Below are 140404 nucleotides of genomic sequence, written 5' to 3'. Positions count from 1 at the left end.
AGGTTTTTTGCAAACAGAGCTAATGTGAAGCTTTGCTGGGACTGTGCAGGAATTCTACAAGGCTGTATTTAAAGCCAGATCATGATCTCGCACTAACTCCAACCACATACAATAGTTTTGATACCAAATTGATACCAAAACCTAGGCAAAGAGAAAAAAACAGTTTATTCATTCTTTACTAAATTTGTATTTGTTTTGTGTACTACAGCATTTGCTCAGGCACTCTGAAATTATGTGTACCCATGGCTTTAGAATGACATAAAACAACAAGGTGAAATAAATTTAGATTATCCATATCTGTGGTCTTTTAAAAGCTGAAATGGAAACTTTTCACTCCGGTGTATTAGGATGCTTTCATTGCTCTACTTTCTGCACTCTCTGCACAGCAGCGACCAGCTATCAAACAAAATATAGTGACAACAGTGGAACAAAGTGATGAATAATAGCCAGATTTTCTAACAGGAATCAGTGCCAACCAAAAGCCGAGCTAAAAACTGACCACCCCCAGTGAATAGATTTGGCAATAATTACTACTATTCACACTAAAAACAGCCACTTGCTGTTCGATGAAAATTACACCATAAGATCAGTGAGATTAAAGAATAAATCAACATAATAAAATTCTTTATTAGAACAATAAGAGACTCGGAGGAACTGAAGTGTTGTGAGTTATTCCTCATAAGGACATGGGCAACCACTTCCACAGACATATTAATGTAATATATTGTAAAATTTAAATCTGGATATATTGGTTACAGCTGTTTTAAACCTAAAATAATTAATTTAGTTTTTCTAATGCTGCTGCTGCTTAACAATGAAACAATGAAATGAAACTGTGTGCAAATGTAGGTCGAGGTAATCGGAGGAGTGACACACTGAGAGAGATCAGAGGTGTCTCCATGTCATGACTTCCAAGAGGGTATAAAGGGTCATCTGAGTCACAACAGAGGAAGAGAGGGACTCTAACCTGGAATATGTTTGGTTGTGACTGTTCCTGGGGGAACAATAAACTGTCCTTTCTCATCTTGACAGATCTAAGATGACATTTATCTGAGAGCGCTCTATACTCTGCATGTGGATGGAGAAATGGCTGAAATGCTCAGTGTTACAAAAGGAATAAGGGCTGATTGTCAACAACAGTAAATAAATGTTGAGGAATTTAAGCATGACCATCTCACAGTTTTTATTAGTACTAGAAGGTCTTGTGAAATCACTTTTATTCATGATATAACATCCTTGCTCCTCATAACCTCCTTTCGTTCTCTTTTGTTTTAGTTTTTTTGCACTCTGTGACACACTAACCCATTTTATGGTTTAATAACACCCTATCCATATCTTCTGTTCTCAACAATATTTACCTAATGCTCTCTAATGGGGTTTAATGCTTCATAATCAAACTTAACTTCCTCTTTAGTTGCCTTGAACTCAGTCAGGATAATTAGTGTCTGGAATGCTCAGTGTTCATATGAGGAAATTCCGAGAGACGAGATTTAGCCTTTTGGAAATGATTTTTTTTGATCTGGGCAGAGATTTTATTGGTTAAAATGGAATTGTCAAGCTTATAAATGTCTGCGTCTCTCTTAACACCATAATCATGTCGTGATTACTCAGCAAATACCCCACCCACCCCACACATACACATGTGCACACTTAGTATGTGTGAGTTTAAGGGCTGCAATATGTTCAAACATTTAATTTCTTCCCTTCTCACTGAACTCTCTAACAAATAAACACATCCTTCCTGTATGAGTGTTGTGTATTTTGATTTTCTGTGTACAGGGTGTGTGTCCGAAGTATTTGCACAGCGGCCCTCTGGCAGCTGCAAGACCCACAAAATACTGGTCCCATGATGCAGAGTTCTGGCTGATATTAAGAGGATCAGAATCTGGGTCTGGACTTACACAACAGAAGCATTATACAAATAACACAACTAATACAAAGAAGAAAACAATACCTCTGTGTGTGGCGTGATCCTTCTTGTCCTCCCTCTCAAGATGCCTGAATCCTGTTACGGCTGTACAGGCTATTTTTCCTTCTCTGGTCCCACGTCATGCGTGCAGCAGTGTGAATATATTTGTCATCAGCTTTAAACCTAATGAATTAATTTCAGGTCAGGGGATTCATTGTGTCCAGGATATTGCATAGTTGCTTGTTTTTGCACATGTCAATAAACAATGTATCTACTCAAACACGCAAAAGTTGACACAGCGACATTCAGTGGAACTGCAAATTGTACATAGAATACTCAGCAGAAATATCCTTACAAACACTGGAATGTCAATGAATTAAACCATAAACATGAGCCTCAGCTTATTTTTGAGTTATTTAATAGTAACTATTACGAAATGAAGGACGTCAACCATTACACTAAGAAAACACATGGATTCCTCTGTAGGTCTCTGACGCATGGCCCATTCAGTCCTCCTGCAGATGTACAGGAAACACCATTAACTATGCCTCTGTTCCATTCGAAGTTCATAACTCTCCCAACACACTTGGAAAAGGATGGTGACACAGGGGACATTCAGCTTGTTGCAATCTGCAACTTTGCCACTTGATGCCACTAAATCTGATACTATGGGCATTTGAAGAGCAATTGAATATGCACCAAAACTCTTTTTTTGATGTGGTTACATGTGCTTAAGTTCACAATGAGAAGTGAATCATTGCTTTAACTTGATACATTGAGAGTTACTCTGGAAAATAGTTCCATCTCTATGGGGCCATCAACTGCCCTGGGTCGTCCCAAGCCGAGTTTTTTCTTTTACAGACTTCTGACTGGACACATTTGATCCTCCTAAAGCAGAAGGAATGCTGTAGCATAAAACCTTTTGCTTTGAACTGTACATAACTAACAAAGTCTGCTCAACAAGTGCTTCTGCATAGATAAATCTTCCAGATAAAAAAAATCTTTTTTGTTAACCTGACTTCAAATGTTTTATTATTCAAGTGAACCTCCTGATGTCAGTGCAGTGCTGAGGCATGCATTTCTAGCTATTTATGAAGATAATATCACATTTTCCCTGTATGACATGGTAAGGGAATAGGTTGAATTTACAGCATTCACTGTCTTTAACACCTCTTAATCTTAGCTGGAATTATATGGAATTATATGCTGGAACCACAGAAACAATGCCAATGGAAATGAGTCACTGTTGCTGTGTTAAAACCAGATTCTCAGGTGGACACATTGATGGTGGCAGAGCAGCATAGATACAAGATCTAAAACAATGTGATCCTGGATGTGTCTCAAAACTCACTATATTGTGAGTTTGGTATTTTGAAGAGCTGTCTGAATGTAGAGCGAGACATTCTTATTCTTGGACTCAAAGTATCCCACAGTGTACAATGAATAGATGAGGAGAACTGATGTTTACTAACCCAGCAGCTGTATACCATAATGCATTGTGCCAGGGGGAAGGATGGCTTACAATCAAGTCATCCTTGCAGCGCCAAAACCTGTCATACATGTGCAAGTAATAATCATAGATATTTTCAAGCCAGATTTATTAGTTTCCAAACAATATAATGAATTGATGTCACTGTTTTATATCATATGAGTAAGATGTTTCTTGTATCAAATAAGATATTGAGTTTAGGTATAAGACAAATACATGACCTTGGTGCAAATATGTGACATAAGTGAGATGATTAATGTGAATACATAAGAAAATCACAACACAAGTGACGAGATTAATTTTGCAATAATTCATTTAAATAATAAAATTTGGATTATACATATCAAGTAAAATTCAAGTAAAATAGTTTAAATATACTCAGTACATCACAAAAAACCCTCCCGATATTGGCATGACATGTTAAATTTTGTATTGAGAAAATAAAATATAAGCTTTCTTTAGTTTAAGCCCTTTTCACACATGAAATACAAACAATAATGGCTTTATCATTCTGTTAAAGTGAAGGCCTGAGTCATTAGTCATTCGAACATCTTTCACATTTCTGTTACAGTTCCTCAAGCTCCATTCAGACGTGCAAGTGAACCTGACAGGTAGAACAATAGTGCAGAGAGATGTGAGAGATTTAACAGAAAACAAAGTACGATGTAACATTACAGTCTTCACGGAGTAACAATGTTCTCACAACATATCTCCACAACCGCTCATATTAGAGTGACAATCATGCAGTGGTTGTGTGAAACACGGCTGCAGTGTATGGAAGAGACTAAAAATATCCCTTTTGTACATGTTTAAGTTTGTTGAGCAGTCAGTATTATACACATTAGTTTCTAACGGTAACCTGCTACAACCAGTTCAAGAAAAATCTGATGTTTACTTCAGCTGATGACACTGTCTCTGTGCAGTTTCTGGTGTTTGTCAGAATATAAGATTCAGTACCACACTTAATCTGGAAAGACCTCCCAAAGTTACAGTTTTCTCATAACAACATGTTGTTCCACCACAAAAATGAACACACATCATTGTGATAAACAAAACTGTGGTGGATGAAAGCATGTGGAGATATGGATAATAGGTCAGACAGAGCAAAATCTAAAAAAATATAATTTTCTTCTTCATTTCACTTCATTTAAGTTAAGAAAAAACACCCTGTGCTTCTGTAGGTTAAACTCTGGAAGAAGAAAGTTTAAACAGTGATGCCAAGTATTGCTCTCTCTCTATATATAGATATAGATATATCTATATATATATATATTTTTTAATATCATGCCTGTCGAATACTTCTGAACAGCTGATCATTTTACCCACAACATCAGAGTGTCCATCTGCTGCAGTTTATACATGTGCCATGCTGAAAATGATACCTATATACTACTAGAACTGAGTTTTTCCATTTCCATCTCAGAATGTTATGGAAAAACACCAGAGTAGTAATTCACAATTGACATCTGCAAATTCAGTTGCCACCACCAATTTCCTTCTGTGTCACTAGCAAAATAGAAATGTTTTCACAATATTTATGTGATAACAGGCTGTACATGAGACACGGCTCAAACTTTAGGTCCATCCTTTAGTCCTGTGTGCTGCCCATCACTACAAGAAAATTGACAGCTGCTCCCAATACATTCCTTGCATTAAAAACTGGTATTTTAGTGTAGTAGAACACAAGATAACATGGAGCATGTTGGGAGTTATTTTGCATGACAAAAAAAGAAAAAAACACTGCCAAAGGTGATACAGAATGTATGTTACTGTTCACGTGAACTCATTCATAAACAGATTTAATATTTTCTATTAATTTTGAACTGAACAAAGCTGTTTTAAGCGTTGAACATGAGTGCCATTCTCTTTCATGACACTGAATAATGTTCCTTTCATTAATTGATAATATTGTGATACTTTTTGCCTAACAGCCAGTCTAGTTTATCCAATTCGCCTGCATAGCGACAAACGAGCCACAAGATGAAGCAGCATGCCTTTTCACCCCGCTTTTGAAGAGTTAAAGCCAACGGTTGTACACTGCCTGAATGGTAGACTCTCCCGTAAAACATTTGTGTTGGCCGCATGTCAAGCAAACTGGCATTGCACGGTCAATGTTTAGTGTTTCTGAATAATCACTGGTGTGGAAAACATTCCATCTCTGAGCCTATCAACTTCATCCGCTTTTCTGGAGCTCGAGTAAGCTAGTTGCTATTTTCTAGCCGTCAATCAATATCATGCATGATGAGCTCTGCATGCACCAAACAGATTATTATCCACTGGAAGCCCCTGAAACAGAAACTTTTTTGAATCTGAATTTAGCGAAGAACATCAAATGCTGACCTACAGAGTGAGGATGAACTAGTTCTAGTCTCAGTTTGTGCGACTTTTGGCAGCACATTTGTGCACATACCCTGCTCTCTAATGTCACAGATAAATCCATTCATGCAGGCTAGTTCCTGATTTTTCTTATTTCTTACATTGCATCTAATGCATAACATTTTCAAATGTCTCTTAAATGACAGATATCAGTGTGATAAATCTCACATATTAGAATAATGTCATCATGCAGCATGATTTAGTTTTTTTGTTGCCCACTGCTGGCCCTGTGACAAATTCTTTTATATTATTCATATGTTGTTGAAAGATGAATCACATAGAAGAATGTCCCGGTGTTGTTAACATGTGTCTTACAAGTCAGACCCATTAAAATAAATTATTATGGCTGGTTTGAACTGACAAACTAAAGCCAGTCCTGGAAAGCTGTGATCATATTTGCAGCGACACTGTGTTGATGCCAAGTGTTAACAGCCTCCTCAAAACTGTGTTGCTATAGGCTACATGAAGCTCCATGTATGGTGCAACAGGGCTTTGGTGCAACAAAGGCCTGCTGGTTTAGTTTAGTTGGATATGTTTCTTTTTAAGAGTAGAAGCATAACATGGGGAAATAAAAAGAGAGGGGAAAACATGGCTGCTTCTTGACTTGTACAAACTAAGTGCTTGGTATGTGAGAGCTGTGCAAAATTATCTCTGAAGTTCAGAAATGTACAACAGTAAAGGAAATCATGTTGTTTTATTGTCCCACTATGTAACTGTGCATTGTCACTCAAATCTGTGTCATGTAGGAATTGCTGGAAAATAGAAAAATGAATGTAAGCAGCGAACCACTCACCCAGCTGCTTGTTGCATCTTTGACACAATAATACAAAGATTTGTACAGTCAGTGCATAGGTTCATGTAGGTCAGAGACATTACTCACATCTGTGATTATTTTTTTCTTTTTCCCACAAAATAACAAGAATCAAAGTCTTTTTCCTTGTTGTCTTGGAGTTATAGTAAGTTGAACCTCTGAGCAACTACTTCTTTCCTTCATTGAAAAGGATTTTCTTTGTTTTTATTTACCCTAGCTGGGACACGGTGAAATGAACGCAAGATTGTTTGATCTTGTTTTCTATCTCTGCAGAAGTGAACCAGTTCGCTTTGTTGAAAGAGCCCAACTCTCCGGTGACAGCTGAGGTTCATTACATGCAGAAGACCTAAGATGACTGACATTTAAAAATCTTTTTAGATGCAGGGCGGCAGGTCAGACTGTGGAGCTAGACTCATTTCCCAGAAACCTCATGTGGGGTCAGTACACTCATCGAGTATGACAGAGTAAAGCATAGCAGCCAGGTTAGGAAGCTAGAGGGTCATTTTGGTAGAAGGAAGACGTTGTCAGGTGAAGTAAATTTCTGTAGGTTGGGAAAGAGTTCATTATGTTAGGGGGTGAATATATCTTATCTCCTCATAAAACAGACAGGGAATCACAAGTGTGACACTCATTTGTCAGTATAATCCTGTGTACTTCTTATGTATGTGCAGTATCGTGTCATGAAAGGTGAATTAACTCTCAAACACACTGTAAAGTCATAAATACTCAGCTTTAAATTGGGTAAAAGATGCTAGCTGATGGTTGTGTGGTTAGAAATTCTTCATTGACTCTTTTAAAAGGGACCTAAAGACATTTCCTTTTAGCAAAACATATGGCCCCCCCTCTTAGATGTCTGCCAAATTCTTTTTACTTTTATACTGAACTGCTTACTTGTTTTTATTTCTTCTTTTTAAACTGTAGCCCTATGAGATCTTGCGATGTAAAGGGCACTACAAATAAAATGTATTATCATTATTATTCCTAACTATATGTGCCTTTATCTAATGTGTTGCTGTACTTGTGTCAGCAGTATTAGCATCCAGGTATTCAAAGAAATGTTTCACCAGGTCAGCATTCACCCACCCTCTTATCGATTCCAAACAATTTCTAGACATTAGATTTGATGCTGCATTGAAAACATAGTCAGCGTAGGATGATAATGATGAGTATATTTATACATTTGTTTAATGCTGCTATCACTGCTCGATCTGAGTGGGGCATCTGGTGGGTGGGCTGGTTGATATGCTGTTGAAACGGCGCACAGAATCTGTGCATTTGGCTCAGTGCCAGGGTTCCCTAGCATAGTCCACTCGGATGTTGACTATGACATTAATGCTGACATCTCGCCTTGTCTCTTGCTTTGGAACTGCAGCAAAACCTTAGAAAATCAGATTTTAAAAGCAAAATTGGATCATGGACCAGTTTATGTGACATTTTATTCAATCCAGGGGTCCAATTACCAATGTAGTTATATCCTCAACATTAAAAATGATTGATGTATCTTTACCAACCTAATTATAGTACATCCAAGGACTACCTTGTTTATGAGGATTTGTTTGATTCCATCAAACAAAAAAAATGTTTAGGCATTATACTTGTTCTCTAACAGTTTTAAACTATTAAAAAGAGTCCACAGCCGCATACTGCAGCTGAGTAGACACACTGACGTCATTAACATATCATTGTCTTGCATGTTTATCATGTTCCCACATCTTAATTTAGAATGCTGCAAAGATTTGCCATAAGGCTTTTATGTTATTCACACACTGACTTGTCAGGAACAGGAAAACACAAAATGACATCACGCTCCGTTGTTTGTTCTCCATGTTGTCATGCAGGTGGCCATGCAGTTCAGCAGATTCTGTACATGTCCTGTCAGTTAGTGGTTGTGACATGTCCTTCCTTCTATGCCACCAACTGTACTCTACATGCAGTCATGTAAATGTTATACCTGTACGAGGGCTGCAGTGTTGTGCAAGTATCAGGCAGCATAAGAGCAAACAAACACACTCAGAACTATGTAAGAGCCACACAGTGTAAACTGTGTGGTGCATAAAGACAGACAAATCCACATGCAGTGCTTCTGTAATAACCAAACAAACAGAAAATGCAGTAGTTTTTGTTTCAGAGGGAAAGAAATAACAGCTTCTCTTTTAAATATCAGGAGGTGTTTTTTTCAGTGCTACATCAGTGGTTTTATAAAGCTAAATAAAATTATTTTGTTTTGGCCTTTTCAGTTTCTTACAATGAAGGCGATTTTTTTCATATACCCTGATAAGTGTCCAATATTGGGTAAAACTGAACTTGATCCTATGAATGTTATTATGTCCTAATTGTATTATTAATATTCAGGGGGTGGACCTTCCTTCAATTTATTAACAGTCTTGACAATGAGCTCTACACATGCAAGCTGCACTGCAACTGATGATGAACTGTCCATGTGCTGAAGTGATCAGAAACATCTGCCAGACAGACAAGTTGGAAATGCAGACTCAAAGCACCGCTGAAGAACAAAACCCATAAACACTGAGGAAGAGACAAACATTTCCCAATGCACAACAACAAAACAGAGTATGAAACCAGTACTCAAAACACTGACATTTCAGATAATACACAACCAAAACAGACAAAACAACAGGAATTCACTCAATACAACATTTCAGAAAACACAACATCAGAGAATTGTTGTTTTGTCAATTGACTTGTTTTCTGAAATGCTGTTGTGTTTTTGGATTTGTTGATGTCTTTTGTGCATGAGTGTCACTTTTAAAGATTTAATTTAATTTAATTTATTTTCTAATTACAAAAATAGAGTTACATAAAACATCTATTTGTCAAAAATGTAACTGCTGGAGAGGTTTGTCATTGATATCTTACTAAAGTGTTGTACAAAAACTATTAATGACCCAGAACTAGGGCAGATTTTCATAAATCAACCATTGTGGGTTGCTGATATTCAAAGTATGCAAGGGAGTGTTTGTCTCAGGGAATTGGATTGAATGTATTATTGGGGCTTTACTGGTCATGCTGGTATACTTTTATTAGATGTACTGTTCTACCAAGCGACAACCTGAAAAGTGGAGCCAACGTGGATGTGCCAATACCTCATTTTTATGAAAAACATTTAGAAGTTTGCTACTTAGAGTGTTGATTTTTAGAAATAAAGCATAACCCTTCCATAACCCCTATATTAAAATGTCCATGTTTACAGCCTTTTATCTCTATAGCCAACTTCCCCTCTTGGCAATCGTACAAGGGGTAGTTATTTACATTTGTCACATGTTTGAAATTGTAAAATGTGGACATACATAGTCTTCTCAGGTCAGATCCATCTCTTGTACATCACTTTTAGCTACAAAAACATAAACAGTTAAACCAAACTATAACTTGCTATCATGAGTGTGCGTGTGTGTGTGTGTGTGTGTTCCTGTTACTTTGGTTATGTAAAAAAAACAAAATCTGGCAGTGGCAATAAGTAGAGGCTAACACAAGTAAGCTGCTCTGGGATATGGAATTGCCCCAGATTAACCAGTTCAACAACATTCCAGCAATAATGTCACAGATTCTAGGACAGCAGACATACAATTAGCTGATCTGTTCTAAAAATGTCTACATAATCTCCATTTAAACCTAAAAGTAATGTTTGAAGGGCGTATGATTAATGAACAGAGACAAGTCATTGCTGTAAAGAACATTTAAAGATCTTATTTTCTGTGTCCTAATTGAGGATATTTGGTGCAGCAGTGTTCATGGAGTCTGAATGCAGCTCTCTCTTTTAGCCTTTTCTGTCAATTAAATATTTAACTACAGATGTGGCATTGAAGAAAAAACAACTTTAGGGGTTGCCTGTTTGTAAAAAGAAGGTGGAATCAAACAGCCCTCACTGATGTTATTTACAGACACAACTGAAAATGTCTGAGAACAGGATTTCTAAATGATAATTTGCTGTTGGTCATAATACCACGAAGGAGAAGGCCAGTAAGCACTACTGTAAGCACTCCCCAAGCAGACATGAAGGAAATGAACTCATCAGAAGCATTTATGGTGATTTCCTTTCAGACAAAGGGCAGATATAAGTGCTTAAACTCTTTCTTTAGGAATGAAAAATAGCAGTCGTTCAAGTTTCAAGTCATGTTTCTATGTCTCAATTTCTGTACTTCAGATTTAAATTAATTGCTTGTGGGATCAAAAAGCTCCTGTCTTGTTGCATTTCATCCTGTGGAGACATACGTTTGATCCCAGAGATCCAACATAACATGAGAGAGGGAGAGACAGACACCTTATGACTAACAATACTACCTTTGTGATCCATCTGAACTTTTTAAGGTGCAGGCTTGTTATCCTGGTAATTAACACAGCTACTGAAAGATGGATACAAGTTGACCACAAAACAGCAGCATTGTTTTGGGTGAGCAGGTGTGGGAACACTACAGAGACACAACTACAGGTGCTTTAAGAGGCATGTGATAACAGCCATCACAGTTTTAGTGATGGCAACAACATGAAGGTCAAAAGCCTTTTGAGATGATTGATGCCACGGTCACAGAAAACAGTGATTATGACACTGACAGCAGACTGATGCAAAATGTAAAGGTGAAGCGGATAGTGTGTATTCTGGAGCTTAACCCATGCGTCATTATGTGAGAGGTGGACACTGAAGCACACAGAAATGCCCCAGTCAGGATTTTACAAGGATCCCTCTTGCTGTGAGATGACGGTACTAACAACAACACCATCATGCAGCCCGCATAAGGAATCAGTGACAGTTTTCAGTCACTCCTGTAATTCCTGTGGGCTGGAACGACCCTCTGTACCGTTCTTTGTTGCAGCAGGGATGAAGAAGCCTCTGATTGGACACTATTTGTTGTTTGGTCACTGTGTTATGTGGAGGATGTGCAGTGCTGTCCATTGCTCTGGATGCTCCCCCAACAAATGGCTGCAGAGCAGATTGCACCCTGTAACACAGACAACAAACACAGCACTGAAGCATCTAAAGAGCAGGGTCTGCTCTTCCCCTTCTTGTAGCCTCATTGTCACATTACCAGTTCAGTATGTAGTCCAGGATGTAGTCCGATTGTCTGATTATGATTTGTGATTATGACAAATACACAAGTTTCAGATATTCCATTCATGTCTTGTATACATGAGTATAATCTGATTGGTGACTCACACCCATCTGACATTTCCATACCCTAACGTGAAATCTTTACCCATAAAGTCTTAATCCCATTCATATCATTCAAAACGCTGAGGTCTTTGCACAACAAGCCTGTATTTTCCATGTGATATTATCACATCCTAACAGATAAAGAAAATATCACATGATGTCAATAATTTCTGCACACTCACTCAATGTAGCTTTCATAATTAAAGTATTCACTTCGTTTATCAGCACAAAACACTATAAAAACACTAAAAAAAGTAAAGCAAACCAGGGCATGAAATCTAAAGACAAGATGTGACAGGTTGCTGCAGAACAGCTTGGAATAGGAATTGGTAGGCATACTGATAACAAGACAAAGTCAAATGCAAAAAAATTAGACAGTATTGATTTTGTTTTTGAAATCTAATCAATAGCTATTATTTTCCTCTTGTTTAATGTCAGTTGAAGCTGTGAAGAAAATGTGACATAACCAGTGGTATATACACGTCTGCTGTAGATGACGGATTAAAAAACGCAGAAGACTTTTACTGTAGTTTCTCTGTCGCCCCAAACGTGTGTTCTTGAACTCGTGCTGTATTTTGCATGGATATCCGTGCAGGGCAAAATTAGCATGTGTTGATATCCCCACTCACTGAATGAGGAAAAAGAGGTATATCAGTCTATCATAATATCAGAGTCATATTCAGAGCCATTATAAAAGAGTTTCTTTCTTGGCATTTCTATCCATGACAGTGGTGTCCTAACAGCAAAAAAAAATGCTCTGTGATCTATAATCTGACTTTTACACTGTGCTCCAAAGTATAGTGTTGCGCATCATCTCATATGAGTTGCTCTCTCTCCTCATTTCATCATAAATACTCTCCTATCTGATAGTTAAGGGGGTTAAAACACTCTTGGTGGCACAGTTCTGGAGGCTGATTGTCATTTTTCTTTTCCAAAATGTTTTTGGCATGAAAGATGCATCACAAATTGAAAATTCCTGAAAATCAATTATTCCTTGAGTGATTTCTTAAGTCTTCTACATGAGGTTGTCCTGATTTACCCTGTGCAAATCATATCTGGTAATAAAATACCAATGTGAAAACGAAAAATTATGTTCACCTTATGGAAAATGAAAGAAATTTTACATATTGGCACAAAAATTGGATCCTTTTTGAAAAAGAGCCCATGAATTAAAGACACACTCAAATAAATGACATAAAATGTACACTTTGTGCACCCTTACATTTAACAAAAATACAAATCTGAGCGTATTGGTGCTTTCAAGTGTGCTTTTGGTTGACAGTGGGTGACTTTATATGAGGTGCTAGCGATAGTGAATTGTGGCCGACGCAAACATTGCAGACAGTGTATTATCTTCGGGGAATGCCGAACACTTTGCTTTTTTTCTTTATAATACTATAAAATTGCATTGTCATGAAGGTGAAAAGAAAGAAGATGAAACCTCAAGGACACACAAAAAAATTACCTCAAAGACATAATTTCTTTTCCAACACATTTATTCTTGTACTACATTGTTTTTTCTAATATAAGAATAAAAACTTTATCACACTGCAGTATAGAGTTCAACCAATCAAGGGAAAATAGCACGATCACAGAGGTGTTTTCTAACTGGTACTGCCAGAAGAGTCCTGATTGCAGCCGCCCTGCTCTTGCAAGGTTCTAATATCATGTGGTATGGGGATGCATGATAAAGACCGTCACGCAACGCGTCAAATAAGTGCTTCTCAGCATCAAGCCAAACGCACCTTTTTATTAGAACATTCCAGGAGGAGCCTGTCTTGTTTAATCTGCTGACATCCAAGGTAATCTTTTTTTTACATGAAATTGAAGTGTGTGGTGTCATTGTTCCAAGATCAAAGTTGGTTTAGTTTTCAAACTATGCCCAATTTGTGACAGGCAGACCCAATGATAAGTTTCTCAAGAGCAGAACATCTGATGGAAACAGAACACTCTAACAGCCACAAAACTCCATCAGAGGATTGTCAGGTAATGTTAATGTGCGGATCAGCAGCTGTTAATGAGAAAGTATCCAGGTCTACAATCAGAAAGAGATAAGACCAATGTGGTCTGCGTAGGACACGTGCCAGGAAGAAATCTCTGCTGATACTTGTGTAGCCAGGTGGGAAATAAATAACTAGACGGTTACACCACTAGATGGCGCTGTCTCAATTAAGGAGTCCCACCATGCGCTGTGGTATTTGGTTTACAGTCCCGAAGAAGAACCGGATGTGAGACGCCATATTGATTAGAACAACAGGACATGTGGGTTTGGTTCTGGATGGAGTGAGCTGTTGTTTAAGGTAAAATATGTTTCTAAGTACAACAAGTGGCCAGTTAGAAATAACTCATGACCACGTTTTTGTAAAATGTCTCTGTATTTCGGTGATGCATAGCGGATTCACGGGTCTGTTTCCGTAATGGCGGAGAGACTCGTCTCTGCAGTGTCTGCTGTTGCGGACATATAACCATGTCAGTACATTCACAAATGCAATGATTGTTTGTTAATGTCTGTAAATGTAAGATGTTTTGCTGGGAATTTGTGTGCTGTTGGTGTTACAGACATCAGCCATTATAGTTATTTCTGCACTCTTGTTACATTTTGTTTGTACTTGTATACTGACTTCTGTTGCCAGAACTTGCGATCAATCACCAGTTAAGTGTTGATGAAACCTTTGCTTTGCCAAAGAGCAAGTATATAGAGGAGAGTCCTCTGAAAGTATTTAATTTTGTTTTGTTTTCTGTGGTAAGGATTATACCAGATATTATTGAAAACAACTGTGAGTTGTATTTTATTCTGCTCAGAATAAAGACCCCAAAAGAATATTTCTGTGTCCTGAGCCCATTTAGCCAGGCTACACTTGATTATGGTATTAACCTGTATTTGTTTGTTTCCTCTTCTGGTTTATCAGTGTGATCTAAAACACCGTGGAACCCAGCGACTGGTCAGAGGTCTCCAATGGATTTAGGATTGAATATCACTTCCTTTGTTTAAATATTAAGCGTTAGGAAGTAGTTGCGACACTCTACAGCGTTCTAAATGTCATGTTTGTAGGCAGTGTCTTCATCTTATGTGTTAATAATGAGACCCAGGATAGCTGTGTTCTCAGAAAAACTTACACATGAACTTGTTGGCACTGCTGCATGTTAATTTTTTCTTATTCTTGGTTGAATATTACTGGGGAACTGAGGTCCTGTCCAACCTATTCAGCTGAGCACGGTTTGTCAGGAGCTGTTGTCTCTCTGTATAATTTTGACCAAAACATGAGACAGACATTTCTTTAAGACTCAAGTAAATTGTGTCAGCTTGTGAAAAAAGAAATATATATAACATTAATGTTATATAGGAATAACACAAGGCTCAAGGATGTCAAACAGTCTAACAAAGGTCTCAAGATTGTCCTGGTGTTCAGACATCCTGGTGCCTTTTTATGAGTTTTACTATGGTAGGTTTAGGGTCTTGTACTTTCATCGCAAGCGTAGGTCTAAGCTGCTGTAGTCACATTACCAGCTACAGTAAGTGGTGGACTTATGTGATATCTGATCAGATGTTGAGAGGAATCTGACAGATTGAGTTTTTAAATTAAAATAAAAATCCCAGTGCTGTCCAAACTTTTCTACTGCATGGTTTTCACTACAATAATTAACTGCAGCACCTAATGGTTTTTCCACAGTATATGAGCCAAAGCAACGACCTAAATGTGGCTTGGAGGACCCAAATGTGGAAAGCAGCAGTCCAGAGGCAATGAATGAATCACTAAAGTCTTCATTGAAAAACAAACAAAAAATGCAGCTGAGCTGGAAAACCAAGAACTAAACTTAGAACACAAAAACAACCTGACAAAGGACAAATCCCAGTGCAACTGGGGAACCAGAAATCACCAATATAATCAGCAAGGATCTGACAATGGTTGAACAAAACCAGGGAGCTTAAATACAGGGAAGACTGATGAGAAAAGTGAGTGAAGCTGTGACTGATTAACTATACGTGAGAGTGGAAGGGAACTAGGGGGAAAAGACAACTGAGGAAAACTAGGGCTAATGACAAGATCTAAACACAGATAACACATGATAAATTAAAGAACTAAGAACTAAAAAAAAATGTAGAAAAGACTTGAAAGCTATGGATCGTGACATTAAAACCATTTGAGCTACATACCCATTTTTTCAGCTTCTCCCATCTACCATTGTTTTGTGTGCAAAATACAGTATTCCTATCAGGTTGATATGAATTTTTATGGCAAAATATCATCTTATCATGGCATAACTATAGCTTAACCGTACATGGACTTACAAAGTTTTCGTTTGAGCTGCTCCATTTAGTCTCACATACAGAGCTGTGCAGGTAGAGTCCTCAGAGGATATTATGATAACATAACAATGCAATTAATTACAAATATGATGTTATTGTAAGTGGAATTCAAGGAATATGACGCCAATCAGAGTGTTTATATTGCTGACTTTTTAATGAACTTGAACATACAGATAAGGGTTCTGCTTCTGTCCACTGTTGCAGTTTTACACAACCACTGCGCATTTAGGGTGTGTGATTTGTGATGTTGATTGGACATGTGAAAACACTGTGAGTCTAAAAACAACTTGACCATCTGATCCCATGCAAGACAAATGTCCATATGCCCTGTGGCCCTCTCTGTCAGTCTTGAAGGCATGTTTGAACAAAGCGTGAACAACATGACTGAAACACTTTAACCAATTTATCAAACCATTAATGCTACATCCGTCGTGTCTAAAAAGGTCTCAAGTGTGAAATCGGTGACTGAATCTTCTTTGCCTGTCTGTTGTTTGTATTCGAACCAGTAGGAATATCCAGTGGCTGCTGGCCATAAACCAGTGGTGATTTACTCATCATAAGCTTTTATATATCCTTCATCATGACTGCGGTCAAAGTAAGATTTCCTGAACCGTTGTCCTCCTTTGAACAGAATGACTCAGGTTTAACTGTGTTAATTGTTCTTTTCCATTTGTGATAGTAAGGTGTGGGAGTGGATGGACCCCTGGGAAATGGGGCAAGGGGCAGGTGTTAATTCAAAGTCACATTTCTTAAATAGAAAAGCAGACACCATCTGGACCTGTGGCCTTGTTGACAATGTTTTGCTTGAGGGTCATGCTGACAGATTTAGTCAATCTTTAGCCTATAGACATCATTAACAAAAGTATAAATAATCACCATGTCAGATATTGTTTTAGCCACTGTTTTCTTCAAGTTGTTGTACAAAACTTAAATCCTAAATTTGCTTTATCCCTCGTGTAACAAAGATGACATTTTTTATTTCTGACCTAGTGAATGACAGTTCAGTGGAAGAGGATAGAGACATGAGGCCCACCATGAGGATGAGTTTACGACTTGTTTTGACAGATCAAGTGAAAATGGAGGAGCTGAATTTTGTATACAAACTCATGAATGTGACTGATGTGACGGAGCACGGCAGCTGAGTGATGCTTTATTCGCAGGTGAATTGAATTAGTTCAGTCTTATCTGGATTGTTCCCTTTCTTTTGAAGATTTTTTTTTCTTTTTTTCTATGACACATGGGGAAGCAAAGTCGGAGCCAATAAGATATCAAATGCTGGAATCGAGACAAAGTACCCTTGAGGCTGAAAAACAAACTCACATAAGCTGTGCAGTTCAGACTACAAGACATCCTGTTTCACCAGCAGGAATGAAGGAAAGGGAAAGCTTGGTAACACTCACTCATTTTTTTTCAAATGAAATGTTTGGGGAAATTCTTAATTTTGAAATAGAATTAAATAGGATAATTTGGTGGGTTACTATGTCACATTTGCTCTTAAAATCACTGGGTGCAAGTTCATCTGACTATGTGCCCTTCAAGGAGCTGTAAATCTTAGTCTTACTAGATCAGCACTCTAGTCTTATCTCTAGTTATAGGAGCCTTCTATTACACAACTCACAACACTTCTGAGAGCTTAGTGTAATATTCTAGATATTTAGTTATGGACTGTCCTTGCTTGATTGTTCAACTGACTACAGCACAGACATCCAGTTCATTTAATCATCAGTTTCATCAAAAGGTAGGTAAATCCACGCACATCTGCTCCCGCTGGAAATGCTTTGATAACACATCAGTCTTTCTTCAGAAATTGACAGCCTCTTCTGACTTGTAAATGGTAAATGAACTGTACTTGTACAGCACTTTTCTAGTCTAGTTGACTAATCAAAGTTCCCTAACACTACGTGCCACATTCACCCATTCCCTCACATCTTAACCAGTGCTTTTATTCTATGCATTCATTTACCGATGGATGCATCGGTAGGCAAAATGGGGTTCAGTGTCTTGCCCAAGGACTCTTCAACATGCGGCCCAGGGAAGCCAGGAGTTGAACCACTGACCTTCCCATTGGTAGGCTTGTCACATGTCACATCCAGGCCTGACTGGAAAGATTGGTTGACCGTTAACTAGAAAGTTGCATCACATGAAAGTTGCATTACACCCATGTATTGTTTATTATCATTTTTGTGACAAAGCACTGATACTGTATAAAAAAGATAACTACTCCACCCTCAGGTTCTCCTCCCTTAACTCTGCAGTCAACAAATTCTATTTGAAAGGTTAAAAAGCCCAGGATTAAACTGACCAAACTTCGTAAACCTAAAAATATGGTGGTTTAGACACTGCAGGTTTATTTAATTAATTCTTATGTTAAATTTAGAGCTGATTCCTCATATCATACCAGGCATATACGTAGAACAAAATCATGACAAGATAATATAAATCATATGCTAAGACTGCCCACCATGATTGGTACATACAACTCGCCCTATGCCCTTCACTGTATTATATCTGTTTGTTTGTTCCTGTGTTTAATTGTTATATTGTTAAGTGTCTTATTTTTATTTATTTGCAAAAAAGGTAAAAGATAATAAAAAGGTTTTCTTGTGATACATTCTGTCTCCTTAGATAAACCAAACGAGTCCAGTGGACAGCTTTTACAGCCTAGCGTCCAATATCCACTGTACAAAATGGTGAAGCAATTAAAAAGCAAAAAAAGAAAAGCCTTAAAGATTTACCCAAGCAACCTAACGTGACAATGTGGTTAAATGCTTTAATTTATTCCTCTCAGCACTACAAATATGTCCCTACACACATCTTTGAGTAATTAATTCAGAAGCACATTCTTAAAACTTGACCTTCATAAATGTGGCGAGTATTATAAACATCACAGAAAAAGGGATGGATGGGTGGAAAGGACAAGATTGTCAGGTACAGGTGAGATTTAAGGAGGTGAGATTAAGGGAGGACTGCCAGAAGAAGATTGATGAGGTTAAAATCACCTGAATCCTACTGAGGTCTCTGAGCTTGTCAACAGGAGCAACGGAAGGGATTAGGAGAACCAGGGATTACCCACAGAATGGCAAGATGGGATCTCTGTTTTATCATATTTAACATTAATCCAGGGCACAACTGCACCGTGACATCAGCGCGGTAACATCCATTCTAGAGTAAGTTTTGCTTTTACCACATGAAAAAAAAAATCCTGTCATTCATTGTCTGAAATGCACATAAAGAAGAACAGTGGAGTTTTCATAAAGAGTGAGAAAGAAGAGGTGGAGGACGACACACAAAGGAGGCAAAAGGAAAAAAGGAGTGCATAGCTTAAATAATGACAGTGTCTGTAAAACTGCCCACCTGTGGTAAAGATTTTCCCTATTTAAGGACTGCTCTGTTTTCACCTTCACATGAAGCAGCAGTTCTAACTTTACAGCTCATGTTTTAATTTACAATTTAATTAAAAATGTAATTATTGGTTTTGAGATATCAGTCTTATTCAAAGGAATGCTATTCGATAGCTTTGTTTCCTGCATTCTGATCAGACACTTGATGACAGTCAACCTCACATTCTGAGATCCTGAACAGTGTCACCTGTTATCAAAGTGAAAGAACAAAAAACAAATGCTGGCACTCTCCACTTTGATTTTTCTCTCCAGCCTAAAGCAAATTGTTCTTTTTAATGGTTTTACAAACCTTTTTATTTTCAAGAAAATAATGAAAACATTTGGGCAAAGGCAACAAAACTTGAAGGTTTAATCACTCAGCAAGATTTCTTTATTTTGTGTTACTCATTTCTTCAGAGGCTTGGAAGTTTTAGGTTTTCTAGATAATTCTCAGGTTTTAGAGAACTGTTTTAATCAAAGTCTCAGGTCTGAACGGGTTAAAGTGGTATCTATAAAACAACCAAAAATTATTCTTACATTCATTCTGGAGGTATATTACTTCACTAAAGAAAATGCATTGTGTAGCCTCCTAATTTCTTTGAATCTTGTTGTCAGCTAAAGGATGTGTTTTAGACCAACCTCATGTATCAATAAGAGTGGTGAAAATATGAAACCCTCATTTCTATTTTCCCCACAGTCAGTGCCAGCACAAACTATTTTGGCTCCTATCTGTGAGGACAGTCACCACTGTGGTTGTAGTTTGTGTAATTGCTCTTACTGAAGTATAAAAACTTCAAAGATCCCCAAAGAGTTTAGAGAAAATGGGAGTATCTCATATCACAAAAAGACAATTACCATATCACTTGCCCCTGTGTGGAAAGCTTAAGAAGAGAGCTGAAGACGTTAAATTGCTCAACACAGAAGCACTATTTCATTCAAAAGCTGGAGTAAAAACACATAGAGTAGTATAGATTGAATGTGGACTTTTAGTAAATGCAAATTCTTTGAACACTCTTTAAAAAAATTGTTTAAACTTAAAGCTTAAACGTTTTCTGTATTTCTGAAAGAAATGTAGAACTTTTCTTTACTTCTTCACGGCTCAGTGCATGTTTAGATTCCATTTTCAATCTGAATGTAGTAAAGATGTAGAAAATGTAAAAGGTATATATGTTCAGCTGAGTGGAGCGATGGAGGCAGACTTTACTCATACGACTTAATATACATATAAGAAGTGTTTGGATTGATGAGACAGTAACGTTTCTCAAATGAATACATGAATTAGCATAAATGCATTAAAGGGAAAAGGCATGAATAAAAGTAAATTCTCGGGACAAGCACACTTTGATCACTTAAGTCCTTCTGTTATCGGCTTTATTTTCAATGACTGTGTTCTTGTTAATAAATTCAAGGTAAGGTTAAAGGAAGATTAGACGTCACTCTTTGTGTGTTTAGATTGAATGGTAAGTTTTTTTAGATGGCGGTCTCTTTACAAACCGGATAAATGCAAATAGTGGACTCACAGAAACTGATTTTCTGTAGGTGGCATTAACTGAGGCGAAGATGCATCCATATGCGACAAAAAAAATTATAGTGCACACTTTGAGTCCTGAACATCATAAATATATTATTATATTTATAAATATATATATAAGTATAAATATTTTAATATTTCATTACATTTGAGCATTTCTGCAAAAACATTTATCAAGATCAGGCTGAAGAATATTTCTCTTCCTTCGTTGTGGTACTTTATTCCACAGATTGGGACTTTTCAAGCACACTGTAAAGCATTTCAGTGTTTGTTGAAGCATCAGTGTTAGCTGAAGTGGGCACTTTATGGTGAACTGTACAGGAAATCAATGAAATTAGCATAAAATGACAAAATAGTTCTAAGTATACTGTAAAGTGTAATATCGCTTGTAAATAACATAATGCCCACAGCTCAGCTGAATCTGTAGCTATTACTGTTATGATAATGATAAAAAAAGACGAGTAGATCCAGACAGATAGATCTGGACAGAGTTCAACTGATCACTACAAACACCATGTAATTGTGAAGCCCTTTAAGTACACAAAAAGTATTAAGAATGGCAAGCAGCAAGACACCCTGGGAGAGGCAATCTGAAGTACTGAAAGATTGCGAGCGAACGGAAAATGCACAAGCAAAGGCAGTATTATAAAAGCTGATTGCAGTCATCATTGTAACGTTTGACTGAAATCAGTTATTATCTTAGATGATTCTAGCTCAAGATTAAATTTTCATGTGTCACTTTTAGTTGTTTTGAGATGATCAGTCTTGTTTTCTTTATAAAAGGGTTATCAAATCCTCATTGAGATGTAAAATACAGTTGTGAAGTTCTAAAATAAAGACTGACTATAGTTTTGGTGCACTAGTCAGGATTAGAATGATAACTGACCTTAGCTCTTATAGTTCTTCCTCCTCCTCAGTAGTTGTCAGTGTCAGTACATACATTTCCAAATTTAACCAAGCAGCTTCATGTCAGAAACCAGAGGAAAGCTGCCCTGGTGAATCAGAAGATGTTCCTCTTTGAGCATCCCAAATCGTGATTTCATGATATGTGGTATTCATCCAACAGGTTGTTTTAGTGAAAACTGGAGTCCAAACCTTAACATTTCACTCAAAGCAGTCAGATTTTTCTGGCCATTTGTTTTGAGCCAAAACACACGGTGGACTCAGATATTCTACCAAAAAAGTTGTCATTTTACACCTAACAGACACAACGGGAATACTCCTGGATGTCTTTATGACATTGAGGTCATTTGCTATCAGTTGCTACTATAACGTTCTGAGCAAAACAGCAGAATGTTAGTGACATCCCACGAGTAACGTTTTCTTCTTTCAATCATGGAGGGGGAAAACTGGACTTTTCTAGAGTGCATTAGACATACGTTGTTTTTGTGTATTTTCACATTTACATCCATAAAACCCCTCAGCGTAGTGATGTCTTTTCCGTAAAAGTGTGTTGGTTATCAGTGACAAAATGTACGTGCTTCACTCTGATGCTTCACTCTGACCTGAGGACCAGGTCTGATTCTCTGTCACACTTCGGTTCTCATGATTTGGCTGGATGCTAACATCTAATTTTCAGATTTTTGTCGGATATTTGTCATTCATCGTTAGAACAGAGTTTTTCCAGTTCATACATCTTGAATCCTCTTTAAGACTTCACAGCAAAACAACACATGACTTTTTTCGAACGGTGTACTTACATGCTGGCTGCTCATTTGAACAAACACACCAATGCGAGGGAGGACTTATAAGTGAACACCTGGCCTATCTGCTTAACCTGTATTAAGCTTTTATTACAGATGGAGAGGATCCATGACTAAATACTGAGTCAAGGTATAAATCAATGGTCTTGTTTGCTGCAGGTAAGCTATTAGAACTGACATAACTTCTTAAAGTCGGCAATTATAAGAGATTGTCCAGTTCTCACTTACCTGCTTTTCTCAAGCCACTCAAATGTTATTCCTAAAGACATCATCCCTGTTTGCCGTCTGACATTTGGATGCCCTCTGTGTATGCTGGCATGTCTCTCTGATAATCTTAGGAAGAAACCCTGGTGTTTTCCCATGATTAGAAAATACTTAACTGCTTATCTTAACAAATTGAGCTTTGTCATCTCAAGATATTGAACTCATTAACCCAACATCTCAAGATAACAGCAATGAAGCATAAATTCAGTGTTGGACAGTCTCACATGCAAGTCTAAAACACCGTCACACTGGATATACAGAGCAATGTTATTGCTTTAGTTATATTATCAGGTTGAGGCGCACACACTAGGAGGCAAACGAAGCAGATGAGTGGCAGGCAATAGAGTTGAATCCAAAACAATCAAAGTTGTCAAAAATCCAGGAATATAACAGGGAGTATAGATACACAAAAAGAAAGATGCCAAACTGAACACATGTGGGTAATCAACTAATTGAAAACAGAAGCGGAACAAAAAGGCAGAAAGCCAATTCAACAGGAAGCGACAAAGATTAATGGAAACCGAACCCCATGATCCTTATCATCTATGGCAGAGGTGGGCAACATTTTTTCTTTGAAGGGGGTTGTGTAGACTTGGATAAAGCAATGAAAGGGCCATACTTTGAATTAGATTTAAACATAGACAGACTATGCTACCCCCCCAGAAAAAAAGCTTGTTTTGCTTCACATGTATGTAGATATTTGGCAAACTTTCATTGCTGATATTTGGATGATTGAAACCACTCCCCCTGGCAGCCATGTTGAAGGACTGTTTCAGGGCTTTCCCCTCCTTTCCTGATGATGACATTTAGCATATTTGGTTAAAAAATGTCTCCCGATGTTGCAGTCCTTGGACACGGTGACACTTGTCATATCAGAGATACTGTCTTTAAACTGTCTGGTGTTGGTTAAAAATTGCAACATTATACACATTAACATTCTTCGGTAGAAAAAAACTTGAGGCCTATCTTAGTCTAGAATGTAGGCAGCAGGCTATGCTTGAATAAAATACATGGCAGTAAATATTTAGCTTTCACTTGCCTAACGATTCATTAAGAAAATGCAGGGTTGTTTTGTTTGTTTTGCCCATATGTGACCTACGGTCATCATATTTTTTTGCATAGCTTGTCTGATGTCTTGTATTTAATGCTTCAGATTGGTTATCCTGTTGGTTATCTTTGCCTGGAAAAGTGAACACTTTCAGTCAGAATATGTACTTATTGATTAATTGATTAGCCCCACCTTAGGCTGCAACTATTAGAAAATACATTGGAAAAAAATTTACAAATAAATTAAGCCCCTTCAAATACTACACTGGACTGAGCTCAGCTGTAGAACTGATCACCAGCCTTGCTATCAAGCTTAACTGCTGTTAACATTGCACAACATGCAGCACTTTATAGTTCTAAAGCAAACCACGCTCACCCCAAAACAGCTTAATCATTACTCATTTGCTGAAAACATGATTGCGATTTTTTAGCACTGCAGTGCGTAGCTGAGGTTAGTGTACAGTGAGAAAACTGCATTATTGATGACTGCCCTCTCATCAAATAATTTTCTACTTCTGTCAAGATGTGTTGATGATGCACTTACTGAGAAAAATGATGCTTGCCTCTCACAAACAAGAAAAACAGTTTGGATTAAAATGGCACACAAGAGATTAAAATGGCATAGTAGGTGAAGTGATTACATGTGGCTGGCAGATGAGATGAAAAAGGGCATCTCTAAACCGACAAACAGCAAACTTAATTCTTTCTGTGCATGTATGTGTGTACGACGGGAAGAATTAGAGAGACTGAACAACTACTGGGTTTGAGGTAGATTTGGCCAAAAGACTTTGTTCCTAGCTGAACCCTAAATTGAATGATTTTGAGGGTAGTAAAGATTGTTAGAGAGCACCAAAGTGGAGCTGAAATGGATTGACAGCACAGCCTCCTCTAAATGTAACTGTTTCTGTGACTGCCTGGAGAGATGGACATTCAGTTCAGTGTTAAATAGGGAGCCTTTTATTATTAATGCAAAAGTAAGCTAACTCATACATGTAGTATCTTTTTTCAGTAACCAGATGGGAAGAGGACGGAAGCAGAAAACAAACAAGGCTTCACAGTCATTCTTTTGACAAAGTAGTAGTTGGTTTGTTTGGGGGGGGGGTATTGTGTTTTTTACTCTGGGAAAGTATTTTGTACCTCATTGTTCTAAACCTAACCAAATGTTGAAGACCGAGCGATTAAAAAAAAATGTTCAGAATAACATGTAAAAGGTGGAAAACTTCTACTCCAGTAATAGAACCTTAACTTCACTCTCTGACCCCTAAAACCTCCAAACACTGAGCTTATAGATCCTTAAAGGTCCTTACCTGACAAAATTTAGATTTACATCAATATCATTGAAAAATTATGCAAAAGATGTGTCTTGTGCTAAATGTATGTTAGAATATGACACTAAGAGGCTCCTTGTATGTCAAGTATGGCAAGAGAATGTCTTGGACAGGCATGGCAAGCCTTTAGAGAAGCTAAAGAATCTCTCAGAATGTTCCCGTGGGCCAATCAGACCACTAACATCAACTAGTTAGACTGATGAGTCAGTTAAAAATGTCAAAGATAACACAGAATTTGGTTAATAGGTCTACTAGGGGGAATAGGGAGCTCACTGAGATAACACTCTATCTTTTAGGAGAAAATATTGCATTGAGACAGATAAATCTGGTTATAAGCTGCAATGCTAACATCTTCATGTGAACAACTTTTGGGCCACCATGGTCCACATTAAACCAATCCTTTATGTGTTGACTGCATGCTACTCACGCACACATGCACAATCTAAATGGTGCCCTGTTGTTCATCCAATTAATACTATGTCATGGGGGACAGGGATGAGGGTACTTCAGCTGGTCAGCAAAGATGAATGGAAAATGGAAGCACTGAGGAGGAGAGATAAATCTCACTTGTGAAATAAGCATCAGAATAAGCATCAGTCATTCAGATAAAGATACTGTCTTAGAGCACCAAACTGCCTACAGCACCCACATTTCCATCTTGCTGTCACTCCTTAACAAAAGCTGGAGATAGCAGCTCGGAAGGTTTAACAATGAAAATTTGTGGTCATATTTTCAGTATAAATGCCAATTATGTTTGATTTTTCTGATAGACACAGTTTACAGCTGTCAACATCAGTAAATTGTGTATTTATTTGGCAATAAAAGACAGAGACCAAATGTGGCAAACTCCAAGAAATGATTCTCATTCATTTCTTCTCAGAAGAAGTAAATCCCACCCAAAGAACATGACAAAATGACAAGGGCCAAACAGGCCTCAGGGGCAAAGGTTAACTGAGTAACTTAAATGGAATTAAATTTTTTCCAAACTGATCCTTTTGCATTGCAATTAGTTGTTTACATTTAACCTCAGGGCTGTCATGGCTGCTGTGTATTCAGTCTGTAACTACAACTCCTGCTACAAAAAACTTGGAAGCTGTGAAAAATGTTAATTAAAAACAGTAGCCTTGACTTGCAAATGTCATAAACCAATATTTGATTTACGAAAAAAGAAAACAAATTGATTGTTGAAAATGCTGAGTCTCTGCCTCTCTAAGGTGTTCTCTAAAGTGTATAAGCTCTATACAGGCCCAGTTATGTTACTGACCTTTTGCTCGTTAATTGTGCTGCAACATGTTCCTCCAGCTCCCTTTCAGTACAACTTCAGACATCTGTTGACCTTTTTAAGACAAGCTGTTACCATCAAAGTTAATACTTTTCATTAAGAAGCTGAATTTCTTACTTTCACTGTTTGATATATTTTCTATGTTCTATTGTGGATGAAATATCGATTTATGAACTCTGCTAATTTTTGCAAATTATTACCTGTGTATACAGCATCCAAACTTTTTTGAATGCAGTAGATTGATTCTAAAACTATGTTTTCTTTGTCTGACTTTGAGAGATCTTATTTAGTATGACGGAAGCTCCTGGCATGCGAACATTCACTTTCTCTCCACCCTCTCTCACAAAGAAAATGTTTTCAGTGGCATAGATGTGAAAAAAGTAAATATTGATGTCCCTTTTCTTGGCTGGAAACAGCTTTTTAGACAGTAAAGAACTAAAATATGAAGCAGAACAAATTTCCCTCTGGACTGGTACATAAAAAGCTTGTAATGTTGTCTCCATGCATTTTCTCATGGTGATAATGTCTTTGCTACCATTTTTGTGCAAAAATCCAAGCTAATTGCATGATGATGTAAACATGTAAAAATACTGTAGCTTTATTATTGTGATAGGTCCAGACAGAATCAGCTGTAAGATCAAAACTGAGGTAGGCGCATCTTATTGTTAGTTGTTAATTGGCTTTTCAGTGATGACAAAAGGAGCCAGCAGTAAACTGACAGGCAACTGAGCTGATGAAGAGTTATTTTTTTCTTCTCATTGTTACCTGAATAGTTTAAATAAAATACAGACTTGTGATCCTGCGTAAACTGTATTTAATAAATCACAATACTGTATGTTGAAACACCAATTACTTATATATAGAACAAATTATCTCCAAATTCTGTGCTCTCTTGCATCTCTACAATATTTTTAAATAATTCATACAGTTTATACAAAAGTATACAATTCAACAGCTTGATCTATTCCTTCAAATTAATGTTTTTTAAATTTTTTATTATGACAAATATATAAACTTTCAATTTTGAATAGGAATGGAAAGATGCACATTTCAGGTCACTACCAACGACTTCATATTTAAACCCTGCAAGACCATTCATTTGGGATTTTTTCATTGTTATTGACATTTCACAAAAAGTATCACTTACAACAAATAATTTGGTGTATACTATATGTGACTCCACACTGCAAGGAATGAAAATTGTTAGAAAGCAGAATAACTGTTCTCAGCTGTCAGATGAAAGTGTCACTCGCCCCTGGCAGCTTCAATACAATGAGCACACTGAATTAGAAAGCTTCAAAAACAAAGCCATGATTGTAAGATAGCATGGTCAGGATTGATTGATTGATGCCAAATGAAAAAAAAAATAATCACCTGTTGTGAAAACATGATGTTTAGGGCAAAAGTATGATAAGCTACAGTCATCTATATATCCATCCATTGTTTATACCCACTTAGTCCAAATCAGGGTCGCAGGTGGGCTGGAGCCTAACCCAGCTGCCACCCAGAGGGTACACACTGGACAGATCGCCAGTCCATCACAGGGCCGCACAGAGACAAATGAGACAAACAACCATCCACACTCACACCTCCTAGGGACAATTTTAGTTTTAGATTATCAATCATCGAGCATGCATGTTTTTGGACGATGGAATGAAGCCAGAGTAGCGGGAGAGAATCCACACATTCATAGTGAGAACATGCAATCCACAAAGAAAGGCACCAGCTGGGAGTCAAACTAGGAACTCTTGCTTTAAGGCACCAGTACCACCACACTACCATGCAGCCCTGGTACAGTTATTGAACTAAAAAAAACAAACAAGGCTGGGATAAGAGTAAAAACAACAACAAAAACAACAGTTATGGTGAAATACAGGTCATAGATAAATATATGAAAAAAAGATGACAAAATGTATGAATACTGCTATTGGAAGAACAGGTCAAAGTTAAATGCAGTCTGAACTGAACTGGAGCTCAGAGCACAACATGGCAGGTTCTTAAATTCTACTGTATGAAGTAAATGAAGCAAGTGAAAGAAACCCGAGTGTCTGTCACATCTCAGGCTAACAAATGACAGCTCTGGTGTAGCTGCAGTTCACTGTATTATAATTGTGGAAATAACTACTATAATTAAAGGTGTTGGGATTGAAAATCAGTATGCTGAATCTTCTGAGTGTTACCTGATCTGTTGGTTGATATTGTCTGATAATAAGTAGCCATTTATTTTCTTCAAATAACATTTCAATCCATGGCTTCACTATATTGTTAATGAAATGTCCTCAGGCTAAGACTGCTACATGAGTGACAGGGAACAGTTAAGCCACCTGATCTTGAAGGATGAAGAAGAGACAGATATTGAAGAAATTGAAGGGAATGACAGAGAGGATTTTTGAAAGGGAAAAGTACATGAGCTCAGATTTGTAGACAAATAGAGAGGACTTTAAATGGACTGAAAAGAGCCAAAGAATCAGAGAGATTTCTTCAAGAATGACTGCAGAGGATGCAAAGAGCATGTGTGAACAAATGAGAAGTGAGTGTAGAGGCAGATTGCAGGAATTAAGTATAACAAAAAAGCCAGTGCTGTAATATTGATTAGCAGCCCTTCAGTTATCACTGTCACCTGTGATGCCTGTTTTTTCCATCAAAACAAATGTCAGAAGAGTGGGAGGAAGGATGATGATGGCAAACAGATGTGAAAGTGAGACATGACGGATCAAGGGTCGTAAGCTGTGAACAAAGAAGGAGATGCTTCATTTCTGTGGCATATGGATGATGTTAGAATCAAAAACATCATCTTGTGATTGATTACAGGTTAACATCCAACTTGGGGCTGTTAATACAAGTGTGTAACACTTGCATCACACAAATCCTGAGAGGACTCAGCAAGTTGCTGAGGGCTGAAATCAAAAGCAACAACTGTGATGACAACGACTGCAGTGATTAGTACTTGTCGTGTATCACACTGTTATCATCCCCATGTTTTGTTTTGTTTTATTTTTTTCCCCAGCAGTAGTTCTGTCTTTATCAGAAAACAACAACAAAAGACATACCCTTGCACTGGCATTCCAGATGGACTACTGAAAAAAATGTCATCAAAACTCTTGAAAGGGACTTTTGATTTTTGTTTTATAGAAAATAACACTTGTGTTCTGGTGAGTGTGTTTGTTTGGCTTTCTTCGCGAGGAGGGGTTTGAATTTTAGAGTTCTTTTGGAAAAGTGTGAGTATTTTTGCCAGTCCTGTCTTTTTGATGCACCTTCAAAGTGCCGTGAAAGTCAAGTCCTCATTTTAGCCTTCAAGCTTGAATTCAGATTAGGGTAAGGAGCTTGGGAGTGCTCTATGTCATTGAGGGTCTTCAGAAAGAAACCAAAACAGATGTGTGAGTGCAAACATGTTTAACTTTAGTGTGAAAATTAGCAGCAGCCTTTGAAATAAAGTCACTATGACAGATAAACACAGCTCTCAGTGAAGACAATTTATTTATATCCCTTGCACCAGATGAAATAGGACTGCATCTTATATCTCTGAACAGGAAAACTATAAAAATCAAAATCTTGCCTTATTCATTACAAGTGCAGTTTTATACAGTACATGAAACTATAACTACCCAGTTTTCCACTTGAAATTTGAAATGCATTCCTAACCATAGATAAAGCGTAGGTTTGAAAATTATTCAAGATTTTAAATAAAATTTTCAATTTATGAGTTATAGATGGGATATTTTATTCATATATTGGCTAAAAGCTAGCTTAAGTCAAGACCGGACGATAACAACCGACTTCATATCAAGACAAAGCGCCAAAAACTAGAAAAATAACAATAAAGCAGACTCAGAAACAGGTGAAATTGGTAGTAAAGCTTTATTTACAGATTTTAAAGACTCACTCAAACAAGGACGTCTCTGGAGCATTGGAGACTGAATGTGACAGGAAAACGGGGCAGGTTTGGTTTTCTCTGAAATTCAAAATGCAGTGATGAGAAATGGCACCAGATCAATGGCAAAGAGAAAACAAAGTAAACTCAGTAGAGACAAGAGATACAGGACTTATAATCCTGGCCCAGATGTTTTAAACAAATATGATCTATGATGAAAAGTCATGGACAAGCCAGGGTAGATGCTGTCAGTGGTGATGAGATGGTGAACTGCACATGTGCTTATACATATGTTTTTAGAGTTAGTTTTTTTAATTAATATTTCATTAAAACATACTTTTTCTCATCGTCAAATCTTGAAGGTCTTATAGCCTCCCATGCAAAGTCTGTGTTATGGAACCTCATTTGATAAACTATGTAATTTTTTAATCAAAGCTTCAGGAGTACCACCATCAGTGCTTCTAATGATTTTTTACACCTCTCAAGAGCAACATCAAGAATTACATGTGGAGCCATTCTGACTGCTTCTTAAATTGAGGCTTTTTTTTTTAATTGAAAAGAGACATAATACAAATGAGAAATAGCCAAGTGTCAGACTGGGAGGAAAGCAGAAGAGGGAGCTGAATATAGTGACCCTGACTTTAACTCACATAATCTTATGATGCCCTAAAGCTCTGCAGAAAAAACATGACAGTACATTATGTATTTAAGAGGGAAAATGTGAACTTTTATTTACCCATTCAGACATCATATTCAAATAAAAACAATAATGCTTACAGAGCAGCTATTGTTGGCAAATACATTATTGAACATGTGTAGCGCTAAAATGTAGACTAATTAAAATGTTTCTGTAAATCTGTTGCCTACTTCTTCAAATTGGTGTGACTCAAAGTCAAGCTGAAGCATCCTAACAGCACTGTAATGCAGTCAGACCAATGCCTCCACAGCCCTAATAGCAACAACAAAGAGACCATTGGGTTGATTCAAGCTTTCACTGATACTACCTCACATAGCTGCATTATATTACTAAAACTGTTGTCAGGATTACTCAAAATATACATTCGTATATATTTTCTTCAATGCAGTCAATGCAGTGTCCTCGAATCCTGAATCCCTGAATTATAATGGTGGGTTAATAAGATTTTTTTTAAATAGCAAAAAATGGTTGCATTCTCGTTTTAGTAATGAATGGATGAATGAATGAGGGAGAGACTGAAAAACTTGATCACGTGTAAGAGGCTTATGGTTAGAGGGCAGGGTTGCTATGGTAACGGTGCTGCCAGAAGCATACATAGGTATTGCATCTCCAGTTTTTTGCTCCATGATATTCATTCAGAACTATTATCTCTGCATATGTGAAAGTAAAGGGGAGGTGGTCACGTGTCTGGGGGAAACGGGATCATTGTAAGACTGAGTCATAAGGCAGCTTCCTTGAAGAAAGAACTCCATGTTCAAATTTACTCTATAAAGTTTAAGAGCGAGGGAGGGGGCACCCTGGCAAAAAATAGAATAGCCTAATAAATAAAAGAACAGCAGAGGAGTTTTACAGGGAGGAAGAAGTCACGCTTGGTGGACACGGATGTGTAGGTGGTAAAAATAACCCCAAAGTTTCTATTTCTCTCCACTGTCGTCTTCCCCTGCTCCTCTCCCTCCTCCGCTGGGACGCTATTTTTAGCTCACGATGATTCTCTGACGGAGAGCGTGATCGTCTGTCTCCCACCGCTCCGCACGTGAGTCCACCGCACGTGAGATCCTCCACACATCCGACAGGAAGCTTGGGCGTCAGACACGACCCGCACCACCACCAGCTCTGCCGCAAGAGCAACATCAGGAGCAACGATGGAACGATGCAGAGGAGGGGAAACGGAGACAATGAGGAGGATAAAGAAACGCTTTCTTTCATCAGTGAAAGCAAATTCATGAACGCTGGTATGACTCAGATTTTTAAAGAAGTGAGAAGTTAGAAATGAACCACAAGACAGTAAATGGTTCATTCATAAGTATCTAATTAATATTCACTGGGACTATGGTGGATGACAACAACTATTTTAAAAAGAATGTATGATAGATATTCATTACTTTCAAGTCATTTTAAAACAGATGATACAGTAGGTATTTAAAAGTGAGGAACTACAGATGAATAAATATTGGGAGGGTTGATGAGTTGAGTGACAGCAGGTAAGTGATTGACAGGAAACAGGTGTGCTTGAGACAAGAAACAAGGCCAAGATAATGTTGGACATGTAGGGGTAGTGACAAAAATAAGGTAACTTACAAAGGGTAATGTACCTTAAACCAATTACTGAAAGTAACTTAAGACTAAATCAACCATACACAGAATACAAACTCGAGAGAAACATGAACATGCTTACAAACAGAATTAAAGCAACACCAGAGAAGATTGTGAACCTTAAAAATGTCTGATTCTGGCTTGTTTTAGAGAACACTGTTATGCACATTCTCGAACCTGAAACTACCCATGAGTGCCCAGGGGCCCTTTTCTAGCTCTGCACCACACATCTCTACAATTTCATATGTATGGATGCACATACTCAAAGATTTGTTATTATGACAGTAGTCTTGTGTAGGGGGGAGCCAAAGAGCAAACAGAAAAAGCAAAATATTCTGATGTTACTTTAAACAGATTACTACACTAAACTAAGCACTTGGGAAACAAAGGCAAAAAACTAAACAGGAAACAAACAGAAAACAAACTCTTATGACAAGAGCAAGAATACAAAATAATCTAACAGAGGACTGAAGACTATCACACAATAAATGCAGAACAAAGCTCTAACACCATAGTAGAACTCAAACAGGAACTGAACCAAAACACAGAGCAGAGACTAAACCAGCAAGACACCAAGAAAAACCAAACCAGAGTATAAACCAAAAACCAAAGTAGCGATGATAAATCAGATAACTAAAGTGAAGATAACATGGGAAACTAAGAGACTAAAAGGCAAAATAATAACCTAGAATACCAAAAAAAGTAGCAAAACTAGCAAACCCTGAAAATATCTTCATCTGTACAGTGTAATTTTTCAATCAAAGCACTGTTCCTTCTATCATACAAATATTCACACCCATGAACGCAATAAAGACATGTGGACTGTGGATATCAGGGACTGGACCTCCAACCTTCCAAATTACAGACGACTGCTCCACTCCTTGAGCCACAGCTCATGTTGTTATGACATACAAACTTCAGTAAATGCACCTACTATTCACTCGTGAGAACTTCTTGTCTTAAGATGAAATATTTCATGTTAAAGTGATATAGGTAATATTGTTGTATTGCCATAAAATTTGAATGAGCTGGCCAAGAATAAACTTCTCTAGACTGTATTCTTTAGCCAAGAACATAGTCTTCTGAAACTATTCGTTTGCGTACAGAGGATGCCTGTGGCCAGTAGAGGCAGTGTAGCGGCAAATGTTACCAGATATCCATAGTCCTTTATTTATGGTCCTTAAATATAATCTTCAACACAGTTGTTGTTTTTCTGCTGTGATCTTATTTTAGCCAAGTACTCCTTCTTTACTCCCCTTATCCCATGTTCCAATTTGAGCACACTCTATTCCTCCCGCGGTTCCTCTCCTCACGTCTCAGTCCCGCCCACCAGAGATGCGAGCAGAGAAGTCGAGAACAGACACGAGGAGAGAGGAGATGAGGTGACAGACATTTAACAAACTGATATGTCCTTACTTCTGAGCCATCATTTCAAACCAATGTCAATTAAATATGACACATGGCACAGCTGCATCATCAAACCACATTTATATCGCAGGTCACTGCTGTGTTTAATTATTTATATAACACTAAATATATTTGTGAGAAGGTATACGTTTACTTTTAATACATTTTATAAAGTGGAACTTATTCAGACCGTAAACGAGCTCACAAATACGTAAAGACATTTGCACAGAATACACAGGTGTACCCTCAGTTAATGCTCCCTCAGCAAACCTTCTTTCTCCTCTGGGTGCATTTAGGATTTCAGTTACTGTCAAAACATTTGACTGTGAATGATTTCTGAGTGACCAGCAGAAAGACAGAGTAGAAAACAGATGAGGAGGCACAAATTAACCAAATGAGATGCGCCTGCTGTGTCCATGTTCACTCTTTACATTCTGCTTATCTGGGATATATATATATCGGAGTTTGCTGATGTTCCCCCTATTGGAATCACGTGGTAACAGGTGTAATACAACAGCAAGAACGTGAACACTTAAAGAGTCAGTTGCCTTCATGAAAGTGAGGTTAAAAAGCAATCAAATTCTTGGCCAAAATGGCGTGCAGAGAGAAAAAACTAATTACAGAGTATAGCTCATGATTTAATTAGGTTCTGCTTAATGGTTTCTGCTTGGGCTGAGACATGGCAAGATTCTGCTACTTACTGAGCACCGTGGATAAATTGATGTATTTGTGTACTCCAAAGAAGGATTTTTAAATGCATGGAAAGTCATCTCACGTCACCGCTTCCGCTTATCAGCAGAGCTTCCTGAGCCCTTTCTTAAATTAGTTAGAAGTGATGCAACCTCCAGGGGGTTGGACCCACTCTCTGTATTTTGAAATCTCATGTAGCATACAAAGAATCATCACAATATCACCCACATTGCTCAGTATCAGCCAAATCTCAATATATCACAGTCAAAAGCTTAAAATGTAGATAAACCATATCCTTTGATTTATCCTCCCTCTGCTTCCTGACATGTATTGAGATTGTTCTCAAGTTGCTAAATGTTCTTATTCTAAATTTGTAACCACATAGATGATGTCACACTCCTCATTGATCCAGTATAAAGAACAAGCAATTATTTTTCCCCACTTGACAGAAAGCCTGCTACTGGCTTTTTTCTTCAGTGGGAAAGGGTAAGATCGGTTTTGAGTCATGGGTCAAATGGCTCTGCAAAACTTACATGCATTTATGCACCTTCAATAGCTGGGGTAAGTCGTTCATTTTTGATTAGCGTTCTTTGCTGAGGGGCTGCAAGAGTGAGCACAACCTTGAAAAAAACTTGTAAACTTTCCTGGTCCTATACCATTTTATAAAAAAACATTCAAAGGAATGTTTTGAATGCTAGTATGCATCATATGTTTTTTGCCCGTCAGCGTGGGCCACTGCCCGAGCTCCATCATGGTGGACAGAGAGCCGTGCAGTTGAGAGCCACTCTTTCTGTGATGAGTTGTCCTAAAGACTAACCAAGTTCCCCAGAAAGATGACTCCTCCTCCACCAGCTCAGGCTCAGTTACTCTTGGCAACATGGTGGCTTGAGGGCATGTCCTGGAGCCTTGCTTCCTGTTGGAGGATCTCTGAGCAGCTCCAGGTTTAGCATCAACAGGTAGACATCATTTTTAGCCAACTCCTGGTTGAAAAACTCAAACAGAGTGATGTACTCCCCTGCTACATCCATCTTTTCGTCAGATCCTTTTGTCAGTACTAAATGAATACCCAGTTGCAGGAAATGTGCTGACAGGGGAGGATGTACGGAGACCAGTTAACTTTTAATTAAACTACACAAAAGGCCCTGCACAGGCAGGGAATACATAGAACTTTAATCCAAGGTGTTAAACATAGCATTACAAATAGCTTTAAGTATACACCTGCAGCATATTAATTTAATCAAATACAAAATCTGATTTATTTTCCTTTTTTTTTAATCAGCTTTACTTCCTGCTTTGGCTGCTGCAGCTGTGTCACTTAGTCTCCTAGAAATATATGAGTATGATTGGTCATCTGATGCCAGCTCCATCTGTTTCACATGAGCACACTATTAGCCAGAGTTAAAAAAAAAGAAAAACTGGCATTGACTTACTGAGTTGATAACCTGCATGACAGTACCACTTAGTGAGATCTCCACTGTTAGGGTTAAAAAAGTCAGATCACCTGAAGATATCCTGGATATGTTGAACTTGCTTTGTAGTACAGGCCCCTGGTCTTTTTCATCAGTTGGGTCGCTGCTCTGGGCCGAATGAGTCAATCATGCCTTTCACAGTCCCACACTTTTGGAAGCCCTTATTGTAAAATTATTTTTAGAAGGACCACCACCAGTGGTGAATTTAGCTAATGATATCGAAAAGCTGTGGAAAAATATTACCAACATTATTCAATAAGAGAAACTGAGGCTTTTTGAAAATAGTTCTGTTGGTGTTTTGCTGCTTCCTGCTTCTCCTCTGTAGTTTACAATGAAGCAACAAAGCCCCCAGCAGCTGTTTTCCTGTCTTTAGGGTGTCAGTGGACCACACATGTCTCTCTGGATTACAGGATCTAGATTTTGTTCCTGTATTACCAACATGTTTTGATTTGGGTTCTCCGTCTTAGTCTCAGATTCGTGCAGCTCATTCATTTTTGAAAGGGATTCTCTGTTTTGAGAAATTGCCCATCTGGAGTTTGCACTATATGATCCAGGATCAGCTGGTGTTCTTTTAACCTCCACAGGAGTCCAGATCACAAGCTGGCAGTGACATGTTATTGTATTAGTTGTTGTCTGCTTTTGTGCCCCTGGATTCTGTTCTCAGGCACTTCCCATCAGGAGGTGAGCTATGTTACCCCACACATCACGCAGGAGAGCTTTTACAGTAACATATATAAGTTGACAGCGAGAAGTATGCGCCTTTTGTGGCAAAATCCATACAATTATTCACCCAGCAGCTCGGCTTGAGTGAAAGCAGTTTCTGCCAGTCCCAATCATTCCACCACCTGAGTCCAGTCTGAAATATCTCAAAGGTTTATGGATGGATTGTCATGAAATATTGTGCAAGGATTTGTGTTCTCCAAAGGACAAATCCCTCTGACTTTGGGGATCCTCTGACTTTTTTTTTCTGGTGCCAGAGGCTGATATTTTTGTCTGTCAGTGAAATATCTTGTTAACTGCTGTTAGCAACTAACTCAAAGCACCTGTGTACCAATAAAATCAGCCTTACCCCTTACAAGGCTAAAAGCTATGTGCTTGTTAAAGCTGTCATTTTGCTTAAATTAGGAAGCATAGTTCATTCTTACTCTCACACTACCACATAACTACGTTCTGTCTTGACTTTCCAGGTCACCCTGCACTCAGAAGTAGAATGTTGTTGATTACCTTCACCTTTTCGAGACTGGTTGTGGTTGTAAAATTTTACCACATTTTGGCAGGGGTGTAGGTGTTTGTATTGTTCATGCAGTTCCATTATAAATCAGCATGATGTAACGAATCTTGGGGTAGTGAGTGTGCACATGTGAAAGCGTTTATCATCATGAATGATGTCATGAGCTCTATGTCATGTAATCTCATCTGCACTTGGAAAGCTGACCGCAATTTTGTTTTATTGCAGAATTTAGTTTTAATGGATCAAGACGATTTCTTGCACTTGGCTTTTTTTTCCACAACATTTGAACTCTCTCATCCAGTGTGCTTATCAGTTCTGACAAGTCCGGATTCTGTCCAGAGTTTTTTGTTGAAAGGGTGAATAGTTTGCAATGCAGTTTCTTCCAGTGTGATGTGTTTCCTTCTGAAAAGGCAGTTTGTACTCAGTAAGTGAATAATCTATGTTATCTTTGTTGACCCACTTCCTTTCAATACATGCTTTGTGAGACATTACTGCACTATCTTTCCCCTGCACCACCACAATCAAAGTTAGCTTTTGTGCCAGTCTAATTTTCAGTGACATATTTCTTCAACTATATAAAGATGTTAATTATGTTCTGGCATATTTTCTGATAACTTTGGTTAAAGGTGTAATAAGCCATCTTAGGAAACCACAGGGTGTCACACTAAAGCAGCAGAATCTTGGTTGAAAACAAAAGAAATCGGAACCAGTATGGAAATAACTGGAGTATTGCAGTTATTTCCATGCTAGAGCATGGCAGGATTTTTGCCATTTGCACCCATATAAACTGACTGCATGCTGCACTCACTGTGTATTTACATGGAAATTTAAAGTGCAATTTTTGCACTTCTTTTAATCTATGATACTCTACAGAGAGCAGCTAAACTGTTTTTCATTGTTCTTGCAACAATAAAGATATATTCTATTCTATTATAAAATGGGGGTGGGGACAATTCTGTGTGGGCTGTTAACCATTGCTAGTCTTTCTAAAGCAAAATAAATAACTTTTTTTCATGGGCCACTCTTGTGGTCCAACATTACTTTGCCAACCTGACAACAAACTTTAAACATGAAACACTTGTAATATGAAGCATGCAGATACACTGCTGGAACTGTAGCATGTCAGCTAGTAGTATTTTTAAGGCTTCCACTAATCAATATGCTGAAGAAGCTCAGTTGGTGATAAGGTAATGAGTTAGATTTCATTGAAAAAAACTAGCCCGACTCAAAAACAGCACAGCATATGTGCAGCTTATTAATGATGTCACCAATTTTGTCAGCTTATTAATATCAATCATCATGAAACCCGATATGTTCATATTAATTGCATCTGAGCAGCATCAGGATAAATGCTCTGGTGATAAAGCTTCAGTTTTCAGATTAAGTTTTATTTCAAAGTCAGAGATTTATATGAAGAGATTCATTTATTTGGTGTGAAAAACACTGTTTAACTGATTTTTCTTCTTTCTAACCTAAAGCAGTACTTCAGCTGTGATGGGTTTTTTTTCTTAACAGATTTGTATTGACATGAATTGTCAATTTATCACCAAATTATTTGGTTGTTAGGAATTTAAGATGGAAGATATTGATTATATATTGCAATAAAATCCATTTCAGTGGTGCTCCTAAAATGTTTGAGAGAGCATCAGTGAGTTGATCTTTTCACTTCTGCTAGTTTTATTTAATTATATTTATTCAGAATTCAGCACTGACAAACTTACTTTATGTACAGGTGGTACTTTTTTCTCAGCTGAAAAAGAGTTTTGCAGGTTGTCCTGATATGTTGTTTTTATTTTATTTTAGCTGTGCTGTGCTTGTTTTAGTACCAAACTAATGCGAATGACATTTGTATGAAACATTCACAAGAGAAGTGACTGTGAATGTTTCACAGTCACTTCTCTTGACAACAGCTCATTATTCATTTCAAGAATTGCTCTTACTTACTATTCTGGTTGGAATTAGTGACACATGTTGTGATTTACTCAGCGCTGTGTATGTTAAATGTTCACTCACGTCCTAAGTGATCTTCATATCTTCCTGGACAAAAAATGTGTAGGTCATTAATACCTCATTATGGAAACATATGCATTTGTTAGTGTGTATTTCAAAAACAGAAATTACATCAAAATTAGCTAAACTTTACACATACGCTGAGTGAATCTGCATCATAATTTTCAGTGTTGACCTTCAGCCCACATGAATCACCTTCAGTGTGCTGAAGCAATACCAGTGGACCGCAGATCACAGAATGGTTGCACTCTTTGCATTTTAACAAGTGTCATTTTACTGCAACCACACGCATCTTGAAGAGGTGAGCGTACAGAACCAATATAAATTACTGCACAACATCCTCACCACAAATTCGGGGCACCCAGCTAACAGACAAACATAAACACACACAAACATCAACAGTCAGATACGCACACATGAAAGGAGCATCAAATACAGTCTCTGTGTACCAGAAAGTGTATGTAAAAGTTAAAAGCTATTGATCCATCACCATTTCTCTGCTCTGCTTTGCAGGGATTCCTGTCTCCTATCTTCTGTTTATTCAACAAAAGCTTTGTCAAACTTTTAATTGTGTCCTTGACGTACAAGACCGACTTTGACAAGAAAAGGCTGTCTAGATTGGTGGGAAGTATATGTTTGTGAGGGTGTTTATGAGTGTAGACAGTGTGTCAGGTACTCAGTGATTAAAAGAGAGTGACTTCACTGTACTATAAGGGTGCATAAGGCAGACCAGTGTGTCACTGCTTACATCTAGTGGTAGATGAGTGCGCTGCAGGTTTATGGGAAAAGGCAACACAAAACCTGTTTTGTTCTGCATGTCTTTTCCTTTCTTAAAACACTGGTCGGTTAGTGATCTGCAAAACCTGTAAAACGACAGGTTGCCAATAATCACACGTAAACAGTTCTACAAATCTGCATCTTCAGTACTGCTGTAATTTTCCTGAAACTAATTACCCAACTTTGTCCCAAGCTATTAGAAACAACTAGAATAAAAGTACTTTTCAAAGTTTTTTTCAAAATAAACTTTCAAAGTATGAAGCAGATTCCACTAATGTTCAGTAAAGAGAGATCAGTCGTAGGAAAAAAAAACTTACTGAACATACGAGGTAAGAGGGCCATTTGGCCAGAATAGTGATGACAGAATTAAGAATGAGGTGAATATGAATGTAAAAGTTTCTCACCTCCATTCTCTGAGCTTCTCCTCAAACTGTTGGGAAGCCTGTAAAGGCCATTGGACATTTATTACTGAACATGAAATACAGTGTATATTTTAGCTGCTTCATGTCATTAATGTTTTCCCAACAACTTAACATAATTGCAGGAGTTCAGTGGATGATGAAGTGTGAACCTTTTGATAAGTACAGTGGTGTAATACTGCTTTTTGCATTTAAAAAGGTTACCTTGCAAACATGTCTCCTTGCCTCCATTACTTGCTTTGTTTTTCTTGTATCTTAGCCCCTCGTGGCATTAATGTTAAACATGGTGGAGGAAGATGCCTCATGTTTCCCTATGTTTGTGTAAAGCAACGGTAAAGTGTGTGTTACATGTAGAGATGTGAGTTATACACTTGATGTAAGACTTCCGTGTCGACTAAACTTGTGTTTGCTTGCTCTGACCTCCTCTGGAAGCATCTTATCAGAGGATCCATGACTGAGGAGACACAGCTGTATCCTTTGTGGACATTTTGAACTGCATGTAATGAATGAAAGGGGTATTTTAAAATTGAATTAACCTGCTAACAGATAAGCTGTTGAACACTGTCATGCTCATCTGGCAGAGATTAAACAGCAAATCAGTCAGATATACCAAAATAATGGACAAACTGTTCCACTTTGTCAATTGTTTAAATTACCAATCATTTTAATTACAGTCTGTTTAGAATAATGGCTCCAAAGTAAGGATGTCTCATTTCATAAAAAGCATGTTGCCTAGACTACTCTCTTTAATTAAGGTAATCTCAATTTATTTTCCTTTGGTACAATACGCTGCTTGAGATGTCTGTTTATTTTTATCCAAATGGTTGGAACCAAGGAATGTAATATTTTCAGGCCTAATTGTGCCCGACAGAGATGAATTTTGTTAATTTAACGTGGTGCAGATTTTTCTTTATGATGATGAGCAAATCTGTCTGGTCTGCCTTACTTAATTTAATATTAAATCAACAATATCCTACAATATGCAGTTGATTTATTTCCTATTGCTTGAAGATTCTGGGAGCAGACTATATTTGAGAGGAAGTTTCTCACAAATGACGATGCAGACATGTTTTGGTGGTTACGCCCCCTGTGGGAGTGCATTGGTAATAACTTTATTGCAAAAATACAGGTTCCCTCTTTTCCCAAGCAACACCACCCCAAAACTGACACACACTCAGTCTACACACACCCACAAAAAAAGCCCTATCTTCATCAGTTATTCACCCTTCTCTGTCTCTGACCATCGCGTCATTCACACACTCTTTGAGTTTTACATTCATTCGCACTGGTTCTCCCTCTTTCTCTCCACCACTGTGTTGCTCTCTTTATGCATTCCATTGGCTGAAACATAGCAGTAGATGCAGAACAACAAAGTTCACGAGCAGCATTAAACATGAGATCTCCTCATCATCATCATCATCCTCCTCCTCCTCGTCTCCTTGTCTCTGCCAGTCTATGGGAGGGCCCGTGGGTGGGTGTGTCTGCCTCCTAACTGTCTCTGATACAGGATCGTGAGGGAAGGTTGATTTGCATAGCGGACTCATGCGCTACAGTTGGCTACATTCTCCCACATCCAGAACCAAAAAAACAAACAATCAACAACAAATTATGAACCTAAATGAAAAATAATAGTAACAAGTTGAGTTAAGTGCCAACCTTTGGTTTAGTTACATCAATCAACATCAGTAAACTCTTGAAAAACTTTACACTGGCCAGCTGTTTTATAAGGGCTTTGTTAATTCATATAGAATAAAGCATATACTAAATGTACTCAAAGTCAGAATGCTACTCATTTACAGGGGGAGTGAATTAAGTCATAAATGTATAACAACTGTTTATACAACTGAGGTGAGATCTGAGGTTGACATCTCTGAAGATAGTTCACTCGCTGAAAATATACCTCTAATCTGTATTTATCATATAAAGCATATTAATATTAGACATGTCTGTGTTTCAGGATAAAGGTAAGCATTTTTCTTTACATCTGGGTCTCAAAACCAGCTTCAGTGGGATAAAGAAATCATAAAACTGTGAATTTATAAGTGCCACTGAAGTTCACCTGAGGCCTTGAAGTAAAACAAACGCCACTGACTTCTCTCCACCTTCTCAGTCAAATAGCCTTCGGAAAGTGCACTTCTGCCGAGCAGCCCTGCCAAGTGCACTTGAGTCACCTGCTTTCATTTTTAAGAGCCTAAGAGACGGGTTTCCTAACCTACATTCTCTCATTCCTTCTCAACTTTCCTCCCGTTTGTGGTGCTACTGTTTCCCGTTTGGAGCAAAGAAAGCAAGCAAGAATAAAAGACAGCTAGAAAGAAAAGACAGAGGAAAAGAAGCAGAGAAAAAGGAAGCGCTTTTCTTGTTTAATCTCCCGGTAGAAACGGGAGAGCTGTCATTAGGTCGGCGAGCGGTTTGGGGGTGGAAACTCCAGCTAGACACTTGTGAAGTGCACTCCACTCCTATTTGAAATGCAGACATGAGGAAGTACCACTTTTAGTTTATCAATATTTGTTAATTATCATTATCAACATTCCATAAGGTCTTATTAATTAACATACAGGTTTCATACATGAGTTTTTCTGTACATGACTTTTAGTTATTAGAGTTCAGTCTCAGTGAATTTACTGAGTGCACACACAGAAGAAAAACCACAACGAAACCCAAAAAACAGAAAGAGAAAAATATGGCTGTCCATCTGAAACAGACTGAGTTCAGCTACATGTGCGTCCAACAGGAAATGCCCATGAAGAAACAGGAAGAGGCGTGGCTACTTGGTAAGAGTCTCCCCCTAAGCTGAGGGACCTGTGGGGTGGAGAACAAGTTTTCTGGTCCCAGCTAGACAAAGCCGACTACACAGGAAAACCCTTGGAAAACCCAGGGGGAGACGAGAAACAACAGTCCCAGGAAGTTAGGGGGAAAGTAGGGCTGAGGTTGTAGTTGGGGGGGTCAGAGTGACTGCATAGACAGAATAGTAGGTCAAAGGGGGAGGAGGGAAGGAGGAAGGCAAGGAGGGGCTAAGCAGGGTGCTGCAGGCGCTGAGGGAGGCTCTACGTCGGTGCTGATGTGCGTGCATGTGTTTGCGTGTGTAGTAGGAGGAGCAGGAACAGGACAGGTGTCATGTTAATCCTTCCAAACCAGTTCCAGGTCCATCAAGATGAGTGTTGAGGACCCCGGCGCTGCCAGCCCATGTAAAGGTGGACAGAATGAGACATCAGTGAAGCAGAGCAGGACTCTGGTCCGAGGACAGTTTGACCCCCGTCAGACACAGCCAGAAACTCCCCGCACTGCCGGGCAGCTCCTGGACAAGAAACCAGAGAACAGGGTGAAAATCCGGTCAGATATCACTTTAAGCTACCAACACATAGTTGCACGATGCAGACATGAGCCTCTCTGACCAGCTACAGCCTGCAAACAGACACACAACATCTAAACATCTTTACACACAAACTTACTGTAAGAACATGCAACAAACTATAAGATGGAACCTTTATAATGAATTTGAACATATTGTCACACACTCTACTATTTGATCAAATAAACCGATCCAATTTTTCAGAAAAAATTCTGCTTCAAGACTCTCTAAAGCCTCTTCTCCTAGCACATTTTCACTTTGGGAGCATAAAGGCTGAGATGCTTTGAGAAAAGCTTTTATCTTTACCAGTATCTAGTCTTAACTGCAAGTTCAAATTCTCAGAAAACATCCAAATTCGAAGAATTGTCTTAGGATTTCATCATTATGACCATGCCCCCGATGATAACTTGGATAGCAATGTTTGAAGAAGGCAGATAAAAAATGGCTGAAAACATATGGAGAATAAAATGTGGTGTATTAGAAAGAGGTTATGTTACCTGCACCACTTCAGAACTTAAACGGCAGCGATGAGCAGATACACTGCAGTTTGACATGCTACATATGTCATATACTCTAAAACAACATTCTTGTTGTCAGTGCAGTTTAAGATTAAAAGCTGAAGAAGTCACCTAAAGATATCTAAGTGCTATCTTTAAAACAAGCACTTAAAGTCAGTTATATGCTGTCATTTCAGTTAAAATAGAGGAATTATTGCAATAGATGGAAAGTTAAAGGCCTCTCGTGCCCTTAATTTGTCTCAAAAGCTGAACATGTAAAAATGAAGCACATACACAAGACATGAGTGCAAACAAGGCACAGGCAGAAAACTGTCCTCACAAGGGATCATTTCTGCTCTGTTTGGAGAAATGGGATCTCACTAGTGTTAGGCTGTGACAAGCATGTGCTTAAACCTTCGAACATGCTTGCAGCTGTCAAAAACAAGCACCCTCTTCAATTTGAGGATGAGGATGATGTCTGATGTCTCCCCTCCTTTGATTAGTCATTGTTGGATAAGTTCATGTAAGGATCATTAAAAGCATAATCTATTTTCAGTAAAATACTTTTCAGACAAGCTGTGTTTCCTTCCCATTGCTGTGAAAACAGGAAGTGGTATGATTGTGTTGATGTCAGAAAAAAAATCTCAAAGAAACAACCAATATCACTAACATGATTTCCATTTGTGATAAGCTTCCCTTTAACCACTGCCGCTGCTATTACAGCCGCTACTTCAGCTAACAATGCTAATTTGTATTTGTTCATTCACCACCACTCACCTCTATTATTACAGGTTTTATTACTATTGTTAATGAGCACTGTAACAAATACTGACCAAAATAGTTCTGCAGCTACCACTACAAGGGAGTATATTGCAGTTGCACATGCAGGACTCCAGGGACACTATTTGTGCACAGAAATGGTCCCCTGCGAACACGCTATTCCACTAACGGATCATCTGAGCACTCAAACCCTGTGAAAGCACCCAGGGTGCTTGGCTTTTGAGACTAATCAAATACCACAGTTATGCTGCTAGAGACAATATTGTTATGTGATATATACAACAACATCACAAGAGAATACTTTGGTTCGATTTGCATCAGCCCCAGCTCCCAAAGCAAAGTCGGTGCAAAAACCTGAAGTGACACCGCAGCTTATCAGACTGGTTTTTAAAAGAAGAAGAGATTCAGAAGTTGGAAATTAGCTGCACTGTTTCTGCAAGTGACCACAACAAGGACTAAACTTTTTGTGATTGTCATGGTTTATCTGTTTTTATTATCTTGTTGTTTTCTATGTGAACTTTGAACTTGTATTCAGGAACAGATGTCAGCTGGTTTTGCTTTCTCTGTTTGTTGCTTCCCACCAGTGTCCCGTTTCTTTAATTGCTCCTCACTTATTTTCAGAGGTTATTACCCCCTGTGCTTTTATACTCCCCTGCTTTTTCAGTTAGTTGCCAGTTCCATGCTGTCAGTTTCAGCAGTCTGGTCTCAGTCAGTTCAGCTCTGTTCTGCTCAGCTGATTCTTGTATCATGGATTTATGTTTTGGATTGTGTCTGAATTCCTACTGTACAGCTATTTTTGTTGATTTGTTCTTTATTGAAATTGTTGCTTATTATAACCATCATTCTACCAATGTTTTCATTTTGATCTATCTTTTACATGACAATGATGATGAGTGATGGACTAATAACAGTAAAGAGGGGTGATTGGTGTTTTTTCATAATCCTTAATTGAGGCTACACTGCAATCTTAATGTTCATTTATCCTCTAGGGTAGGAAGAATTTTCAATTTTAACACAGATTAAATACAAGGAAGAATATCACCTCTGGCTCTTCATAGTTATTTGAAATCAGTGAACATTCCTGGGATGCAGCTATGTGCAAACTGATATTTTGCCTACTTTTGTGCCAGATGAGTCTAGTTTGGCCTAATTTTGAAATTTCTCCCAAATGCACTTATCTGGCACACAAAGCAGCAAAACTAAAACTCCGGTGAGTTTGCTGCAGATGCAATTTAACGGTATTTTCCTCTAACAAAAACTTACTGCGACGTTAGCTCAGCGCAATGTTTACCTGTGAAGCAGTGAAGGGAAGTGGTGATGAGAAGGTGCTGGTGATGAAGAGGATGGAGGAGGTGATAGTGGTGGAATAGCAACAGGGACTCAGAAGAGAGGAAGTAAGCAAGGAGAGGCACTGACATCAGCCTGCTTCACCTTTGAAAGAGACAGAGGAGAGAAAAGGAAGAGAAGCAGGGAGCAGGGGCGCAGATTGGAAACAGAAAAGCAGGACAAAAGGAAGAAATGAGACAAATGACGGGGGAGAAGAGAACAGGGAAAAGCAATGTGTAAAATGCGACCATGGGACATCAGGCAGATGCAAATAAATACCACGGCCACATGGCGGCAGCAGAACACAGGAAGTTGTACTCACAAAGCTGCGAGTTGCAGTCAGGCGGCTGCGGCGCGAGGTCACCACCGTGCCGCTCAGGCTGCGTCCTATTCGCCTCTGGTTCTCCCCATCATTAGGCTCCACCCCAAAACGCAGATCCTGCAACATCATTGGCTGCAGAGGGAGAAAATGTCTGTCATATGCCTGGAAATGGATCCAACACGTGAGGGTATCCTATTAAAATTATTATGTAGGTGTTGCCTTGTTGAGGTAGGTGGGGGTGTTGGTGCAGTCTGCCCCGTACACACTCCTCTCCATGTCTGCATTTGGGGTCTTGGAGCGAGCCTGCCCTCCCACCCTGGATATAAGTCTCTCTGATGGGCTGCAGCCTTGGAACACACAGATGGTGAAAATATGAACATACTGTAGCTTGTTCTGCAAAACATCCCATAAGTTAAAACCCCTTTTCCCCATGCTCCTCATTTACATCTAAGAAATTTATAAACTAAACAAAAAAACCTCACTAAATACACGAATACGAATACATTTTAAAATTAATGCCAAAAATATATCAAGAAAATCTTTTCATTGTTAAAACAAAAATGTTTCATTAAAATCTCTGCTATAGTCTTTCATTTTTGTTTCAAAATTCACAAAGTACTGCTTTTCTGAGGTGAAAAGGGCATAGATTAAATTTTTTTATGGTTTTATTAACATTATTTTTTAATTTTGAGACAGAATTTTGTCACAAGCAGTTTGTATGTTCTGTCTGTGCATGGGTTCCTCCCAATGCCAAAAATTTGCATGTCAGGTTTTTCGTTGATTCTAAAGAGACCATAGGAGGGAGTGTGAGCGTGCATGGTTGTTTGTCTAACTGTCTGATTTGTCTCTGTGTTGGCCCTGCGATGGTTTAGCAACCTTTCCAGGGTCTACCCCACCTTTGAGGACATCTACAGAAAAGACAATATTCTGAGGCCACATCTAATTTATTTACAAGAAATAAAAGCGAACACAGAGGTGCAGCTTTTTAATCTGACACCACCATGTCGACTGATGGAGACTCGGTGCCTCTTAATATGAATACGCTTCCATGAACATGATTTGCAGATTTTAGGTTTTATGGATAATATGCTGTTCTTATATTGTTGCCATTTCTGTGTTCCCTTTAGGGGTGGGGTCAATAAATTATTCATAGGTTAATAAGGTTAGAATTAAGAGTGAAGGGAATTAATTATGTCAGTGCTGGGACCTCATTGAAACAAGCCCACTTGTGTGTGTGTACATGTTTTTGTCATGATGGGGACCATAAACTGACAAAACACCATTTTTATGGGGACTTCCTGTTAACATGCGAACCAAATTGTGGTTCTTGGGAGTACCAAGTGAATTTTGAGAGTTAAGACTTAATTCTGGAGAAGAATTAGGAATTAGGTTTATTTGGGATTAAGGGAAGAGTTAGAGTTAGGCTTTCAGTTGTGACAATTAAGGTTAGGGTAGGGGCTATGGAATGCATTGTGCCAAGGTAGTATCTCCATAGAGACACAGAAACAAATATGTGTGTATGGGAGTATACCTGTCTTCCCAGCCAGCAGACTGGCCTGGTAAAGGGAGTCAAGCTCAGACAGCTCAGCCTCCTCACTGTCACAGCAGGGGTCACTCTGCAGCCCTGGCGCATGCTGGGAGCTGAAGTGCCCTGGAGAAGACTGGCAACTGTAGCTGTGGTTCTGACTGTACATCTGCGGTCTGATGGGAACACAGCGGTCTGGGGGCGTGTCATATGGCGTCACCACGGCATCGGGGCGATCCAAACTCCAGGAGGACCAATGACGTGTGCTGCTATCTGCGGTGGCTCCGTGTTGCTGCCAATGGTGAGGTGGGTCAGGGGAGTGAGGTTGGGGTGGCTGCCAAAGCGGTGTGATAGGTTTTCTTTGCCCAGAAGTTTCCAGAGGAGGTGGGGGGGGAGGAGTAGAGGGAGGAGGTGGAGCCTGTGCAGGTTCAAGGTGTGTAGGCTCTGAGGTTTGTGTGATGTGTGTATCCCAGAGACGCAGAGGAAGCGAGGGTAATGAAATGGCTAAGTGCTTCCCCAGGGGTCTGACACTCACCCCTCCTGCCTGCAGCAACTCACACAGCCTCACCCCTGTCCCCTCCCTCCCACCCTCACCTTCCTCCCCTCTCCTCCCCAAATGCCCATCCTCTTCACCCCCTTGGCGGGAAGGGCCGCATGGGTGAGGGATACTGAGGGTGAGCGTGGGACGAGGGAGAGTAGGTCTGTAGGGGGGAGGGGGCAGTTCTTGGTCCAGAGCAGCGTCCTGGCTGGGCGTTGCCTGGTCCTCTTCCTCCTCCTGATTGGATGTCAGCAATACTTGGACCGAGCCAGGCTGTTCACTGGAGGACACAAGAGAGGGTGGGTGTCAAAAAGAAAAAAACAAACCAAAAAACTGAGCTGCTCTGATGCCAGGTGAGTTACTGCATTGAGGGAAGGTCTCAACAGCATACCAGTATATACAAACAGATAAACACACTTACAGAACAGGTAACACACTATGATGCAGCCTTGTGCAAGCGTTGCTCTGTGTATGGCAGCCATGCTGTTTATGAGTCAAGCACAAACTCAGTTGCATTGTCTGAAGTATCGCAAACTTGACTGACTGATCTGAGCGTCTCAATCAATCAAAAATGTTACTTTAGTCATAATTTCAAAGCAGGAATCTCTACTTTGCAGCACCAAACTCCGCCACAGGGTTTCAACACTTAAAAAAATCTGGCTTCTATGACATGGAGAGATTTCGTCACACTAGGTCAATATATCATTTTATTGATTCACATTGACTGTTATGTGGGTGATATGATAAATGATGTACATTAGTGCACCCTCTGTGCAGACATTTGGCACATGTTCTGTGCTCTATCAGTGCTGCAATGTATGTGTTGGCATGTGTGAATAAAACTCTGTAAATGTGTCTATTTTGTGTGGTGTCCACAGTTGTATGTGTCTACGTAAGTGCCAGCCTACATCCCCCTCATAAACTCTCCTGTCTCTTTTCAGCCTTAGTAATTACCCAGAAGGCTTTGCAGCTTTGAGCTATAAATCAGATTCTTATGTTGATCAATAAAGGAGAGGAGGAAAGTAATAAAAGAAGCTGAGTGCTGTGAGCTTTACCTCCACCTACTCTTTCCCTTCAGTTCCTCTGTTAACAGTTGGATTAACTTTTTCTGTTAAAGTTCTGTGTTCTAATGAAACACAGATTAAAATCAATATAAACAAGTTCACACATCCAGTCATTGTCTCCACCTGTGTATTTACAAAAAGTTGGTTTACAGCACAAAAGTAAAGCTCCCCTTAAGATGTAATGGAAGAAGGTTATAAAGCAAATTTTTATGACCACCTTTAGGACAGCTATGCACTTCTTTGTTATTATGGATGTCAGTCAGATTAGCTTGCATGAAAGTAAATTTTAAGCATGTATGTTAACATATATGTTTACTTTCCTGCAGTAAACCCTACAATTAGCCAACCCTAAGAATACTATGTGAAATATCTTTGGTTAATCACACCCTTCTTTAAAAAATGTTTACAGTTGCTAGACATATTTTAGCATGACTCACTTTTACTCCTAAACCAATATGGACTTCCAGCAATGACTCTGACTTGGTCACACGAAATCTGTGCTTTCACTTCACTGAGAATAGGCTATTGATATCTTTAGGGAAAATTGTAGACTCAAAACAGTGAAAACTAGTAAAGTAATACTTAATATGCAGATGCTTGACAACATTTATTACCTGAAAACCTGAAAAAAATCACATATAGGGACAGCAGTAAATGTGTCCCTATGTTTGCAGCGTTGTGCTTGAATTTTGTGTGAGTATGCTTTTATTTGCATTTTGGAACATGAAATGAAGGAATGAGAAATTAGATATTCCTTCTCTGATTCACAAGTTTGTGCTGCCCCTGAGAAATTTGGGCATTTTTCTTGTATTCTGATTGGTTTTAAAGGCTGTTTTCTCTTATCTGTCCATGAAGTAATAGTCTCCTCTTTTTGCACAATATTCTTTAATCAATAGTTCTTATTCTAACCTGTGAGAAAGTAAACACGTGACTTGAGAAAAGTTGCTGCAGCCAATTGCTACTGTCAATATTCAGGTAGGAAAAGGCAGGGAGAAACAGGCTGGTCAAACAGACTTAAATGAAACATATTTTGCAGTCTATTGAAGAAATAGTTTAAAATTTAACCCTGAATCACAAAATCAGAAGAAGTGTTTGGGTTTAAAGTTGCATTGCTCTGAATTGGACATAATCATACTACTGATGTACACTGATTTCGATAACATCTGATGTTTTCATTTCAATTTATTTATTCACATTTATGCAGTTTTACCAGCTAAAACAGCCAAGATGTTATTGTTTTGAACTCCTTAGTTTATTGTCTGTCTGTTATTACTGCAAGATGTGCTCATCGTGACACGAAGTAAAGCAAGAATTATCCCAGAAGGCGGTTTTTAGTATTTTGTCACGTTTGTCTTATTTCAGAATTAGTCAATGTGATGATGTCTCAAATCATATTCATGTCACTGTGCTTTACAGGATTTTAACTGGAGTCAAAATTAAGGTAGTTTGAATGTGTGTGGTGTAGCCCTTGGTCAATGAGTGAAAGGCTGCAAATAGTAAATGGCCCCTTCCACTTTTCTCCTATTTTCTGTAAGCATTTGTAACAATTTGTACAAATATTCAGCTTAGGCTTCAAAATATCCATTAGGTAAAATCTGTTGCTTAAAAGTTTATCTCAGATCAAAAAATTGTAATCCATTAACTTTTTGAAGACAAAGATATTATGTCCATTTAATAGAACACCTTCTGATCACTCTATGTGCCTTTGGTTGATTAATGATTTATTATCATCATTTAATTTAATTTCACTGATTCCATAACTCAGATTCTAAATGCATTATTTTACTTGTTCTAACTTTTACACACAATGTTCCAGAGTGCTAAAATTAGCACATTACATTAAAAACAGCTTGACTTACAGTAACACAAACACAGCAGCAAAGAGCAAGAAAAAAACACAGCAGAAGATCTGCGACTGCAGTCACACAGCAGCACACAGGACAGAAGCATAGTGACGGACTGCAGATTTACAGTGCACAGGAGGATAGATCAGCAGCACACAAAGAGCAGAGGGAAGCCTTGGCAGCACACAGCTACAAAGAGAAGCACAACAACAATGAAGGGAAGCAGTGAAGCAAAAAGAAGCTGAGAGCAACTCTTGCCTCTCTCTTTTTATTCTCAATGGCAACACAGCAAAGCAGGTTTTTACTGCATTGCAACAAACACATGAAGGGGACAAGAGGTAACTTTTTAGTTAAAGGTGTGCGTTTGAGAACACACATTCAGACACACGTACAGCAGGATGTGCTACAGGGTCACAAAAACAAGGGTTCTGGGATATTTGGCCAGCCAGCACTGAAGACACACACATGAGGGGTGTAGAGGCATTTTCAGACAACCAGCACCCAGAGGACACACACAGAGGAGTCCTGAGGTGAGTTTGAGGACGGTGAGCTCAGGACACACACGAAGTGAGTGAGGGGAAAGCGAGGAGAGGGGGGAATCTGAAGTGATTTTGATACAGCCACCGCTGCAGACACATAAGGGAGGACAGTGGTGGTACCTGCGAGGCCCCTGTGGGCGGGCGTTTCCTGTCTCCCGTTCCATTTCTTGTTCCTGCCTGCGTTTGACTGGACCCCCAGTGCTCCTCATGCACGCGGCTACAGCCAATCCGCTATGAGCGTTAGCCTCATGCAGGGGTCTGAGCACAGCTGAGGATGTTAACAACAGAGCGGGAGATAAAAGAGATAAAGAGATATAACGACAGAGTGGCAGCGAGAGAAACAGAAAGGGAGCAGAGCAGGAAACAAAACAAGAGAAGGGATGAGAGTAAAAGATCAGGACAGAGACACAACATGTGGACAAAAGAACAAGTGAGACAAACAGAGACAGAGAAGAGAGAAGCAGAGCAGAAGGAGTGGTTATGGGGGAGGGAGCCTGCATGCATTTAACTCCTCTACCATAAGTTAATACGTGTGTATTTTATATATGTGCAGAATTGCAAAGTGGGACACTTAGTTTTGAGTTTCTTCTAAATTTTTCGTACAGAAACTGCCTCAACTAACTTCAAAGCACTGGTTAAATCATCAAACCAAAAATAAGTAGGAGCAAAGCCACAAGCCTGTGTACATTAATGTACTGAGACAATTTAACAAAAACTCAGCAACATCCACTTAGTGAGTTTAAAATTCTGCTGTCTCTGGCAATAACAGCGAGTGCTTCTTATCATGCTTTGTAAAAACCTGATGAAACATTCAGCAGCTGCTCTGATTTGGGTAATTTCAAACTAATTCAGCAGCTGCAGTGCAATATTTTATTCTAAATTACTACTTCAAATCTGCTTCAGCTCTTATTATTTTCCAGAACTGTGCAAAAGTGTTGAGCCAAACCGTACTTGTGAAACAGTGAACTGTGAAACAGATGCAGCGGTTTATTGAAACTTGGAAACTTAAATGTAAACACAGTATAAAGATCCAAATACAGAGTTTGTACAGTTTTAATAAGCTTGAAAGTCAATGTTTGGTCTGAGCACTTTTACTCTTCAATACAGTCTGAACACTCTTAAACACGCTTTCTTGTATTTTCTCTAAGTAGTCTTCAGGAATAATTCTCCAGTCTCCTTGAAGGACATCCCAAAGCTCTTCTTTGGGTGTTGGCTGCCTTTTGTTCTGTTCTCTGTCAGGATGATCAACATAGCCTCAGTCATGTTGAGGTCCAGGCTCTGGGGAGGATTCATCATTTTCAGTCCAGGTCTTGTGTCATTTGGCATATCTCAGCCTTTTCTCCCTGTTTCCCTTCCTTAAGAAGACCATTTCTGATGAGGCTTTGGCCAACAGTAGATGAATCAACTGAAGGTCTAGATGCATCTCTCAGGTCCTGTGTCAGGTCCTTGTTGGATTTTTCTCCTATTTATTTACGACATCACTTTCACATTTTGTTTATCTGCTGTAGATTTATTTTATGCCTGCCAGTTCTTCTTTTGCCCTCCATTGGTCTGACTTCCTAAAATTTTTATGGACACACTGGACACCATGCTTAGATATGCCAAGTTTTAGGCTAATAGCTTTCTAGGAAGTCCCTTGTTGGTGCAAAAAAATCATTTTTGTCTGTCAAAATCTTTCATCTTTATAATTTTCCAAAGATGAGAAACACAAATGGGAACTGGGAACACATTATGTAACACAATTCCTAAATATACAATTTAACACTGGTTCTTCGCCAAGTTGTCGGTTATGTGTAGACACAAAACTGGTTATTCCCTTGAGTTAGGTGCCCTTTGAAGATTAACTGCTTTAGTCCGTGTTAAGTAGCTCAGGTTCTCAGGTACAAGGACTTGACTGAATATGAGTGAAAAAGCAGCCAATGTCCAAAGAAAAGCTTTTAAAAATCTTCAGAAAGCCTGGAAAACTATTTTTCAAAACCATTACGGTTAAGATTTAAGATTAAATCTGACTGCTTGGAAGCAAATTATTAAGAAAATAGAGACTAATAGATCAAGACTTTTGCACTATACTGCATAACTAGTGAATTTATAGGTTTTGCAGCATTTAGAGCAACCTACCGTAGCAAACTGGTGTATACATGCTCATTAATATGGATGTTTTTATCATATCCTGTAACATGATAATTCTGGTCATCACATTAGTAAAGATTTGTTACCCTCTCAGCTAATTTTCACCATCGGAGAATCTTCAGAATTGTGAATAAGGTGTTCACATTAGAATTCTCCAGATTTATATAAAAAGAGTGATACCTTATCTTTTTTTTTCAAATAAAGATGTTTACATGTATAATGCCTGGATACCACAAAAGTAAATGCACTCATAAAGGATAGCAGAAAAATACCTTCAGACCGACTAATATCTTTTCCCACTTTGCAACTCTGTTGTGACCGCATCAGTCTGCACAGTTACATGCACAGCTGAGTCGAGCCACGGTTACAGCTTGACTGGGCCATTGTGCTGGACCACTGTCCTTGTCCCAATGAACAAACATGGGGAGCAGAAATGCGTTATTAACTGAAGTATGTCCAATGCCACGACGCTGTGGATCATCATGGATCGTCATTTATGTAAGTATAGCCAAATTCACTGCACATATGTTGACAAGTAGTCTTAATGGGACTATTTTCAGTCATAATTTCTGACAAAAGAAACAGAGAGTTTTGTTGGGAATTAAGCTTTATTAATATACACCTAAGCGTCACAGCTTTTACAAAAAATAGAGCATAAAGTTTTTATAAACTTTTGAGCACATGTGACGCACATTTAAGTCATTTAAGTAATTTAAGTCTAGTAGAGCAAATACATGCCGGAGTGATTTGATCCCCAAACCGATTATCAGCGTGTCGTTAGTCCAGTTTAGAGAAGCTCTGTTTTGGTTGAACTAACATGTTCACATGCATTTTATTTTCTAAAAGTAGATGTAAAAGTAAACATTAGATAAGAGATGAGATAAACTGAGGCTACGTTCATGAAGCCACAAACACCAAAGACAAGAGTCAAAAGATTTTCTTTGAAACATTATTTTTCTTTCCTTGAGAAAGCTTTCTTTGGTGTGTAGCCTTGTGAACGTGCCCTGCAAGGTGTTAGTTGGGTATAAAAAAGATGCATAAGAGACATCATCCATCTTGGCTTGTGTTTACAGACTGAAAGAATGATAGAGGCAGAATAAAGGAAGGTTGATGGCAGCTCTGTTGCTGTTGTTGGCTGTAGCGTCCTCTAAAACACTGAGGCAGATTATTTAGAGTCTGGCTGAATCCATCGATACGGATGTGGGAACTCAAATTCTGTTACATAATCACACTGATAGTGATGCCATCTGTTCGTTCACAAGTCGTCCTTTCACTTGATCAAGGTTGAGTCTACTCTCATTGGAGTGTGTGCATGTGTGTCAGGTATGTGAGGCTGAACATACTGAACACACACACACACACACACACACACACATACAGTTGAACAGATAGGACATGACACAATAATCCCTGATGTAGATTTAGTTGGTGCTAAGTCAAAGAGTAAAACCTACACACATGCAGCTTATGTAAATACCACATACACTCAGATTTCTGTAACACAGAAAATCACAAACGCAACATGTAATTTGTGGATGCGTGAACAAAATGCACATAATAACATACACTCACATATATACCACTAATATTCCAAAGACACAAATTAAGCTGTCTGTTGAGTGTTATCTGACATTATGTTTGAAGTAATTTAAAGTCATGTCCAAGTCAGCTCACAAGTCTGCAAGTTAATATGCATGTCTGTCATCTGAATGTCTCTTAGTATGTATAAATAAACTGTAAACTACATTTAACGACCAGTTTGAAACATTATACACGTAAAATACAAAAGTAAGAGTATAAAGTAGCAAAATAAAGCGACAGCTGAGCTGACTTAGCAATGTAAATCAAATAGTTTAAAGTTGATGTTTGATGGGAAAGGCTTACACAGCAAAACCACAGCTGAGATTATGTTCATAATGATGGTTTTGCTTTATTCTATTAAAAAACTAAAAATATATTGCGCTGAGATTACACGTGCAGTAGAAATCTCAGCTTTAACTGCGATTCAAGCGTGTGCACGTGAATGAGCTTGAGCCTTGCACCTCTTGTTTGCACAGTGCCCCGCCGTTTATCTTCTTCATTTATCTTCAAAATCTACTTCACTTTGAGAACCAACAGTGGCGTTAAAAGCAACAAAACACGCCTGACTGGACAGTTTGATTTGTGGTTGAGTTGTTAATGCCCACTCAGTCTGAGGTAATAAAGACAGTCAAAATTTGCACTTGTCAGTCACACACATTGTGGGAACTTTGAGCGCTGACCTTTACATGCAGTTTTCCACTTGTTTTTTCAACCAATTCCTTGTGTCTTTGTGCAACTTGTTTCTTTTCTAAACATACCCAAATCTACACAACATGCAAACTTAAGGGTTTTTGAAGGGTTACAATGTTAGACGTCAAGCCAAAAAAGCATTTTGTAAATAACAATAATAATAATAAATAATAATAAGTGACCTCTTTGACCGCCAAATTTGTATTAATTCATGTTTTATTCCAAGTGTATGTCTGTGCCAAATCTCCTCCAGTCTTTCTTGAATTATCATGTTCAAAAGTTATTGTGCAGAAAACAAGGGCATAACTGCTGTGTTTTCAACCACTGGCTACGGATTCCAGTTCTAAAGACTTAAGTTTCTAATCCTTGCCATCACTATTTAATTTTTTTTAAGAGTTCGACAAGAATCTGCTTAACTTCAGGAGTGAGATGGTTTGTTTTAGAGAAACCTCTTGCAAGTCTTCCACATAGAACAGGAGAGACACAAAATACTGAGCAGGTGATTACAATCACAAATTAACTCAAGACAATCAGATTAACCAGGCAGAACCTCTAAGAGCTGCCATTTATGATTGTGGTCATACCTAAAATCAGTCCGCAAAGTATTGGATGCTGATTCATCTATACTTTTGTGTTATAGTCACAAATTGATAGCCTTCAAAGACAGATTCTCTTATTAATGTTGGTATTCTTGCAGAATCCAGAAGCTTTATAAGGTCAGGATCTGCTGAACTCCTTGAAACTAAGTAGACTTGAAACCATAAACCCACCAGTAAAATGTTAACTGATAATCAAAACAAGTGATAAGACTTCTAAAGAAGAGATCACAGTTACTTTCAGCAATTTACCAGCTAAATCTACCAACTTCATGCTGAAGTGGAAGTTTGTGGCTAAACTGAGGAAATTCCCTTCAATTATTTAGGAAATGTGCTCACAATAATGGGAGAGACGGACAACCTGAAAACATGATGCCTACAGCCACAGCTGTAGCAGTCACTGGTGCAGAAACATTGCCAGTGAAACACTTTCAAACATCTATTGTTGGTCCATGCCCCCAGTTTGTTATAATATACAACTTTGTAGCCCCGAAATACAAAAGAATAATGCGCACAAGCTGAAGGTTGAGTGAGTGAAGGTTGCAATGGACATAACCTTCAACGCCACCAAGGAAATGATAGAACTGTTGTTACAGGCAATATACTAATCCTTACTGACTGGGTATGAATTGCTTTAAATGTGTTCAGTTAGTGGAGTGCCCCTCAAAGTGTGATGGAGTCTAGTCTCAAGTGTAAGGCTATGAGACACGCAATCTCATGGTCACATGAAGACAGACAGGTAAATATATGATATGTCAATATGTATGGAATATGTACATAGAAACACACACAAGATAAACACAAACTCTGGAGGATTGCCACGACACGAGGGCTCTGAATTTGAACTGGCTTTAAATGGGAATCATCCAAAAAGATTTTTCCCTTTATAGCTGGACTGTGAATGTCTCACAGGAGTTTTCAAGTTAATCAAAACTGACATGATGGCAGTGATTCGTTCTCCACTCTGTCCAGCGAACACAGCTGGAACTGTTAGACACACTCTTACTTTGACATAAAAAGCACTGAACTAGCTGACACATTGAAAAAAAAAAAGAACACCAGTGAAAAGAGACAGATGGAGAGACCGACCAACAGATGGGAACGAGGACATAGACGAGGTCAGACAGAAGCGTGGACACACAAGTCACTGTGTCTGCTAACTAGACAACAGGCGATAATGTGACCTTAAAGCTGTAATGCAGCTGTAAGATTTCAGCTTAAAAATCTGATCATATTACAAAGGTTTATACATGAGTGCTTCTTTGCTGTTTCTAAATAGAAAGCTGGTGCAGCTTTAATTTTCACCCTTGTCAAAAGCGAAAAAGCATTGTTGATGCAGTATTAGTGTGGGCGCTGAAGTGTCAAGCACATACACCTGAAAACGTAGGTAAATAAAGCTACTAAATAACACTAAAGGCAAGTAAGGCAGTAAGTATTCTGATATTTAGTTCTTTAACTTGCCGCTCTTATTGGAAACATCTCAAACATTGTCTTTCTCCCCCAGAACCCACTTCTACCCTTCTTTCTTTTTCTTTTTTCATCCATACCCTGGTGCTGGAGTTGGTCCAGGTCCATGAATTTGCTGGGTTTGGGGTTGAATCCCATGGCCGCCTCCCGCTCCGCCTCCTTCCGCTTCTGCTGCTCCTGCTGGCGGGCTCTCCTTGCCACCTCCTCCTGCAGTTCATCCAGCTCACTGCGCCCTGAGCCTGAAAACACACATGATGAAAAATTAAAAGGTTAATCAAATTAAATTAACTTTACTTACTGTACTTTAAGCAAACACATGTAGAAATACATACCTATTTTAATGCTGCCGCCCCAGCTGGGTGAAGGCAGCTCCTGCAGGATGGCACTGCTGCTCTTTGACTTGGGCACCGAACGCCATGATGGTCCTGACATCAGCACCCGTTTTTGTTGCCCTACTTCCCTGTGGAAAGATACAGACAGGGGAAGACACCAAGATAAACAAACAGGCAAAAGGGGAAAATGTTGATAATTCAGACAATACAGTCAGTGTACACTGCTTAATCTGTTGTTATTAAGCACTTGTATTGGACCATTTGTTCTTGTTAATGTCCAGTTTGTGTTTCATGCCGATAAAGTGAAGAGGAACAGAATAACAAGAGAAACTAACAGGAGGGAAACATAATGAACAACAAAAACTGAGTGCAAGAGACAGTAATTCTTATTTGTGAGTGTCCTACCTGTCAGGGCTGCTGCTATTTCTCTCACTGCTTTCGTAGCCACTTTCCATCCTCTGGATCAGACGTGGCTGGTGCTCCACCCCTCTTAGAGGTGGAGGAGCAGGGGGACCCATTGTCCGCCCGCTGCCCAGAGACCTCGGCTGCCCGACCAGCCCGAAGCCAACCTCCAAGTCACTGATTTCTCTCCCTTCCACTTCTTGCAGTCCCGACTGTGGAATATGTCCCTCCAAGGGGAAGGAATCCTGCGGGTTTGGAGGGAGAGGGGGGCCAGGTACAGTGTTGTAGCCCAAACAGGTGTCTCTTTGTCGTGTGAAGATACTGTCAATGTTCAGGGCCTCTCTCCTTGGCCTCCAGGTTGGCCGGTAACGACTTCCAGAAGAGCTACAGACCAAGAGAAAGGTATTTTAAAAATAATGCTGTAATAACAATTCAGAATGTGTGGATTGAGAAGAAACGTTGTAAAAGATAGTTGAATAATTTATTCTAAAAGGTCTTCAAAAACAAAAATGCATACAGAGGTAATAAATATTAATTTCAGTAGTACTGTTATAAGCACTTATGCAACTCTGCTCTGTTGATGTGATATTAAAAAAATAAGAGGACACAAATCAAATTTATAACACTTAGGGAACATATAGTGAAAGAGAGATTCAAAGTTTACATTGATATTCAGAATCTCAATGCTAATACAGGAGTGGGCAAGAAGAAGGCAGTTATTATCCTGGAAATAGGTAACTTTGGAGTAGCAAAGTTGCAGGTATTCTGGTTGTATTCATATAATGTTGGATTTTAAATGGATATCTGACAATAAATTCAGAACCTGGATTTGCAGAGGGCTCTATGCCCTAAACTGTTTGCAACAAGCATTTCTTAGTTGCTAATTTTCCATTCTGAATGGAAATAATAATTAAAGTAATTCAGGACATAAGATGTAAATTTCAAGTTGCAAACCTCAGAGTCATTTTGGGCATATCCAATTACAGCTCTTTCAATTTTCTTGTAAACTAACTCTTTTCATCCTTACTTAAATGATTTTGCATTTTGTAATAAATTAAATGCACTGCAGTACTCCATAGAGGTTTGAGAGCCCCAGGTATCCCAGGAGCTATGTTGTCATTGGCAGCTCCCCCCCTTATAGGGTCTCCCTTGTCAAATTGGTCCGGATTTTGTTGGGCTGACTTGGTTGACACGCCTGTGCAGCTTTGCAGAGAAGTCTGGGTTAGTGCCTGTGGACTGCCAGACCAGGATGTTTGCCCCTGCTTAAGAAAAAAAAAAGGTCCCACGGGTCAGTTCCGATTATAAGGGGTCACACTTCTCAGCCTCTCCAGTAACGTCTGTGCTAGGCTGCTGCAGAGAACAATTTGGCAGGTAGTTGAACCTCAGATTCAAGACTACTGGGGTTTTCACCCTGCTCATGGAACACTGTACCAGCTCTTTACCCTCACAGGTATATCGGTTTGCATATTAGTTTGCATTGCCTGAAGTAAGTCAGACCAACTTTTGGCACGTGTTAGGCTTCACAAGGTCTGCCTTTTGTCACAAATTCTGTTTGTAACTTTATGGACAGAATTCTAGGTGCAGTCAGGGGCTGGAGAGTTTCCAGTTCTGTCAGCTTAGGATTCATCTTTGCTTTTTGCAGATGATGTGGTCCTGTTGGCTTCATTGAGCAGAGAGCTCCAGAAAGCACTGCAGGAAGTCGAAGCTGCCAATTTACCGGTTGATCTATGTTCCAACCCTCACATATTGTATGGACATGAGCTGTGGAAACAGACCAAAGGAATGATATCGCAAATACAAGAGAAACAAGCTTCCTCCACAAGGGTGGCTGGGCTCACCCTGAGGGATAGGTTCTGCCATCTGGGAGGGGCTTAGAGTAGACTGGCTGCTCCTCCTCATTGTAAGGAGCATGTTGAGGTGGTTCCAGCATCTGGAGACACTGCGTGCCTTCCAGACATCTGCCTTGGGGCAGACCCAGGACCCGCTGGAGAGATCATATCTGTCGGCTGGCTTGGAAGCAACTCGTGTCCCCTTGGAAGAGCTGATGGAGGTGGCAAGGGAGATGAGGGTGTGGGGATCTCTGAGGCGCTGAGAGTGTTGCCCCGGTGACCCGGTGCCGGATAAGTGCCAGACAATGGATGCATTGCGCTTCTGAATATCAGACCAGTGTAATAATAAAATAATTCACATAAAAGTACGGAATGCAGATCTGCATTTCCTTCTTGTCTACACCAGTATTCATCTCAGAAACCACCAGATTTATCTTGTAACTTTTTTTAGCCTATGTTTTTGAGCCCCAAAATTCGAATAGATGACTTTCAGTGAGCTATTTAGATTTGCAGTAGAAACATACATCAAGGATATCCAGCTACCTCTGTTTGTATCTCTGTAAAACTTCAATTTCAGATTATGCTTTGTTTCCTATACCTCAAAAGTGGGAAGTTGTCTTTTGCTTTTACTTCATGGTTTGCTATTAACATGAAATCTCATCAGAAGTTATATAGTTTGCTTAACTGAAGAACTAATTATGCTATACTGGTACTTTTTTATGTTTTATATCCCAACAAGGACTTCTAACTGGTGTTCTTTATTTTTTTACGAGTCAGCGATATGAAATTCGGATTTCCCATTTCTCACTGAATGCACCATTGGTAAAGTTAATGCTGCCATTACAAAAACAAACAATGTTGAAATTTTAATCATATAACACACTTCTAAAAACACTTCTTGATGTTAGCTGCTTAAAACCTAAAAAAAACCACAAAAGAATTCAACTAAAATTAAGTCCAGAGTTTACGGAGCTGATTTGTGATGGAGGAATTATGACGTTAGATCTCAATAGTGTTATGAACTGGCCAAGGGTCCTTGTGTTCTGCTTTAACAACATGGGCCATTTAACATATGACCTGTGACAAGATCATGTCCAAAAGAGAAATCAGCAGCTTACCAGCTGTCCAAGGATGAGTAAGTGTCTGAGAATAAAATTGCATTTTGTTTTGTGATCAGAGTTCTCAGTCTGCTTACTGTATGCTCTCTCATACTGTAACAATGTGCTCCAAGAGTTGTTAAGTATTACAGACCTCAAACGCTGACCCTGAAGAAGAGAGGCAGAGTGCAGTTGAGTGGGTCACTCCACTCCGTAAAATGATACTTAGAATTTAGAATTGTAAATCCATGGATGAAAAGGGAGCTTTTACATGCCATGACATTTCATTAAGACCTCAGTAAGTTGCATCAGCTTGTGAAAAAAAGAGCATAATAGTTCTCTTTCAAAAGGGATTTTCAATATTTCAAATATATCTTTCCTTGATAGAAAATACTATTTTACTTAGGATGAGGAAGATATATCAGCATTCAGTGTGGATGATACAGAAGAAAAGTGCTACTTAAATCAAGGTTAACTTTATTACTAATCAATAAAACATGTTCACCAGGCTTGAATGTGAATTCAGTGGCAGGATGTCTAAAGCGGGATGTGAATCAATGGTGCAGTACCTGGACTTGCTCTCACTGCTCGTGCTTTCATCCTCCCAATGGGGCCCTCCGACCCCGCCCTCACAGCCCCCAACTCCTGATGAAGAGGAGGAGGATAGGGGACGAGAGGAAGAGGAGGAGGAGGTGAGAGGCCTGCGGGAGGAGAGGAGGAAGACGGCCGTCTCCTTATACTCCTGCAGGGGAGGAGAGGGAGGGTGGGGAGGACCCTCCACTGCTGACTCTAAAAGTGAGAGAAAGGGGAAGGAGTGGAGGAGCAAGTAAATCCAACATTTTTATTTATCCCACAGGGAGCAATTATGTAGGCAAGTGCAAATAAATGTGAAAATAACCACTAATGAGGTACATAACCTGAAGAGTCTGCAGTGATGAGGCACAGCAAAAAAAGAATTCATTCCCACAGAAACTTGAAAACTGACTTATGCTTCTACTTATGTCTATCAATAAGATAACAAGTATTCTTGTTTAGTAAACTCTCTTATTCCCTGAAAACACTTCAAGGTGTGGTGCTGCTAAGAGAGAGATAACTTTGCTTATGGATTTGTAGCATTACCTCCAGCGTCAGCACCAAGCGGTGGGGTGTCGATGTCGTAATTGCAGACTACTGTGGTCTGGGACTCGCTGGAGAGATGGCTGCCTGTTGACTGGTGCAGGGGTCGGCTGCGAGAAGTGCGGTGACTGGAGCTGTCAGTCGAAGAGTCAGTACGAGTATCACTGGATATAGATGGCTCCCGACCTAAGAGAGACAGGATAGATGACCCTTTAGGTAATCCTGCATATTCATGGTCTGTTTACAGTCAAAGGCCGTAAAATAAGCTCAGGCTTTGCAGTATACAGAAACAGAGGTTGGATTATAGGGTTAAAGGTCAAAACTTTGAAGCTGAATCCTCTCATACAACCAGCCGATAAAGACAAAGTAATCTCATCTGATGTGTAGCAGAGTGCTCATCTTTGCTGTACCTGAGTCTTCACTGTCGTAACCAGCTTTACTGCTGCAGTGCTGGAGTTCCAGCTGCGGGTTGGAGCTGGTACAAGGGTTGGGGCTCTCCTGCAGTATCACCGGCGTCCCACGGGGGTCAGCATAGAGCAACAGCAGGGGCTGATAGTGGCCTTTGATACAGCGAGACACTACGTCCTTCCACTTTGGGCCAATCTGGAGGTGCAGCACAGAGCAGACAGAGACACACAAAACTAAGCACACACATATATAGAAAAAATACATCTCCCTGTATAAGGTCATAACAATGTATATATTCCACCAAAAGTAGAAGGTCAAATGCATTTGTTCTGCTGTGTGCGCTAACTGATTTAACTATATCATTACACTTCATCATTAGCTCAGCCATCTAATATAATTCAGAGAGTGAAGTGTTACTAATAGGAGAGTCAAGGACATGTACATGTACATTAGTTCCTGTTCTGTTGCCTTAAGACGCAAAACTCAAGCTTCCGTCTCTCACACAAACACAAAGACTTACATAAGGCCAGGAATCAAACCTTAAACACAGCAGTCGCCACTGCTGCATAAAGCCTGACCGTGCAGCACTTAAAATAACATTCAGCACAGTTCCTGCCTTTCCTGCTCTTCTAGGCACAGCTGAGGATGCAGCAGATGCTGTACAATACATCCTCCTCATACTGCAGCATGCAAGCTCCAAAAACTGTGTCTCACCTCTTTGACATGGGCGTCGTCGAAGTACATCCACTTGCGTATCTTGGTCTGGAAGAAGAAGGTGGAGTAGTGCTTGCCGTAGTAGCACACCATGCCCACCAAGTAGAGCTCCGCCTGGCGAGCCCTCTCCTCTGTCACACGGTAGAACAACTACACAGAGAGATAGCGGAGGGAGGGCGAGAGGGAGGGGGAGGAGACAGGAAGGGAGGGGGGACATGCAGGGGAGAGGTGAGCAGTGTACAGGGGGGGCAGAGACAGAGGAGTTAATGTGAATACAAGCACATTTTTGCTCACCTAGTATACGTGCTGTATGCAGTAAGACTTCACATACTGCTGTTTCACAGAGTCTTTACTTTACTCGGCTTGTGCGGACAAATTTCACAGTGCTGCACGCCCTCTGCAGCTTTTCATGCAGAAATCTCACAATGGCATTTCAAAGGTCACTTGCTGCAGATAATACCACCACTTGTAAATTTCATATTCCAGTGTGCATATAACATAATCCTCTTTTTCATTTAATCCTGTCTGATTGTGCTTTGGTGTCACCTGTATTCACCTGCTCCTGCAAAGACCCAACTAACAATTAGTCATTAGTCTTCAAAATGTCAGAAAAAACGTTTTAAAGCCCAAGGTGACATCAAAATCCCTTTTTTTGTACTACGAAAGCCTCAGAACCAAGACTTTCATTTTACAAGGAAGTGCAGCACAGAAAGGCAGCAAATCCTTTTTAAATGTGTCTTGATAAATGCCTTTCAAGTAATAATAGATAATCAAAATCCATTTGTCGTAACGGATTCTTTGTTGCAGCACTAAAATGATCTAATCTAGAGAGAAAAAGGACAGAAAAGAGTAACAGTCTAGCAAAAAAGAGTGGAAGCAGATGCAGAAGACAAACTGGAAGTATGAGCTGCTGCAGTAAAGGAGACGGGATACGGGAGGCAGATGGATTCGCTTTTAACAGCTATACAAAAGAAAGAGCTGTAATAGATTATTTCTCAGATTCGTTTCTAACAGTTAGTTTCATCCTACAACAGCAGGGTGAAAACCACAGACAGGGCAGCAGGCAGAGACAGAAGATAGAGGGGAAAAACTTGACTCACTATAACATATTCATATTCACTAATCCATTATTCATGGATATCACTTCAGGATGCGGCTGGAGATGTTACAGCGGCATTAAAATGCATCAACATTGCTCAGTTATGACATAGAGAATCAGAGGTCGCACATATGTTTCTGTGTGAGTGTGTGAGTGTGTGTGTGTGTGTCTGCCCATAAAACAAGTGGAACAGTTGATTCTGTTGTGTGTGCCATCACTTGTAGTCTTTCAGAATGACCATTCACATGTTTAAATGGTATAGATGTATCTACTTGGTAGGCTAGCACTGGGCTACAGCACCAATTTAAAGGGCATTCACTTCCATATGAAGAGCCAACACAGTATATTCTAACAACATCTCACCTGCTGCAAACAAGCCACGTGAAATGATGAGTAGGCAAACTTCGAAGATGTAACACAAACATAGATAAAGTCATGTGAAAAGGAAAGTACATCTTCTTTTAATTCTAAGCTTCTATCTATGAGGACATAAGAAAAAAAAATCATCTGGTTTACCAGGTATCAAAATTAGGTAAATACAACCTCAAACGAACAACAACACATAATATTTTGTTTTTATGTATTTGACAAAATACTGGCCAAAACATAGAAGGTGTGTGGAAAAACCAAGTAAACTCCCTGATTCAATATCTTGTAGAACTACCTTAGCAGCAGTAACTTGGCACAATAATTTTCTTTGACAGTATGAGTCTCTCACATTATCATGGAGGAATTTTGGCCAACTCATTTTAATAAGGCTACTTCAGTTCATTGAGGTTGTGGATATCCATTCATACACAGTTCTTTTATGTCCCACCAAAGCATTTTAATGAGGTTGAGGTCTGGACTTTGACCGGACCATTTCAACATCTTGATTCATTTTTAGCCTGTTCTAAATCTTCTGTTGAAGATTTCTTGCTGTGTTTGGGATCATTGTCCTGTGTCATGACAGTAATTAATCATGTAGATGAAGTATTGTACTTAATCATGTAGAGGACTTCATGATCAACTCAATGACTGCAAGGTGCCAAACATCTTCACTTTGGTATCATCTGTCTTACAAACCGAAGCTCTGTCATGCTCTCCTTAGACAAAGGAAGCTTTCTTTTGGCAACCCAACTGAAGTCCAGACATCCTGGAGTATTTTTTGTTAAGCTATAAATTACTGTTCTGGTGTTAACAAAAATGTAAACTTCCTACTTATAATACTAATAATACTTTCAATACATTTTAATCATTTGTGTACTCTTTATTTCTTTACCTGTGGAATACAGGTGACACTAAATCATGAACCTGACTTTGAAAACACAACAATTTGGGGGTGTAAAAGGTAATGAGTGGTTTTTAAACCAGTATTGTCATTGCTTCTCTACTAAAGGCATGCCGAGGAATACGTTCGACAGGCAGCTGCCACCACACACTGACTTAGCCTTTGTACAGCATATGTGCAAAAGGGAAGGGGATGCTCAGCGCTCACACAGCGCCTGCGTTATTGTGGATAAACCTCTCGAATTTAAGCCTGAGGATCACTGTGGCTACATTTAAATATATACACAACTAACTAACGAACTCTAAAAAAAAGTATATTTAGTTGTGTGAAAATACACTTCCTACCTCAAATATTTTAAACAATGGCACTGTTTTATACAAAACTTAAAGTGAAGTTCACAAGTTTCAAGCTGTAAATCACACTTTTTCACCCTCTAACTTGCATAGAAATCTTAGTTTGTCCAGAGAAGATTTATATTTGATCACAACATATGTCTGTATAACCATATCACTATTGTTTTTTTTAAACACAAATGTCATTGTCATTCTAAAGTATTCTATTCTGCCAAGGCTTCAGATTTACAATACAGATAGAACCACCGGTTGACTTGCACACACTGTACAAAGGGCTCTTTTCACCAACAAATTGTCTTTGTATTTTGTCTTTGTATATGTCAGTTTCAGCTTACTTGCTTGGCCGCTCACACAGGTATACATGTTAATATTTTTATAAACACCATAAAATGCGTGCAGTGTTGGATCCTCTTACGTCTCCCAGACGCAGGCAGGTTCCCAGGCTATGTATGACATCCTCTGCTAGGTCAGAGTGGTCTGAATCCCACACCAGCCCGATGGACACAATCTCCGGTGAGTTCATCAGCACCCGGCGTATACGCAACACCTCCCCACAGTTACTCTGTGACGAAGAAAAGAAGGGGTAAAAAACATGGAGTGTGTGTGATTGAACAGTTTTAGTCATTATGTGTTACAAAGTACAAAGTGTGCACATTGCTAAAAAACCTTTCCTTTATTTGTCTGGTATAAAAACAATAATGCACGCAGAAATGCATACAAATAAAGTGAACAGTAAGAGAATGAGGGGCAGAGATAAAAGGAAAGAAAAAAGAGATGATGAAAGGATTTTGTTAAAGAGAACGACAGAAGAAGAAGAAGTGCTGTGCTGAGTTGTATTTGTCCCTCGGGCCTTCTGTTGAGTTCAGAACCGTGTGTTCTGAACCTTCCTTTGAGTCATGACCCACCGCAGAGCTGGTACGCACACACAACAACCACACATGCACACACGCGAACATGCACACAGTGCTGGCAGAGCAGGCTCGGAAACAGCCTGAGAACACCCCGGCAACCAGACACTTTGCCAAACACAACACTCACACACACATTATGCACAATCACACACAGAACTCTCCCTTTGTGGGCAGCGCGCCGTCTTGCACTGGCACCAGAGATGGCAGGAAGGTATTTTGCCAGGGTCTGCTCCTCAGTTCTCAGAAAGGGACACAAACACAGGCCAGGGAGCAGCAGCCAAACAGCCCAGCACTGAGACAGGGGCTTTCTGTTTGCTCAGGACACACGGTCGGGATGCACAGCCTCGGTCAGCCCTCTGTGCTGTCTCACTGCTGAGAACAGCCACTGACAACATCATTCATCAAATTACTGTACAAACAGATTTGCTCTGCTTCACAGCACAACATTGATCGCTGCAGTCTCATCTCTGAATTATACATGCAAAGATTTTTTTCCCCCTATTTTTTTCCTTTTTTCTCTTTGCAGACCTTTCCTCGAGACTGTGTGTTATATAATAGGGCTGCCGGTCAAATGACACGGTAGGCTTGCAGAATGCTGATTGTGGTATTCTTCAAAGAAAAATTAAACAACTTGAGGAAATTGTTGATGCTATGCTTCCTGACAACGCAGAAAAATCCAACTTTTTTATCAAAGCAGGGACAGCTGAGGAGACCGTCAACAGAAAAATAAACCAAACATCAACACAGAGGTGGAAAAGTTACTGCATGCATACTCTTAGTAGACAATCCAAGCTTGTCACAGTTTGGGTCTTATCTTTGTTTAGATCTCAATATTATTTTGCCGGTCACGTCAATCAGTCAAGACTGCTGCAGTCTGTGAATGGAAAATAAGCAAAATATCATATATTTGAGGCAGGAAAAACTGCAGCCCGGTGGATAAGAAAGGTTGTAAGCAAGCCAGCAGTTTTGAATCTAGCTAAACTGTTGGCAAGACGCAGCCTGCAAACGCCATTTCCATGTATTTCTTATTTCACACTTAAATCTTTCTCCTGATATGCTGTTACAGATGTGATTCTTACAGAGCTTGTATGCTCATGCGAGGTCAGTCGCAATTAAATACAGTTTTGAAATGTTCTAAACTGATCTCTAACCTTAGTCCTCATAATGTTCCTTTGAACAATAACAGTTATTTCAGGTAAAATAAAACCTGCATTAATGGAATATGGGATGAGGAAAAAAATTGTGAGTTGCACATTTGATGTATGATTTATTTTAAATGATAAAAACAAATTACATAGATATATTCCCTCTTTGGGATTAATAAAGTATTTTTCAATTAATTTAAGTTTATTTCAGGTCAGTTCAACTATCCAGATCCAAAAACTATCCTGTCTTTAATCTGACCTCCCTTACCTCCCAATACCATCACTTTGTTTGAGTAAAGCCAAAGATGGTGCTAACAACAGCTCAGCGCTGCAAGTGATGGGAGATAAAAAGAAGCAGGTTGCATGTCTCCAAAAGGGCGGCGAGCGCCATGTTAACCTTTAGGCTGTGAACGGTGTGTGTTAGTGTGCTTGCGGTACTGGAGGTGGAAGTGCATGTAGAGATGGGCAGCTGCTTGAGATGGGGCTCTTTGTGTGGACACTTTGGCAGAAAGGGGTGGGTGAGTGGAGCCAAGCTCGAACTATTCAACAGCAGCACTTTCCCATGAGGCAACACAACAGTCCACCTTCCTCACCACCCAAACATCTCCGGATCTGTTTCTGTCACTGTACTGTGATTGCTCTAAAGCACAAAGCATTTACTGTTCCTCTGACTCAAAAATACTGTATATTAGGTATGTCATTTGAAACCGCTCCTCACCTGAGCACTTAAACATGATATCCTGCTGCCAGGAGATTATGATGATAATTATGGGTTACTGTGAAGGAGGTCGACGAGGACAAATGCTTGCGATAATAGAAAGTGAGGAAGAAAATGGAAGAAAATGCAAATGAGCTGCTGATTATGTAACACAGACCCGCCAAGAAAGAAGGGGGAAAATACAGAGAAAACGACCACAGTGGCACAGTGCACATTTAATGTTCACCCTGTTTTCAGATTCGCTGAGTACATTCAGCCTTCATCGTCTGATACAAGAGAAAGAAAAACTGGTCAGTGCATAAGCACAACCCAGGTTCTTAGAGTTTTCTTTATGAAATAGCCACCTCAATAAAACTTCATCATCAGTGTCCCTTATCAAAGAGCACCCTCCAAGTAGTTTGGATGCTTTTTTTCATGAGACACAAGGATTTTCTTGGCTACAAATGGACATCCTAAAAACATGCAGTGCAAACAAACACTGCACAAACCCCCATCTAGGGTAAAACCACCCACTGAGTAATACACAAGATGTCAGCCTGCTAATGCTACGTCCAAAAACGTTCTCCCCTGTGTATAGCTCAGTAAATATAAAACAAATACAAATCGGTCAATATTCAGCATAAGTACTGCACACCCCTGCATTTAACGTAGTAAAGTCAAGAGGATTCACAGCATTATTTTTCTGTATCACAAAATAATCAAATATTATGTTTAAATATTAATCGCATGTACCTGTTAATAAACCTTAATGCAGTTGGATGCCAGATACACAGTAAACAAGTAGATTTATCTGCATAAAATCCAACCAGTTGTCACCTACTTGTCTGCAGTTGTGGCAACGTATGAGAAATTCCAGATTCATAGATATAAATTATTGTGCATAGTCTGCCATGCTGAGGTGTATTGTGTTTGTTCTTTTATTTTTTTCATGTTCAGCTGCTCAGATTTAGTTTTATTTAACTGCATGGAACACAGTAAAAAATATAGATATTGAGTCAACACTTTGGTGTGACTATTAAGCTTCAAACTTGAGTGGAAGTAATCTAAGCAACTGTTTAAAGACAAATTAATTTATCTTAAACATTAAATTGCTCAGTGGGGCACCATTCATACCCCACTGAGAAACAAAGTAAAAAATATCAATCAGCAGAGTTAACTTTATGCACGCTGAAATGTGTCTTATACGTATGCTCTTACTGGGCAATTGCGCAGGTCTCCCATGTTGCTGGCATTACGGAGCAGTTCTCCAAACATGTCCGGAGTGGGTTTCTCTCTGCACTCCAGCATCCGTACTGCCTGGTTACTGCAGCATTGGACAAAAACACACACACACAGAACAAGGTCATGCAATCAATGAGTCAGTGCCTCCCAGAACTAGATTTTAAGCTTTTGCGAACCTAAAAACAAAATGAATTGCCCCACAAAAATCTAACGTTGTCTGTGCATTTGTCCTGCTTTTAATATCTGGTGCTGGTAGTGAATACAAAGTAGAATTTAAAGGTTTTCAACTAATTTTCAGCAAGACATAAATGTCTGCTAAGGTATTACAGGCAGAGATTAAAAAAAACATGTGTGTTGATTATAAATCAGGTCCATCAGGTTTTTTTCTAATTTGCTTTCATAAAAAAATATACAAACCAAAATAGAAAGAAGAGAAGGATATAAATAACTTAGGTTATGAAGCCAGAAATTATTAGGTTAAAACATGGGTTCACTGCAGGGATATCAACAAACCAGTATGATTGTTATGGAAGGATAATTTCCTCTAAATGAGAATAATTTCATTAAAAAACTTAACTTGTGAAATAAAACAGTATGTTTCAAGACAATCTCATTCAACAAGGCTTAAAGCAATAATACTTTAATGCTAAGCTGCGTTGATCCTTTTTAAGTACAACAGTCCTTGGAAGGACAAACTCCAACATACGTTCTCATTCTCTGTGAATACCAAACAAAAATGTGTGTTTCAGGCTCAGCACCACAGATGGGATTTTGTGTGGAGTGAATCAGCGTTGTTATTTTTCTGAAGAACTCTTCTTTTAAAAACCATCTAAATCTCTTCTCTTCTCTTCTCCAACTTCCCCCCTCCACTAGCCTGAAATGAACCTCCCCTCTGCACTCTCTCGCTCAATTTCAAGAAAGCAGAGATGCTTTGAGAAAAGCTGGGAACATGCTTTTATTTCAGTTTACTTATGACTGAGCTGCACTTGAATCAGACATTTGTTCTGGGTTTTTTTTTTCCCTTTGTTGCCCCATGATTACCTTATTCGTGTTGACTTTTGCTTTTGCATCCTCAGTAAGGGTAAAAATAGCTCAGCTGTGCTAACAGCCACAAACAGAGCGATGGCACCTCTGCGCCTCAAAACTATCTTGAAATTATATTTATTTGTTTTTTTGCCCCCCATTCATCCCTCGATTTCCTGTATTGTGTTTATTCACAAAAGGGATATGGCGGAATGTATTCCCTTATTTTCTTCTCATTTGCTCATTCTGGCCCACTGTTCCACTTATAGATTTATTCCACCCTGTGGGTGTACTCAATCAAACACCTAATTGATTACTCCCCCTGTTCCTTATTTCATTAACGGTGTGCAATTTTTATAACAACTCTGATTGTGCACACATGTGACCCTGTGGATTTACCTGTGTTTGCTAATGTCTACCTTTACATGTGGGACACATTATGCATACCCTCACCCGCTCTTGCATATGCATTACCATGCATGTATGTGTTTATGATGTATGTGTTCACATGTTTGGCCAGGACTCGTGTCGAGAAGCAGAGAACACACTGTACCTTCCTTTATTGCCACCCATCCACAGCTTGCTGCCAGATTTACTGCAGTATGTGTGTGTGTGCGTGCATGTTTGTGTATACCTTTATGTCTGGTCTTACCAGAGGGATGTCGTGGAGATGTAATGAACCATCTGAATGAAGGGCAGGGGGTCCGATGTGGCCCCACAGCTGTTACACACACACTGCAAACAAAAAGACATCCAGAGATTCAACACGGACAATCATGCTTATTTTCTATGATGATTTTTTTAATTAAGACCGCAAACAGTGAACCATGTAAAAGCTCTTTGGAACAACAGAAGGTGTGAACAATCTCCTACCTGTTCGAACAGAGTCATAGCAAACTTTTGATGTGGTATGCAGTGTTTTGCCGTGCAGATGTCCTCTCTGCTCTCTGCACTGATGTGGAAGTGGATACGCATCAGGAGATTCTCCTGAGAAACAAATGGCAAAGACAAAGCCAACATTTCTGAAATGTGTGGTTGTTTCTGTGCATAAGTACAGTATGTGTGCTTGTGTGTCTGTGTGTGCTTTTGATCGTTCCTCTCTGTTGGTGCTCTTGTTAATCTGACCGTGGGAGCAGCATCTATATTTCATAAGAGGCCGACGGATTCCCTGACTGAACACATTTACTACCAATCGATCAGACAGCGCCTCCCGGGCACACACATAAAACACACACATACGCAAACACAGACATTGTGTGGGTTGGTAAAACAAAAAGATAAGAGGCGGAGAAAGAGAATGAAAGTGGCGTTGAGGAACCAAGGGGAACAGATATAAAGTAGGATGTGTAGATGTTATAACAATAAAACCTGTACATTTTTGTCTTTCAAAGGAGTGCAACCAGAATACATTTGCATCTGCTCAACATAAAACTCAAATATTTTATCAAATTTCTCCATCAAATGTTATGCTTTTAGATTTTTTTAATATAACATCGTTAGACATGTTCAAACCTGATCAACGGACCATTAACGTCTTTAAGCCTCTTTTAAACAATTACTGTAGTTGTTTGTGAGGTAAAATCCCAATGTGAGAATGCTAACTGAGCTCTACAATATATATAGTCAACAAAGCCACAAGTAAGCCTTGAATTTAGAGATTTTCTCAGAGTCAAGGATGGGCCCTGTCCAGTTATGTTCTTGTTCTAGTCCTTTGTATTTAAAAAACACCAATAATTGCATCATATTCACAGAACAGTTAAAAAATGTACATTGGTGTTAATGATCTGTTAGTAATAGCTGGCTACCAAACAGCCATTTGTATTAATATTTTAAACATAAGCAAAGGCTTTTGAGTGTTTTGGGAATGCTGAGAATTCACAAAATGAAAGACTAAATCTTTTGAAGAATCCTTGACATTTGTATGATCCGATAGGCTGGTACTAATCGTCTGAACAACTGGCAATTTTTTATAACTCAGCCACTATACATCAGTGACTGATCTGATTATAAATAATACAGATGTAGACTTTCAGGTTAAATTTACAAAGATTTGAAAACAAATGTTTGAATAATTTTCAATCTCAAAGGATGAAAATATATCAGATAATTAACTCACAAGCTCTTTGTGGCCTGTTTCTTTTTTATTTCATGACAAACTATGAGGGCAGACGTTCTGGAATTTATTTAAATTGTTGAATTGTCATTTGGTTTATGAAGGGAACTCTCAAGTCAAAGTTGAAAGAAATGTCAGTGCTGGTGAAGAAGGCCAGACAAAAAAATGGACAAATCAAAGCCAAAAGAGACCAGGAAATCCAATTAAAGAACTGAAGACTTTTGTTGTCTTGGAGAAAATCCATTTTATCCTGGTAGGTATTGTGGTATCATTTTCAAAGTCCACACTACTTCTGGTGACACTCAGGAACAAAAAGGCCAGATATGACGTTGCTTGCAAACACTAAAAGAGATTATTTGGACTGATGAAACCAAGATGAACACGTACTCAAAGGATGTGAACAAAAAAGGATTGAGGTTCATGACCTTAAACCTACTGTATGTCATCACCAATAGAATTGGGTCACAATTTTTTATTGATGACGAGACTGCCGATAGAGGAAGCAGGATGATCTCAGAAGTCGTACTACAGATGGATAATGAACCCAAACACATGGTGAACGCAGCCCAAGAGCTTCTTAAGGCAGACAAATTAAATGTTCTTAGATAGAAAAGTCAGTCACTGACCCAAGTGAGCCTGATTTAACTGATTAAAGACAAGACTGGGAGAACAAAAAAGGAAAAAGCAAGCAGCAAGTGAAGGCAGCTGCAATAAAAGCCAAGCAAAGCATCTTCTCAGGAAACTTGGAAATCCTTTACATCCAAGTCTTAAAAATAATCTTTATACGGTTTTTGCAACTTTTAATTTGTCAATTTGGCTTAGAAAACTTAGTTTGAAAGAAGAATGCTGTACAATTGCTATCTCTAAATGATTTATTTTAATATCATGTTAAAAAAATAGTTTATATATTTATTCTCATCTGATAATTTGAAACTCTGGACATGAGAAAATTTGGATTTTAAATCAAGATTTACATGTTACGTTAATATTTTCTTCTTCTGTAATCAATCAATCAAATTTTTTTTTTAACTAACTGATTAATTGTACGACCAGCAAAACATAAAAAGTGACCTGCCAACAGACCAAAAAAGAGCAGGGAGGCACCTCATTTCAAGAAAGCAACCTAGTAGTTACTGGTTTGATAGAAATAAACTCAGCTGAGCAGGGTATGGTATACACTATGTCTAACTGGAAAAAACCCAGAGACAACAACAGCTGTGGTGGACATCCACAAGAAATGTTGAGAACTCTTCCTCAGGATTGATAGTAAGGTGCTCCACCACCGTAAGTAACGTCATGAAACATAGGTACCCCAATTAGTTCCAGTGCACTTGACACAGATTTTTCTAAAATACTTAAATGTGCAAGGATACCTATATAGATTAGTTATTTGTTCACATAAACCCCGTTTAGCTTTGACAAGAGTCAAAGTAAAGGTTCTACATTACACAAAAGGCATATTTCTTTGAAGCTTCTATGTAGGATATCTTGTGTCCCCTGAGGCTTCTGTCTGCAGTAAGGATAACAACCCTTTGACTACCTTTTCCCTTTGTATGTGTGTGGCCATGTGCTGTCATAAACTCACAAAGCACTCAGCAGCGTCGTCCATGATGCCCAGCTGAAAGCGCTGTTCGTCTTGGAAAGTCTTGGCCAAAGCGCTCCGCAGTGCATCTGATGGCAGAACGCGTTCGCTGCTGAATTGGAACTGAGCAAAGATACTCTGCAAATACATACAAACATATACAAATCCATTATTTTTTCAGTTAGTGCTGCAAAAATACACTATCCCCAAACTCTTTTCTTGAAAGATCTCTGCATTGTTGTAGTGTATTTACACTCTGTGTGCATCTGTATTGTAAAACTGGGCATCCTGTTCCATGAACTGACCCATAAAACCAGTGAAACTAGTTGTTAACTTGTCTGGAGCCAAAGTGCTGCACAACAAACTCTGACCAGACTAAAACAAACACCACTGCTGAAGCCTCAATATCAGAGCGTATCAATAATAAATGGCATTTGCAGTGCACTTTTCTCTGACAAAAACAGCTCTGAGAGTGCTTTGTAGCAGTAAAATAGAAAGCAAAGCAAACTGTTGCAGGGGGTTAAGAGAGAAAGCTAGGCCACTAAAGTGTGTTTTGAGGGCAGCCTTCAGAGACTGAAGAGCAGCATCAAACATTTTGGAAAGGGCGGGACGGTTTACTATGTTTGCACTCATTCAGGTCTCGCTGATCAAGACCTCATATACAACCATTTTAAGTTTTCTGTTCCGCTCTAATTCGTCTGTTTTATTTCTGTCTGTCTGAGTCACCATCGTTCTCTTTAGTTGTTTGGCAACCCCTCCGATTTTTTTAAACCCACCAGAGAGTCCTGATTCTTCAAGTTAAGCATGACTGTTTTAAAGTCAGAGTGCATGGAAACATCTTATATGTGTCAGACAACAGTAGCTTAAAAATGTTAAAAGGCCGATAAAGGCAGATGCATCTTTAAGTCTGGAGTTGGACTGTTAAACAGTTGAACAGTGCCTTAATCTGTGTCCCTTTCCCACGAAAGGTGTCTGTACGTTCTCAGAATCTTCTGATCTTATTATGTAGTGTAGATGATGGACTATTCAAAGTCTTTGCGTTATTCTGAAGTTTGTAGACACAGTTTTTTGCAGATTGCTGAACATCTTTCCTTCTTTACTTCTGAGAGCCTCCGCCTCTCTAAGGAGCTCTTTTTATACTCAATTATGTTACTGACCTTTTGCCAATTAACCTAATCAATGGCAAAATGTTTCTCCTTATTTATTCTTTGTACCACTTACTTTTGCAACCCTGTACCAACTTATTTGTTTCTAACAACAAACTCAAAATGAGCAAATACTTTCTGTCTCACTTTCAGTTTTCCATGTTTTCTATGTTCTACTGTGAATTATGTTTTTAATCTATATTTTACACAGCCTCCCAAACATTTTCGGAACTGTGATTGTAAAAAAAATATCTCCAAATGATCTAAAAATAAAAACAAATAAAATGGCAAAGATTTAAAATGGCTGACAATCTATCCAGGACTGGCATCCAGTAAACAATCAGCAGCCACTGGCTCCTCTGAGCTGCATACTGCATAATTTGAAGTATTTTATTCTGTCAATAAGTAATGTTGATCAAACCTTCGCCATAATGACTCAACAATTAGCAATGGTTTACTAACACTTTTACAGGATTGCACTCGCTTCTAATTATCATCATAGTCATGGATAATGACAGAGGTTGTAGAAATAATAACAAAATACTGTAATACTCCCAAAAAACAAAGTCCTGGATGTTACTAAATCATGGCTGATCTGATCTCAGTCTAAATGTGAGCACTGAAACTAGCAGAGTTCAAACAGGGGCAGTGGAAACAACTTTTGACTGAGGCTGGACGAAGAATTGCTCCACAGCACCCAAGCAGGGACGGATGAAAGCATGGATGACTTACTCCAGATTGCCAGCGGACAAAAATGACCTGATTTTTTTTTTATAAGAATCCTTGGCAGAAAAAAACAAACAAACAAAACAAAAACAAGTAACTCTTAGGAAATAACATTAAAACTGCCCAAACTAGGAAAAAAAACCTTAAGTCCCCAACCATAAGTTGGGTTGATGTGTAAGAGCAGTGGCTGGTTACTCAGTTTGGCCGAGCTGAAAAGCAGCAGGTGCTCAATTTCCTTGACACCAAATAAACACTGTATTAAGTGAAAAATATTGCAACACAGCCACAGTTCAGCACCCATGTGTCATCTGTTTAAGGTCCACATTGGTTCCATTTTTCAATTTTGCATCCAGAGGTATGAAGTTATACAAACAGTCTAACAGTCCCTTTTTCAATTCTAAAGTTTATGTGTGATGACATAAATCATAATATGTTCCTCACCAGATCTAAAAATGAAGTAAATACATCTTCAGATGAACAACAACACATGAAATATTACACTTTGTCAGTATTTTTTCAACAAAAACAAAGTTAAAATGCAGAAGCAGTCAAAAAACTAATCATTTTCCAAACTTTTATTGATCTAATGTTACATTGCACTTCACACAGAAATGGAAATATCTTCAAGAAGTCATAAATTTAATGTGAAAACCTGCAAAAACATTTCCAGTTTCTGAAAAGTATAAATATTTTAATCAATAATGTATTGCAGTATCCTAACGTTTGGTAGAGATCTATGTTACCACAAACAGATGAGCAAAAGATGATATGATTTGCTAAAGATGTAAAATTAAAGATGACAGCTTTGTTTTGAGTATATTTTGAGTAGATCTACACATATGTGACTATGGAGACCCACAGCAAACCCTAAGCTTGCTCTCCTTCATTCAGTGCCATTGCAGATTTTAAGATTAGTTAGAATCATCTCTAAAGTCTCTTTTAAAACTCATATTGTATAACGTATGCTTCCAAAACTTATTCACATTTCACTAGATCCATTCTTCCCGTCAATTAAATGGTCTCCATGCCGCTGACTACAACGCAAACCCAAAGGATGATAAATCCACCTCTTTGCTTAACAATAGGAGTGCTTTTCTAACCATGAAACCAGAGCCTTTTTTCTCCACACATAGCTTTTCTAATTGCAGCCTCAAAAGCTCTAATTCATCTTCTTCAGTCCACATGCAGATGCAGACTTGCTGCAGACTTGCTCCCAAAATCATCAGGGTTGTGCAGATGTTCATTCGCAAACTTTAAATGACGATTATTGTGACTGCACAGCAGAATAGATGACCACCACTCCAAAGTCTAAATCATCCTGAAGCTCCTATCCAGTTTAACGCTGAGGGTTTCAATTTGCCTTTCTTGTTATCATTGAAGCAGTTCTCTCTAAAAGCTTTTTTGGTCTTGGAGACCTCAGTTTGACCTCCAACTTCCAATGAACCTCCTATTTTTAATCATATTGTGATCTGAAGGAAGTATGTTCTAGGCAGATGGTTGCAAGAGCCAATATGGGAGTGAGAGTTTTGTAACGTTTTAAATTTTGCTTTATTTGGCCTTTACTTACAGTCACCACAAACAAGTACATTTAATAAAAGTTATGGTAAAGGTTTGTAAATGTCAAAAGGTTTGCTTGGTGCTCCTGTCATTTTATTCTTTTTTCATATGTTTTTCTAAACTTTAAAATTGGAAAAAAAAAGTATAACACTGCCTCAAATGTTGAAGTGAACTACTAAACTAAAGCAGTTGTGACCAAAGTATTTGTTGTTGCTGATTTGCCTTCATTTCTCTCACAATTACCAAATGTAACCTTTAAATGTAAGAACTCCACTTTTCTTGAGAACTTTGTTTTTATCTTTTTATAATATCAACATCTCATGAGTGTTTTTCGTCTGAAAACTTAGCAATAAGTCCAAAAGAAGCTAATGTGGGCTTTAACTAAACTAGGCTTTATAACTTTCCCTGAGACATGACTAAAGCAGATATTTAAGCCTGGAAATAGAGTCTGAATCTGTGACTAATTTAGTCAGTGAACACATACTGAAATTGTTTAAGAAAGCAGTCACGTTTTATTTGCCTTCATTAAGAGTTCAGTAATTTTTTGATTTCAGGTGACATTTTGGAAGTAGTTTACCAAGATGGCTGTGATCATAATGGTGTGAAAGTGTTATAAAACAACAGATTTCATCAGAACGCATGCAAGCTGAGAGCTGGCAGTGGCAAAGGTAATGCAGTCGTGCTGACCAAGAAGAGTGTGTATGTGTGTAAAGGAGAGAACAAGAAAGAGAAAAGACAGAAGAGGAAAAAGGAAAAGTGTGAGGAGAGTGTGTGTGTGTGTGTGTGTGTGAGAGAGAGAGAGAGAGAGAGAGAGAGAGAGAGAGAGATATGGTGGCTGTGCTGACTGCAGCAATGCGCCAAGGAGAATGGAGGGGGAATATACCCTACAGAGAAAGGGAGGGAGGAAGGTGAGGAGGAGGGAGGGGGAGGAGAACAGGAAGGGATGAGGTAGAGTAAAAGAAAAAGGTGTGCGTGGGTGTGTGTGTGTGTATGTGTGTGTGTCCATGTGACGACAGGAGCAATCAGCACCAAGTCCCAGGTTCATTCATCTTTCTGCCTCCTTTTCTCTGATTTTCTCCTCTTCCATTCTTTTTCTTCACCCTTACTCTTGTTGCAGTGTGTGTGCGTATGTGTGTGTGTATGTGTGTGCTTGTGTGTTCAGGTATCTGCATCTAAGTGTATGTATGTGTGGAAGTGTTTTGCTTCTGAGAGAGATAAAGTGTTGCAGTGATTTCTAGAGGGATAGCTACAGGCAGCCTCTAAACTTATGTTTACTACAACGGCAGGCGTTTTTACCTGCTGCGGATAAAACCAAATTAACCCTCAATCCCTTCAAAATGGAAGGACCCATTATCATCGTTTGTGTCCTTAGTTCTATATAACGGTCGTTGGAAAATTTAACACGCTGTTAAAGTCCATTTGATGTGGTTCTTGCTCGTTCATTCAGAGACTTGAATGTCTGTTGCTGTGGGGATCACAGCTACAAACAGACTGCAAGAACAACGTTACAGCTGTTAGTTGGCGGGACGGTTAATGAAAGTAGACAGGAAAATGTGAACGTTCAACACTGTGACAAAACCTTTGATTTCAACACCCACAGATGACTCACATACCACACACTCACCATCCCCTGTGTGTGTGTCCAAGTGTAGCGTCTCAGCGTGCCGTGCATCTCAAGATGCATGCGTGAAGCAGTCTAGCATACAAGGTCTGTGTGTTTTTAGTGTGCGTGCGTGTGTTTGTACGCAGCATCCCAGCGTGGTTTATGCTGGCTCAGCGCTTTTAGTCAGCCAATTAATTACAGAGAAGCGCTGGAGATAGAGCAGCATGTGGAACACACACATCGGCACTGCCATTTACACACACTCAATACTACATCCGAGCACATCACGCACCACATTTTCTTTCACCAAGACACATATTTGTCATCACTGATGCAACAAATGGCCGGAGCAGAGCTGCATAAGGCTCGCTCATTAGGAGGGTTTCATGGTGTCTGAGGTCTTAATCTTCTGCTGCTTTGTATCAGCAGGTGCTAAAACACAACAGCGACTCAACCTGTAACTAAGCTTCAAAAGTATTAAGATGCGCCACTTCTAAATGCTGATTTAGCAGAGAGTCTGGTGCATAGTGCGTGGTGCATTTTACACAATGGTTATAGAGAGGAGAAGAACTACTGAGCAAACCACATTCTGGGGGTTTTGATCAGTTGGTGAAAGTGATACTGATGAGAAACAAGGACAAAAGCACAGAGAATGGCAGAGTATGTTAAAGAAACTGAACAGATATCGATCTGGAATTATCGCCTCATGGGAGATGACACTTCTATCAAGCAATCATATCATTGTGACTGCAAACAAAACAATGACTTGTGATATATTATATTTTTAGACTCTGATGAGGACACAGTAGTGTTGAAACATTAGTTTGTTTGCACTATTAAAAACTGCATAAGATTCCAGCCTTCTTTTATTCTTTCATTGGTGAGTTATTGGGTTCTCATGGATTGGGTCAACATGAGAAAACTGGGGGCTTGACCTTTGACTACCTGCTGAACGAACTGGTTTTGGAATATATGCTGTCTGTCTTTTTCAGGAAGGACCCTGTTTTCTTCAACAATTGTGAAAACTGTAAAAGAGTCCTGGTGCTAATCTAACCTGCCTGCAGTGCAGACCTGTTATCCACTAAAAATATTTGGTGCATTATGAGAACAAAAAAAAAAAACTAGCTTTCAAATCTACAGCAGCTGTTCTCTTCATTTCCAAGTGTTCTTAAAAGTTGTGACATAACACAGCAGTAAACTTGCCTCAGATACGACTTTATGAAACAGGTTGATGGATTTGAGTTCAAACTAAGCATTTGTTTTTGAAAAACAAAAAAAAAATGTCTTTGTACCATTTTAAAGGCTTTGAATTATAAGCAAATGATGGCATTCTGTTTTTGCTTACATTTTACACATCATCTTATCCCCAAAATGTAAAGCTTCTGGCAACAGCTGTTGTAACAAAAAAGTATTTTAAAAAAAGGTAAGAGGAGGGAAAGAAAAGGAATAAAACTTAGATATTTAGTTAATTCTGGGGGTGAAAATTTGGAACTCTAAGTGACACTTTTACAGCCAACATTGTGCCTATATACTGTAAGTGGTCAGCAGTCAGAAACCTGACTAAGGTGAGATCATATAACAGGATTTCCTTTCAGTGCTGTAATATCTTGACATTATCCATGTTTCTAGATCTGGATATAATCTATGAACACTTAGTGATGCACACATAGTAATAATGTGTATAATGTGTATCTTTAACAGTGGAACTGTATAAATGCAGAAGGCATTTTTTGTTAATTTTGTGTGGTAACACTTTTATTTCTCCTTTACTGATGGAATAAAGCAAAACTATTGTGTTTCGCATAACCTGCTGCAAGATCTGCCCTGCTTTTTTTACCAGCAGGTTTAGAGGCATAGTTCCTTTCTACCACTGCTTGCATCTAGACAAAAGTTTGGACTTGCTTTGGCTTGCAGGAGCTTCAGAGCATATATTCATGCATTAGACCTAATAATGGGCATCTATTGACTCTCAAATGATGAGTAAATTTAACACAATATTCCAGTTTAAAAATGAGCATGTTCATATCAACATAGCTAGTTTGTTTTTGCATTTTTTGTATGTATTTGATTTATAAAGTTTTGTTCTGTTTTATGCTTGTCAGTAATTCAGTGAAATCTTTAGGTGTCAGATAACTTAAAATAACAGAGTAAAAGGTCTTCTTCTTAAATGCAGTGGAGAAAATGCACTTAATAATGTGTAAATGACAGTGGGTTCATATTTCTTATTTTCTTAATGTGTAAAAGAGGTGAACCTAGACAGAAGAAGAAGGATGTGGTAAACTGATTGTAAAAACTGCCAGTGTTGTACTGAGAAACACAACGGAGCAATGGACACTGCTTTAGATTCACAGTTAAAGCACAACACAACAGTGTTTTCACCTTTAAAGCGCAGAAGATACACGAGTCCTCCATGCACTTGTGAGTGGTCAGCTGTCGAAAGCTTCTGCGGAAGATGTCAAGATGCCACAAAACCTGAGAGACAAAATGCACGTTAATTGTTTATCACTGATCCCACTGTACCTTAATGTTACAACCCTTTTCTTCCTCTTCTGTGTTCGTTCATTTACCAAACCACAGTAATGTTACACTGCTTTTTTTTTTTTAGCTCTATCACACTGTCTGTCACAGATGATGAAAGACCTTCCAGACTCTCTTTGCATTAGCTGAATGAACATGTGTTTCAGATGATGATGCTTTTTAGTGAGATCTTGCCTCAGCAATGACTAAAAGTATGAATGCGCAGATTCCTTTGAACATGTGCTAGCTCCAAAGATTTTAAACAGAAGGAATAAACACTGAATCACATTTTAAGCATGTAGTTATGCTGGAACAGAGTTTGATTGGAAACACAATAAAGAACAGACCAGTCACTTGAGTAATGCTGAATAGAAATAATTCTGTGTGAATTCTGTGCATCTCCTAAAACTCGACTCTTCTGCTGACCCAGTGAATACGACCAGCCAATTACAGTCTTAGATGTTGGAGGAATGACTTTGAACAAGCACTCAGAAAGGAGAATAAAGTACTCATTATTCCAAGAAGGTGGAGACATTGCTTGTCTTTCATCTTGTTTTTGGGTAAAGTCACCAAAACTCTTTTAAACTGCATCCTCTCAAATTTGAGTTCCACTAAAACTGCAATTTTGGTTGTCTCTTTCATCAAGAAAAGAGTATAATCTATCCATAATAACCACCTGGAAGAGTTTATAAAATTGTTGCCAGTTAGAAAGGCTTGTTTCTATGAGGACCTTTATTTAGTTTGATGACATTAGAGCTCAGGGTTGCCATAGTAACACTACATTCATTCTGGTTATTTTTGAAGGTGCACAGCAGTCAGAAAGAACAACTGAAGGCATGAGTGATGGCACATTTAGAGAGGAACGTAATGTCAAGGTGCTGTGCTCCTTTTAAAGTTAGGTTAATGAAGAAGATAAAGATCGAAACAGAATACCATCTACAACAGGAAGAGTGGTTCTCAGATCACAGCGTGCGATAGAGCACAACAGCCAAACAAAGCTTCCATTAGCTTCCATGTTGTGTTTAAAGTGACAAAGCTGCTCGGCAATATTTTTAGTTTACATTTGAGCTCAAACAGACAGTTACAGTTGCAGCGAGGAACCCCTCAGTTATCTTTATACTGTGTGGTTCAGGTATTGCCATGACAACCTCAGTCTCATTCATCTGTGTGGTGCTTTTTTGATTAGTCTTGATTAATCTTACTTCCACACAGAATGAAATGACACTGCAGACCTTCTATCTGTACCACAGTAAACTTTTCAATTACATGAAATTACTTGAGGAAATTAAATTCAGTACAGTTCTATTTATACATTCACAACTCTTCTCAAAGCTTCTTTGCTTAGTAAGAAAGCCAATAATTCCCTTTAAGCTGCACTTTCTCAAAACAAAATGCTCAAATAAGTTTATTTTTCGCTAAAAAAATCGCAGAATCAAATGATTTCCTGTCATTTAAAATGGTTGCTGAGAATCAACGCTGAAGTCTGCAGCTCAGTTTGGCTTTCAGCCATTTTCTGCTAATTGTTTTTCCCAACACCTCCCACTGAGCGTGCTCTCTGCTTTGTAAATTTTCGGCAATAAATGAGAGGCAGAGGAAGAAGTACTGCGGGAGAGACAGGCAGAGAACTAGCAACACAAAGTGCAAAGATATTAAAGAGACGTCAAAAGCAGGAGAGAAGTGAGGTAAAACATCACTTTTCCCCTCTCTCACTCTCTCCTGTTCAATTTTTTGAGGAAAGAGCTCTTAATGCACTAAATCAGCATGCTGAAAGAAAGCATTGTGAGAAATGTCCCTTAGAATTCGACTGAGATCTGCAGAACACACTAAACTACATACACACTTAGGGGACATACAGTTGTAGATTTACATGGAAGCAAAAGACAAGTGCACAAAACTAGAATGTGTGGCAACCGTAAAAATACAGGTCTGCACTTTGTGAGAGTGTTAAGGAGAGAGTGATAAGTGGAGGAAAGATGGGGCAATGGATGACAGACTGCATGCTGACGCCAGTGTATGCATTCTATCTTTCCCTCCTCTCTGTTTCTCCGCCTCTCTCTGTAGTTTGTTTGGTCGTGATGAATTGGCTCCCTGCACAGCACTGCAGCAGCCACAAGGAGGGCACACTCTCTCCATACCCATCCCTCTTTATCAGCATCTATCCAGATCTTTTCTCTTCCTCTAATAACATCCCTCTATTTCCTTCTCTCTGTCTCTCACTGCTCTTCGATCATTAGAGCCATTTGTTTCCCTCCCCCTCCTTTGTTTTTACTTTACTAATTTTCTCTCCTTGGCTTAGGATCAAAGGAGACACTGCAGGAGTTTCTCTACCATCAAGTCCTCCAACTGAAACGGTCACATAAGTCAAACATAAAAAACAATCTATATGTGTAATAGAAGGTGGCCCATCAGTTCATGTTTGACAGGTTACATTCGATACGGAACAGCTTTGATGAGTCTGGGGTAAGAGAACAACAGAGCAGGGTTCATTCCTTCCCTAAGTCCTTCCTTTAGCCCTTCTCTTAAAACATGCTACACTTTAACAAGAGTAGATAAGCCATAAAGGCATTGCTTTAAATCAGTCAACAGTTACTTCTCTCTGTAAACTAAAGACTACAGAGAATGCATGAGACCATGCAACATGATAAGCTGCAGATAAAATACATATTCTCTTTCAGGTACTCATGTGGTGAATCTTCCAGGCCAGAAGTAAAAGTTGAAAAAGTCTGAGCACAGCTACATATTTTTTTTCTTAATGAGTGGGTGTGTTCAGACTTTTGACAGGTACTGTATCTGCATATATCCACTTTAGTTCAATATCAACAACCTGCCTTTAAAGTTCTACTTACTTAAGGCATGTTCAGGAAATGTTTATAGAGGTGTCCAGGCTGAGACCATCACTCTCATCGAAGTGGCTCAGAAAACTACGTGGCATTATTGTTTTTCCGGCCCAAACCTGTTGGTTATATAGTTTTTTTTTAATCATTATTCTTTACATATGCAGGCGTGACTGCCCTGGAGAAGGACTCCATGTTTGTATAACCCTCGGGTGATTCTGATCTTAAGTTTTCAGAATTGTTGTTAAAAAATCATGAAAATTTTCCATTTAGACCACATAAAACAATTAAGTGTAAGCATTGCTTAGCTCAATTATTTTTATTCATTCATTGTTGAATTCATCAATCTCAGCTAGCTTTACTTCTGTGTATATGGGTTCATTTTTATTTTATTTCTTTGGCTGGTCTCCAAAGGAATTCTATTCATTTTATATGTTCATTTTCATTTATTTGTTTTACTGTGTGGTTTGTCTATTTATTTCTATTTATTTCCTGTAATGCAGTGCATAAACAAAATGTGTTTTTCTTTTTATTTGATTTGATTTTACTAGTTTGTGGTCTGTTCATTTTCTTTCAGGATTTTAGACTTCACCATTTTTTGAATGGCTTTGTCTGCCCTTGGTGTTTCCTCATAGCAAATATACAAGATTTATTAGAACCAAATAATAATAATAAAATTGTGTTTACTCAGTTCTTTAGTCCCCTGTATTGTTTGTTTTTTATTCGGTCCACATTTATTGCTTTGGGCTTGGAGACGAATTGGAGGGGATGGAGTAGAGAGTTTGGAAATATTGGCTTTAATGCTTCTTTTTATTGTTTTTGCTGAATTTTGCTTTGGACTCTATAAAGCAAATTGTGTAACATTCACTTTGTATGAAGTGTAAGACAAATGAAGCCTGATTGATTTAATGAGAAACCAAGACTTTCAAGATGCAACTCTAGTGCTATAAATACATGAGAAGATTTCCCTATTGGTAGTACGTAATGGCCAGAGGCCTGGCCAGGTCTAAGAGGGTAGGTGGCCATGTCCACACATTGGCTCTGCCCCTGGGTTACTGTAGCTCAGGAAGTAGAGCAGTCAGCAGTAAGTGGCTACTGAGTTCCACATTGCTGTGTGTGACAGACAATGCACTGTGTAGCCCGTAAAACAAAGTATGCACTATGCACCATTTAGAAAGCAGCATGAGATCAGTGACATTATCATGTTGATTATTGTTTTAGATATTTTATTCTAAGTTCAACAATGACTGAATGAGGTTTGAGCACTGCTCAAAAGGAGGTTTCAGTAAATCCACTGAGTTGTATTCTAAAACGCAATTTTGTTCATTTATTTACTTTACATGGACATGAAAAAATGTAAGCATCACATGGACTGTTTGAGCTGAGGTTCTCCTATAGGGACCAGTAATCCAGACTACAATTAGTTTTACACTTTCATTCATTTGTTTCACTCTCTACATACTCTCATTTTGACTCTGTTTGGTTAGATTTAGGCATTTAGAATTATTTTTGGTCTAGATTAGACCACTGGAGAACATGACTTGCCCTGAAACAGGCTGCCACTCTGCAGACCTAGAAATGTCTTTTTTAACCTACAGGACTAACCACTCACGCTCCATCTGCAACTGACACAAGACGTGGCGCTTGGATGGAAAACACTTTGAGAGTCGTGCAGGGTGTCACAAAAAATATACAGAATTCAATATTTCATCTGTATGCGTAACATGGTTTTCCTTCCATGCCTATTTCATGATTTACTGCATCATGAGACAGACTGGAGTTTGATCTGAGATGGGAAAAAAACGGGTCACATAAGTTATCAACACTGATGACAAGCCATCATTCCCACCATCACAGCAACTGTTGATTTGATTGTAATATCGCGCTGCAAAAAAGGTAAGATTAGCATGTCACCATAGTGTCACATTTCCATCACTGCTGAATGCAGCTGGTGGGGATTTATACCTCTTCATCTGACCCTGGAATGAATGCTGGTCGAACCTTTTTCAAATGAAAACAAAAGCCAGATGTTTGGGGTTTTTCATTCACTGTGAAAAGGGCCTTAGTGGCAACTCCGTTGTATAATCTAGTGCATGTTATGTGTGCGTATCTTGTTTCCAAACCTTTGTAAAAAATAAGATGTTGCTCTCAACAACACTCAGTTTCAATGTTTAGCAAATGTTTAGTAACATTCAACTAACTAAGTGACTTCTTTCTATTCCTTTGTGGGACTATTTTAATCTGTATTTCAGTCATGGTTTGAGGATGTAAAAGTTAAAGAATTTGTTCATAGATTAATACTGATAAAAGGTTCTGTTGGTTACTCTGTAAAACCTGACTAGATGTTTTTTTAAGAAACCTAACTAGAGACATCAGTTGTGAATAATTTAGTGACTGATGTTTTTACATAAATGGTCAAAGCAAATGACTAAAAATGCATATTTTCAAACACCACCATATAACTGTAGAGGAGTGACAGGCATTTTCGATCTTTTCAGTAAACAATCAGGAAGAGAATTTCAGACACAGTTGCTTCAAATCAACTGATGCAACTTTTCCACCAATCACATTCAAACAAGCACTTCAGAGAAGTCATTCAGCAGATCTTTGAAATGTGAATAACTCGACGCTACCTGCCTCACGCGGCTCTCAGTAGGTGATCCCTGCACTCCATGTCCCTACTTCCTCCTGTTCTGGTCTCCTATTACCACCACACCTCTTTTTCTGTGTTTTTTGTTTATCACACATTACCGTTGGAATTGTAGCAGCCAAGTCTTTATTTTTTTTCTTTTGACCTCTGTTATCTCTCTGTCACTTCTCACTACAGATATTTTGTGCCATGGTAAGATATGTACATTTACTACCTGCTCTTTCCTCCATTTGATCTTCTCAGATCTGACCATAAACTGACCTCCAAATTAATCTCTCACCTTGAATTCGTTCATGAAAACATAGTAGTTTTACAAGACCATTTCACTCTGTTTATATTGACGTAGAATTGTATGTATTTTTGCTCTTTTATGGCCACACACCCATGACGAGGGGGGAAATGTAATACATTCTCTTTTTGTTTTCTTTTCTACTGAGACTTTTCATGCTAAATTAGCTGTGATCTCCAGACTGCGGCACATGCACGAACGAAGGACATAAAAAGCATAAACACGGTGATTCTACAGCTAGTTTTCCCATTTAATACTGAACATTTTGGGAAGCTCGAATGTAAGCCTCTTAATGGACACAATAAAGCAGGCCATGACTTCACAGAATGAGGCAGTTTGTCAGAAAATTGATGTTGATTCTAATGCAGTGCCACTCTATAAATGGAAACCTACTCAAATCAATTCTGGTCAAAATATGTCCTTGTGAATCAATTCCTAATGGTAGGGGTAAGCCTGCATGGTAGTCTGTTTCTGTGCTAGCGCTGGGATTGGCTGTTCATGTTGAACCCTGCGTCTTTCTCAATGTCTGCAGTTATACGCTTCTACCAGGTTCAACACTCTACAGGATAAAGTGACCATAATTATAGGATGTGTGCTCAGTAAATATCCCTGGAGCAAACCACAGAAGTTTAACTCAATTTAACTCTTAACTGTTTTGCTTTGTCGCATACTGGAAATTCACTTACACTCTCTACTACTGATCCACACTGCAGGAGACTGCAGCTTTGCATAAATTACTTCACACAATCCAACACAGAATCAATAAAAGAATATCTCCCATGACTTTATCAATACAGTTGTTGGAAAGCCAGTGTAAACACATTATAAGAAAACGTGTTCATCGACACAGTTTTGAAACTTTTAATGATCTAAATTGCAGTTGACTTTTAATGGCAGAACTCTACAGGAAGCACTGATGTCTCTGATCATCAGTTTTCATAAAATAAGGAAAACGATTGAGATATTGCTTAACCGTAATGCTATAAGACGCATACACAAACATCCACAAACACACACGCTGCTGCCTGATGCGTGAACTCATCAAAGCCAGCCTATTCTACACCTCCGTTATCCATTTTATTTTTACCAATGTTTTGAAAAGTTGCTGAGCTAGTATAAACACTTCACCTCACAGCACCTCTCCTCTCTCTTATTACACAAATTCTCACAGAACAAACATCTCTGCTGCTGATGCTGCTGCTGATGCTGCTGCTGATGCTGCTGCTGCCACACAGCAGCTCCACTGCAGCAGCACTGGGTTAACTTCCTGGCCAAAGGGGCCCTGAGGGGCAGGAGAGTGTTGCACTTACTATCAGTTCGTTAGTTATAGAGTGATGAGCAGAGCAGAGCTTTTGTGCTGTGAGTTAATGATGCCATTTTTATGATCATAAACTGATTCATAAAGGCTAATACCAAAATATTTTATGTTGGGAAATGCTACTTTAAGAATTTTCTGTATTTCTTGCCTTTAAAACTTTACAAATGGAACATCTTTCAGTTTCTGATTGTTGCTCAGACGAATCAAAGCAATTTTTAGATGTAAACAAATGAGTGTTAACACAATTTAACATGTGGCTTGTGCATGTTTTAAATTTTAAAGCAAAAATTAACAAACAAATCCACAAAATAAAGTCTGTCCAAGCTTTAAACTTTGGAACCTTACCACTCGGGCCAAACCCAAACGCAAACACACACAGATAATACGAGCAGATACATTATGCACACATGAACACGCACACACAGAAATGCCCTGCCAAAAGCAGCTCAGTTTTTTCTCTCAGTTTATCCTCGCTTATCTGTGTCCTGCTAAACACCCGCCTGTGTGTGTGCATGAGTGTGTACATGTGTCCTTGAGGTGGCCCACTTCTTTCACCACTGGAGCTGCTTCGTATGCCTTTGTTGAGGCGGTTTCTTCATCTTACAAGAAAACTTCATGTCCTTCACTTTGTCTTTTCATTCTCTTTACTTTTTCCTCTTCTCCCCTCTGTCTCTCCTCTTTTTCTTTCCACAAACACTCGATTATTTCTCTTACCTTACTGGGCTCTTTAATTCCTCTGTTTCTTCTTGCAGTATCTCCTTGAGTCTTCTCCTCGGATTTTTCATACTGTATACTCCTCATCCCTGTTTCTTTTCTTCTCCTCCCTCTGCAACTTTTCCTCTTTGCATCTATACCTCTGTTCTCCTCGACTCTCCCTAAGCCTCTGCCCAAACACCCCCTCCCTTTTCAGCTTACTCTAACCTCTCTCCCTTCCTCCCCTCTCCCTCTTTCAAGTGAAGTAGTCAAGAGGCATTTATGTGTGTGTGTGTGTGTGTGTATAGTGTGTGCCAGCTGGATGTCTTGGGAGGAGGGAGGAGAGTCTTCATGAGTGTGTGTGTGAAGAGGAAAAGGAGATGCAGCAGTAGCGGCGCAGTGTAGGCATCTTCCCAAACACACTGGAAGTCCACACAGAGGTCAGACAAGCACTCATGCCAAAACTCACCAAAACACGCAAAAACCCATTAACATGGAGCTAATCTCATCCCTGTGATGTCTTGATTGCAATTTACTGCAGGGTGAGGCATGGATGGTTAGGGCTATTGTGTGTTTGGATATGCATATTAGGGGAAATCAATCAAATATAGACAATACACAATGACTGTAGCTATTTTTGGCAATAATGCCCAAGACTCAGAGAATTCTACATTGTAAAGATGAAACTTAATTTCTAAGTATGGAGTTTGTCACAGATTGCACATTTCCATCTATGTTACTACCCACTCAGTGAATATTTGGGCAGTGCAGTATATATATACATATACATATATTTGACTGAGGGCCAACAAACAGGAGACAACTCTAATTATGCTCTAAAAGGTCTGCACTGCAGCCCCACTTTTTGATCCCTCTGTTCTAAAGGTATCCAAACAGAGACTTTAAACTACATTATGATACGATTCTTCAACAAAATTGATGCCTAAATGCACCTAACTAAAACTAACTGACCCAAGCAGTGGATTGAGATCAGGTGACTAACTTGGCTGGTCAAGAAAAACGATATTTATCTCCTAATGCTTTCTGTTTGCCCTGTATTTGTGAGTATATCCAACTGACCTGCAGAGCACTGTTGAGGAAGCAGCTGTTCTGTCCCGGCTCGTTGCTCAAGCCTTTGCTCGGTGCGATGGAGGTCATGGTTCTTGGGGTCACCAGCCCCTGCACCCCGCCAGCTGCTCCACCACCCGAAGCAAAGTAGTTCCTCTTCCACGACATCACTACCTGGACGCTCCCGTTTCCACGGCAAGGCGGAGAAGGGGCGGGGCAGAAGACCAAGTGACGGCCTCTATGTCACTCCCATCAGCGAGAAAGAGGGAGAATGAGAAAAGAGTAGAGGAGGAGGAAATGGAAGGATGAAGAGGAGGGAGGAGGCAGTTGTGGTCTGAGGAGATGCGATGTGTCTTAGTTGGAGATTTGGTACCCATACAACCCTCCCCCTCTTCTGCTGAGTTTTTACTTTAAAATCTGTTCACTTGTAAGAGCCAGCCGTTGGCTTTTTGTTTTTCTGTTTTTAGCTCCGTGGACTTAAAAGTCTGTATTTGAAGACATGAGAGTGTTTCCAAAGCGTATTCTTGCTGATTCTGTCAGATAAAAGTAGATTAGACAGTACTGCTGCTCCCATGTGGGGACTCCGCCGCTTTCTTCTTCTCCCCTTTCACTTTGTCTAAAAGACACAAAGGCAAACCTGTTAGCATTCAGAACACCTAGCAAACCACCTTTAGTAAGTTCAAACTCTCATCAGTACTAAAAAACAACAAATACAATGTGTTTTGGAGTCAAATGTATAACTGCAGCATATGAGAAGTTGATTTGGATTTACTAAAAACGTTGTGATGTAGTGTAATATTGCACTAAAAACTAAATGCAATGACTTTAAAATCTCATCAAATCTCCACAAGAGAGCATAGAAATTTTTACTTTTTCATGAGAAACATTATTTTATCATAAATTTGATAGCAGCAACATGTCTCCACAAGTTGGGATAGGGGCAATAAAAGGGTGTCTAGGAAGTCACTGTATGGGCTCAGGAATACTTCCAGAAATCACTGTCTGTCAACATAATTCACTGTAAATGCAGGTTAAAGCTCTGTCATGAAAATAAGAAGCCATATGTGAACATGAATCAAAGGGCTGGACCAAAACTCATATAAAATGGATTGGGGCAAAGTGGAAAACTGTTATGTGGTTGAATGAATGGCGATTTTCAGTTCTTGAGAATTATGGATGCCATTTTCTCCAGACTTAACATTTGATAGGGTTTCGATCTTCTGTTCTGAATAAAATATTGGTTTATGAGAATTGCATTATGTTGGGGTTGTATAATTTTTTTATTAGGAAATGACAAATATCAAATAAAATGAAAAATACCAACTAAATGCCCCCCTTTAAAACACTGTTGCAAAGTGTATCCTATGATGTATACTGAAGACATTAATTCAAATTGTTAGGTCCAGGCACTGGCCAGATCAGAACAACCAATGATCAGTATATGTTGAGGGTTCTAATAAATTTTCAGCATGGATAACTATTGTTTGGTTACTGCTCAGTCTTGTCAGTTGCTAACTGGCTACTTGCTAACCCTACTCATAGTAGTTGAATATTTTGCAGCTTCAGAGCCTCACATGCTTTGTCAGAATTTACAAGAGAACAAGAAATAAGATAAGAAAAAAAGCAATAATGTCAGTTTTTGCCATTAAACAGATGAATGGCTTGAATAAAGCTGTAGTTCCATATCTGCTAAGTGTTTCAGTTTGCTAATACATTAGCTATGACACCTTTTTAAGTCAGTGATGTGGTGGATCTACAGGAATGCTGCCCTCCTGGGTTGTTTTGTTGCTTGAAGAAAATTTACATTATTGTCATATAACTGTCAGAGATTTTAAGACTCAAATCTCAGATCATTCTTTTAAGTAAATGGAGAAGACAATCTACAGGCAACAGAAAGCTGCTTCTCCACCTTTATGAAAACTAGTAAATAATAATGATTTCTTGGTGTATTGAGCTGATTTGCTGTCCAGTAAGCTGCTTTTACAGAACTTTAAAATGTGAATTGCTTCATCTTCAGGCAATCAAACTGAGATTGATCGGTGATATTATCTCAAATGAGTCTGAATCACTATGATACAAATCCATTCAGTGGTGCTAACGTATGGTTATATATCCACTTGTTTAATTATTTGCTTAACAGCATAACGCCTGATCAATAAAGGTATATTTCTCCTGTTATTACCTTGCCACTGATAGATTCTTGGATTATTTGCTGCCATCCTGTGGCCTGAAATCAACTGCTAGAGCTTTAAGAAATTCTATAAGGTGTTTATGTTTATGTGTATGTTTATGTATTTAGCAGACGCTTTTATCCAAAGCGACTTACAAATGAAGATATCACAAGCTATATAAAAAGCTAACAATAAACTACATAGAAGGAACCCACTAGTCCGACTCTGTCAGAGGTGACAGGGTAGAGATAGAGTGCAGGCATAGAGGGAAGTGCAGAAAGATAAAGTGCAGAGATAGAGGGTATAGGGAAGTACAAAGTAAGTGCTAGGATAGGAGATGCTCTCTGAAGAGCTGGGTTTTCAAGAGTTTCTTGAAGATAGACAGGGACGCCCCTGTTCTGGTAGCGCTCGGTAGGTCATTCCACCATCGTGGGACGACACATGAAAAGAGTTTGGATTGTCTTAGGCGTGGTGTAGGAGCTGCTAGATGACAATCCTGGGACCAACGGAGGGACCGAGTTGTGACATAAGCCTTTGCAAGAGCATTCAAGTAGATGGGAGCCGTTCCATTGAGCACTTTGTAGGCTTGCATCAGTGACTTGAATTTGATGCGGGCGGCTAAGGGTAGCCAGTGGAGTTCAATGAACTGAGGGGAGACGTGTGCTCTTTTAGGCTGATCGAAGACCAGACACGCCGCCGTGTTCTGGACCATCAGCAGAGGTTTCATAGTACAGGCAGGGAGACCAGTTAGGAGAGCATTGCAGTAGTCAAGGCGGGAGATGACCATGGCCTGCACCAGGAGCTGGGTGGCAAGGTACTGTAGCTTTTGCACCACAAATTGTGTAAATCATCACATAAGTGCAATATCTACGAGGGCAACATTTCATCAGTGATATGACACAGGAACCATTTGGAGAAATCTGTTATGTCATTTCATAATCTGTACTCAAGGACATTACTATGCTCAAGCATTACAATGGATAGCTTCTAAGCAAGTGTGTGATCATTTAAAAAGGCAATTTACATGTATTTGTCACCCTACAATGTGTGTAAGTGAGTGTGTGTACATGAAGTTGCAAAACACCACAGGGCAGCAGCTAATAGATCCGCAGTGCCCCCTCCACCCTCCCTTCCTTGTTTCCTTCCCCTATAGCTTCCCCACTTTTGGCAAAGCTCCCTCACCCGATAGCCAGGCTGCATTAATGCCACAGCACCCCCTTGGCGAAAGGCCAGAGGGCGCAGGGATGCTGCAGCGAGCAGGTAAGAAGCGTGGGCTGTCGCTATGGTGATGGCCACATGGGATAGGGGAGCTGGGATGATGAGGTTGTGGAATGTAAGTACAGGGGGATCTGTCTATCTATCTATCGATCGATCGATCTATCTATCTATCTATCTATCTATCTATCTATCTATCTATCTATCTATCTATCTATCTATCTATCTATCTATCTATCTATCTATCTATCTATCTATCTATCTATCTATCTATCTATCTATCTATCATCCATTAACAAACAAATCCAAATTGGCAGAGGATTTATAAAGGGATTTGCCTGGCATGCCACTGTGTGCCATTTTTCCTCTACAGAGCAGCATCCTGAGCTTCTGTCTCAGCATACAGTGTGCGTATGTGTGTGTATGTGTGTGTATCCCGCTGAGCCCGTGTGGAGTGTGTGATCACACATCCTCTCTCTGACTGCACCCTACAGCCACACACAGCTGAAATCGCTGTGGCAAGCCCTCGACAAGCGCTGTTTATGTGGACTCTGTGTGCATGTGTATGCGTGTACGTGTGTTTGTATGTGTGTCCCCACATCTTCGGCTAGTTACCATGGAAATAGGCCAAGCAGCAGGCATGTGGGGGAAAAGCCGAACCATGTGATTTAACAGAAAGACACACTGTGCTGCACTGGTTGAGAGAGCAAGCACAACACACACACACTCTCTTTCACACACTGAGCCCGGCGAGTGATGATGATGTGTATTGATGGTGGAGACTTCCTGGAAGCCAGAGTGAGTCAAGGCACAAGTCAATCAAATTCCCTGACCCTGCACTAGAAGGCATACGGAGATCAGGTTTTGTGGATGCAGCCCTGACAGCGACCACACACTGAGGAGATTTTCCCTGTCTGATGTTGAGGTGAGGACACTAGATGCACAACCAGAATGAGTGCGTGTCTGTGTGTGTCGTCTGCATGACCTCATAGTTTAACCTGTGGAAATCAGTCCAGGCTGACTTTGAGCTTGCTAAAGGTTGGGTTTCTCTCTGTAACACTGTAAGGTTATGAGGTCATGGTAAAGCACCCTGAGAGGACTTATGCAATGATTTGATATTTTATAGCCCTCTTTACGCATTAGCTACATAACATTAATGGCTTTGGTCTGTTAAACCAATGGCATTCAGTCACTTAGACATTGGTAACTTTTCTGTTAATGTTCCTCACCCTCCGTGCAGTGAGGTATATAATGTAATAGTCTTTAAAGAGTCACATAACACTTTACTGTTGCATGCCAAACACACAGCGGCTGTGTAAAACATAGAAGCCAAAAATATAACTTTACTCCATGTTTAAGATTATTGAAAAGTCAGTGCTACACTCATGAGCGTTTAAGAGCATGACAGTAACAGTGTAGCTGTTTTAAACTCGAGAAAAAACATGATGTTTACCTCACCTGAGGACACTGTCTCTGCACAGTCACTGCTGTTTGTCAGAGGAGAAGCTGCAGCACAGCACTAAACTCTGCAAGTCCTACTAGGGTTACAGTTTTCTCATAACAACACATTGTTTTGCAATGACAATTCATATTGAGCTAAAAAAAAAAATGCAGCATTGAGTTGAACATAATGGACACAGTTGAAAATATACAGTCACACAGAGAGCAAAAGCTTCAGCTAGAGTTCCATCACTCAGTGCTTGAAGCCAAAGAAGGAGCAGTTATTTATTTATTCATTTCATAAAAAGGATCTCTTGGATTCCTCCTAACAGCTAATCATGTGTCACATTAACCTGCCACTGCTGTGGGTTTCTGTCCATTAATGGGACAGCAGCAGGTCCGATCTCGTCAGACTGCCATCATAAAATGTTACAGATAAGCATTGTCGAGTAATTCACACATGACACCAACTTGCTCACTAGTCAACACATTAATGAAAAGCAGTGTGAAAGGGGCTTATGACTTAAACTGAAATAGATTTAATTAAATTGAGCTTTTGACTTCTGTCATTGGTCAGAATTAGTTTGAAGATAACAATCTACATGGTTTCTCAATTAAAAGACCTGATTAAAAAATGCATGAGACTGATGACTGCATGGGACTTTTTCCAGGTTGTGACAGCTACAGATAATGTCCCATTCATGTCCACTGTGTAACCCATGGAGAAAAAGTATCAAAGATGGGCGTCTGTTACCTTGAGGAATCAAATGTATAATTTATTTCAAAGTTTGTATAGACACAGTGTTGTTATTGAAAATAAAGGAGGATACGGTTTCTAATCATTTTAGTGAAACAGCACTTTTGGACCCAGAACATTTAAAATTTTACTACGGTTTGAAAGGTTTTTAAGCTTTCAAAACTGGTCGGAAAGAACTGTAAAGTAAATCAAATGTATGAAATAATATTACAATTTGTGAAACACTTTATAAGAGCTGAAAAAACAGAAACAGTGTTGCTGTGAAGGTTTGGGTGATGACTCAATTCCTTAATACGCTATGAAGAATCGAGTTTTAGTGTAGATATATGAATTCTTTTCATTTCTTTTGTTTCTTGTTTCTATATTACATTAAGAGGCAGAACAAACACATTGGCAAACACACCACAGTACAGTGCTATTTAGTGCTACTTCTCCACAGCTAAAAATGACCCCAATATTGTCCAATGATTCTGCATTTTAGAATGTACAGTATATAGTGCAAACACATCATGGTGAACAATAAATTATACTGTGACTACATCTCACATGCACCATCCTCCTACTTAAATTACTAACTAGAACAGAAAATATATCAATCGGCCACTGAAAATAGTGCCCCACAAATCCTCTTATCTACTATGCTGCCCTAAATCAAATATTGAGAACACAAGCAACACATTGCAGTGCCATTAGACCATATTAATTTCATAAAAATATCTTTCTTCTCTTTGCTCCCACAAGTGAGTGGAAATAAGTGAGGTATAGGTGTGCAACAGCACAGTATAAGTTATCAAATGGTTTTGGAAAATCGACCCTAAAACTACTTGAGAAAGCATTAATGAACGGGAGTTAGGTGTAATGGAGTCAAATTCTAAAGGGATGTATTTGGATGTTAAAATGCTTTTTTTTCCCATTTATAATGGATGTGTGCATCCGTGTGACAGCAGATAATTACTTATGGATCGATAGAAGCAGACGAGGGCTCAACTGGGAGCACTGAAGACAGACAGCTGTTTTTATGGTTCTGCTATACTCTCAATATTGATGTTACGATAACTATTATTTTTCTGGTGATTACCAACGCTGCAAAAACTATATTGTATGTGATGCTTTTATATTACCAAACAATGGCACTCAGCGCTTTTCCCTTGTCTTTTCTCTTTTTATTACTTTCCTTTAATTTTTTCAGCTTTTTCTGAGCTCATAAAGTGACATATGTGATGTTTGTGGAGGTTTATCTCAGGACAGATTCTGGAGGATGGCTCAGATGCTTGTTTGGTCCCTGGTGCACTGTGATTCCTGTTCTTTGATCCACATCACAATGATTCATGTTAACATTCTGCAAAAAAACAGAAAAAAAACATTCCCCCACATTCGCCTGTCATGCTGCCTCTCGATCAAATCAACATTCAACAGTGGCGCATGTGTGGTGCATGGATCAAACCTTCTCTCTACAACGAGACAATTTCACTGTGTTCCGTACTGGGTTATAATAACATTTAATAACAATCCACATTTTAGGCAATTAGATTTTTTATCACAGCTATGATCAGTTACAGCTGTAGTAGCTGTAACTGATCATAGCTGTATGACTGATTCGGGTAGCCAAAAATATACTGATTTTAGGGTGGACAGACGGAGGGTTTTGAAACACTTTCTAACTTGGCCACATGGCTATTTATTAAAGTAAAGCTATTTAATAAAAACAAATATGTCAGAAATCCACCCATACATCCATCAATTTTCTATACCAGCTTAATCCAACTCCGGGAGGGGGTATAAGTTTTCATACTGAAATAGGTTTTCAAAGGTATGTTTTCAGCGACTCATTATTGTTTTGATGAAAGACGCACAGACAACGCTACATTAAGAAATATACTGATTTTAGGGTGGACGAACAGAGGGTTTTGAAACACTGTCTAACTTGTCCAAAAGTATGTGAACATCTGCACGTGACACCCATGTTATTCATTCAAAAAACATGTGCAAGATGCACTGCTGTTAGAGCAACAGGCCTTCCATATTTTGGAACCTGGCTGCAGGGATTTGCCCCGACTCTCCCACAAGAGCATTAGCAAGGTTAGCCACTGGTGAGTGACAAGGCCTGGCTGACAGCTATCTCAAAGGTGCTGGATGGTGTTCATGACATGATTGCATGCAGTTAGGTTTTTCCATACTAATCTGGATATATTTTTTAGAACACGAAAATCCTCAACGCAAGGTCCGGCAGAAGATAATGCAGATGTTGTGTTGGAATCACATGGTCTTCTTCAAACAAAGTTGCCAAAACAAGAAACTGTGTGAAATAGCTCTTAAAGTGGACTAACCTCAGATTATCAGATGTTATAGCATCAAATGGTTCCCGTCAAAGTTACCAAGGTGCCAAAAAGCACACAAAAACAGACACACCGTGTAAAATGGGGCCTCAGTTAGAGTTCACATATTTATTTGTTTTCATCATCAGGTCCTGAATGTTCAAAGTCTCCGCAGTAATTCAGAGCATCAGCATCTTGCCCATTTCTCATTAGCCTCATTTGTTTTCTAGTTTATGATCCTCTTTATTTCCCTCAGCTGTGAAGAATTCTCAACGTTCCACTATTCAAAAACTGACCTCAGTGTTGGATGAAAATAATATGCCATCATTTGACACATTTTTGGCATTTAGTTGTCACTGTCTTTCTCTCTCCCTGCTGTGGGTTAGTGTGGCTTGGTGATGGTGACACCAGTGTCAAGCAAGCTGAACAAAGAGCTGATACTGTCCCTGAGGACAATAGCCTGTCTCTCATGCTGTCTCCCTCTCTTTAAAGCAAACATCAAGGCGAGAAGTATATCTATATGTCTCTGTAAAAGAAAGAAGCTGTGATCTTTCAGAAATCTTTTGCTCCTTCTCTTTTACTGTTGGCTGCGCTTTCTCCTCTCTCTCCCATTCACTTCATTCCTTCCCTCTGTCTCCAACTCTTCCACTGACCTCTATTTTCCATTCTCATTCACTCTCTCCACCTTTCTCCCCATTCATCTCTGTCTCTTTTCTTTCAGTTTTTGTAAAACTCCACATGCATGTGCTCACATAAGCTCACACTCAGTGGTTTCCCTGTAACTGGGTTATGTGTAACTTCAAATAGCCCTGGTTGACAATAGGGAGAGCCCAGAGTTCATCCTCCCCTCTGAGCCTCTCTTTCTCCCCTGCTTTTCCACTTACAATCTACAGAGAGGTTATATGTGTATGAACATACAAAAAGTGCACATGCAGCTACATGGTTAAGCATATCACAGAGACGGGGATCTCTTTTTCTTCTTTTTAGGCAAGCTTCAAGGTCATTTCCCTGCTCGGTCTCCGTAACACTAAAGTATACATCTGAGAACACAAACATAATTTATGGGCATGCACAAGCACAAACAGACACATGTGTGCACCATAACCTAAATGCAACCCATATTAGCCCTGACACACATGCATACCTAATCCTATGAGGAGAAAATATAAAGAGGCGTGAAAATTTGCTTAATATTTAGGCTATTACATAACCATCCTTATTTACAATGCATGCTGGGAATCATGTGAGGTTTTCACAGTTTAGGTCAGCACAGAGTGAGAAGAGGGGGAACAAGAAAAGAGGAGAACAAAGGACAGGAAAGAGCAGGGATGAGATAACAGGGAAAGGAAGAAAGAGAGAGGAATCGTTGCAAAAGAGATAAGGACAGAAAAGGAAAGAAAAAAGGGAACCAGAAAAAAAGGAAATGAAAGGAAAAGAAAAGAAAAGAAGAGAAAAAAAAAGAAAAGAAAAGAAAAGAAAAGAAAAGAAAAGAAAGGGAAAATAATCAAGATAATGACAAAAAGCAGTGCAGGGAAGTTTCAGAGTAAATAAAGGAAAAAGGAGGGAGGGTAAGACTGAATAAAGAGGGGGATATGGGGAAAAGGAACTCTTAACCATCCAGCACACCAGTGGACGATAAAGGTCACATACGTCACATGAACTTCTCTTTATTTTCCTCCCTTTCATCCTCTGTTTAATCCCCTCTTCCTTATACTTTAACCCTCTCATAATCCCATATGTGGCCCTGACTTCTGCCACAGAGGCTGAAACACTTTAACTTTAATGTCAACAAACACCCTGGAGACACAAATCGGGATCAGTCACACATGACCAGCACTGTTTGGAGACAAAAACTCAGAGGATTCAAACCAATTAGTGAATTTAGGAGAATTTAATAACCTTGACTACATGACCGCTGGTCTGCAAATAACAAACAACTGTTCATATTTCAGAGATATAATTTCCAACAACTCAAGCTAAAAAGACAACAAAGCCAGTCAGTTTGTCCACCATATAGGGACAAACACAAGCTTGACTACTTAAATAATAAAGCAAAACTCCTCAAGCCTTCTGGGTATGTTTCAACTCAACTGCAGCTATCAGGACAAAGTTGTCAAAGTAATCTTCCACCATAGTCCAGCTCCATGTAGATATAAAAGCTCTGTCCTCGTTGTGTATCATTGAGGCTACAGTAATGCTTGTAAATTATGGAAAGAATAAATGTTTAACTAATAAGGACATGAGCTAGTGTTTTAAAGTAAAACAGGGTGAGTGCCCATAAACAGGCATCAGATATGGACACAGACAAATGTTTACCATAATATACCAACTAAATATGTTGCCTGATTGCGTTTCATCTTTAAAAACTAAAGCGGATGAGAGAACCGACATAAAAAAAGAGACATTTAAGCTCAGTTTGGAAGGCCAAAGTGTGCTGATGTGGTGAAGTGTATTCCTCATGTTGTGGGGACATCTCTCGGTTTTAATCAGCCACACTGTTTGTCCCATGTGGAGATAAAATCCAGCTCCCTGCAGGTTCAATTTTAGCCTTTAGACTCTGGGTTGTAAGTGAAATCTTCACCAAAAGACAGGGAAATGTGTGTGCTCCTGCGTAATGATGTCGACTATAAACCAATGAGGGGATGACCAGTATGGTCCCCCCTCTTTTTTTTTTCTTTTTTTTTTTTGAAGTACTCACGTGTGTGCGCGCGCGAGGCAGACGGCTGTGTCACCATCTCTATAATGTGACGGTGCTGTAGGCTCGGCGGTGATGCGGGCCAAAGTCATCAATCACGCGGATCGAAGCCGCAACATTAAATCACTCCAGGCCCCCGGGAGCGATGACAGCGGGCGTGAATCCGCCTCGGCGAGAGGCTGCGGTCTCTCTATCATCCATCAACAAGTCCGCACAGTCCACACCAAACACTGCCAAAGCAAAACGGGACCAGGAGCCACGCGCAAGGAGTGTTTGTATGGCCGGACGACCTGAACAAAAACACCTGTAACTGTGAAAGACGAGCCTGAACACTGGTACACCCGGGACATGTATATGGAGAGGGATGCGTAAAACACTGGGACTTACTGACCCCTGATAGAATTCTCAAACTAATCAAATAGAGTGACAGAGGGAGCAGCAACTGACTCTACTGCTGATGATAATGATGATGGAGAAGAAAAAGACAGCTGTCCGCTGAGACTGTCACAAGAACACATCTGGAGAGGATCACATCTGGTCTGCACGCTGACTGCCCCCTCACAACGTTATACACACAGAGATATAAAGTGACACGCACCTACTCTGTCCGGTGTGGTCGCATAAGAGTCCCCCCGGTCTTTCCAGCTGTGATGAAGCCCGTGCTGTGCGCAGTGTGCGGGTTTTTACTCACCCCGGCTGCTGTCGCCGCCAGTCTCCGTCCGATCGCGTGTCCTCCCGTGTGATTACACAGTAGAGAGGGCGAGCCGTGGGCGCATCCAGCCCCCACCAGCGCCATCCAGCGCTGCGGTCGCGGTACGCCGCTCTCGCGATACCGTGCCATCAGTTTTCAGCTAGAGTATGTGACGTAGCGGGGCACATAAGGTGGTTTGCCCAGCCCGATGCCGCCGCCTTCTGGGCGCCGGGCGAGTTGAATGCGAGGGTGGTGATGATGTCATCCCCGTGAGGTCTCACCTGTTTGAGCACACACGCACCTCTATCCTTCACCTCTTTTTTTTTTCTGTTTCTCTCTGCATGTCCTCTCTGCGCTCAGATGTAACCTGCTGGCAGCAGCATGCAGAGGACATCTGCTTAATTTCTGTAACTGGAGACCAGCCAGCGCCAGTTTACAGTCAGACTATTCATAGAGCAGGTGAGAGGTCGTGGTGTCACCATTTAGTTTGGCAGCAAAGGTGTGCAAGAGATTAATTTTCAATAGGTCAACATTTTCCAGAGCATGCGTTTGCATTCAAAGTTTGTATCTTTGGTAGTGTTTGGTGTTTTGGTCAATCCAGGGCTGGCACAACGTTTTGTATCAGAATGTGTGCTCACCCTCCAATTTTGTTGGATGGGAACGCATAGGGGACAAATAAGGGGCTAACAGCAAACTTTTACCTACTGATGAACTTCTGATCAGATTTGATTACTTAGCTAATGATCATTAAATTATTAGTTAATGCTCAATTAAATGAAAACTGAGTGAGGAATGAATAATGGATTAATTGATAATAAGCCATTATCTATGACAAATACCTGATCAAATTTGATCAAATGATTAGCTAATTGTCAGTTATGTATCAAGTGAGTGAGGAACAAACCATGGATGAATGATTAACTGATGATTCACTATAAGCAATCTTCTAATATTTCTTCAGTTAGTCTTACACTATTCAGTGTGACACTCCACTTAACTTAAGGGGACTCAAAAAGAACAACTAATAGATATTGATAACAATGAAATTATCACAGGACTACTTAGTAACTGTTAGTAATTAGCAATGAAAGGAGTTGTTACTATTTTTATGGTGTTTAGAAGTATAACCTTTCACCAGGAAAGAGATCAACCGCATTGACTCACAGATATCCATTAACAAATAGAGACTTTTTTGCTCTCCAAAACATACCCATGTGGCATTGTTCATGTGGGCAGATACCACCGATAATTACGTTCAAAGAATAAATTACCTCAGATGGTAAAAAGAGCAACTGCATGATTGTTTTCTATCCCTGTTCAGGTACTTTCAATTTCTAACCACAACCAAGTGATGTCACTGTTTAAATCCAACCATTTGTTTACATGTAACCGAGTCAATCAGTAAAATGCCCACCATGAAGGTTATGGTCGCTTGTAAAAAGAATGTATTTTAGCCCCTAAATTGTCCATTCATCCATCAATTTTCTATACCCGCTTAATCCAACCACTTTTATGCGGACTGTGATTTCATGCAGGTTAACATTCTGCGTGAAGAGTGAAAGAGGCTTGAACTTGGACCGTGACCTTCGTCTAAATATCTAGTCAAATGAAGAATATAAAGTCACATAGTCTGCAGATGGCATGGGTCACTTGGCATTAAGCAGTATTTGTTACTTTGGGTTAAATGGAAAAAAGAAGTCTCACAGACTAGACTTTGGGAATAAAAAGTCACCAGACATTCTGTAAAGGGGAAGTTTATTGCATATTTACATTGTTTTAAGAGTGCAGAGTGCTTATCTATTGCTATTCACAGCTCATACAGCTCACAGTATGCAAAATCAGAGTAAGACTAATAAATAGTTGAGGGGTAAGAAATCACACAGGAGATGGGGTAGATACTTTCCTTTTCCATTAAGTCGTTTTTTTAAAGATGTATGTTTCCATTTAATTAAAGTAGGTTTCCTTGTGTGTTCAAATGTGCCTCTGCTGGTCTAACAGAGCTCATGTTGTCAGTTTGTAATGATGTAAATTATAATATGCCTATCACGACATGTCTACACACATGTGAGTGTGCATTCTTCATGTACGTGGGTGTTCGTGAGGTCCAGTGCATCGCTTGATGTGTGTGTTTCCGACTACATGCACTGTAAATATGCTCGTTTCTGCATGCGTGTTCACAGGTCATCTGTCTCTCCATCGAAGGGGACGTCCAAGCCCATGTGAATGTGTGAGTCGTCCTCACTGCAGACCCAGCCAATGGGCGTGCGGTTGAACGAGGGCCGTGAGCGGATGTCAGCCTGCAGGGTGGGAAGAGGCTCCGGCTCCTCACTGGCAGCATTGAGCTGTGGGAGCTCGAAGGTCAGCATTTTGGACGCCTTGTCAAAGCCACCAAATGGCAACGCCGTCCTGGGGAAGAATAAGGATGAAACAGAAAGCTGATGAGTCATAGAATAAGATGTTAAATGAACAAAAGTAACAACTGAGAGAGATTTAAAATGGCCACAGACACCTAAAAAATGGCCACATAGTGAAGGTAAATACTTCAAAGCTTCTTGACTACAGTCAACATCTCCAATTTTGTTCTTTCAAAGATTTTGACAGTTTAGTTAAAAAATGTCACAGTAGTCATCAGTGTGTGCGGTTGATTCTAGAATCCTTTACAAGATAAGAATGGGACAACATTCCTCTATTGAAGATCAAGCAGCTGGTCCCCTCAGTTCCCAGATGTTTACAGACTGATGTTGAAAGAAAAGGGGATGATATACAATGGTAAAAATGGCCCTGTCCCAGCTTTGTTGAGACATGTTGCTGTAAAGTGTCATTTTCAACATTTGATTAGTTTTCTATGTTCCGTTGTGAAAAGAAAATTGGTTTATGAAATTTGCAAATCATTGCAACCAGTTTTTTTATATTTCACACAGCATCCCAACCTGTTTGAATCAGGGTTGAATGTAAAAGCTTCTCTGCAAAAGCAAGTTTTTACAGAGTTAGTACACGTTAAAAGCCGTGGAAACACAGCTGGGAAGGAAGTTGCTTTTCACTGCTGATAAACAGCAATCTTGTGGTTGTCATAGTGATGCAGGTTCTGTGAGAGTTTCCGTGAGGCTGAGACTGATGCTGCTGTCATAACTCCACATAATGTTAGGCCAGGAAATATTTCTAAAATGGCACAATTTTTTTTACAGCTCTCAATTCAGCATGAAACATGTCATCCCTTAGGCTTCAAAAACAAAACAAATCCATAAGAAAGACAGCACGAGCATGAGGAATAATGACCAAATTAGGAGCATGGTACATTCTGGAAAATTAGACCAACATTAGAAGAATATCAGACAGATATGTCAACCTGTTGAACTCAGTTTCCAGCAACTCCGTGGGGTGGAATGCTTCTGGGGTCTAGAACCAGGCGAAAAGAAAAAAAAAGAAAAGAAAAACTTAGATGTCTACAAAAATGGTCAGCTCTGATAGATGGTCTTGTGTATCAGTTGACTGTAAAGATTGAATACGGAGGGTTCACCACAACCAAAACAAGCAAATAATAAGCCCTTAAGAATGGAAAGGCCAGATCAGACTTTGCCAAAAAAAAATCTCTCAGAAGGCAGAACCCACACTGAAACAGCATTCTTTTGAGAGGAAATCCACCTGTACCAAAATGGAACATCTGATAACTGCATATAATAATAGCATGATCAGTAAAGCAGGAGGCAGTTTGATGACAGACCATGCGTGGCTTCCAGCAGCACTGACTCACTGGTGTTTATTGACTCTACAGAGAAGTTGGTGCTGTGTTTGTTGGTCTGTTTGTTAACAGGATCATTTTTTCCAATGTCGTGGACAGGTTTTAACTAAATTTTCCCAGTGAGGTGTGATTCCTACAACCTTTCTTCTATTTAGATTTGAATACCCTCAAATAAATGCTCTATGCCTTCACTGTAAGCTCATATTCAATAGATATAACAAAATAAAATAACAAAACTGTGTCAGTGTCCAAAAATGTCCAGCCCTAAACATAAAAACATCATTCCTAACTATATCTCTGCCAATTTTAGTGGGAAAAATGTTCTCCCAAAATGTGTTTTCACAGGACAGTGAAGATCACTGTTGTGCCATATAACTTTCATTGTGCTCTAACATGTGAATATTTTGTTTTCTCTTCATGATACAAAGACACTGCATAATGCAGAGAATTACTGAAAAAAACAATCTGTTCTAGCTCCTTCAACTTTATGTAATTTCAGCACTAAATGGTTTCTGTGTGCTTAGAGTGAACTAGTTTGTATACAACCATACACAGTTTGTGCGATTATGGATATGTCTGCCCATGTTCTTACCTGACAGAGATCCACACGTTACACAATAATGACTTAGTAGTATAGGGAGAAGTAAGGGCAGTGGATACCATTAGTCCTCTCACTCTCATGCAAGAATACATGTCATGAATACAAACACACACACTAAAATTCGCAATGAAAGGACAATATGCTCTCTGGCAGGTTTACAACGCTCGAAAGAAAGTTAATAACTCATTGAAAGTGCAACTACAACAGGAACTGTAAACACTATGCTTGTTTTTACAGCACAATAATAGCTTTAAAGAATATTTCAGCTTTTCTCACATGTACTTTAATCTTTAAACATAATAGTTAAATTCTGATAATATTCGTTTGTATACCTGTTGAAGCTCTTGTACTGAGGCAGATCTGGGTGGAATTGGATGGGTCCCGGCATGCAGGCCTTCATGGTGGCTGTCAGCTCCTCATTGTTCTTCATGGCACGTTCCCATGGCGATATGTAGGTGCGTACATACGCCTTCCTCCTCTTTGCCTTCTCGGCCTCCTCATCCACTATCTCCTCTACATCTGAGACACACAAAGACAGTTTTCGAAAGACCAAAGAGATTGAAAGCAAAACCTCAGCAGAGAGATTGCACCTAAAGTACTGAAAAATGAACGTTTAACCCCACTTTCTTTCTTTGGCATTTCAGGCTTTGGTGGAACAGGAGGGGCCATCAGCAGGTTGTGAAGGTTCTGCTGGAAGATAAAAAAAAGAGGGCATATAATCTGATCAGGGCACACATGTGCATGCAACATAAGCAGGCTGTTTGTCTACTTTGCTCTCACCATGTTCTCGTTGGTCACGATGTACTTCTCTACTCTCTGCTGCCTCATCTTGAACATCTTGGACCCTTTGTTATTGAGGAGGGAGAGCTCCTCTAGCATCACATCCTTAGGGGTCTTGATCTTGGTGCCCAGGTTCAACTCAGTGGCATCAGGTTCTGACTCATCGTCTGAGAGGAAGAGGAATGGAGGAAGGCAAAATCAGAGGATTCAAGTATAATCTGCTGTGCAAATAAAGATTTCTCCTAGTTTTTCATAGATAAACCACGCATAAAGGCATGGTATAAGAGGATTGGTAATAACAAAACCCTCCACACAGAAATGACTGTATGTCTATTTATATTGTCTATTCATCTGTACTATTCATCTATACATATTTTTTTATAAATAAAATGAGAATTTAGAATTTCTGTTCATTTTAGATGGTGAAAACACTTTTAACAATATTTTTCCATATTCTATAGAAATTGCAAGATACTGATAAACTGACATCCCTTGCATCTAAATTAACAGTTAATACTTTTGTTTGACAAACAGCGGACAACTGTGATCTATGAGCACAAAACTGCATTTCTTGAGAAAAATAAATCCCACCAACACAACGTGAATGCAGCTGGTTTCTTTATTGAAGACAGTTGTCACACAGGTTTAAATTTGTGGTCTGTACAGAAGAAATAACCTACTGAGCAAAGATTATTCTTCACTTTCATACCATCACACTCAGTTAATGGCATAAAGGGATACGTGGTAATGTTGGGCATAAAGTTCAGTAATGCTGCACTGAACTGGAGATTTACATTCCTCATGACCACACAAGCAGGAGGTGTGTTGGTGGGGGTTGATGAAAAGTTGAATGTAATTAACTAGAATCAAGGGCAGTGTGCCTTGAGGACCAGGATTGGGAAACACTGCTATATAGCACCAGGGAAATCAGAAATATATGCAGTGATTTACTGAAACATAACATGATGTAAATGCTACAGAGTTTGTACAATATCACCAAGCTTAAACGTCAAGATTTGGTCTGAGCACCTTTATTCTTCAAGACAGCCTGAACCCTCTTAGACAAACCTTCTCATAATTTCTTTCAGTAGTCTTCAGGAATAGTTCTCCAGGCTTTTTGAAGGATATTTCAAAGCTCTTCTTTGGATGTTGGCTGCCTTTTGTTCCATACTCTGTCAAGATGATCCCACACTGCTTCAATAATGTTGAGGTCTGGGCTCTGGGGAGGATTCATCCCTCCATAAGACCTGTTGCCACTGATTTTCGGTCCAGTTCTTGTGTCATTTGGCATACCTCAGCCTTTTCTCCCTGTTTTCCTTCCTTAAGAATGGCTTCTTGACAGCCACCCTTGAAGAGCATGTCTGATGAGACTTCAGTGAACAGTAGATGGATCTACTGAAGGTCCAGATGCATGTCAAGAACATCACTTTCAGATACTGTTCATCTGCCGTAGATAGTCTTTTTAGATAGATTTTTCTTTTATCCCCCACTTGTCCAGTTTGTCCAGAATAACTTTTGTTGGTGCAAAAATACTATTCAATGCCTTTGTGACAGCCTGTTAGTACCAAAGTGCAAAAATACAATGAAATATTTATTTTACCAAATTGTCTGACGTGTAGACACAGTACTGGTTCATCCCATCAGTTTAGTGCATTTTTTATGACTGAATGATTCATAGGTCAGTGTTAAGTTGGAATAACAAATAAACAAGCAAATAAAGTGTCTTAAAGTGGTCAGGCATAAGGACTGGACTAAAAATAAATTAAAAGGCTGTCAGTGTCCAAAGGAAAAGCTTCAGAAAGCTCTGTCAAGACTGTTGATCAAGGCCACTTTAAAAGATTAAAATTAAGTCTGGCTCCTTGAAAGCAAATTATACTGAAGAGAGGTGGCTTAAAATTTACCATAGTACTGTAGTAATGCAAAATACAGTATTAAACTGTCAATACTGTAAATACTTCTCTTTTTTTACTGAAGTATCAAAGGTTTGTGCAAGCTTGTCAGAGGTAAAGTTATGCTTGTCTAAACCCATATGGTAAATGATAAATCTGCTTTGTGTTCCATTACATGTCTGATATAGAATGAAGAATGGATAAGCTTTAAAGGGTATGTTTTTATGATGAGGTTTTAGACCGCACTTGTAGTGATAAATTGGAGTGGAAACCTCTTGTGTGGTCTTACAGGATGTGTTCAGGGGAGTTGTAGGGGTTAGAAGGCCAAAGTGATATGGAAGAAGAGGGCACTGGGGAATCTCACGGCAGGTTTTTGTTTATGGAGGGAAATCCTTATAACACGCATCGTCTCTCTGGTCCTCTGTCACTGATGGTGAGATGTGATGGATTTTACTGCTCCACAGAGCTCCTCATAAAACGCTCTCCACCTCCACCACACACTCTGATATCACTCATAACACCTGGAGTTCAGCCATAAACCCACACACACAGACACAATCTATAAAGCTACAAGTTGGCATTGCAATGTGGTAGTGAGCTGGTTGCAGTGCCTCATAAATCAGGCTTGTGCGAGTAGTTGTGTTTTAAGTGTGTATGTATGTGTGAGAGGGTGAGAGAGAGTAATTGAGGCTGCTCAGCGGAGGAAAGTCTACCATGGGGATATTTATTAGCGTTAATTGAGGAGTATGTGAAACCAGAGCAGGCTGCTGACTAGGAGGAAGGTGGATACACTGACAGAGGCAGAAGAGGACAGATGGGACGACAAACAGACTGACAGAATGACACAGTGGCAGGGATAATGGATAGATGTGTGGGTATTAACTGGAGTGATATAGGGGGATAAGCAGGATAAGCTCCTGAACTACTAACTGCCTGAATACAAGCCAATGGAAGGTTACAGATGTGGATACAGATGTGACAGCAGAAGGACAGTTACAGGAAAAAGTAAACGATACAAATGAAGGGAGACATCAACAGATTGCCGAATGACTTGTTTACGGACAATCAAGCTCATTTTGGTGGCAGATTGTAATGCTCAGAGATTTACGAAAAAAGAGAAAACATGCATACACGACTAAGGGAAAAATGTTGTGCCCTTTTCAGCATGTCTGGTTGAGTCAAGCTCCAAAGTGGAGCTGTTGTTCTATAAACTGCACTAGCCATCAAAAAAATGAATGGATCACATCACATTAGCAAGAACACAACATTGTGGATGCAGTTAAAAGGTGGATTGGGATCCTGGTGGTCCTAAAGGCAAGCAACATTCTGCAGTGCTCATGCCTGGTCTCATCATGCAAAAGACTTCTCCCGTGTCATAAACCTTTATCCCTTATTCATGACTGAAAATAACATAAATCTGTGCATGTAAGTATTTGTACTCAGGGAGATTGTCCTTTGTATAAACACTGGACTTAAAAATGAGTTGTCTCCATATATCAACCCATGTAGTTGCTGGGAACTCTCTAAAATCCATTTATTGTCCACAATACCATCGGGATCTGGCAATTTATCACTGCTTTTTAGAACTAATCTATCTATATCATTAATTTATCTATTCGTGAACATTCTTACATTCTTACATGAACATTCTTACATCGACTTGTTGACCCTATGGGGACAATGATGTTGCCACCATGCTGATGATATTGTCAACTAAGGAGAGTAGAAAGGCACAAGTAGCATGAGAGTCATTAATACATTTCTTTAGCCAGCATTTTTCCTTATTTTACATATAAACTCACAAATATCATCTTATAATTTAATTATTTTATCACCTCTTCAACAAGAATTTACTAACAATGTAAATGTTTTACAGCTCTGCAACCAGCTACCAAAACACATTGTTGGTGAAGAGCCACCAGCGTTCTGAAGGTGCGTATTGACAGTTATCCTGCTGTGATGCACAAGCTGTGCCAACAGTAAACGGTAACAGGAAAACCTTATTCTACAGTGCCGTGTTATCAACAATTTAAAAAACTGCATAAAGAGATCAGAATAGAGGTGGATGATAGACACCCTCCTACCAACAATCTGGAGACTGCTGGTTTTCTTTTGGGTGTTTTTTTCTTCTCATCTTTATTTTAAATGAATTTGCTCCACAGCTGTGGCATAATGAAATTAATCAATTAAGGTTAGGAAACCATCATGTTTAGTCAATGCGTCCTATATCTAAGGTACTTTTCTGGGGGAATCTGCATGTCCAAATGTGATGCTGTGTTGGTACCCTCTGCATTAAAAACCAATGTAGCAGAGTGTCAGTATGTGACAAGTTGACAGCAACAACGAAAATAGTCCATATATAACCTACAATTACCTAGAGTCTGTATATGCATCTGCGTCTGCTCTGCAGTGGTGATCACACAGCCCCCACAAATTCATGTCTACTTGTAACTTTTTTCTGTCACATAAAACATTATTTAAAATATGTGGAGCAACCTGCAATGTAGGCCTCTCGTTTGTGCTCTCCCTTTGTTGGTTCTAGTTCTGATGCAAGAATGAGGCCATTATTGAAAGAAAAAGCATATTAAAACCTAAATTAAAACATATACTGGGACAAAGATAGTGGTCCAATTAAATGGACTGAACTCTTACCATGACTCAACTCAAATGCATGTATACATGTGTGTGTGTGTGTGTGTGTGTACGCATTGAACGTGTGTATGTGTTTTATTTCAAACAGAAAAACTTCATTTGTGAATCAGTAAGTCCTGGAACAAAAAGGTTTTGTTTTTGGCAGGTCAGGAGAGAAAAGAGTGCATGTAAAGAAAAACTCGAGTGCCTGGGGTTGATTTAATTAAATCTAGGTGCTCTATTACTGGTGAAAATTTTTATCATAATGAGGATTCTAGACAAATCAACATTTGTATGGAAGCTTGTATTGTACTGGCAGTACCTTCACAAGTATTAATCAGCTTGAGAAATTTTATTTTTACCTCTGTTCTGCTCTGTTCTGTTCTGTTCTGCTCTGTTCTACTCTGCTCTGCTCTGCTTGGTTTGTGTAACTTACAGCAGAGTCATTGGAGCAGATGAGACAAATGCACATGAAACAGAAAGCAACAGAACACCTGTAGAGACTCTCACTACTACTGAGCTTTTTTAGCTCAATCAAGTGAGCTAAAATAGCTAACAACAGCTGTGCTGCTGAATGCTAACTTTATGGTCACACTGTGCTCTTTGAGCAGGTTGACCATTTATTTGACAATGAAGCTGACACAGGTACCCTGTCATTCTTAGTTTGTGAACTACAGTTTTAAGTCATAGAGTTAAAACTATAGAGATCAGCATTTTGTGGTCACCATCTTCTTCTTCATAGTGCCAGAAGTAATCATATGTGAACATGATGATGAAACTGAAGAGTGACATGTAAATCCTGACTGGAAAAAGCATAACTTACTGAATTGTGGAACTATTTTCAAAATGCCCACCAGGACACAGATAAGTAGGAGTTAATCTACAAAATGACACCTTAAGGAAAATCTATTGACTTATTGACAATTTTTTAAACAAAAAACACTGAAGCTTGAGATGTTTTGGAGCCCGTGTCTTGCTGCTCCTAGTTGATATTATACTTTAAGGCATTTATGTCTTCAGCCAGGACCAGTCAGCAGACACATACTGTAGAGCAGCACCATTAATGCTGTTGAGACCTGTCTCTATTATAACTTATCTGTACTGTTTAAATCATTGATGCTTTAACTCTTGAATATGTGATATTTTTCCTTTAATGTCAAATTTATTTGACTTAAGAAAAAGGTCTTTGATAATTATGTACAATTACGTAAAAGTACTACATTGCTAATACAAGTCTTACATGTCTTTCCGACACACTTTAAGTACAGAGATATGAACTCATGCAGAAAAATCCCCTCCTGTGAGTGCATCCATGCATCCATTAGCTAATACACGCTTTTATCCTTAAGAGGATCACAGGGGGTCTGGAGCTGATCCCACCTGACACTGAGAGGCAGAACACTCCTTAGACAATTCACCTGTCAATCAAAGGTCGTGTCGCTTTGGGAAAAATTGTTGGAGCAGTTGCGGCAGGCTCATGTGGAACATTGCAAAAATCACATGCAAGTCATCAAATATTTTTCATATTACTTCTTAAGTAGTGGAAAAGAGTATCAGTTCAAGCAAAGTATATTCATACACTTAAAATTAAGCAAAATGTTTAAGACTTCTTGATATCCTTCCCATTTTCTAAAAACTAATCCTGATACTTTTGGTAATTTATCAAAACTTTGGGCTCTCCATTATAATTAGAAGTAATATACTTTGAGTTTGAACCATTTTAAGCTGTACGGCCTGAGTTTGAACAGATGGACCAACTGGTGGGTCTGGCAGATGGAACTGCATTAAACATTCTGTTTCCAGTGGATCTTTCCTGCAGAATGTAAAGTCTCTGATTCATAGGAAGGGATTTTTGGAAGAAATACAAGAAGAATCTGATAATTAGCATGGGCAGCCAGTGGAGCTAAACAAAGAAAAGAGCACATATAATGGAGTGTGACCAAGCAAAGGAACTCATTTTAGCACATAAAAGAGATCCAGCAGTTACTGCTAAACTTCTGAATGATTTTGCTAGATTTCGTTTGCCAATATGTAACTTCTTTGCCATAGTTTAAAGAGCTGAATTGATTGCAATTTAGCCATAGCTTACATATGGCCTCATACATATATAGTATTGCTGAATCACCATCTGGTATTTTGTGTTGCCTACAATGGTGACTGATTTGTGGATGCTTTGACATTTGATAATGACCCACATCCCTGTGAGAGATGCTTCATGCATGTTAGATATTTTGTTACTGCTTTAAGTGTGTGTCCTTATTCAATTGTGGTAAAAACCACATGCAGTAATTCACATCCACGCAGTTCAGTTTACACACGTACACTTAGCAGCTAGCAAACAAACTTTAAATATGTATCATTTACTGAACTGTTTAAAAAGGTGGCTAAACATCTTTATAAAGCATGTTTAGTGAGTGATTGCTATGCCATTTGTGTGTGGGAGTGTGTGTGTGTTTTACCGTTCTGGCTGATGTTGGACAGATCAGTGATGATCTTGTTGGTTTTCTTCCTCTTGTTAGGAGGGGCAGGAGTTGAGACAGGCATGGCTACAAGACAGAGCGGACCAGAAATGTTTTTTATAGTTTTCATAATCATGTTCACTGTTTGGCCTTACAAGGAAAGCAACTTCTTTACACTGAGAATGTCCCTTTGGACAATTTTACAGTGGTTGGTATTATTTAAGCCGATAGTGTGCACCCTGATTTTTTTAACTTGTCACTCGTTACATGGGCAGACATTTGAGAAACAGGAGAGATGAAGGCAAAGGTATCCGAGCAGGTTTGTCTCTGTGGGCATCTGTTTGACCTATCCAAACCTAAGAAGGTACAGTCATTCCAAATGTTACAAAACGACAAATGTCACTCAAAAGTAAAACTTCTAAGTTAAATTCTAGTGATGTTTGTTTTTGACTGATGTACTTACTGCGTGACCTATTCCTGCACCGTAGGTGTTGTGACACCTACTGTATAGGTTGAAGAGTGCAGTAAGTTTGAAGTGCCGATGTCACAATTTGCTTGTTCAATGACCAATATGTTGATCATGTTCTGCCCAGAATTAGGTTGGATGAGAGGAAGCTGTTATTCACCAACTCCCAAGTATGGGAGTTGCGTTCGAATAAACATTCAGACTGGTCCTTTTATTCTGTTTTATTTTGACTTCCTCTGCTCTCAATTGAACTATTTTGATGCAACTTGGTATTTGATCATGGTTGGGAAATCATTGTGGTTATGTGTTTAGATGCACAGTAAAATACATCTTATTTGACACTGATACAACGAAGCAATCGACAACTGTAACATTATAAGCTATGGAAACCCTGCACATCCAAAAGTGGCGCTTTGAAGACACACTCCACGTTGAAAGCCAAAGCAGCGGGCTCATGACCAGGCATCAGTGTGTAATGAGTTGGAAGTGAGAAAGTTATTTTCGATTGGTAGTTTAACTGCGTATTGCAGTCTAACTGCTGTTTTTACTCAAATGGCTCTGATGAATCCATCTCATTTCGCCTGTCAGATACCAAACAATAAAGACAAATGTGTTTAATATATATCTCACAGCACATGGGGCAGACCAAAAAGTTTAGTTTAAAAAACTATTTTTGCAGTGGGTGAGCAATATTGTACTATTGGAGAATAAACAAGTACCTGTTTCCCAACTTTGTGGAGCAATAATATCATATCAGATATCATGTCTAAAACAAAGAATGTCCATAATCCATGGTTGTAAATTGTGAGATGGCAATGTACTAAAAGACTGTTGTTTTGTGTGGGGTGGCATTCACATTGCATGGCATGAACAACAACTCACAAATCGTACATTTTTCGTAACATCTAAACTGAACTGTGTATCTCAATTCTAGCAGCAACTGCGAGTAATAGTGGAATAGAAAAGTAAAAGGATTCTGTAAAACGTTGTGCAAGATGGGTCTCAAACTCAGTGTCTTGCATGTAAGTCCACAGAGGAGGGCCACCCACCATTGCCTTCTTCTTACTAAAAAGAACTTTTGACCAAATCAAGAGGGTCAAATGTGTAGTGGGATGTGGAAAGTGGACACGATGACATGCAAAGCATAACTTTGAGCATGAATGTCATCAGCTAACAAGATGTATGCAGACGTTGAACATCGATGTTAAGCTGTATCGAGGTGTACACTGTATGTCTGTAGGGAACTGAATGAGAAAAACATCTGAATTTTAACAGATTTGGACACTATTGTTAAACGGATACTTTTCGTTCTGTAGAACAATGTAGGTTTTGCACATTCTGTTGGGATTGGGCTGAAAATACTTTTTAAAATCCTCAGTTTCTTTGTATACAGCTGTTGACATTAACAAAGATCTAATTACTTAACTATGACAATATGAAAGAAGAGAACTGAGTGACAAAACCGCAGACTTCAACACAGGATACGAGTATTTGTTTCACTTTGCCAACTAACCAGATCACTGCTATTTTTTTAAAGATCACGCTTGGGTAGGATGGCCATCTTCCTTCAGTGGTTTGGGGTGATGGCAAAGCAGTTGTCTTTACTCTGTGTATACAGTTTTGTTTTGTGTTTTTGATCTAATTATAAAATTGTATTTGACTTTTTCAATAAAGCACTTCGTTCCACCTTTCTTTTTCGTGAGGTCAGTCAATAAATTGATTTACTTTGAATGAATTAGTAGTATAAGAGTGGTTTAATGTAATTTCAGGCATTATTGTCCAAATATTTGAATTGGTTTGTTTTGCATGTTGTCCAACAGAGTGGCCGACAGATTTTCTAGAAGGATGTAGTGCGGCAGCAAAGTGTCAGATGTATCCATTATTGTCCAAGAAGATTCATACTTATTCCCATGAGATATTTATGTATAATGAAATCGCACATCCGCCTTAGATTGGAGTGGGCTCCAACGGAACCTCAATGGGGTCCTTAATTAAGTTAAGCACACTTTAAGCATGGTGTATAACCTCCACATGCCCTTGAGGACACTAATTCCTGGTGGCAGCTTGTGTCTCTCTTGACTAACTGCTCTAATGGGGCACAGGCTGTATGTCGCTGTCAGTTGCACAGGTCGAAAGCAATTATGTAAAGCTGGAGGTGAGTCCCGGTACAAGAGAAAAAGCAGGAGGACCCGTCTACAGGGAGACGGTTAATGTAATTGCTTTTCATCCGCTGTAATTGAAGCTCATTTCCTAGCTGGGGATTCAGTCCTGTGTGAGCTATTTTTATGAGCCCATGTTCTATAGCACTCTGATGAATGGGATAGTTGTCAGCATAAAACATGCATGCAACTACACCATTAGTACTCACACATACAAATTTGCACTCAAATAGCTTTACTCTTGTGAATAATGTGAGTCTGTGGCAGCAGGATTAAAAACAGAAGATTGCAGGTGTTTTTGGATGTTCTGGGGTATGCAAGATGGAGGCAAAGTGCTGCTTTGGCTGATAGCAGCTACAGGAGCTGTGTACGAGGACTTGGGTCCTGTTACCCCCTCACTAAAGAGAAGAGGCGCTCCTTTCCCCCTCGTCCCGCTTGTTTTAGCTCCAGATAAATCTCGAGGGGACAGCTGAGAAGGAAGGGCATCAGTCAGCACATTCCCAAATACACACATCTATCCATCCCTGCGGACTAAAAACTCCACCACAGAGGTCCACATTCCTCTTCGACTACAGTGTTAGGTAAGAAGTGACTGCTTCAACTTCGACCACCTCATCCTCCACCAACTGGTAATTCAGATTTAGTTTGAAATATTCAAGTAAGCCACATAATATAGCAATTGTAATATACATGTCAAAATATTCATGACAGTCCATTAATCAGCAATTGTGGATTTTTCCTAACCATTCTGCAGTATTATTTAATTAAATAATTCAGAGGTCTTCATGGGCCAGATACAGCCAAAATCTTCTGATCACAGAGCTCAAATTTAGCTGTAGCTGTCTCCTTGTACTTAGACACGATCCCAGATAATCTGATAACTTAATGACCATCAGTGCCAGATAATCCAAAAAAATCCAAGACATGTGTGACAGGATTTCTTTGGGTTTACCATCAGTTATATCATACAATTTCACCCCTCCTATGTCTTACCTGTAAGACCCAAGTATCCACAGGAAGACGCAGGTCCCAGAGGAACAGGAATTTAGATTCCCAGAGCTTTTATTGTACTGCCTGCACTCTTCTTTGCCCTGCAGAGAGTGAAACCCTATAAGCAGGGCTGTTCCAGTGCTATAGACCAGAACTGGGGGGTGGGGTGAACTGAGTAGGGGGCATAGGGAGAGGTGGGTGTGGTGTGCAGACTTCAGAAATTGTCAACATTTTTGGCAAGAGAGAGGACAAAAAATTATAATAACAATTTTATCTATTGGTCAAACAAAAAGAAGAGTGAGTGGTTGCATTCAAAGCTTCTGATGCTTTACATAAATGTATTTTCATTTGGACATGGTCTTTCAAGAAAAGTAACCAAGAAATAGTCAAATTTGTATGAATGGTTTCATGGTTTACAACAAAACTTAAAACAGGAGAAAAGAAAATTCAAATCATCGAAATATAAAAATACAGCACCTCGGTTAACTGGCAGAAGGTCAGTAATTAACATGTCATCATCTTCTGTAAATGTTGTCATATAAATAGCTCCCCTAGGCCACCATCCATCAAAAACAGAAATGATTCAGTTGTGGAATCGCTTCATGAGTCCAGGAACACCTCTGAAACAGATCAGTGAAAACAATTAATTTTCCCATTCACAAGTGCAACTTTCACAGCGTGAAAAGTAACAAACATTTGTGAAGTGTTTCCTGAATTATATGTAGTATACATGTGCTGCCATCGGTACAGCTTTTTCAGGTAAGTGCTGTTTTACCTTGCTTATTTCAGCATGACGGCATCGTATTTCACGTATTGCAGCAGCATTGCTCTGTGGTAGAAACATCTGGATGCAAAACTGGCCTGCCTGAGTTTCAGACCTGACACTTAATGTATCAAAAAACAAAAACGGAGCCTCCAAACTGTAGAGGTCCAATCTCAAATGTGAAAAGAAAACATTTTATTTTCAAATGAACAAAAGTTGGCCTCCTCAACTCCCAGAGTGCTGGAAGAGATGATGCCAAGAATTGAAGTGCAGACCTTCCGATTGGCAGACAACTGCTCATCCTCCTGAGCAACAGCCGCTCTAGCCACCTGCATGCAAAGATCACCTTTGATCTTATGTCTATACTTTATAACAACCAGATGATATGTGTATGTGTCACAGGGGGTGCACCAAAGTTTTAAACTCCTGTCCTGAATTTACTGATTACCAGTTAAATGAAACTGGGCACAATGAGTTTTAGTGGATTCCACAAGCTCCAGTTTTATTAGTCTCACTGCACCTATTCTGAAAGTAAGCAGGGGCTCTTGTTAACATGAAAGCAACTCAAAAGAGAATAAATAAGAGTTTTATTAGCCTTAGGGTTCTTGTTGTTGTGTTTCACTCCCCCCTCTGATTGTCTCTTGGTACATCCTCGTCCACCTTTGGGTATGATTAGCAACTCTCAGCCTGTTTCGAGCCTGGGAGGAATTATCTCCATGTCAGTCAGCTCAGCATCAGTCCACAGCTTTTTTGGATTTAACCAGTGTTTGTGTCATAAATGTTTTGTACAGATGCTTCTATGGGAAAAATGTATAGATACTTCATATTTCAGTGTTCTGGCGCTTGGTTTTGGTCAGGTAATGATTTAAGATGCAGCTAACTGGGATGAACTGATAATGTTAAATATAAATTCCCTAGAAAAAATTTGAAAATCCCCTCTTTAAGCTTTATTGGATTCTCAGGCAGTATTTCCTGATTTGCAGTAGCTAATGTTTTTGTGGTTATAACTATCCCTCTATCCATTTTCTAAACCCACCTAATCCAATTCAGGGTTGTGGGGGGGGCTGGAGCCTATCCCAGCTGTCACTGGGTGAGAGGCAGGCTACATCCTGGACAGGTTGCCAGTCTGTCACAGGGCCACACAGAGACTAACGAGACAAACAGCCATGTACTGTCACTCCAAGGGTCAAATTAGAATTATCAAATAACCTAACATGCTGTGGGAGGAAGCCAGAGCAAACTCTACACAGAAAGGCCCCAGCCAGGATTTGAACCTGAAAGCCTCTTGCTTTGAGGCGACTGTCCTAATACCAAACCACAAGCAGCCCTGTTTGTAACGAGCCTAGACAATCTAATTTCATCATATCAGATTATGAATCCTGTGTCTGAGTCTCTTCTCATGTAACAACACAGTCTAACACCAGAATGTGAAGTAGCTAACTCTCAAAAATGATAAAGTTACCACACTTTCTAGGCTTCAAAATCCTTTCATGTCAACACTTTGCTTTGCAAATTGTAACATTCCTACACTGTCCATAAAGTAAAACTGTCAGAAAAGTGAAATTGCACAACTAGAACATGTTTGAAAATGTTTAAATGAAGTAGGAGGAGGGTGAAAGTCACTGTCACAACAGAGAACCAGAATTAAGTCCCACCCAACTAAATACTGTCTAAGGACTTCTTTTTTTCATTTTTCATTTGATGAATGTAACAATTTGTCACATGAAGTCAGCAACAAATCAGCAAGTCAGCAACAAAGTGCACCACAAATGATGATATCATTGTGTGCAAGCACGGTGTGAAGCAACATCAGTTGTCTGCTCTCTTTCGTATTTTTAGGTGCTGTTTTACTATTTGTTCTCTTTTGTCATGACTTGTAAACACTAATTCCTCCTCAAAAGATGTTTAACATCTGGTATGAAATGTTTCCATCTATGGTCCGCAAACATAGTCGAGTAATTGTTTTCATGCTATAGTGTCATTTTCAGCCTAAATGGGCAGCTATTGTATGTTTTTGTATGTATGAAACTTCCTATTGGCCTCCGTCTGAGTAACCACAAGCGCAACCTTGTGCATATGCGGTGGCTCTTTGTAGAGAAATAAAGAAGTTTGCCCAATGTGCTGGAGAAATATGCTGCTTTCATAATGCAGTAAGATGATGTTTTTGTCCCAAAAACTTGTTATATTTGTCACTAGGTGGTTATAAGAGGGTAAAGCTCTTTAAAGCTCCTAAAGGGGTTTAAAAAGTATATAGATCTATAAATTAAATCTCTTGTAAAGGTAAACTGAAGCTGAAGTGTGATGCTCAATGCCAACCAGAAACAGGGATATCAGGTCTGCAAGCTGGGATGATAAACAATCAAGTATTTCATAGGATGAATAATTAAATAATGTACAAATAGCAGAAAATCTATTTCCAGCACCATCAAAAAGCAATAATACTGGATGTTTATAGATTTAGTGAAAATACCATGCATAACTAAAGACAACATTGCCACTTATATAAATAAACTCATCATGTCAACCTCTAAATTCCATTTTAGTCTTTATCAATAATTATCAGCCATGTGTACATGGATGGTATTCTAACACTGCTTAGAGTGCCAAAGCTAACATTATGACGTCCACCCTCTTAGTTTGCTATGTTAACATATTGTAGCATTTGCTATTTAGTGAACAAATTCAGAAAACTACATGAAAAGTTATTTTGTGAAGGATGTGATATTTGTTCTATGAATGACTTGACTATCTATTCAATAGCTGTCAAAATACTGCACAACCTCAGTTTGTAAAGTATGTTTACATGCACTGTAATTGTCAGATATCAACCCAGTGAAGACCTTACTCTGAATAAGACGCTACCATCTAAACAGAATTGGTCACCTTGATGGTCAATATGGTCATATTCAGAGTGAGCAACAACAGAATCAAGCTATATAGAGTATGTTGATATTAAGTGCTTTATGCAGACATTCACACAACTTATCATTGTACCGGATTTTTTTGCAGCATTTTGTGACAGAGACTGTTGCTTTATGACGAAAGATCTAGGCTCTAACACAGTCAGTGCAAAACAAAAAGGCTTCAGGGAAAGAAGACACACTTTTTGGAAGAGTTATGCTTCATGTTTTGAGAGAAATCGATAAAATCAACGCTTTGGGTAGACACAAATGTTGCAATGCCATAGAAGGACATAATGTGGGCACGAGTCATTCATTAGACTAAGTTCTGTACCATGTAAAAGGAAATATGAAAGCAATACCCTACATGCAACTTATGTGAGCACAATACTCAGAATATTGTCATGTTTAGAATAAGTTCAATAGTCAGAATACTGCTGTGCATATAAATGTATCTACTATTATAAGGGGGGAAATAAGGAAATTACCATTATTACAAATCTATGAACTATAAATGTGCTGATGCTCCAAATTTCATCCAGTAGTTTTTAATCATCTCAATCTTGACTGCTGATGTTTGTCAACCAGCCAACTTTGCAATTCAAACTTTAATGCTGCTGTAGTAGATTCCCTGATGGTTAATCCACCGTATCCCAACTAAAAATACTTCCATATATAAACATGGATTTAGAAAACTGCTAAGGAAGTAACATTTTCCAAAATAACAACCCTAGAATAACCACATGATCCACATGAGACTGAGAATGACCTTTTAAGTTGCCCATGACCTCCCTACAATGACCTCTGACTCCAAACGTCCAACACCTTTGATAGAAACATGATAACAGGATGTGCCAGGCAATATGAGGTAGCACTTCCTCTTTGCTCTTCATTACATTGTAAGAAAAACAATCAGATTTAAGAGTCTAGCACCGTGCCAAATAGCTGGAGATTAACAGTTCCAAAAATAGGTGGAATGGGTTGCATGTGTATGTGTAGTTGCTTTACAACATTTATATCATCCAAAAGCTTCAAGCTGTCTACATTTGCTGGGTCCCACTGCTTTCTGGAGGCTGTAGACTGTATGAAAGGACCAAAATGTTCGTGGCTGTTTATAAATCTACTTTTGGGCTACTTTAGAGGCAAAACTTGGTTTTGGGGTTAGGTGTAGAATTAGATTGAGGTTTGCATTTGGCATTTTATTATGAGGGTTAGGGTAAGACGCTAGGGAGTGACATATGTGATAGGTGTTTTAGAAGACCAAAGGTATGTGAGTGCGTGCAAGAGGTATATTAACAAAGAGGAGAGGGACAATCATAGAGGGAACTGTTGATGATAAGTTGCTCAAAAATAATATGCTGCACATTTTGTTTGTGTGTTTTCTGTTCCAGTGGCATATCAGCTAAACTTACCTTTAGACCTGACTAAAGTTAGCAGCTATAGTTAGCCCTGTCTGTCAACTGATCCCTGACTGGGAGGTTAGATCCTTCTTAGTGGCTATGGTTGAGTTTCACTGCTCCAAGGCCATTAGCTGGTTGTCATTAAGCTGCATTGAAATGTGGGCCAACAGTCCTACAAGGACAATGTCAAGTACAGCAATCAAACACTCTGGCAGAAACAACACAATTAAAAAAGAGAGGCATCAGTTTGAAATATTTTTTCCACTTATTCACTAGTTTGGATGTCAAATTTTCTTTGCATTTACAGCTAAGATGTAAAAAAATAAATAAAAGTGCCATATGGGCATAACTGTTAAATGTTAATGAGAGACGCAAATGGGGAGGAAGCTGTAAAGTGTAGAGCTGTGACAAGTCTGAATGACAAATCCAACAGTACCTCCATGTGGTAAAAGTTGAAACTACCATTTAAAACCATTTTATGAAATGATTAACTTTGAATCTGATCTGCAACTGTCTGAATCTGGAGATAACTGCTCGAAGAGTGTAAATTCTTAGAAGGGAGAAAAAAGAAAAAACTTTGGTAGGGGGAGGAGATACTGGAGCTCGGTGTGGAAGCGGGTGGTGACGTGGGTGACACAGGGAGAAACATAATGACAGCTGAGGTGAGTCATGTCTATTTTTATTCATCCGCATGTCTCTGTGGAAAAGAATCACAGCTAAACAGACTTGTTTTACTTCTCTTGTTTCATATCAACAGATGAGAAATCAAGTCTACTGTAAAAGGCTTTTCTTCTATTAAAAACAGCAGATAATAAAGCACACGCTTAAAGATTAATCATCAAACACAAATCCTTAGAATATTTTGATATAATATAGAATGTAATATATATTTTTTACTAACAGCTAAATGCTGATAGTAAAACTACTATTGAAATATGATGTTGTAATGATATGTAAGTCAAATCTGCACCAACTTTTTCTACTGTTATCTTTCATTCTTGTTTATCTTTTTCCCATCCTCAGCTACATCTCTCTCATAGCAGTCGTATCATTACACATCCTCTGTTCCTCTTTTTTCTGTGTTTAAACTTCATCATTCTGGTCTATATTTACAGAACTTTATATCAGTTTTCCCTGCCAACTCTTTCTGCTCTGTCAGTGTGTGGTTTATTTCCCCTTCTCAAATATTACCCAGGTCTCCACGCTGAAATTTCCATCTTCAAACACTGTGTTCCCTTTCATAACTATTAAACCAAATGTGTTGTATAAAAGAGCAAACAAGATTAAATATTAAAATCTGCTACATGTGCGGCCAATCCAAACAGATTTTGTGATAAAACGTGACTGATAAAACCCTTGCTGCAGCCTGGAATAATGATATTAAAAAATCTAAGAATACATGGATATGTTTAAAAATCCCACAGAGCTTTGGTTTATTATGTCCGGACAAGGACCTTTTCAGTGCGTAGTGGATCCAGGACGCCACACGCAAGGCTGCAGACCCAGATTGGAAGTGCTGAACCTTGGCCTGGGGACCTTGGAGGATTGAGTGCTGCTGGACGCTGGCTGAGAGGCACCTGCAGGGCCCAGGGGACTAAGATCTGGGGCACTTTTAAACTGCCTGTTGGCCTGCGGAGCAACTGCAGGCTGAAGATGAGAAAAGGTAGGAAGCTGGACTGGGTTTGAAGCAGGAGCAGAGGAGAAGGTAGGGAGCTGAGGGAGAGGGGCCGAAGGAGCAGGAGGCATTGGGGAAGACAGAGGAGAAGTGGCCCACTGGGGCTGGTAAGGCTGGGGTGGAGACTGATGGTGCTGGTAGGGGGTGGAATCAGCAGTTGGCTGAGGAGACATGACATCAGAGCGCCTCAGTGGTTCTCCAAGGGTTGTAGCTGATCGGGGAACAATAACTTTGAGGGTGGGTTCTGTGGCCATCGGTGGGGGTGTAGAGAACCGTTTTACCTCATAGATTCGTGCTGTCTTCTGAGGACCACCTGTCATTCCTCTCTGCTGCTGATGGTTGTAAGTGTCCTGAGGAACCCCGCCTCCATAGCTGAATAGGGAGGAGTTAAGCTGGTATGGCTGGTGGCTCATAATGTCCACAGGCTTTATGCCTGACCTCTGCCCTTTAGGTGCAGCCTTCCCAGCCTTTGTCACCTCAGGTTTCTTCTGGGCCTTTGGAGGGCAGGAGGGAGAGAGGAGGGGGTTGTAGTTGATGGGGGGTGGAGCACGGATGTTGGATGAGTACTTCCAGGTAGAAGGAAGTGAAGGTGTGGGTGAGGGCTCCCGTGTCTGTGCAGGAGAGTAAGGTGCTGCAACAGCAGATGGAGATCGTTCAACAACATATTGATCCATCCTGTTTTGTCTGCGGGCAAACAGCTGACCTCCTTTCCCCCCGAGCTGCGGCACCTGAGGGGCTTGAGGTTTGGGAGCTATGGGAGGCGGCCTGGGTCCCCGCTGAGCCTGCATAAAGTTACAGGCCTCTGCCCCCAGCCTCAGCCAGTCCTCTTCAGGCCCTGATTCATGCCCAGCCTCACCACTGGGTGCAGCTCCAGACTCACCTGGGGTTCTCCCAAAGCGATCATCCATAGTCTGAACCATGTTCAGCAAGTCAGGATTTGGAGAGACATCTTTGCTTGTCAGCGCACTAAACATTGGCTTTTTGTTGCTGCGACGACGGGCATCGTTCAGGATGCCGGTGCGAGCAGCTGGGACCGAAATGCGCTGCTCACGTGTTGAAAGTGAGTCCATGGATGCAGGAGTCACTGCACCTGTCATGTTGATGTAAGGGTGAATGGATGGAGATAGAGTGGGTTGGCAAGGAGAAGGAGCAGGGAAGGGGACCTGGTTCAGATCCGGAGGGTCATTGAGAGGGGAAACAGGAGGAGCTGAAATGCAGGTGTAGGGAGGTGGATGACTGGGAGCAGGAGGAGAGAGGTACGGCGGAGGAGCTGGAGGGGAAAAGGGCTGGGAAGGTGATGGACAAACCAGAGAACCCTGAGCAGCAGAGGGTGAGAGCAGGGTTGAAGGCGAAGCATGCGTTTGTGGATTTGCAGAAGGAGGCTGAGAGAAAGGTGTAGAATACAAGGAGGAGGGAGGTGAAAGAACTGATGGGGGAGTGTTGCTGTTGTTATTTCTTGGAGGGATATAGAGAGAGGTGCTAGACACTGCTCTCCTTGCATCTGCCCCTGGTTGGTGTTGAGTAGGCGAGAGAGTCACCATGGATACTGCAGCCACAGGTTTGGTCGCCATGGTTATGGCTGTGGGTTTGGGTTGGGGAGGGCGGAACATCACAGAGGTTACAGTTGCACGAGATGGGGTCGAGCCAGGGGTGAAGGGGCGTGCAGTACGGTTTAGGACACTTGGATTAGCATTGAAGCTGGTGGTACTGTGCGAGTCTGTGTTTGGGCTTGAACTAAAGTCAGGGTTAGGAGTTGAATTAGGGTTGCCATGGTGCCCATTTTGACTTCGAAGGGGTGTCTGAGAGGGTGGACTCAGAACAACATTGGCCCGACTGACAGCTACCGACCCGCCATTGGTCAGAGCGACAGCTGGAGGAGACATTTGTGCAGAGTGATTACTGAACTGCGGCTTTGTGATGCTGCTCTCCAGCCTTGAGCCGTGATTGGCTAGGCTCTCAAACCCTGAGACCTCCAACCCTGGGCTTTGACTGTCAGAAGTCCCAAGTCGAGGAGTTTGAAGAACCGAGATGTCCAGTTCTGTACTGTGATTAGCTGTTGGTGTGGTTGGTGTAGTTGGTGTGGTTGATGGGCAGGCAGAGCTTCTCTTGTCCAGCAGGTCAAGATAACCAGAATCCCATGTAGGGTCAAAAGATGTTGAGAATCCTTCTTCATCAACTTCTGAGCCACTTAGGATGGAACTACCTCCTTCCTCCTCAGTCTCTCCTTCTGTTTCCCCTCCTCTGTCACCCTCAGCTTTGCCAAAGCAGGTCAGTGTGTACTTCTTGGCTCTCTGCCGGCGTTTCTTGAACATAAGAACTCCCTTTGAGTTGGGGTTGGGAGCATCAGTCAGCAAGGATGCAATAGAGCGGCATTTAGTTCGAGCCTCCTTAACCTGTTTCTCCACCACGCTTTCTCCACGCTGCAGCTCTGCAAGACAGGTAGGACAAAACAAAAAGGGAAGACCAAAATAAACGTGTTGAAATAAGCAGGAACACAACAGAGAAACGATGATGGGAGTTCTGATTAATACAAAACAAGGACTAAGTGACAAATAACGGAAGCATGACAGTGAGACAACTCTCACCGACTGTGTCTAGTGTCAAATTTGTGTGGTATTATCTCTGTGATGTGCTGCAGTGAGCATTAGTGACAGACAGGAGAATGTGTTGTGGATTTAGAACAAAGAATTCCTGCTGCTCTCCAGAGTTGAGTCATACACTCCAGAAAGGTTAGATCACAGTGTCTGTCCTTCACAAATTGAGCCTGTGTATGTATATATATATATAGAGAGAGAGAGATATTTATATATATGTTTGTGTGTGTATGTGTGTGTTTAAATCTTAAATCAGTTTAGGAGTCATATTGTGGGAACGTGATATTTCAGGTTGTAGACTTTTTGATATATTAGGTTGCATTAAGATTAGACGAAAGTTGAATTTGAAATAAAGTTGGGGACTTAGTGGTTTTACATATAAAAAATTCAACCACAGCTATCAACAGAATTGGAAAAAGTAATATCTAAAACATATATAAAAATGGTTATGTTATACACTACACTGTAATACTTTGGGAACGGACCACATCTTACTATGATACCACCTTGTATCACTAGATGGCATGTGAGGCACTGTACTGTCCAGTCTATCCTGGAGCCAACAGTAAGTAATCTTTAATTACATGCTCATGTAAGCAACTTCCTCCATCATGGGTGTGATTGCTCACAGATTACGCCTGTTACCAGAGAATTCCACTAGGGGAGCACACCAGATGACTCAGACCAGAAAAACAACATGCCCTCGGCACCATCCCCACTCTGTTTATCCAACATTTTCTTTCAGGTTCGGATCTCACCAACTATTTTGATAAGCATACATTTCACTGTGCAGTGGCAAAGATACATCGTCAAGATGCTACCAGTTGCATAGTTTCTGTACAAGCGTCTTTTCTAAACTTCCTACATGAATGACCTTACAACCAGTCAAATTTAGCTCTACACTGCCCCTACCTGTACCTACATATCAAAGCTTGTGAACGCATCGCATTCATTTCTGAGAACATGCACAAAATGCTCCATACAAATACTGGATACATGAGGCAGCAATGATACACATGTATATCTTTGATTAAAAACAAGTGTATTCCTGGCCTAAAAGTTAATGAAAAGCACGTTAATTAAAGTTACATTGAAAGCTCCTGGCAAGTGAATATTACAATCACCAGAAACCTCGTTCAGGAGCAAAGATATTTGATTACAAAATGATTGAATATTGGTTTTTCTTTTTTTCTCTGGAGATATGTTTGGGTATTAAGAGCTGAAATCTGATGTGGAACTTGCAACTCTTCCTCTGGACTGTTTGTCATTTTTCTCATAGTGACCTAATTGTATAATATAAACTGTACACATATAAATTTAGCTTTGTTATCGTGACCCACTTGCACAGTATCAGCTGAAAGACCAAAATTATCTTAGGTTTTCCTTATTTTTAGTTGTAAGTCTAGTATTTTATTGTCATTATGGATGATTATCTTAATCAAAAGAATCCAGGAGTAATTGAAAGGAAACAAATCTCTTCCCTCTTGTGGTGATCGTTTTTCAAAACAAAAGCATCAAAATCCTCCTTTAACTAAGTCTCTAGAAAATAAATGCAAGCCCATATAATGTCCTCTGGTGTGATGGAATCGCCACTGTGTGTGTGCACCAGCACTCTCTGTATATCTGCTTAGTCCAAGGCTATTTGAGTCTTTTTAGTATCTTGGCTCACCTCACATGAAAATGCTGTTGACATAGCTATAGGCTGATGCAGGCTCTGCAAAAACACATCTTGCTATTTTATATCACTCTAATGAAGTGGAGCTTAAAGTGGCAGAACAAAGGTGGGAGAGGACAGAGAAAACATTACACCCTAATATCAAACTGCTGGTCATAAAGTTTAGATAGTTCTGCCGCAAAAAATGGCACTACCTAGAAAACCTGATCTAAAGAGGTTGTACATAGAGCTACTAAGAATTCACAACCATTTTTTCAGCTCTATGGTTGTAATTTTGCAAGGAGCTTTGCACATTTTAGTTAGATACATGTTTTATCATTAGAGTTAAACAGGGACATGTGAGGCTGATGGGAATGTTGTTATTCACACAGAGTTTTGACTCTTTTAAATATTGAAAGTATCACCAGTGCACTCACTGCATTTCATCTTGACGAGAACATGAATTAACTTTTCTTATTTCTTTTCTTACTTTTTTATTTCAAGGCCAACTATGCAAATGATGTCATTTATTTAAGAAACAGTCAACTTTGTGGTAGCATTAAAAAGAAGTTTTTTGTCCTCTGAGAATCCCAAATGGTCGTAATTGTCACCCTAATCAGTCTGGACTAAAGTGTTATTGCAACAAATCATCCCCTTCTGTCTCTATAGCTAAGCCACCAACAGAGTTAGAATAATTACAAATATTCTTAAAGTTTGGTCCACATGTTGATTGAGAAATATAACCTCATCATGCTGAAAAAAACACCTCAGTATGAGCTTCTTTAATTGTTTTTTGCAGCACAAATTCTTAAAATAATCAATGAGTCTGTCATTTTGGCATGATCTTTCCAGTAAGATACAACAGTGGCAAACAATACCCAACTCTCTATAATGCTTACAGAAATGAGATAATCCTTTGAAATAAAAGGTCAATCCTCTTATCCTGAAATAACTGATTTTGCTTTAAATCCACATGCAAAACAAGTTATGTAAGAGTGTATCTTACCTGCATACACAGTGTGTGGGACTGTGTGTCCACCTATGTCTGAACCTGAAGGAGATGTGAGGTCCCTCATCTCACAACTGTGTGTGTGTGTGTGTCCTTAACCTCCCTCAGACCCTCCCACACACACCTAACAGAGTCCAAATCTGCTCTGAGCGTGGACCCGTTTAGTGTCTGTCTTCCTGCTCCTCTCACAGGGCACGGCCCATGTAAAGACCTTTGTCTGTATCCAGCAGCCCTAACTAACACATGATGTCAACCTCTATTCCTGTCCATCTGTCTGACAGGCATCAAACACCTGTCCCGTCTCTGCCCACACACACACAAAGAGGGGAAGAGCCCCTCACCACAGGATATTTAGACAGCAGTGTCACTTAGTGTGTGTGTGTGTGTGTGTGCGTGTGTCTCTTCCTGTGTATGTATGAGTTCATAAAGCCAGTTATAGGTTATAGTGGAAAGTGCATCCATAACTCTCCACTGATGTGCCGCTCTCTGTTGCTGACACCTCACACCTGAGAAACACCACACAAACAGACACACAACTCTGTATCAGCAGAGCTGACAATCCCATATGCAAAGCTGACGTCTGTTTGTGTGTTAGTAACATGAGAAAGGGCAGCTCCCTGGACACCTTAGCATTCATTTGTCCTATAGCAAAGCCTTCATCCTACGGTAAAGTCATTCAGGTCTTCTGATGACAGATCATTCATTACTGCAGCATATCTGAAATGAGAATGCAGTCAGTGCCTAGCTATTCAGTTTAATAAGCTGTCATCCTTTGATGAAATGATGATTTAACCACAGAGAATGCGTAGAACTATATAAGTTCACAGGTGGTTCAGCATTTTGGAGATCATGCCAACTTAAAAACTAAGCTTTAATCAAAGTAACTCACACTGAATTCATTTTTTTCTCGTTGGACTGCATGTTAATTTTTATGTTGTGATACCTGAAGAGAACAATCTAATGCATTTCACAAAAAAACAGGAAAAGATCAAGGAATTAAAAATTCCACTGAGTAGACTTTTTGATTTTCTATTTTCTACTTTCATATTTACACTTTTGATGCACATTTTCTAACTTCATATCCATGTCACCCCTTACATTATTCCCTCTTAAAGTATATTGACTATCTTTCTGTTTAATCAAACTGCCCAGCCTATTAGATGTCATATCATCTTCTAAGAGCAAAAGGTAGATGAGTTCACAGTGTCTGGTCAAGTTTTTAACTGTTTTTTTTTTTTAAATACATAGGCCAGTTTAAAGGATGAGAAACACATCCATACCACAGTTCACCTAAACACACACACATTAATTCAAACACAACACTCATAAACAACTATTTCAGCTGGTCTGTAAATGAGGGTCGAGCTCAGCCTTTCAATCAGAAGCTATAAATACAACCACTGAGGCAAATGCTCAGAATACTGACAGAAGAGACAAACTGCTTTTTCAGGAGACCCAAGAGAGGAAGAGGAGGAGGTTGAATGCCTCTGCCCGTATCTGGTATATCTCACCACATCAATAGCAGCTTGTAAATGTAAATGGATACCTAAGGAACAAGAAATGACCACTAGAGGGTGATCTTGCAAAAGATTTACGGCCACACATCTGATGCCTTCAGAGTCTAAAGGAATGTTTAAAAATCAAACTAATGACAGAAGGAATCTGTCTGTGTGTTTGTATGTGTCCTCTTCATTTTTCTCAACAACCTGTTCATCTGATCTACTTTGTGTACCTTGGGGAGCTAATTAAGCACAACGTTGAGTTTTAAGCTGCTTAATTCAAAAGATTAGGTTTATGCATTTGGCAGACACTTTTATTCAAAGTGACTTACAGGTAGGGTAAGGGGGTCTTGCCTAAGGACCCCTACTGGAGATAGTACCTTTCATACAGGAGATTTGTGCAACATGTGCTACCTCCAATGAGTAAATTACCATTTATTGCTCAGGGCCTAAGAAAGTAAATGATATTGTGTTAAGTAATGTGAATGAGTAGCTTTCAACAACTGCAAATCACAAACAGGCATGTTTTTACTTGGCATTGTAAATAAATATAACAAAATTCCTGAAATTATGTAGATTTGTTTCAAGATTTGTATCAAGATATATACTCACTGGCTTGTCGAGCTTTGTCCATGTACGTGGTGGAGAGTTCATCACTTACAGGGGTCTGCTGTGGGCCCACCATGGGCACCAGATGGTTACCAGAGCCCAGCCTCAGAGCCTCTTTAGCCCGTTCTGGAGACACTAAAGGTGGGCAGTTCAGGACAGTGCAGGCCCCTGCCTCCTGGAAACCGCTGTCTCCTTCTCCCTCTGCATCAACTGCCCCCTGATCAGGGGTCGGGGTGAGTGTGTGAGGGGTTGGAGTGTGTGGTGTGTGTCCAGGAGTGGTCCACTCTGTCTCAGGGGGCACATAGATGAGCTCTCTGCGAGGGACACCAACAAGGCACTGACCATTCCACTGCCCCTGTATGGTCACTCCTGCATCTGTCGCACTCTCGTATCTTAGACACAACATGACACAACAATACAAATTTTATCAATTTTAATGTGTAAACTATGTAATGAAAAGTTTCCTTGGTTGTTAATCTGATGTACAAGATCTTGGCTTTAGATCCAAATCAGATTGGGATTTCAGGGAACTTCAGGTGTCACCTACCCGCTCATCTCTGAAGTCTCCTCTTCTTGATTGTCATAGCGTGAAGGTGAGCGCGCATGGGGAGGTGTGCGCCTTTGCCGTCTCTGGTGAGTGTGAGAATGTGTGTCTGCATCGCTGTCTGTTTCTCCGTAGTAAGCCTCACTGTCCGGGGGGGATGTAATGCCCTTGGATATCTCTGTGGGTGAGAGGAGGGTGGAACTGCTGGATCTCGGGGGGACTGCAGGAGGAGACAGGACCCTAGCGGAAGATTGGGGTGATACAGAGCAACCAGCGTAAGATGAGGGGTGGAATCCAGAGGGAGCCCTGGAGACAAACAGATGACAAGCTGTGAAAATGCAGAACATGAAGCAGTTTGTATGATATAATAAGGCCATGTGCTGCAGCTTTGTGGGTGTCTGACCTTTTAACTCTCAGGTTCAGCGTGGCGCTCTCTGTATCTATGAGGCTCATGGCCTGAGCATGACTGAGCTCTGCACATATGTGGTCACCAATGGCAACCAGTTCGTCATGCTCCTTGAGTCCAGCTCGACATGCTTTGCTGCGCCTGCGTACCTAAAGAGATGACAGGGGTGGATGGGACATTAACATTTGTTTCTAGTTCAGAAAACTAATAGAGATGAAAACCAAGTCCCATCCAAGGCACATCACAAGTTTGTGCAGTTTTCCAGTGTTCAACAAAGAATCCAACCAGGCACCTTTAATAGGCTAAAATGGGAACATTTGACACAAACATATTGGTCTAACAGATAACATTTCCCTGGTTCCACTACAATTTACTCTTATCTGATAAAAAAATCAACCCATCTTTTTTTCTGTTTTTCTTTTAATTCCTTTTGACGGGAACCACCTGTCTTAAATGATATGTCTTTTTATTTCTGGCCTCCCCTTCTCTGTTTTCTGCATGATATACCACGTGAGTTCTTACTTACCATTTATAAATCCATCCATCTATTTTCTTTACCCGCTTATTCCAGTTTAGGGTCACAGGGTGGCTGGAGCCTATCCCAGCTGTCATTGGGCAGGGTACACCCTGGACAGGTCACCAGTCCATCACAGGGCACCATTTACAAATAAAAAAAATTAATTATAAAGAAAATCAAGCTGTTAAAGTAAGGGCAGATCAAACTGCTACAGCTCCACCAGACAGCATCAGCTATCTGACAGAGGTGAGCGATCCCCAGGATACTAAAAGACCGAATTGGCAGGAGATCCACTGCTTTATTCACTGGATCAGTGTCTTCCTTCAGGTTGTGAGACTAATTAACTCATCCATACTGTTTGGCCACCATTAGACAAATCTAATATACTGTCCTAATTGAGCATACTATAAACACTTACAGTTATCTCTATTACATACTCTGTTTTATATATATATGTGTGTGTATGTATATTTTAATAACCATATGTTGGATCGCAATATTTAACGGAAGGCTGATTGACCATTTTCAAGAGGGTTTTTCTTTGAGCCACATAATACTAACCTATGACTCACTAAAGCATTATAATGCATCTATCCGAGGGGATGAACCGGCGTTGTGTCAACATATGACACACAACCTAGCAAAGAGCAAATTGGAATATTATCTTTATCTCTCTATTATCTTAAGACTTTTTTATTAGCAGCTTGTTTCAAATATGCATAATTAGTTATCAGTTCTGTAGTTGCATTTAGACACCACAGATTGACAGACATAAAATTGTATTTTTGCATCAGCGAGGTGATTCCTAAAGAGCTATCAGCCGAAAACTTGACATATATCAGCATGGTGTGCCGTGTGAGGAAACTGGACAACTGGAGGACAAAAGAAGAAGTGTCAGGCCTAAAAAAAACTATCTACATCATATGAACAGTATCTGAAAGTGATGTCCTTAAGAAACAGAAAAAGAAATCCTTCAAGATGCCTGGAGAACTATTCCTGAAGACTACTAAAAGATTACAGGAAAGCTTGTCTAAGAGGGTTCGATCTGTGTTGAAGAATAAAGGTGCTCATACCAAGTATTCACTTTCAAGCTGGTTAGACTTGTTCAAACTCTTTTTTTGCCTTATATACTGAATTTCCATTAAGGTTTTCACATGTTTCGATAAATCCCTGCAAATATTTCCTGTCCTAAATAAATGAGAGGCGGGTCAAGACTTTTTCACAGTAATGTATGAACAAAGGGTGATCAAATCTGTTGCTTTTGCAGTTGATTTCTATTAATTCCTGTAAATTAGAAAAACAGAACATCAAGATCAGGATCCATTAATAAAATATGTCATTATTGTTGAAGAAGTAAAATCAATCAATTAACCTGATAAGATCATTTCCAAAATTTCCACTATACTGTATAATTTGTCTTACTTGAAAATGAAATTCTGTTGCTTTTTAAATAATGAACAATTTATGATGAATATAGTTTAAGATTTGAAACAGCTATATGTGTTCCCTGGCTTCAACCCTGTTAAGTCATGGCCTTTGTATCATTACCTCCGCTCACATTTTAATATACAAAAGATGTTTAAAACCATTTTTCTTCCTGTAGAATTTAAACAAGTGTCCTTTTTTATCAACACAGCCAAGGCAACTGAAATATGTCTGAAATTAGAAATCGTGAGAGTTAACAACCTATAGAATTAAATTGTATTGCTGTGTGGTGTCAATTGAGAGAAGGAGCACTTCACCTAAATAGACAAAAGTGCTTGTTCTGAAAAGATAGTGTAAGTTAGGCAGTTTGTGTTAGTGGCAGCCATAGCTGTCCCTGCAACAGAATAACTTCTGAAGTCATGCAGCTGCTGAAGGTCGCTAAGAGATGATGTCATAGGGCCCTTTCAGGAAGTATGGGGTGGGGGATAGTGGGTACAGATTAAAAGGTGAACATTCTTGTCCACTACATTACAGTCGCCTCTAAAAGTAGAAGATAAGGCCACCCCATCTGTTCCCTCACATACACACTAATACACACACTTCATCACCGTCAAAGGTAAAAATGTTGAGTGCGTTCAAGTACCTACTGGAATTTTTAGAGTTATCAGAAGGCTATCTTTTGACCCAGTCACTGCCACACCCATAAGGCAAGGACGAGTTATCTATCTCATTCTTTCCCATTGAGAGAAAATGATAGGCACACATACACAAACAGCACGAGCGAGTACCATGAAAGAGGGGCTTTGAACAGCTGCATCACCAGTCGGGAGCAGGGGGCATTTCTGTCACTCACCATATGTCCCCCACATTCCCAAAATAAAACATTGCAGAAAATCAACCACATTCCTCAACAGACAGAGAGAGACAGGCGCGACTGTGCTGTGAAATATGTACACGTAAAAACACACACACATAATACTGGAATTAAGAGCCTAATGAGAAAACAGAAGGTATGAGCGTGTCTGCGCGCGTGTGTGTGCATCTATGTCTGCGTGTGAACAAGAGGTCGGCCTTTTTCCATGCTCTGCTTCCAGCTCCTCTTAAAGCTATTCTGATCCTCCAGTTTGCGCTCCATTCCAAGCCAGGCTTATCTGAGTTATGTTCAACCCCATATAAACCCACACCCAAATGACAAGAAGTAGAAGCACCCACACTGATAGAACTTCCAAACTGAGGTGACCTTTTCTGCTTGAAAATCCCGGATAAAGAAGGGCCTTTGGTGCCAGAACCACTCGTGCAACCATTTTATAGCTCATAAGTGACTGTCCAACTTTTATCATCAGTGTAAGTGAGGTGAATTTCCTACTTACAGGACTGTTTGCAGATCAGTATATATATTTATATATATATAATATCCTGCCCTTAAATTATATATCATAAAGAGCAAACTCTTGTACTATTTACAACCCAGTTCAAAGAACCCCCTCCAATCTCTGCTTCAGCTTGCCTTCAGGATGAGGTGATGGAATGTGAGTGAAGACCATCCCCCAAACTTCTATTCACACTGTACCGAGAAACTCAATTATAACAGGTGATGGTTAAATTGAACTGGGCCATGACCAAATGACAATGACAAACCACTGCTGTTATACTGCTATAAAGTACTGCAAATAAACTAATAACATGGGTGATATATATTACTTGAAGAAAAACAACATTTTTGGCCAACTAAACAATAGAATTTGACATTTCTAGAGACCATACCCACAACTTCACAGATATCTTGAGACTAAACACAAAGAAAAATAAATGTGTCCTGTTACAGGTAACATATATGAGATTTCTTTTCAGTTTCATACTTCATCAATAAGCTTCATAGTTTCGACAGATTCAAGGATTCAAGTATCAACTCTCTTCTAAGAGGCAGGTTATAAAAAATCTCATTAAGATAACTGAAGCTTAGATTAAATTGTTAGATTTTGCCAGACAAGAAAACAAGCATATGTTTCCTTAATTTGTGAAAACTTCATTAGTTTAAGCAATGAAAATACTTATGTTCTGGCAGAAAGGTTGCAGTTTTTCTAATTTACTTACTTTGCCCTTCGAACAGGTAAATCTTGCTTTAACTTAGAACAAAGTAAAAGTTGTACTGACATCATAATTCAGTCACTAAAGTACTTCAGTTTAGTTATCAAGCACCAAATATTCTACTCATAGCGACACCAGTGCAGGAAGACACTAATTAATCTAATTTGGAGTTTCTGATGAAAGCTTAGATTACAACACTGAAAACCACGAGAGCAACCATTAAGTCCTCAACAATTCTAACAGTTGCATAATGTCTTGCCTGCAGTAAACCACACCTATACACACACACACATGTATATATACATATATTTATTCTCTTTACTGTACCTTTGCCACCTGTAGAGGTTTTTGCTGCTCTGCTCCTCCCTGAAGTCTGAAACCCCACGGGGCTCCACCTGAGAGGGACACCACAATCTCCTCTGCCACCATCCCAGCAGCTCCCAGACCACTGTGTATGTGTTTGAGACGCTATCTCCCTTTCTTCAGTTCCTCACACTCTGCGAGTATCAATAAGTGCCTCTCTTTGCTCTCCATGATGACCCCACCCATTAGGAGGCAGGGGGGGTGGCTGGCTTTCATCTGCTTACACTGTAATGCTGCGTCAGAGGGTGGAAGGGGGGCTAAAGTGTGAGCGTGTTTTGTGTGTACGTGTGTCCGTCCTCCTCCCTTGTGTTCAACACTTGCTATGTCAGTCTCAAGCGCACCACGGAGGAGGGGATGCTTTCTGATATACACTCCAGAAATAACCATCAGCTCTGCGCCCTCTTCAAGCCCCTGCTGCTAAGTCAGCCTGTTGAGGAGTAGTGGCACAGATTTGTCTTTGTTTTCCCACCAAATCACGGCCAGGGGAAAAAAGTGTTATGAAGGCCTATTTCAAGAATTTAAGTGGCTTTTCTGACCCTGCAATTTAACAGCTCAAGAGTGGCTGGTAGAAGGAGATTGGGGTTTGAGTGGCCTTTGCTTTATGATAGCTGCTGATAAACACACTTTCACAAAGACACATTTGAGAATTATTGTAATAAATAAGGTGCACGTTAAATGGCAGCAAGCCCACCTGGAGTGTTGGAAGAGATGATATGCCTCAGCTTTGACCTGACTGTGCAGAAAAATAGGATATAATTAAAAATTGGCATTGATAGAAGACAGCCGCATGTGCTGACTCTGGTTCAGATGGCTTCACCGTGTCATCACTTAATATTTCATGAATGACTGGGAGAAGCACCTAGGCCTAGATTTAATCGAACGGAATCTGAAGCTACGAAGAGGAAAGCTAAGGCCATAAAAAACTTGGCTTATGCAAAGGTGAGATCGGGGGCACTTGTAACAGTGGTCAGTTGTAAGATCCTGTGCTCCTCCAGAGTGAAGATACTCCCCCTGCAGATAAAGTTTAGATGACTGCAAGTTTCCACCAAATTTATCTGTAGCATATTAGTGAGAAATGAATGTGAGCAACTTCTATTTATATGGCTGCTGATAGCTAACATATAGTATTTTATTGTGGTTGGAGGATCAGGTACAGCTGTAACACTTGGAATTTCAGAATGAAACATAATGAAATTACAAGTTTAAGATAAGGAGTCCT

General features: G+C 39.5%; 3 protein-coding genes across 8 annotated transcripts; all 3 read right to left on the bottom strand.

Annotated features, from left to right (window-relative positions):
- Window positions 1-41837: 41837 nt before the first annotated feature.
- On the bottom strand, window positions 41838-104123 carry usp54b (ubiquitin specific peptidase 54b). Of its 5 annotated transcripts, XR_011909183.1 has the most exons (21): window positions 103338-104123; window positions 92754-93357; window positions 83752-83844; window positions 76345-76479; window positions 73520-73633; window positions 73299-73381; window positions 71600-71705; window positions 68044-68190; window positions 64907-65056; window positions 64195-64387; window positions 63788-63970; window positions 63238-63457; window positions 59746-60126; window positions 59341-59468; window positions 59089-59247; window positions 52665-52812; window positions 48566-49377; window positions 47254-47381; window positions 47035-47166; window positions 46678-46817; window positions 43967-44055 (listed from the first exon to the last, which is right to left on the bottom strand). XR_011909183.1 is itself a non-coding variant. In XM_072373191.1 (20 exons), the coding sequence occupies exons 2-20, from the start codon at window positions 92907-92909 to the stop codon at window positions 43969-43971; spliced, it is 3555 nt and encodes a 1184-aa protein (XP_072229292.1). In that variant the 5' UTR covers window positions 92910-93357; window positions 103338-104123; the 3' UTR covers window positions 41838-43968. The 5 variants fall into 5 exon arrangements, 4 of the variants coding, with proteins under 4 accessions (XP_072229292.1, XP_072229293.1, XP_072229294.1 ...); XM_072373191.1 differs by lacking the exon at window positions 46678-46817 and having other exon boundaries at window positions 41838-44055; XM_072373192.1 differs by lacking the exon at window positions 46678-46817 and having other exon boundaries at window positions 41838-44055; window positions 103933-104123.
- Window positions 104124-105895: 1772 nt separating this feature from the next.
- On the bottom strand, window positions 105896-116214 carry myoz1b (myozenin 1b). The gene is made up of 5 exons (XM_072373195.1): window positions 116125-116214; window positions 109146-109312; window positions 108989-109055; window positions 108698-108884; window positions 105896-106431 (listed from the first exon to the last, which is right to left on the bottom strand). The coding sequence occupies exons 1-5, from the start codon at window positions 116207-116209 to the stop codon at window positions 106200-106202; spliced, it is 738 nt and encodes a 245-aa protein (XP_072229296.1). The 5' UTR covers window positions 116210-116214; the 3' UTR covers window positions 105896-106199.
- A 9579-nt stretch (window positions 116215-125793) lies between these two features.
- LOC140278357 (synaptopodin 2-like protein) lies at window positions 125794-139363 on the bottom strand. Of its 2 annotated transcripts, none has more exons than XM_072373340.1 (5): window positions 139150-139363; window positions 134790-134941; window positions 134390-134692; window positions 133846-134234; window positions 125794-128905 (listed from the first exon to the last, which is right to left on the bottom strand). In XM_072373340.1, the coding sequence occupies exons 1-5, from the start codon at window positions 139249-139251 to the stop codon at window positions 126261-126263; spliced, it is 3591 nt and encodes a 1196-aa protein (XP_072229441.1). In that variant the 5' UTR covers window positions 139252-139363; the 3' UTR covers window positions 125794-126260. The 2 variants fall into 2 exon arrangements, with proteins under 2 accessions (XP_072229441.1, XP_072229442.1); XM_072373341.1 differs by having other exon boundaries at window positions 134390-134626.
- Window positions 139364-140404: the final 1041 nt, after the last annotated feature.

The sequence above is a fragment of the Leuresthes tenuis genome, unplaced genomic scaffold (genome assembly GCF_036924035.1).
Source record: "Leuresthes tenuis unplaced genomic scaffold, fLeuTen1.0.hap1 SCAF_20, whole genome shotgun sequence".
Lineage (NCBI taxonomy): Eukaryota > Metazoa > Chordata > Actinopteri > Atheriniformes > Atherinopsidae > Leuresthes > Leuresthes tenuis.
Note: the sequence above shows the minus strand (reverse complement) of the source record. Positions and strands in the feature narration are given on the sequence as shown.

Bases quoted from the DNA above. Each gene is read 5' to 3' on its own strand.
- usp54b (XM_072373191.1), bottom strand. From the start codon at position 92,909: ATGTCGTGGAAGAGGAACTACTTTGCTTCGGGTGGTGGAGCAGCTGGC. The intron at 73,382-73,519 runs GTAGGAGATTGT...TTTTGTTTGCAG, and splicing joins CTATGACTCTGTTCGAACAG to TGTGTGTGTAACAGCTGTGG. The intron at 59,469-59,745 runs GTAGGACACTCA...ATCTTTCCACAG, and splicing joins AATAGCAGCAGCCCTGACAG to GGAAGTAGGGCAACAAAAAC.
- myoz1b (XM_072373195.1), bottom strand. From the start codon at position 116,209: ATGCCTGTCTCAACTCCTGCCCCTCCTAACAAGAGGAAGAAAACCAAC. The intron at 109,056-109,145 runs GTGAGAGCAAAG...TTTATCTTCCAG, and splicing joins TCGTGACCAACGAGAACATG to CAGAACCTTCACAACCTGCT. The intron at 106,432-108,697 runs GTATACAAACGA...ATTCTTCCCCAG, and splicing joins CAGTACAAGAGCTTCAACAG to GACGGCGTTGCCATTTGGTG.
- LOC140278357 (XM_072373340.1), bottom strand. From the start codon at position 139,251: ATGGTGGCAGAGGAGATTGTGGTGTCCCTCTCAGGTGGAGCCCCGTGG. The intron at 134,942-139,149 runs GTACAGTAAAGA...TCATCTCTTTAG, and splicing joins AACCTCTACAGGTGGCAAAG to GTACGCAGGCGCAGCAAAGC. The intron at 128,906-133,845 runs GTGAGTATATAT...CCTGTCTTGCAG, and splicing joins GGACAAAGCTCGACAAGCCA to AGCTGCAGCGTGGAGAAAGC.